Genomic DNA, 144,179 nt, shown 5'->3' with positions numbered 1-144,179 from the left:
GACCCCTTGGTCCCTAGTTTTGCATATTGCATTTTGGGACCGATCGGAAAACAACATTGCCGACAGGCGGCCATCTTGAATTTTGTCATTTGAAGTTTCTTATCGCTATTTCTCAGAAAGTACTATTCTAATTTCATGGGTAGGTTCCCCTTGGTACCTAGTTATGCATATTGCATTTTGGGACCAATCGGAAAGAACATGGCCGACAGGTGGAGGAAGCAGGGGGAAAAGGAAAAGCAGAGAAAAGATCAGTCTTACAAAGATCCAATAAAATTCACTCAAGGATGGGCGCCAAGATCCCTCTGGGATCTCTTGTTATAACAAGTTATTATTAGAAAAACATTGCCCTGTAGATTATCTTCAAATAACATAATTGCATGAAAGCTGTAAAACCAACGATAAGTTAGTTATGACCATTTAAACAATTTATTTATGATATGTGTATTTGACCCCTGTGAACTTGAATATGGGTCAAGATCATTCCTAGTATTTGACTTTATAGCCCATCCCCTGGATATCTTATATATGAAATATGAAGATTCTAGACTTTACAGAACTTCAGAAGAAAAACTTTCAAGTATATTGTTAAAAACAGGACCTTTAACATTTGACCCTTACCGAAAACAGGAAGTTGCCATTTTTTGTAATAACATGTAGAGAGAAAAAGTTTACGCTTAAGATTATCAAAAAAAATATTACTGAATGAAATCTGTGAAAAGAACTGTTAGTGAGTTATAAGCATTTTTAAATTTTAAGGTATGATGTCACTAGTTCCGAGTTCCGTTTTACATAAACGGAAATAGATGTTATTTGGAAACGAATTTAAACAAGCTCTTTCACAAATCATCCATGACAAAACACACAAAAAACCATTTGTAATATGTTCAAATTACATAAACATGAAGTTTTTGAATTTTATTTTTTAAAAACAAAATCCGTGAACGGAACTGGGAGCTGATCGAAAACTAAATTAAAGTGGATTTACCAATATTAATCCTTGAAAAAAGACAACAGGCAACATTTCTAATACGTTTTACTTAAACGGAACTCGGAAATGGGAGTTGATCGAAAACTAAATTAAAGTGGATTCATCACTTATAAATGATTTTTTTCTAAAATGATAGAAAACTTCCTTAAACGGAACTCGGAACTGGTTCCGAGTTCCGTTTTACTTAAACGGAACTCGGAAATGGAGGTTGATCAAAAACTAAATTGAACTGGATTTACCAATATTAATCCAGGAAAAAAGACAACAGGCAACATTTCTAATATGTCTTAGGCATATAGAATGATTTATATATAAAATGATAGAAAATTTCCTTTTAACGGAACTCGGACTGGTTACGTTTTACTTATACGGAACTCGGAACTGGTTCCAAGTTCCGTTTAGCTTAAACGGAACTCGGTACTCGGAACTCGAAACCAACTTCAGCCTCCCTTGTCACTTTATAGATACGTGTTGTAAATCTGAGTGTGATACGACATAAGATTGATACATGTATCGTCAGTTTTGTAGATACGTGTTGTAAAGCTGAGTGTGATACACCTATGATTGATACAAGTATTGTCAGTTTTGTAGATACGTGTTGTATAGCTGAGTGTGATACGACATATGATTGATACAAGTATTGTCAGCTTTGTAGATACGTGTTGTAAAGCTGAGTGTGATACGACATAAGATTGATACAAGTATTGTCAGTTTTGTAGATACGTGTTGTAAAGCTGAGTGTGATACGACATAGGATTGATACATGTATTGTCAGCTTTGTAGATACGTGTTGTAAAGCTGAGTATGATACGACATAAGATTGATACATGTATTGTCAGCTTTATAGATACGTGTTGTAAAGCTGAGTGCGATACGACATAAGATTGATACATGTATTGTCATGTTTTGTAGATACGTGTTGTAAAGCTGAGTGTGATACGACATATAATTGATGCAATTCTTGTCACTTTATAGATACGTGTTGTAAAGCTGAGTATGACACGATATATGATTCATACAAGTATTGTCAGCTTTGTAGATACGTGTTGTAAAGCTGAGTATGATACGACATAACATTGATACAAGTATTGTCAGCTTTATAGATACGTGTTGTAAAGCTGAGTGTGATACGACATATGATTGATACAAGTATTGTCAGCTTTGTAGATACGTGTTGTAAAGCTGAGTATGATACGACATAAGATTGATACAAGTATTGTCAGCTTTGTAGATACGTGTTGTAAAGCTGAGTATGATACGACATATGATTGATACAAGTATTGTCAGCTTTGTAGATACGTGTTGTAAAGCTGAGTATGATACGACATAATAACATTGATACAAGTATTGTCAGCTTTGTAGATACGTGTTGTTAAGCTGAGTGTGATACGACATATGATTGATACAAGTATTGTCAGCTTTGTAGATACGTGTTGTAAAGCTGAGTGTGATACGACATATGATTGATACAAGTATTGTCAGTTTTGTAGATACGTGTTGTAAAGCTGAGTGTGATACGACATATGATTCATACAAGTATTGTCAGCTTTGTAGATACGTGTTGTAAAGCTGAGTATGATACGACATAAGATTGATACAAGTATTGTCAGCTTTGTAGATACGTGTTGTAAAGCTGAGTATGATACGACAGATGATTCATGCAATTATTGTTGCTTTATAGATAAGTGATGTAAAGCTGAGTATGATACGACATATGATTGATACAAGTATTGTCAGCTTTGTAGATACGTGTTGTAAAGCTGAGTGTGATACGACATATGATTGATACAAGTATTGTCAGCTTTGTAGATACGTGTTGTAAAGCTGAGTGTGATACGACATAAGATTGATACATGTATTGTCAGCTTTGTAGATACGTGTTGTAAAGCTGAGTGTGATACGACATAAGATTGATACAAGTATTGTCAGCTTTGTAGATACGTGTTGTAAATCTGATTGTCAGCTTTGTAGATACGTGTTGTTAAGCTGAGTGTGATACGACATATGATTGATACAAGTATTGTCACTTTATAGATAAGTGTTGTTAAGCTGAGTGTGATACGACATATGATTGATACAAGTATTGTCACTTTATAGATACGTGTTGTAAAGCTGAGTATGATACGACATAAGATTGATACAAGTATGGTCAGCTTTATAGATACGTGTTGTAAAGCTGAGTATGATACGACATAAGATTGATACAAGTATTGTCAGCTTTGTAGATAAGTGTTGTAAAGCTGAGTATGATACGACATAAGATTGATACAAGTATTGTCAGCTTTGTAGATACGTTTTGTTAAGATGAGTGTGATACGACATATGATTGATACAAGTATTTGTCACTTTATAGATACGTATTGTAAAGCTGTAAATTTTTCTTTATTTGGTGGTAATGAATTTAAGTGCGAGGGATTTGAAATAGGATTATTTTTGCTTTGTTTGGTGGTTATAAGTTTAAGTGAGCGAGATTTGAAATTGGATTATTTCTTCTAACTGATTTATCTATACAAGATATATGACACTACAATAATACGATGAAAGATATAGTTTAAACACATCGTTATGTTTGTGAATGCTTAATACGATACGACATATATAACGAGAGCAAAGCTTTACTTCTCCATGTAAAAAATCGCATTTATTTTATACTGTGTCCTATGCTAACATGACATTGGGTGATTAATTAAACATATAACACAGATCAATCTAATCACTGAATTCCCGAAACTGTAATTTCTGTAAATATCTATTTTTGAAATTGCTTTGTAGTAATATGTTAAAGTTTGAGAGACTTGAAATGGGACTTTTTATTCTTTGTTTGGTGGTAATAAGTTTAAAGTGCGAGAGATTTCAAAAGGGCCTATTTTTTCCTAACTGATTTATCATTACAACATATATATGACGTTACATTACGGTAATGGGGACAGGCCGTCGGTATGTTTGTGGATGCCTGTTATGATTAACTATGTCTATTATCTTATCTGTTCCTTGATATTGTCCTTTAACTTTTTTGACAAGTCACTACTGTAGTGAAGTTTCTGCCAATTTTTGTATGATCTTCTTATTTGGAAATTTGTATGTAAAGCTCTATTGTAGAATAACTTTATTGGAATTGATGACTGACTATGAGCGAATCTCCCATGCGTTATCATTATCCATGTTAAAACATGTTAATACTGTTATAACATTTTAAAAAAACACCATTAAGATTTAAATTCTTATTATAGATTCTACGATTAAAAGTTTTATTTAATGTTATTACTGATTATATATATCAATTTGATATATATCATGATTTTTCAGACTCATTGTAGATTGTAAATGATGATCTCATAACTAATGGTATAAAATGGGTATCTACTGTTACACTATTTAAATTTATTATAGTTAACGATTTTCTGTCATGGATTACCGATAATCTGTCAGAGATTGCCGATAATCTGTCAGACATTGTCGATAATCTGTCAGAATTGCCGATTATCTGTCAGAAATTGACGATTATCACTCAGAAATTGTATATAATCTGTCAGAAATTGACAATTATCTGTCAGAGATTGCCAATAATCTGTCAGAAATTGTCGATAATCTGTCAGAAATTGCCGATAATCTGTCAGAAATTGTCGATAATCTGTCAGAAATTGCCGATAATCTGTCAGAAATTGTCGACAATCTGTCATGCTTTACCGATAATCCGTCAGATTATCGATTATCTGTCAGATTGTCGATGTCAGAAATTACTATACACATCTCCCAACCAAACCTTCACTACAAACGTGTAAGACATCTATTTAACATTTATAATCTCTGCTAGACTGTAATGTACTATTTTCTATATTGAAAATAAAAGTTATTGAAATTATCCCTATGCTGTACATATTGTCTTTATTGTTATTCGGTACGTGTATACTTTATATTAATATTCAGAGTTATCTAACAATAATTTTCGCTTGTTATGCTATTTACGATATGTTATCGTGAGTAGGTTGTTTTGTTGATTCAATTTACATCCCATTAACATCCAGGGTCATTTACGGACACCCTCCCGTTAATACGACGTATTGTGTGTGTGAAGGACGTCAGCGTTTTGGAAGACTGCAGTATCTTAGTGTTGTGACATCTGTAATTGCTATCTCACTGAAGCATGCCAGTGAACAGTGACGTCATCGTTTGAAGGAGTGCACTTCATGTTCTCAAACAAATAACGGTCATACTTAATTCACAATTGACGATGGGTAGATACATCAGGACATGAATGCCTTATATTATACAAATCTAAGAATCTGAACAAATACCATTATAGTGAGAGCTCTTATTGGTAAAAAAAGAGATGGTATACATTGACCAGTTAAAGTGAGAACTCTTAATGGTAAAAACAGAGATTATATACATTGACCAGTTATAGTTAGATCTCTTAATGGTACAAACAGAGATTGTATACATAGACAAGGTGAGAACCCTTAATGATAAAACAGAGATTGTATACATAGACAAGGTGAGAACCCTTAATGATAAAACAGAGATTGTATACATAGACAAGGTGAGAACCCTTAATGATAAAACAGAGATTGTATACATAGACAAGGTGAGAACCCTTAATGATAAAACAGAGATTGTATACATAGACAAGGTGAGAACTCTTAATGGTAAAACAGAGATTGTAACATAGACCAGTTAAAGTGAGAACTCTTAATGGTAAAAACAGAGATTGTATACATAGACAAGGTGAGAACCCTTAATGATAAAACAGAGATTGTATACATAGACAAGGTGAGAACCCTTAATGATAAAACAGAGATTGTATACATAGACAAGTTAAAGTGAGAGCTCTTAATGGTAAAACAGAGATTGTAACATAGACCAATTAAAGTGAGAACTCTTAATGGTAAAACAGAAATTGTAACATAGACCAGTTAAAGTGAGAACTCTTAATGGTAAAACAGAGATTGTAACATAGACCAGTTAAAGTGAGAACTCTTAATGGTAAAACAGAGATTGTAACATAGACCAGTTAAAGTGAGAACTCTTAATGGTAAAACAGAGATTGTAACATAGACCAGTTAAAGTGAGAACTCTTAATGGTAAAACAAAGATTGTAACATAGACCAGTTAAAGTGAGAACTCTTAATGGTAAAACAGAGATTGTAACATAGACCAGTTAAAGTGAGAACTCTTAATGGTAAAACAAAGATTGTAACATAGACCAGTTAAAGTGAGAACTCTTAATGGTAAAACAAAGATTGTAACATAGACCAGTTAAAGTGAGAACTCTTAATGGTAAAACAGAGATTGTATACATAGACAAGTTAAAGTGAGAAACTCTTAATGGTAAAAACAGAGATTGTATACATAGACCAGTTAAAGTGAGAAACTCTTAATGGTAAAAACAGAGATTGTATACATTGACCAGTTACAGTGAGAACCCTTAATGGTAAAAACAGAGATTTTATACATATACCAGTTACAGTGAGAACTTTCAATGATAAAACAATCTAAACAAACTTGTTAAAAGTGTTAAATGGAGACATTTCAGAGATTGTAACCCTGATATAGATAAAATTAAACATTTCAACATTAGGTATACCAGCCACGTGCCTGAATTAGGATCACATACTAAATGTTATCAATTATAGACAATTTATAGACCATGGTCCTTTTTAAACTTTTTTATTAGAATGACAATTTTATCTACAAATGTTTTATTTGTGCCGTATATATTGTTTTGATCAGATCGGCATGTCTGAAATACAGTTTGCAAACAATATTGCGACAGTATTGTCACTGTAACTAGTTGTATGTGAAGTAGAAAATAGACTTCACACATATTATTATTTACATAACAAGCTAGGATCTGATTTATATCCGACCAGGAAGGCCATATGCCTACCCTTGGATCGAAGATTCGTATCGTGACAGCACAATCACCTATCCCTATTATACAATACGCATAGTACAAAACCATAACCTACACTACACATATTACACGGATCAACTTCGGGTATGGTCAGTCTTCGTTAAAAATGGCGGACGTCGACATGCACGGTGGCAATCACTTGGATAGTGTTCCTCATCAAGACAAGAAGATAGTGGCTGCCATAGACTTTGGTACGACCTACTCCGGGTATGCCTTCACGTTCAGGACAGAGTTTGACAAGTCGGACGGAGCTCGACAGATATTCACCAATAGATGGTCCAACTCGGGGTCACTGTTGTCTGCCAAGGCCCCCACCACGGCCCTTTTTGATCCCGAGTACAAGTTCCACTCCTTCGGATACGAGGCCGAGGAGAAATACGCTGAACTGGTCGACACGAAGCAATACAAGGACTGGCACTGCTTCAGGAGATTTAAAATGCAGCTACACAACACCGTGGTAACGTTTATCACACATCACGCTCATTAAGCTCAGAAAATTTACTAGATGACTAATTTCGGGTATTCTGATATATGCTTTAGTTTAATTCTACTGCGATACAATTTCACCATGGTAACGTTAATCACACATCATACAGTGTATATACATGTATATATATATATTTGTGAAATAGACTTTATTGACCACATATTATCTTATACCGGTATTATGTATCTAGGCCATGAGATTCAATTGGTTACAGGATTGAATCCACTTTGACTATTTACTAAATGAATCGGCTCGGGTATTCCTATGTATGTTTTGGTGTAATTCTATTGTGATTTGATTTAATTCAATATTTTCCACAAACATAACATTATCGTAGTGATCTCCAATACAACGTAATCAGGTCAGAAAATGTCATGCGAAAACAATATAATCACAGCTACAATATCTACGTTGATATCATGATTGATTGAGTAAGTGTGATTTTGATATTTTTATACAGAGGTTGAAGCGAGAAATGGAAATAAAAGATGAAACCGGACAGACTTTTTGCGCCAAACAAGTCTTCACTGAAAGCATCCGTTACTTACGAGACAAGTTGCTTAAGGAAATCGAGACACGGAATCCAATGAAAATAATAGATATACATTGGGTCCTCACAGTGCCAGCCATATGGACGGAGCCCGCCAAACAGTTCATGCACGAGGCTGCAATTGAAGTAAGCAACAAATACGAGTTTCTGAATTTTGATAAAGTGATAATGTTACAAAACAAACAACACCGGATATAGTAACTTTGATAAACCGCGTTATCCAATCGAGTTTGCGGGGGATTAGATAAGGCACTCCTATGTAACGAGTTTTAATCTGCATTGTAACATTGAAAGGTTGATTGTTGGTTGATGAATTTTATCCTGGTATTCTGTTTTCAACTTCCGAGCCAGGAAAATTCGCAAATGCACGGACAATTGATTGGATTCTGAACAAATGTAACCAGGTCCAAACTATTTCGTTTCGTCAATAAAATCCAACGAAGATAATCTGAAGCTCTTATCATATTGAAATTTAACAAATACTCAAACCATAGAAGAAATGTAGAGATGAAAATTTATTCCACATGAGTAAGTTGTGTTTTAAAAGTTTTAATAAATAATAACGAGTGTGGAACAAATCTAATACGTAGTAAGATGTAGCGCTATTTACAATGGTAAAAAAGCACTAATTAATATTTCAAAATTATATTTTTATAAAGAATCCATTGATATAAAATATTTCTAATTAGGGATATCTTGAGGATGAATAATTTTTCATCTAACGTATTATTAATTTTAAAATTTCAAATTTGCTTCAAAAATATAGGTCTAACACTCATTGTCGGACTATAATAACATGTGCATGACAGAACCGTGCCGTCTACTTCCCGCCAAATAGTCATCAAGCCGTATTAATCGATTTAATGTTCATTTCAGGCTCATTTAATGTACATGTATCAATTTCACTGGTAAAGTTCATTTTCATTAAAACGACCTACACAGAATATTATACACCATGCATAAAAACGTCACGTTTTTAACGCATCGACTACCTCACAAACAGTGTTTATCTAATGTCCTGAGAGTTGACTAACACCACCTATTGTGGTACAAATAGAGTTTTCAAGGATGAGCAATGTGATTACAATGCAGGTTCTTACTATCACCCTGTTTTATAGAGAACCTGACATCATTCAACTAGGGGTTACGGCTGGCGACCTTTATATTTACTGAACTTCATTTCAAATGCATCTCCTCCGCTTGCTACATCATTTAAAAAAAGACATTTTCACCCCGCCCACATATATACATGAACATTTAGCTATGTTGTGTTGTTTGGGCGAACTGACTACATACGAGAAAATGAATGTGATTCCTATGAGAAGTTCCATTTCAATTTCCAAGTATTTTATTGACAAAAAGATATTAAAGTGTCATTGGGATAAGAATCAGGCAAAGCCTATCTTAGTCTTCTCCTGCTAACGATGGTACAGATGGTTTATGAAAATAGGGGAGGTAAATCCCAGATAAAGAAGATAGATATAATGATTAGTCATATCTATTGTTACTTTTTATTTCTAATGTGTCAACCTATTTTATTATAATGACATGATTATAAATATCCTTGATAGTGTGTTTATTTTGTGATATTGGATCATTTTTACCATAACTGATACAGGCTTTAAAGGCCAAATGGAAAGTTGTCAGATCCTTTATCAAATGGGATGATAATACGCTGGACTTTTCCTTGTTATGCAAAGGCGGGGATACCACCTGAAGCCCAACAGATCGCACTGGAGCCTGAGGCAGCTGCTGTTTACTGTCGCTCCCTTCAGGACGGCACGCTGGTGGACTCCAAGTACCAAAAGGTGACCGGGGCCTTCCGGTCGGGAAGGTCGTACATGATCGTCGATATGGGAGGTACGGCAGTTCTATATACAAATGATAACTGACATTGGCTTCATGATTGACTGTATTTGCCGTCACGATTGTTTATGAAAAAGGACATTAAATAATGCGATATTTATTTTAGTTCAGTATTAATAATTTGTCTTAATCTTTTTACTTTTGATATGTTTATTATTGAAAGAAAACACAGTTATATCGATATATCACCCAATGTAATATGTTATACTATCGCTTCCATTCTATTTTTTGTTATAGGAATCTTTTCAAACTCTAGATTTTTTTTTATTTTCCCAACGACAGGCTGGTTTCTCATTGATGTTTGATTCAAAATATGATAGCATTATGATGACAATTATATACATTTGTTCATTTCTAGGTGGAACAGTTGACATGGTGGTTCACAAAGTAGCTGAGGACGGCCGACTGGTTGAGATTTGGCAAGCGTCTGGCGGACCCTGGGGAGGTGTCACTGTAGACCAGACGTTTTACGATTTTGTTGTCAAAACTTTCGGAAAGGAATTTATAGAAAAATTTCGAAACGAGAGAGCAAAAGAATGGATGAAGTTGGAGATTGAGTTTGAAACGCAGAAAAGGAAACTAAAGTTTGACACCAATTATGACATCAAGCTCGAGCTGCCCGCGCGTCTTATTGCAGAAAGCAATCTAGAAGTGGCGGATTTAACATCATATAACAAACTTGGAATAGAAAACGATGAATTTAAAAAATTCTTCCAACCCTCCACAGAAGATACCGTTGCCCATATTAAGTCTATTTTGACAGAACTAAGCGAGGTTGACCTGATTTTGCTGGTCGGCGGATTCGCTACCTCCAAGTATGTTAGCCGTGTTATCGCCGACGCTTTCCCTGACAAACGTGTCGTGGTGCCGCTACAGGCGGAGGTAGCCGTTATGTACGGCGCGGTACTGTTTGGGTTTGAACCTTTGGTGATCAGTTCACGAGTCTGTAGACACACATATGGAATTCGCATGCAATCAAAATTCATAGAAGGACATCATCCACCAGAGTACAAGGCAGTTGTTGACGGTGAAACGATGTGTCGAAACATATTTAGCGTGCTGGCTACCAAAGGTGAAATGATGGAGATGATGGCGACCCGTAGCGAGACATACAGCTCTACACACCGGGAGGAATCAAGACGTTTCAGTAGAATGGGGTGTGACGTGTATGCCTCAACGTCGACCAGTCCCAGGTACACGACAGACGAGTCTTGTGTACGACTTGGATGTATCAATATCGAGCCTCCGGCTAACGGGTGGCCAGAGAATGTCAACTATAACCTAAAAATGTTCTTTGGTCAGACGGAATTCAAAGTGACAATGAAAAACGACGTCACTGAGCTAGAATGCAGCTCTAGTTTTGACTTCCTCGGTTAACTTTCATTATACAACAGGAAAAAACCTTGTGCAGTTAAAAATTGTATATTAGGAAATGTCATTTATAGTCACAACTTGGTCAATGACGTGCAGTCATCGGTTACACTGTAAGATACAAATTACTCACAATTGTGGTACATATGGGGCAAAGAGGTGGTCTTTCTTATACGTAAAACGTATTCTTATTGTTTTAGTTAATCTGTCTCTTTATCAATACATAAAACTAAGTTATATTATATGGACTGTCACTAATCGGTGACATGAAATATAACCATATTATATTGAGGATGGACTATGTTGTATTGTTCGTTTGGTCGTTATACATGAGTATACGTGTGATCGAAAGCTTAGATAGATAATCAATAACAAAGTGGGTATTTAGAAAAATAAAAGTGTTTATTATTAAGATACTCCGTATTGGTGCGTATCAAGTTGTAAATAATTTAATATACCTATAAAGAAGCTCCACCGCCGACAGAGCATAAATGATTTTCATCATTTGAACAAGAAGTGGTGTTTAATCGTGTATATATATGTCTAATTAGCACAAAACATGATATAAAATAATTAATTTCGTCTTTGGTGCATGCGCAATCAGTACGTCATTCCATATAGGATATAGTGCCACTGAATTTTTTCGGGATGCAATTAATTATTTTTCATATTGTTAACTTAAAGTAAAATTAGAAGCTCAAACTTTTCAATGGTGGTAATGGCGTAAAGTAAGTAACTTTTGTAACTGAAGAAAAATACTAAGCCGTCTGCTCCTGTTTTCGATAGTGCAAAAATCCAATTGGCAGCAGTGGAGTATCTAGCTAGGTTTACACTATGTTCCCGGCGACCACGGTAGCCCCGTTTGCCCGAAACGTGGTGCGCCGTGGAATTTTGGCTATTTTTGCAACTGTTTTCAAGTTGAGCTAGGTCTTGTGAAGTTTTGCCACGGTCTTTTACGGATAACGTGGTGGACCGTGGATATAGGGGAAAGTGCTGTTCCCGGAGGTTAAAGGAACACTACGGCTTTAGCACGGTCTATCAAGGATACCACTACGTTCTCTCTAGGCCTGTTACGATCTGATGAGGTCTGCTACGTTTTACACGTTTTGATCGACCTCCAATACGTTTTTCACGGTCCGCCAAGGCTTACTAGGATGAAAGTCTGATGCCGGGCTTTTTGGAGCAACTGAAACAATATTTATTGCTGAAAATGTCATTTCAAACACGTTTCAATTACAAAATCTGTTAAAAGCATATTTGGTATAAATATATAAATATTATAGCCAAGTGTTTCTACGCAATTTTTTTTCCTGTACTCATTTAATCTGCCTTTTGCAATAATAGCTTTGGTATAATTCGAGGGTTTAAATGTGTTTGATAATGACTATTCCTATTTATTAATACAAATAATTCAATGAAGTAGCAAGTATGTACCAGGCCAGGCAATGATACTCTTATCATATTTTGCTTGCAACGTAAGACCGTAATAAGACGTAACAAGCCGTATCACGTCGGACTTTCAACCGCAACAAGCAGTAAGATGCCTTGTCAGAACGCATCAAAACGGTTTTCATCCACCTTGGCTTGCCGTAAAAACCTTGACAAACCTGGACAAAACGGCACGAAACGTGCAGCCAATATGCATCAACCGTGATCAAACGTGGAAAAAACGCAACAGAACGTCACAAAACTTGAAATCACCGTGAGATTCTGGGGAACGTGCTTGCTGCCAGTTCCACCACGGACCGTCTTGAAGTTCTGTTACGGCCTCGTACGCACTGTTACGTTTTGTTACGTCAATCCCGTTTTATTTACGCCCTGTGGCGTTCACCATCTGTACCGTGACTGCCGTGGCAAATTTTTTGACAGTTTAAAAATCTGGCACGGCATCCACGGTAATCACGACCGCTCACGTTTGTCTATCACGTCCTTCTGCGTTGTCTCGCGGTCACCACGTTTTGTCCACGGTGGCCTGAAACGGGGCTGCCGTGGCCGCCGGGAACATAGTGTAAACCTATCATAAGTGATGTTGGTAGTATGTAAATTACATTTATTTTATTGGTACAAGTATTGTCACTTTATAGAAACGTGTTGTAAAGCTGAGTGTGATACGACATGAGATTGATACAAATCTTGTCACTTTATAGAGACGTGTTGTAAAGCTGAGTGTGATACGACATATGATTCATACAAGTCTTGTCAGCTTTGTAGATACGTGTTGCAAAGCTGAGTGTGATACGACATATGATTCATACAAGTATTGTCAGCTTTGTAGATAAGTGTTGTAAATCTGAGTGTGATACGACATATGATTCATACAAGTATTGTCAGCTTTGTAGATACGTGTTGTAAATCTGAGTGTTATACGACATATTATTGATACAAGTATTGTCAGCTTTGTAGATACGTGTTTCAAAGCTGAGTATGACACGAAATAAGATTCATACAAGTATTGTCAGCTTTGTAGATACGTGTTGTAAAGCTGAGTGTGATACGACATATGATTGATACAAGTATTGTCACTTTATAGATACGTGTTGTAAAGCTGAATATGATACGACATAGGTTTGTTACAAGTATTGTCACTTTATAGATACTTGTTGTAAAGCTGAGTGTGATACGACATAAGATTGATACAAGTCTTGTCACTTTATAGATACGTGTTGTAAAGCTGAGTGTGATACGACATATGATTCATGCAAATATTGCCACTTTATAGATACGTGTTGTAAAGCTGAGTGTGATACGGCATATGAGTCATACAAGTATTTTCACTTTATAGATACGTGTTGTAAAGCTAAATGGTTTACGATATATGATTATTCATGAAGATGTTATCGTAAGTCATGCTAAACTTCCCTCGTGTCACGTGGGTTTCTGGTGCGCTGGTTTAGGAGAGGGTGTTATTTATTGTCTTTCTTTAAAACCGGTCTGTAGACTAGTCATGAGTGATGCGAAAACAAAGGTTTAATAATCCATGTAAAATCGCATTTTTTATAATGTGCCATATGCTAACATAACAATTCAATCTGATGACTCATGAAGCATCTTTGTAAATATATTTTGTGAGATTCTTTGTTGGTAGTAGGTTTACATGCGAGAGATGATTTGAAATGGGACTATTTTTCCATTATTTGGTTGTAATGAATTTAAGTGCCAGATATTTGAAATGGGAGTATTTTTTTCTTTATTTGGTGGTAATGAATATAAGTGCGAGGGATTTGAAATGGGACTATTTTTGCTTTGTTTGGTGGTTATAAGTTTAACGGAGCGAGATTTGAAATTGGAATATTTCTTCTAACTGATTTATCTATACAAGATGTATGACGCCACAATAATTATATATTATTGCCTTCTTATGCCATCACAAGACAACACTATGAAACCATAGTGCCCTCAAAAGAAGACAATAATGTTTTAGTACATAACGAATTGAAAAAAATGATAGGACAAACAATTATGCACGATCACAAATAATAATATATTTAAACGGGTGCGGCCACGTCTAACGTTTAGAAATGTCATGGGTGGAGGCGTCTAAATACATTTTTCCGGGCAGAAATCTTTGAAAATACTCACAGTATATTTCGTTGCCTGCTCTGTTCAATTTGCTATTTGTTCTTTTGTAAATTCGTCAGCATTCAAGTTTCCAAACCGTGACATTTATGTTTGCAAAACGTCGTCCGCACACAGCTTGTTTGCCAGTGTACAGCGCAAATAGCGACAGTGACGCCATTTTCTTCAATATGACGTTCGCAACCCAAAGCGCGCCAAACCATAATCCGGCGGGAAACCATAGTCCCGGGACGATGGCTAAATAGTGCCCGGAGGCTGAGCCAATGAAAACGCGAGAAAAAAATCACGTTATGTACTAATACGGTCATAGATATAGGTTAAACGCATCGTTATGTTTGTGAATGCTTAATACGATGCGACATAACGAGAGCAAAGCTTTACTTCTCCATGTAAAAATCGCATTTTTTTATACTGTGTCCTATGCTAACATGACATTGGGTGATTAATTAAACATATAACACAGATAAATCTAATCACTGAATTCCCGAAACTATATTTTCTGTAAATATCTATTTTTGAAATTGCTTTGTAGTAATATGTTAAAGTGTGAGAGACTTTAAATGGGACTTTCTATTCTTTTTTTGGTGGTAATAAGTTTAAGTGCGAGAAATTTCAAAAGGGCCTATTTTTTTCTAACTGATTTATCATTACAATATATATATGACGTTACATTACGGTAATGGGGACAGGCCGTCGGTATGTTTGTGGATGCCTGTTATGATTAACTATGTCTATTATCTTATCTGTTCCTTGATAGTGTCCTTTAACTTTTTTGACAAGTCACTACTGTGGTGAAGTTTCTGCCAATTTTTGTATGATCTTCTTATTTGGAAATTTGTATGTAAAGCTCTATTGTAGAATCACTTTATTGGAATTGATGACTGACACTATACCTTTGTACCCATTATTTGATATGAGCGAATCTCCGACGTATTGTCATCTCCGACGTATTGTCATTAGCCATGTTAAAACATGTTTATACTTTTAAAACATTTAAAAAAAACATCATTACGATTTATATTCTTGTTATAAGTTTCTACGATTGAAAGCTTTATTTAATGTCAATACTGATTATATACATCAATTTGATATATTTCATGATTTTTCAGACTCATTGTAGATTGTAAATGATGATCTTATAATTAATGGTATAAAATGGTTATCTACTGTTACACTATTTAAATCTATTATAGTTAACGATTTTCTGCCATGGATTACCGATAATCTGTCAGAGATTGCCGATAATCTGTCAGAAATAGCCGATAATATGTCAGAAAATGATAATTATCTGTCGGAGATTACCGATAATTTTCAGAGATCGTCGATAATCTATCAAAGATCACTGATTATCTGTCAGAGATTGCCGATAATCTGCCATAGATTACCGATGATCTGTCAGAGATTGCCGATAATCTGTCATGGATTGCCGATAATCTGTCATGGATTACCGATAATCTGTCAGAGATTGCCGATAATCTGTCAGAGTTTACCACACACATCTCTCAACCAAACCCTCACTACAAACGTGTGAGACATCTATTTAACATTTATAATCTCTGCTAGACTGTGATGTACTATTTTCTATATTGAAAATAAAAGTAATGATCCCTATGACGTACATATTGTCGTTATTGTTATACGGTACGTGTATACTTGTTATATAGAGAATACATGGTTAGTATCTTACAGTACAAAGTTTATTTTGGTGCGAGACTTAGGAAAGCCGAGATGACGAGGCTCTGCCGAGTCATCTCGGCTTTCCGTGTCGAGCACCAAAATAAAACTTGTATTGTAAGATACTAACCATGTATTCTGTTTATCCTGCAACCATTGTGGCATTCAAAACGAAAGCAAATTGACAGTTATTTACTTGGTTTCGCTCGAAGCGAGACGCTTCTTTGATGCGGAGGTAAAGATTCATTCACTAAACCGAATGAGAGTGTACTCCTTTTTACTGCCGTGGGAAATAAATAAGCGCATTCACAAACAATACCCGTAATTCTATTCAGCGTGATATATCACTGAAAGAAAATGAAAATACTCAAAAAACAATAAATACTCATTAAAGAATTACTTTACAATACATACCTTTGCCATGAGCCAAGAAAAAGACGACACCGCCATACGAGATTTTCGATATCGTAAATATGACGTCATTCCGGTGAATGTGACGTCATGTTTTAGCGGGACTGAATGACGTTTCATTCAACGAAAGGTTCAAGTTCTGGGTCAAGTTAGAAAAAGTTCCGTTAGATATGGAACACATTCACGTGATTGTATTGACGGATAAAGCATTTCGTATTGACGGATAAAGCACAAGTTTATCCGGCAGTAGTTATCGGTCAGTATGTGGGACAGTTGCAGGATAAATTAATGTTCAGAATTATCTAACAATAATTTTCGCTTGTTATGCTATTTACGGTATGTTATCATGAGTAGGTTGGTTTGTTGGTTCGATTTACATCCCATTAACATCCAGGGTCATTTAAGGACAGCCTTCCGTTAATACGGCGTATTGTGTGTGTGAAGCACGTCAGCGTTTTGGAAGACTGCAGTATCTTAGTGTTGTGAAATCTGTAAGTGCTATCTCACAGAAGCATGCCAACAGTGACGTTTTCGTTTGAAGGATGCACTTTTTACAATTATTATTATCATATAATACATATTATCAAACAAATAACGATGTTATCTATTTCACAAATGACATACGTTTCTTAAAATCATAATGATAAATACATTCAATGAAGCAATGAATAGATACATCACGACGCATGTTGCTATGCAACTATTATCTTTATCTATTTTAGTTTTTATTATTGTATATTTTCATAGAACTTTTTGAAAAAAGCTCGCGTATGATTTTTTTTTATTCGTAAAATTTTCAACTGTGATGATCCTGAAATCCCTTGCATTGCACACAACAGAGAATCTAAACAAAGACCAGTTAAAGGGAGAATTTTAGTGATAAAAACATACATTTTAACATAAACCAGTTAAAGAGAGACCTCTCAATAGTAATATCTTTTATTGGCCGTTTCCTAAACATAGCCCTTGTCCCTTTCTCTATTCGAATATAATCTTATTTAAATGTTTTATTCGTGCCATGTTTTAGCTCAGAAGGACATGTTTAAAAATTAAGTGTCGGGTTCGATGTATCTTCAAAACAAAGTTAATATTGACACATGTTACCGTAACTTGTTATTTATGTGAAGTAGAAAATTTATATCACACACACCGCCTCAGATTATTATTCACATTCCAAGTAATGATTTTTATCCGACCAGGAAGGCGATATGTCGACCTTTCGATCGAAGATAAGTTAAATCCAAATTTACAATGGTGATACAAAAATGCGTGTTCGTGACAGCAAAAACACTTATATCCGTAGTCTATAATACACCTAGTACATCAAAACACCTACCACAATCTACACTACACATATTACACGGATCAACCTCAGGTGTGGCCAGTCTTCGTTAAAAATGGCGGACGAAAAACACGTCAACACGCCTGTTGGTGATCACCTGGATAGTGTTCCTCGTTCTGGTACAGACAAAAACATAGTGGCCGCCATAGACTTCGGTACGACCTACTCCGGGTATGCCTTCACGTTCAGGACAGAGTTTGACAAGTCAGACGGGGCTCGACAGATATTCTCCAATAGATGGTCCAACTCGGGGTCACTTTTGTCTGCCAAGGCCCCTACCACGGCCTTGTTTGATCCCGAGTACAAGTTCCACTCCTTCGGATACGAGGCCGAGGAGAAATACGCCGAACTGGTCGACACGAAACAACATAAAGACTGGCACTGCTTCAGGAGATTTAAAATGCAACTACACAACACTATGGTAATGTATATAACACATTACGTTCATTAACTTTAAAAATATATTTCTTTGCGAAATAGACTTCGACCACCCATATCATATTGTGCGGGTGTATAAATCGTTTTGTAAGATTCAATTGGATACAGGATTGAATTCACTTTTGCCATTTACTAGATGAGTCAATTTGGGTATTCCGATGAATGCTTTAGTTTTAAATGATTTTTTTGATTTAATACAATATCTTATACAAATATAACATCATCGTTGTGATGTTCAATACAACGCGATCAAATATAAGCAGGAAACATATGGCGAAAGCATTTCACAGATACAATATCTACGTTGATATAACGATTGAATGAGTTAGGGTTAGTTTGATCTTTTTTACAGACGCTGAAGCGCGAAATGAAAATAAAAGATGAAACTGGACAGCTTTTATGCGCCAAACAAGTCTTCACTGAAAGCATCCGTTACTTACGAGGGAAATTGCTAAAGGAAATCGAGACACGGAATCCAATGAAGATAATAGATATACATTGGGTCCTAACAGTGCCAGCCATATGGACGGAGCCAGCCAAACAGTACATGCGCGAGGCTGCAACCGAAGTAAGCATCCAGTTTCTGAATTTTGATAAAGCCATGGTGTTACAAAACAAACAACACACGATACTGTAACTTTGAGATAAATTGCGCGATACTGATAGTCCGTTCTGTGGGTGGATTAGATAAGGTATTCAGATACAACATTTAATACAACAATCCCCCCTCCTCACGGTAAACTGCATTGTCATATTGAGAGATTGACAGGAACTGGTCGATAGTTGATTCGCAAATAACACCGACTGTTGACAGGATTCTGAAAACATGTAATTCTTTACAAACCCGTTCGTTCTTTCAATAAAGCCCGACGAAAAGAATCTGAAGATCTTACCATACTGAATTTAAACAAATACTTAAACTATAGATAAATGAAGAGAAGAAACTAGATCAGGTTGTTTACATTTTCAACTGGCTTAAATAGAGTTTTAAGGTATCAACAATCCGATTAAATACAGATCCATCCTATCACTCTGCTACATAGAGGATCTGACAATCCCATTAGGTGTCACGTCTGGTGACCTTCATGTTCCCTGAACTTGAATTCAAATTAATTTACTTCGAGTAGCTACGCCATCTGAATACTACATTTCACCCCAGACAATATATACATTTAGTTTTGTTGTGCTTTCTGGACGAATGGACTACATATACACGAAAATGACTACATATACACGAAAATGATTGGCTATTTTGAAAGGTCACAATAATATGATTCCTTATGAGAAGTTCTCAGATCAATTGTCAAATGGGATGATAATAAGATGTATTGTTTTAATTAATATCGTTATCTAAAGGCGGGGATACCACCTGAAGACCTACAGATCGTGTTGGAGCCTGAGGCAGCTGCGGTTTACTGTCGCTCCCTTCAGGACGGTACGTTGGTGGACTCCAAGGACCAGGATGTGACTGGAGCCTTCCGGCCGGGAGGATCGTACATGATCATCGATATGGGAGGTAAGGCAGTTCAGCATTCAGACGATTATTAAAATTCACTTCATGATTGACTTTATTTGTATTGTAAATGGAAATAAGCATTCTATACCGTGTGTTCTTTTAAGGTTCCATATTAATAACTCGTCTTAATCTTCGCACTTTTGATGTGCAAACTATTGATAGAAAACACATTAATAGATTAAAACTCAAATTTATTTTCCAATCGACAGGCTGGTTTTTCATTGATGTTTGATTCAAAATATGATAGCATTATGATGACAATAGTATACATTTGTTCATCTCTAGGTGGAACAGTTGACATGACCGTTCACAAAGTAGCTGAGGATGGCCGACTGGTTGAGATTTGGCAAGCGTCTGGCGGACCCTGGGGAGGTGTCACTGTAGACCAGACGTTTTACGACTTTGTTGTCAAAACTTTCGGAAAGGAATTTATAGAAAAATTCCGAAACGAGAGAGCAAAAGAATGGATGAAGTTGGAGACGGAGTTTGAAACGCAGAAAAGGAAACTAAAGTTTGACACCAACTATGACATCAAGCTCGAGCTGCCCGCTCGTCTTATTGCAGAAAGCAATCTAGAAGTGGCGGATTTAACATCATATAACAAACTTGGAATAGAAAACGATGAATTTAAAAAATTCTTCCAACCTTCCACAAAAGACATAGTTTACCACATAAAGTCTATTTTGACAAAAGTAAGCCATGTGGACCTGATTTTGTTGGTCGGCGGGTTCGCTACCTCTAGGTATGTTAGCCGTGTTATCGCAGACGCTTTCCCTGACAAACGTGTCGTGGTGCCGTTACAGGCGGAGGTAGCCGTTATGTACGGCGCGGTACTGTTTGGATTTGAACCACTAGTGATCAATTCCCGGATTTGTCGGCACACATATGGAGTCAAAGTATATGAAGTTTTCAAAGAAGGCTGTCATCGACCCGAGCATAAAGCGATTGTTGACGGTGATATCGTGTGTAAGGACTTATTCGATGGGCTTGTTAGAAAGGGGGATGCTGTGAAAATAATGGAGACCCGAAGTAAAAATTACATATCCACACACCGGGACATATCAAGACGTTTTGTTACTACGGGTTGTGGTGTGTATGCCTCAACGTCGACCAGTCCCAGGTACACGACAGACGACTCCTGTGTACGTCTTGGATGTATCAATATCGAGCCTCCGGCTGACGGGTGGCCACAGACCGTCAACTATAACGTCAACATGTTCTTCGGTCAGACGGAATTCAAAGTGACAGTGACAAACGACGTCACTGGGCTCGAATACAGTTCTAGTTTTGACTTCCTTAATTAAATTCAATATAAACTACGATAAATGTATATGTCTTACATTCACGTTAAAGCAGATCTAAGATATAACTTGTTTGATGCCAACCTTGAGGAGACGTGTAAATAATGCAATATTATTTATAGTTGCATGGTTCCCATACGTGACATTAGCATGTTACACTGTACGATACAAAGTACTTGCAGTTGTAAATAAGAGGCGAAGAATATTTCTTGTATGTGAACAATAAGATTGTCATTTTTATGGACTGTCACTAAAGGGTGGCATAAAGTATAGCCATATTACAACATGCCATACGCATCCCTGGGCGAGAAATCACTTCCTTTTCGAAGTCGAAAATATAAATCTTCCTGTGTCATTAATATGTACCAGTGACAACATATAGGTTATAAGTGTCTAATAAAGAAACGCTAAAGATGCTCCACCGCTGACAAATGGTATTTTTTCACTATCAAAAAAGGAGCAGATGATTTGATATTTTTCTTCAGTTATAAAATTTACTACTTTACATCAATACTACCATTGAGAAGCTTGAGCTCTTAATTTTACTTCAAGCTAAACATATCAAAAAATAATTAATTGCATCGCAAAAAAATCGATGGCACTATATCCTATATGGAATGAAGTACTGATTGTGCATGTTATATCTCCACAGCATAATAAATATATTCAAATTAATCCTTATAATTCAATTTGCTAAAGATAATCTCTTCAATGTTCAAAATTCATTTTGGGACTCTTTTGTCTATGAAATCATTACGCCGTCATGTCAGCCAATCAGAAGCAACGTTACAAACGGCGAAGCCATTTTTTCCTTTATGGGCTGATAAAGTAAATTTTTAAGCCAATGGAAATGCTTGTAACAAGCAAAATTGAATAATACACGATTAAATACCAAATACTGTTAAAATGATGAATATCATTGATGCTCTGTCGGCGGTGGAGCATCTTTAATAAAAACCTTTATGACAATAATTGTTTCTACTAATGTGGAATTTTGTATTTCATTTCAAAATTGTACTTTTAATATGACTATTAATCAGATTAAAATTCATTCTGTAAATTTACACATAATAAAACAACAGTGTTTTTAGACTGTGACATGTACCTAACTACTACATATAGTACCTTTTATCTATTTTATATATTATTTTAAATGCATAAAGGGCCTGAAATGATGTTTACTAACAATACTTTGGGTATGTGGCAAGGGGATCCCTTGTGTCTACCTTTTGACATATATTTTTAAAAATTATTTTTGTCAATATATTTTGGCAAATTTTTGGCAGGAAAAAAATTATATTGACATGTTATCAATTTTGTCCACACCATTACACCATTTTAAAAACATGCAATAAGTATAACTAGATATGCTCTTGAGTGAAACAAATACTAATGTCAGATATCTAATAATTATTGGACAGAAATGTGTTTTAGTCAGCAACTCAGACTCAAAAGATACAAATTAAGAGTATCCATCCGTCTTATGTAGATAAAAACTTCATCTGTATTTTAAATTGAATTAAAAATCATTAAAGAGGGAAACAGAGTTACTTTGATTTTTAAATATGTTTATCTAAAATAATACCAAAACCACAAAGGCTACAATATTTTGACCAATCAGGGGGCATTTATTTCATTGTAATGGCAACAATATATCTAAAACTGTTACTATCTCACTCGGCATACCCCGTAACCCATATTTACCAATTTTCACTCTCATATAATAATATCTAAACTTCAAACAATTAAAACAATCAAAGACCTCAATTTTGTTTACATGGCAACCAATCTTATTGGAAGTAATACCATGTTATTCAGTCTTAATATTTGCCTCCTTGTTAGCCATCATTTGTTTTTATTTCCACTCATCCATCATCCCGTTCCTGACCCCCGAGCTGTCCACACGTCTCTCCTTCTCTAGGATACACCTTAACCATCCCTCATCCTTCCAAAATCTGTTTTCCATCCAATATTAGGTGTCAGGACACAGTAGATTTGGATAATTTTTGATAATAAGGTATATGACTTAATAATAAACTAGCAAAGCTAGAATTTCCTGCCAAGATAAACTTCTGGAGGAGCATAAAATTGTAATGTCTTATCTATTTACTTATCTTATTTTTTTAAATTGTGGAACCTTAACTTAAAGGAACCATTTTATTCGGAAAAATATCACTTTTTTTACTGCTGGTAATTTCTTATCATATGTTGTATTTTTAAGTTCACTTGGACGATTTAAACGGAAACCAGTGATGAAAATGTCATTTTTGTCTGTTTGACACAAAATAGCCGGCATTTTTAATATTTTTTCGTAAATATCAAAATTATGTTAATCGATAGATCACCCCAAGATTTATCAACATGCACCGTTTTCTTATTACCCAGATCGCGGTTAGAAGAGTGCTGGTAGGTTAAATTAGCCGTGTAAACGATTCGTTCAAGAACGATAACTCGTTATCGCTTTTTTTCTCTCTTCATTTAATATTTCGATTAAAATAATTAGAACTGAAATTATATCTCTGTACTTAGAACTGGTCCGGTCGAGCTTTGTAGACTGAATGTAATAAAAATAATAGCATTGAGCTTCAGTGACCTCCCAAAATGCACACCACAAATACGATAAATGTAAACAAACTTGCGGGTCGAAAACGTTGGTGAAGCAAAGAAAATTCCGAAAGAAATATACGAGTCTGACAAGCAGGTAAATAGTAAGACTCTTTCATTTGTGGATATGAAGTATAGAAATATTTTACCCGAGGGTCACAAAATGTTGTAAAACCTGAGGCTTGCCTCGAAGAATTATTGCAATTTCACTACTATGATGTTCCGCCATTTTGAAATAAATTCCGAAAAAAACCGCGACTGTAAGTCAGTTCTCTATACATGAACATCGAGTAATATTTTCAACGCAAATTCCGTTTTTTGTATCTTTTAAAGTAAACCTATCCTGGTTTCTGCACACAAATGTTAAGCATGTACAGAGAAAATAGTAATTATGTTGACGCTGTGACGTCACGATGCTTTATTGCATGAGTGAATTGCCCTAGACTAGCCAGTATTACATGTGTAGGTATGAGAGAAAAAATGATCGCTGCAACGCTAGAAACTTCTCACTTTATACTTGCGCGGTGCACATGTAGATTAAGTCTGTCGAATGAAAACTTTCGTATGATCATTCTAATGCTTGACACATTTTTTTATAACGAATATCAAAACATATGGCTTGCACTTCATATAACAACGATCGCTAACAAAGCTAAGAATACGGAAAACGAATTGTTCAGTATGTATAGCCTCGCATTACGACCAGCTGTCGTTTTGTGTTACAAAATAAAATAATGGTCTATTTTTTAGAATGTTTGGGGTCGGTATTCCCAAAGTTTTCCCCACGTTTTGGATGACCAATCATTCTAATGATATTACCAATAAGCACCTGAAAATCATATTTGAACACACAGAACAAATCCATTTAAAGATAAACGATGAGAAATCTCTTTCGAGCACAGCTCGCCATACTTTATATAACAAACAATTTAATTGATGCATGTTTTTGTGAATTACGTTTTATTGATTTTCATCAAAAACATACAATACCGAGATACATATTAAGATATGGATATAAGTATACAGTACATCTGTTATAATTGGTAAAAGCTAGTAGTTTGTATATTCTCAAAAATCTTGTTTTATTGTGCTGGTTTAATGGATATAAAGATGAAAATAAAGACAAATACACAAGAGAAGAAAATAGTACCTTTCTCACAATAATTGTTGAAATATAGCGAAACCGAAATATGATTTGTTGTGACGCAGAATGTCTTCAATGTTTTAGCTTTGGCTTTCTTTATACGATGAAGTCTTCTGTTGGCAGTGCCAGCACCGACCCCTCATCCATTTGTATAAGAGTATAAGGCGGGCATTGTCTCTACGTTGTTCGAATCTACTTTAATTAAAGATATTTTCTCATTTTCGAGATGACGTCTGGTTCTGTTTATGTAGTTTAATCACTAATCTGATGCCGGATACGATCCGTCCCAGTTTGTCTATGTCGACCGAGTTTATATTGTTGGTATGTATTTCAGATTCCTGCCAACTCCACTGATATATAGGCTCCATTTCAGATCGTTGTATATCTGGATTCCTAAGTATACTTGTTGGATATCTGGGGTCCTAAGTATAATTTTTGGATATCTGGAGTCCTAAGTGTAATTGTTGGATATCTGGAGCCCTAAGTATAATCGTTGGATATCTGGGGTCCTAAGTATAATTGTTAGATATCTGGGGTCCTAAGTTTAATTGTTAGATATCTGGAATCTAATGTTTAGTTGTTGGATAGCTGGAGTCCTAAAGATAATCGTTGGATATCTGGGGTCCTAAATATAATTGTTAGATATCTTGAGTCTTAAGTATAATTGTTAGATGTCATGAGTCCTAACTATAATTGTTAGATATCTTGAGTCCTAACTATAATTGTTAGAAAACTTGAGTCCTAAGTATGTTTAATTGTTGGATATCTGGAGTCCAATCTGATTAAAATACAGATCCCCATTATAAACTAACGTAGTGTATAATGGGGATCTGTATTTTAATCAGATTGTCTGGAGTCATAGGTATAAGTAGATATCTTGAGTCCTAATTATATCATTGTTGTATATCTGGAGTCTTAAGTATAATTGTTAGATATCTGGGGTCCTGAGGATAATTGTTGGATATCTGGGGTCCTGAGTATAATTGTTGGATATCTGGGGTCCTAAGTATAAGTGTAGGATATATGGGGTCCTAAGTATAATTGTTGGATATCTGGGGTCCTAAGTATAAGTGTTGAATATCTGGGGTCCTAAGTATAATTGTTGTATATCTGGAGTCCTTAGTATAATTGTTAGATATCTGGGGTCACGAGTATAATTGTTAGATATCTTGGGTCCTGAGTATAATTGTTGGATATCTGGGGTCCTAAATATCATTGTTGTATATCTGAGGTCCTCAGCATGGGTGGGCATTTACCTCCTGGAGAATGTTTGTTAAGTTCGTATACAAGTTTTGGGAGTGCTTGGTTATGTTAAAGATATAACTATTTATGCGTTGAATCTCATTACCCAGGTATGTGTCCATGTTTTTATAGGAGACACCGATATTTCTAAATAATATTTTGAAGCAACTGGGCGGACTAAACTGTAGATATCAATCAATATATTATATCATGTAATTCACTTAAGGTTAATCTTGAAGGAAAACATTAAAAATTCTATACAAATCATATATACGCCCTAACCTTGAATATGCAAGTGTTGTATGGAATAATTGCAATCAAACGGAATCCGAACTTTTAGAATCTATCCAACTTGATGTTGTTAGAATCATCTCTGGTTTACGCAGAGGTACTAGTCATGCTGTTATCTACAATGAACTCGGTTGGGAGACTCTCAAAAAACGTAGAATTGATCAACAACGTAATAATTAATCATGAAACCCCTGACTATCTACTTGAACACATTATACCTTTTATTATTGATCATAGTCAAGAGTCTCCTGATGTAAGACATCAACGTATATTTCAAACCCCCATTTGTAGATCTTGCATGTATTTTAAAAGTTTTTTATCCCTATATGATGTCTTGGTGGAATAAACCTGACTGTGTCTTCTATGATATGGGTTCAATAAGCGAACTCAATAGAATTGCGAATGCGCTTGATTATTTCCCACGGCAGTAAAAAGGAGTACTAGGCTTTCCTAAGTCTCGCACCAAATAAATCGTGTATTGTAAGATACTAACCATGTATTCTCTATTTACATCTACACATACAACATAGATTTTTACATCTACACGTACAACATAGATTTTTTACATCTACACGTACAACATAGATTTTTTACATCTACACGTACAACATTGATTTTTACATCTACACATACAACATAGATTTTTACATCTACACGTACAACATAGATTTTTTACATCTACACGTACAACATAGATTTTTTACATCTACACGTACAACATAGATTTTTTACATCTACACGTACAACATAGATTTTTACATCTACACATACAACATAGATTTTTACATCTACACGTACAACATAGATTTTTACATCTACACATACAACATAGATTTTTTACATCTACACGTACAACATAGATTTTTTACATCTACACGTACAACATAGATTTTTTACATCTACACGTACAACATAGATTTTTTACATCTACACGTACAACATAGATTTTTTACATCTACACGTACAACATAGATTTTTTACATATACACGTACAACATAGATTTTTTACATCTACACGTACAACATAGATTTTTACATATACACGTACAACATTGATTTTTACATCTGCACGTACAACATAGATTTTTTACATCTACACGTACAACATAGATTTTTTACATCTACACATACAACATAGATTTTTTACATCTACACGTACAACATACGTACAACATAGATTTTTTACATCTACACGTACAACATACGTACAACATAGATTTTTTACATCTACACATACAACATAGATTTTTTACATCTACACATACAACATAGATTTTTTACATCTACACGTACAACATAGAGCTTTACATCTACACATACAACATAGATTTTTTACATCTACACGTACAACATAGATTTTTTACATCTACACGTACAACATAGATTTTTTACATCTACACGTACAACATAGATTTTTTACATCTACACGTACAACATAGATTTTTTACATCTACACATACAACATAGATTTTTTACATCTACACGTACAACATAGAGCTTTACATCTACACGTACAACATAGAGCTTTACATCTACACGTACAACATAGATTTTTTACATCTACACGTACAACATAGAGCTTTACATCTACACGTACAACATAGAGCTTTACATCTACACGTACAACATAGAGCTTTACATCTACACGTACAACATAGAGCTTTACATCTACACGTACAACATAGAGCTTTACATCTACACGTACAACATAGATTTTTTACATCTACACATACAACATAGATTTTTTACATCTACACGTACAACATAGAGCTTTACATCTACACATACAACATAGATTTTTTACATCTACACATACAACATAGATTTTTTAAATCTACACGTACAACATAGAGCTTTACATCTACACGTACAACATAGAGCTTTACATCTACACGTACAACATAGAGCTTTACATCTACACGTACAACATAGAGCTTTACATCTACACGTACAACATAGATTTTTTACATCTACACGTACAACATAGAGCTTTACATCTACACGTACAACATAGAGCTTTACATCTACACGTACAACATAGAGCTTTACATCTACACGTACAACATAGAGCTTTACATCTACACGTACAACATAGAGCTTTACATCTACACGTACAACATAGATTTTTTACATCTACACGTACAACATAGATTTTTTACATCTACACGTACAACATAGATTTTTACATCTACACATACAACATAGATTTTTTACATCTACACGTACAACATAGATTTTTTACATCTACACATACAACATAGATTTTTTACATCTACACGTACAACATAGAGCTTTACATCTACACGTACAACATAGAGCTTTACATCTACACGTACAACATAGAGCTTTACATCTACACGTACAACATAGAGCTTTACATCTACACGTACAACATAGATTTTTTACATCTACACGTACAACATATATTTTTTACATTTACACGTACAACATAGATTTCTACATTTACACGTACACATATGTTTTTTATCTAAACGGAGAACATAAATCGTCGTGGAACAGTTGTTAGATATGAAAACATTTTTTTCACAATATCATTACGAGTTAGCGCCCTTTTATCATACTCGTGAATATATTTGGGTTGGTATTTAATTATTCGTGAATTCCTGACTTAACCCGATATTCAGCGTTACCGGTGTAACATACTCCAGATATACAGTCGACACATTTAGGATCACGTTTATGACTAAGCCGAATTTTCCGTCAGGACGTATCACTGTCTTCTGTGTAACTATATTTACTCGCCAAACTTTTGTAGTTTGAAAGACAACACAGCTAAATATTTAATCACAAATTGAATACTAATTTGCAATTTAGCTTTATCACTATATATTATATAACACGAGAATAGAGTGGTTAACAGACGTTTTCCATTTTTTTTATGTTAAACTTTGATATTTTGTTACAACACGCCGTGGTCATTATGACCATTGTATGCTCAATGTGAAAGAAGATTTTCATTACGTATATAACGACATCATTTGTTTATATGGACGAAAGATAGATCAGCACTTCATTTGAGAAAGTCAAAACTGACAGAATGGTCTAGCCCTGTGAAATTATTTTTCACTGTTACTTTGAATTCCGTCTGACCAAAGAACATGTTGAGGTTATAGCTGACTTTCTGTGGCCACCCGTCAGCCGGAGGCTCGATATTGATACATCCAAGTCGTACACAGGAGTCGTCTGTCGTGTACTTGGGACAACCCTTCTTTGCTGCAAACACGGGGAAGTTTATGGTTAGATACTTTCTGGATTCGTCACGATGGGAAGAGAATGTATTGCAGCTTCGTGTCTCCTGCATACCTATAGTCTCTCCAGCTTTGACTAACACATCGAATATGTTTCGACACTTCGTTTCACCGTCAATAACCGTCCTGTATTCTGGTGGATGATGTCCTTCTTTGAAGTCTGTATATGTGCGAATTCCATATGTGTGTCGACAAATCCGTGAACTGATCACCAACGGTTCAAACCCAATCAGTACCGCGCCGTACATAACGGCTACCTCCGCCTGTAGCGGCACCACGACACGTTTGTCAGGGAAAGCGTCGGCGATAACACGGCTAACATACTTGGAGGTAGCGAACCCGCCGACCAGCAAAATAAGATCAACCAGGCTTACTTCTGTCAAAATAGACTTAATTTGGTCAACAATGACTTTTGTGGAAGGTTGGAAGAATTTTTTAAATTCATCGTTTTCTATTCCAAGTTTGTTATAGGATGTTAAATCCGCCACTTCTAGATTGCTTTCTGCAATAAGACGAGCGGGCAGCTCGAGCTTGATGTCATAGTTGGTGTCAAACTTTAGTTTCCTTTTCTGCGTTTCAAACTCCGTCTCCAACTTCATCCATTCTTTTACTCTTTCATTTCGGAATTTTTCTATGAATTCTTTTCCGAAAGTGTTGGCAACAAAGTCATAAAACGTCCGGTTCACAGCGATACCTCCCCAGGGTCCGCCAGACGCTTGCCAAACCTCGACCAGTCGGCCGTTCTCAGCCACTTTGTGAACCGTCATGTCAACTGTTCCACCTAGATGTAAACATATGTTTCTATGTTAATTGGTGAATCTTACTATGAAAGTTTTTTTTGTTTAAATTAATGGAAACAACCCCCTGAAAACATAAAAAAATTGTATTTAATTCTATTAATTTTGATTAAAGTTTTAAAATGTAGCAATAATTTGAAATCATGGACTACCTCCCAGGTCGACGATGATATACGAGCCTCCCGGCCGGAACGCTCCAGTCACGACCTTGTCTTTGGAGTCTCTCAGCGTGCCTTCTGAAAGGGACTGGCAGTAGACTGCAGCTGCCTCCGGCTCAAGAGCGATCTGTAACTCTCCTGATGATATTCCTGCCTAGATCATAAGACGGAGAAAAAGACTAAATAAATAATAATTTTGTCAATAAGTTGGAAATAATTTTGACGAAACTTGAAAAATGCATTAATCTCTCCTTAACAAATATGAATATTCAATTGATTACGAAGTAACAAACGCAAAATAAACTAACACAAAAGGTTGGTATTCATAGTGTAACAGTTCTGGAGCTGGTTTATATCGCAGGTAACAAAGGACACGTAGATCAATGAATACAAAACCCAACTGTTGTCAGGAGGTTCATAGTTTGGAACGCCATAAACATGATAGAGTGTTGAAAAATTGCATTGCGCTTTAATTATGCCCCGGTCACACATTCACAGATCATCTCAACGATGCCACTACGGATTTAATTTCACGTATGACCCCTGAAAACAGCTAATTTTCAATGTCCGATACGGTTCCGATACGGCTTTGCATCGGTGTGTCTACGGGTCTTCACGAAAATACTAGAGTACTCAACGTCGTGGGCCATTTGATAACATAAGTGAAACATACAATATATTGTTAAGGTACACGGACAAATTGACACTAAATTGTTTCCCTAAGTAACACGATACTAACATCTAAACAAGGAAAGAACATCAACATGTCCTACGAAATACGTCGTCTCCAACAATGTTAAGATAGCGTAGTGGCTTCCCATTTTGGATGTTATAACCATGCCAAATAATCCATTTTCGAAGTCCTTCTTCAATTCATTCTGGTTACCGATCAGCTCATCAAAGTACCACGTTGAGAACCAACATTAAACAACTTGAATTCGAAATTAGCACCACTAAATTATACACTTTATAGTTGTAATGTAGGTATCATCTGGTTTGCCATCTAGAACACCAAACTTATACGGGAACTGTAATTTGATTGCAAATTATTTAGCTTCAATGTACATATTGCAACTGTCCGGGTTCAGTAAAGTATGAATATCACCACAAGCGTTCCAAATAATAATTTATACAGACTGGACACCATATATCATCGTACAATCTTTTGCAGGCAAGTAATGTAATATCAATTTTCAGTTTCGGATCGGAAAACTGTCGGCACAATACCAAGTGTACTTCATAGCTTAACTGGAATATAACCACAAATACCACGGAAGAGTCTTCAGAAAAGTCATTCCTCTTCTCTGTTTCCAGTCACTTTTTTCGACTCTAACATTTTGACTGCATCAATATATATATGTGTGTTAAATGGCACCATTTATTGGTCATTTCTACGCCATGACACATCACTACGATGGGCCCTATTTTTAGGTATCTCTAGTTTTGTACTTGCCAATCTTATGACAGTATTAGTAACTTGGTAGATCGTAATATTCCGTATTTTATCGTGATTTTACGTGGTTTACCATTAACATCCTTGACAATCCTGATTCATTCTGACCTTTCCGTAATGCAACGTAACTGCATCGTATTGCGTCGTGACCGATACGTACTAAACCGTATTGTTCCTTATCAATAACGTGGCTGAACCGCATTTACACGTAGTTCACCGTAACAAACCGTTGAATGCTTGATACGTACGGGTTAATACGGTTGTAATAGGGAGTAACACGGTTCGGTACGTTCCAAAACGGTTAAGTAGGGACATACTACGGTTGTTTGAACCGTAGCTAAATTTTGAACATGTTCAAAATTTGCCACGGATCTAAAATACTTCCAAGTGTAACTACGTAAGACTACGGCTACTATACGGAAATCTGCGGACCATTACAGAATACTACGAATGATGCCGGATTGTATCCGTAGTTAATCCGGCGAGGTGATTCATGAATGTGTGACCGGGGCTTAAACCCTTTTCACACATTCAGGATGAGGCGCCGGATAACTACAGATTGGAAAATTTTGATCATCCGGGAACATCCGGCGTCCCAGGGCTCTATTACGCCATGATCGATGCCAGTGTTAACGCGTTAACGCGGTCGTGATAGTTTGCTGACACGAACAACACCGGTCTGTCTACGATTAATCACGGTTACTATCTGGTTGTCTCCCGACAACCCACCGGAATGTACCGGATGATTCACGGCCAGTCCGGAGCACTACGGTTTGTGTCGGTCTCCACACGATTATTTCACGGAGGAACCCGGTGTTGATAAGGATATTCACGGAAAATCGTGATATTCGAACGTTTTAGGTCCGTGTAGCTTCCGAGTACATTTCGTGTGCAATCTGTATACTTGTGTTCTTCCAGAGGAAAAATTCGTATACGGATGGCTCGGACTTATCCTACAATAGATCAGTAATTCGTATTTTATTCTCACTTCGATTGCAGCCTCCCGCATGAACTGTTTGGCTGGCTCTGTCCATATGGCCGGTACTGTCAGGACCCAATGTATCACATTCCTTAGATTAATCTCCACAGGATTCCGATCTTCTATCTTCTCATCCTTCGAGTTGTTCTCCATCGGATTCCGTGTTTCGATCTCCTCCACCAACTTATTACGTAAGTATCTGATACTCTCACAGAACACACTTTTCGCAGGATACAGCTGTCCAGCTTCGTCAGTGATCTCAAATTCACGTTCCAACATCTATTTACATAAAAAACACATTAGTGTTATTAATTAAGTCTTTACTGAAAACCTCGATAAAGCCCTCTTACTTGTGGTCAAGTTACGAAACATAATGTAAACAATGTCAAAATCGAAATAACAACTCGTTTTAAGCTTAGCATAATTGTTCATTGATGAATCGTTGAAATACTCCCATGAACCACGAACTGATTAATATACGTCCTTATTCTCGCTTTCACACACCGGGTATAAGGGTTATTTACAATAAGATGTACGTATACGCATATGTATGCGGATACTTGTGTGAAGGGGAGAAATCATTATTCAGGATAAATTGCAGATATTGTATTTTCGCGTCTTAAATTGTAAATTTTATATCATACAACTATGTCTAAATATATTGAACGAGTCTCTAAATGCTAGCTTTTCCATTTGGTCATAAACGTACGCTGATTTCTCTGTTTACAATGTAGGAACGCCCTGCATGCGGTTTTATTCCAAGGATGACAGCGTGACCACAGGTGTTCGTTTCTAATATAAGTATAAGTATAATACTGGGTCAAGGTCTATAACTCGGCCGGCCATATAACACTACCCAATTTCAGAAAAAGTATGATTATTATCCAACCGTATAGGATATAATAATAGAAATACTCTCAATCGACAGCCAGATAATTTATCTTTAATTTGGTATATGATACAATATATATCATGCCGTATAAATGTCACTAGGTATCCAGAAACATCGGAAAACAGCCAGATTTCAACTGGTCGGACACTGTGGTGTCCTCCGATAAACACGCTAGGGCTCTAATGGGTAGTTCAAAAACTACTGCATGTCAACACTTCAGCTTCATAGGAATTAAAGTTTGGTAAAAAACAAACTTACCGGTATGTTAGTGTTTATCTATGTACCATCCATTTGCGCAATACAGCCTTTTGAAATTTCCGATTGAAAAAATGTGTTTCTCTAGCCGTCATGTTGATATGTGTGTAGTACATTTGTTTTCTCGGCGTTGATTGGTCAATTAATTTTCGAGAGCCAATCAACGCCGACAAAACAAATCTACTGCACACATACTTACATGGCGGCTAGAGACATAATTTTTTTCAATCGGAAATTTCAAAGGGCTACGTTAGGCAAATGGATGGTATTTATCCAGGGATTTACTAACCGGTAAGTTTGTTTTCTACCAAACTTTCATTCTTATGACGCTGAAGTGTTGACATGCAGTGGTTTTTGAGCTACCCATTAGAGCCCTGGCGTGTTCATCGGAGGACACCACAGTGTCCGACCAGTTGAAATCTGGCTGTTTTCCGATGTTTTTGGATACCTAGTGACATTTATACGGCATGATATATATTGTATCATATACCAAAATAAAGATAAATTATCTGGCTGTCGATTGAGAGTATTCCTATTATTATATCATATACGGTTGGTTAATAATCATACTTTTTCTGAAATTGGGTAGTGTTATATGGCCGGCCGAGTTATAGACCTTGACCCAGTATTATACTTATACTTATATTAGAAACGAACACCTGTGGCGTGACAGTGCGCAATGCAACAGTGTGTTTGTTGTATGGCGCATTGTCGCATTATCGCCTCTTCGTTTAGCGGATCATCGCATTATCGCCTCTTCGTTTAGCGCATTATCGCATGGCGCATTGTCGCTCTTCGCTTGGCGCACTATCGCATGGCGTGGTCTTCAATGCGATAGTGCGATATGACCGAAATCAGTCACCATAATGTTCTGTCGGTCGAACCACACTAATGACTAACCTACAGTTCCGCTCCTTTACGATGATATACAAGTTTACCTAGGTACAATTGATAGGTAAGCAATGATCGTGCAGTCTAGATCAAACAGGTAATTGTCCAGATACTACATTGAACAATGCACGCTAAGATATTCACAAGCAATCAAATCCAACCAAAATTGATTGCAATGGTATAAGTCTAATTATAGATTTAGAATACTAATAATATTTTACAAATAATGATTGCTCCTTTCAAATACGTATCCATATAATTACGTTATATGTACGCGTCTCTAAATTCGACAATTCGACAATCTTTTGTTAGGAATTACTTCTTTGCCCTATATTTACTATTTAAAGTAATTCGTATCTTACAGACATATGTCTATAAGGATCCAGAGTTATATGGAAAATAACTGTTGATATTACTTCCTTGACCCATACATTATAGGTATGCGTATACGTATACCGCTTATTGTAAATAGCCCTATATATAGGTCTATACAGCGAGAATATTATCTACAAGCAACCTAATCTAAATTCAACGTTCATTATCTATTCCGTACGTTATAAATTAATCAAATAGATCTAAACCCTGATCGGATTAGAAATTTGAATATGGTTTAACTCCTTAATCTACCGATTTGCTAATATATGACGTCTTTCTCACACTTACTTATGGGTAGTCCAGCTTCCAGGATTATGACACAATAAATATGACATAAATGACATAACTTACTGTAACGCCATCTTTGAATTGGCTTAGTCTGTTTTGGACTTAAAACTGTTTTATGATCTGGAGATTCATATCTTATTATCTTTCTTTATCACGTTTGGAATGAATGATTACCCAATTGTTGTGTAGCTGCATTTTAAATCTCCTGAAGCAGTGCCAGTCCTTATGTTGTTTCCTGTCGACCAGTTCAGCGTATTTCTCCTCGGCCTCGTATCCGAAGGAGTGGAACTTGTACTCGGGATCAAACAGGGCCGTGGTAGGGGCCTTGGCAGACAATAGTGACCCCGAGTTGGACCATCTATTGGTGAATATCTGCCGAGCCCCGTCTGACTTGTCAAACTCTGTCCTGAACGTGTAGGCATACCCGGAGTAGGTCGTACCGAAGTCTATGGCAGCCACTATCTTCTTGTCTGTACGACAATTCACATCAGGTGTCTGTGTGTCTGATTCTTGTTTTGTTTCCGCCATTCCTAGCCTGGGCTGTGTTGTGCTATCATAATACTACCTTTACTGTGAATAACGTATATGTATATCAGACCGTTATGTGTACCAACTTTGGTTCCATGTGTATTGGTGTATTGTACGTGTTTCCAGTTAAGCGGGGTAGAATAATACACCTTACTCTATACTGATCATTCTTGGTGTTTGTTTCCCGCTAGTTAACCTAAATATAAACCATTGTGTCTCTATAATTTGTTTACAAGTATGGTTTTATTAGTTTTATATCCAATTACCACAGATAACAGCCAGGACGTATCAGGATGGTTGAAGGAAAGCCGGAGTACCCGGACATAAAACACAAATCAGCGGCCAGAAACTGCTACTGGCAACTGCCTCACATGGTATTCGAACTCACAACCCAGAGATGGAGGGTTTGTGGTAATATGTCGTGACACCACTTGCCCGCCCACCGCAGTTCCAATGTGTGTTAACGGTACTATATGTGGTTCTGGTTAACGAAAAAGGGCGGTCTCCCGTGTAGGAAGCGATATGAGTGTGTGAAGAGTGTTGTTTGTGTTTTGGGAGACTGAAACATTTTAGTTTTGTGTCTTCCTGTACATGTATAATTGAATTCTTGCCTATGTTATAGTGCTACATATGAAATTTCTTTACCATATATATTAAAGAAACGTAAAAAAACACTTTGACCCTTTATCACAGAATTTATTAAAGTACATTCCATACCAATGTAAGCAAAGACTTTATAAAGAATATCATGATATTTTAACAGCGCATAATTTTAATTAAAGCATAAACACTAACACTACATAACAATTTCTGTTTTATTTCCCTTGTAATCCCTTTATCCTTAGCACCTCAGTTCCACTATCTTGTATCTTATTGCTTCTAAAGCTAGCTGATAAAATATATTATTTTAATTTTGGCCGGATTTATCATGTATCAAGTTTTTTCCCCGCTAATATAACTAAGCAATCGAAACAGTATTGATATTCAGTATTTTAGTGCGATCACACATTTATTTTAACATAATCATTCAATAAACGGTATTTTAGAGCTTTACTTCATTTTTAATTAAAAGTTATAATTATTATATTATCAAAATTCAGATATGTATCCATTATCCTTTAAAAATGCATAGACCAGAATACAGATCCTTACAACCACTCCGTTCAACACAGGATCTGACAACATCCATAAGGGGTCATGTTCGGATGGCCTTTATACCACGTGTGCTTCATATCAAATGCAGTTTCTACACCTTGCTACATTGAAAACGTCATTTCGCCCAGTATACATAAACAATTAACTTTGTTGTGCTCTTTGGACGAGATGACTATATATACGAAAATAAATCTGACAGCTTTTTCAAACTATTTCGTCCCCAGTCATGATTCTGGCAGCAGCAATTTGATTGGTCATTTGCGAAGGTCACCAGAACGTGATCCCTAATGGGATGTTGTCAGATCCTCTTATCAAACGTAGTGATATTTAGGATATGTATTTTAATCAGATTGTTTACAATATGTTGTATTGTAAGCAAGCAACAGATATAAAGAGCAGCAGATCATCAATGGACTCAATAATATAGTTCAGTAAAAAGTGAATAAAATTTGTTCATGTCTTAATAAATATAAAGCTAACTTCGAAAGAAATTAAAAAAAAAAACATCACTGAACATTACAGCTATTGCACTAAACAAGTAAGGAGTGATAAACTAAATTCGAAATTGATCATTTCCACGTTGGTGAAGCTGATATAAAAGTTGTTCAATCTAACGTCCCCGAATAGGTAAATAAAAGTCAGGACAGAAACTGATGATAAATTTACCAATGACTCTACTGACCAGGCCCCATGACCATGAAACATTCTTAAGTTTAGTCAAAAACAACGTCAGAAAACGTCACATGTTATTTGTTTGACTAAGTCTAAAAAAAAAAGCCTAGGACTGTTTCATGATCCTGGAGGCAGAAAATAAATAAATCAAACTCCAGAAGGACCAATGTACATTAATATATAAGTATATACAAATCGTAATACATAAAACATATCCAGTAATCGTGAAAATTTTTCCAAGAAATAAGACAGCATGTAGTCCAAGATACTTCCCAACAAATTAGACAGCATATACAGCAAGATAAAGCAAGTCAATCACACGTGTGATATATCATGAAGAACTAGAGATTAACATCTCAGCACTCAATAAACAAATTCTAAAAACACAGACTTGATTGTATACACAATTAATAACGTCCAAACTCCTATTCTTTAGTGGTATCATCGAGTCAGCTACTGTTAATGACAGGAAATATATACAAAAATAATGAACTCACGTAATGCATGATTCACATACAAATTATAAAGAATAAAACCTAACACATGGATAAGTAAGAACTCGAGCCGTAACTATGTAAACAGGTTGGTATGTTTGGGCTGATTCTGAAGATTTTAAGTTTTCATCAAAACATCTTTACTGTCAATAAACTTATTGTAGCGTGTGATTTTGTTAAATCTAATTATTACAAATGTTTGAAGTATGAAAATGTGAAGTAAGGTAGCTACTAAGATAATCTTAATTTACATTTCTGAAACATAAAACCTCACAACCAAACATCATCCATCATCATGATAACATAAACACATAGCCTGAACACAGACACGGTGAGATACCTTAATTCACAAATATTGTAAACACGTAGTGCAATTAAATGAACACAGAACTGATGTTGAACACGTTCACGGTAACTGATTATTAGAATATAATTAATTTTCTCTTTGTATCTGGCTTTCTGATTGGCCTAATCATTTATTACATTCCATGATGAAAAAAAAATCCCAGAATGGCACGGAAACCCGACATTATCGTGACGTCGCAATTGAAACATTGACGTTGCGTATCGATTTGGAAAAATAATAATAATAATTTTTTCTGAAATGACTCATGTTTGTGACTTTTCTGAAATCAACACCGTATTGAGAAGTTAAGGACAGTTCATTTCTCCAGAGGGCAATGGCAATTTTCTCTCTGTTCTGAAGCCAATAATATAATTGAGTTAATTTGATTAACATTGTTTCTGGAAATGTATGATTCAACCCTAAACACTTCCTTTATAGAAATTCTGAATAGGTTATAACCAAACTTAAACCTACTTTGGGGAAAGGGAACAGGTTTGAATAAATTGTATCACTTTTTCGAAAGAACAGCATGTATATATATCATATCCACAGAACTATTGTAGGCATATAGAGATCCTCTGGAACTCTCGAATGATTTATAATTTTATTGATTAGTTAATGATACCATGGAACATGTTTTAGTTGTAGGTTAAAGCTCTGTGAAATTACAAAATCAATAACTGAAAAAGAAAAAAATTATATTAGAAAATACAACCATGGTTTAAACTAGCTCAACAGCTCACCAGCTCAAACTTAACAAACGGTTACTTTTAAATTAAGCAAAAAGAAGATATATAAAGGGTGATGTGCTCATTCTACTTAATATGAACTTTAATATAAGAACTAAGCCCAGTTTCATGAACATTCCTTATCTTTAATGAATTCCTCAAACTTAAAATTTTCTCATAGACAAGCATTAGAAAATATAATGATGAAATCTTAGGTTAAGGAGATTCCTTTAACATCCTATGGAGAATTTAAATTTAGGGAATTCCTTGAAGTTAAAATATGCTCGTGAAACTTGGTCCTGAGTTTTGAAAGCATTTGTTACATCAGCTAATATTTGTCATTTTATGAGGACTAGGAATACTGATTATTACATACTTACATTCCTACACAGATCTCTGATACCCATACCTCCAGTCTTACATCCCTACACAGACCCCTGATTACCATACCTCCAGTCTTACATCCCTACACAGACCCCTGATTACCATACCTCCAGTCTAACATCCCTACACACTCACCTGATAACCATACTTCCAGTCTTACATCCCTACACAGATCCCTGATAACCACACCTCCAGTCTTACATCCCTACACAGACCCCTGATAACCATACCTCCAGTCATACGTCCCTACACAGACCCCTGTTAACCATACTTCCAGTCGTACATTCCTTCACAGATCCTCAATAACCATAACTCCAGTCTTTCATCCCTGCACAGATCCCTGTTAACCATACCTCAAACCTTACATCCCTACACAGACCCCTGATTATCATATCTCCAGTCTTACATCCCTACACAGTCCCCTGATTACCATACCTCCAGTCTTACATACCTACACAGACCCCTGTTTACCATACCTCCAGTCTTACATCCCTACACAGATCCCTGATTACCATACCTCCAGTCTTACATCCCTACACAGACCCCTGATTACCATACCTCTAGCCTTACATCCCTACACAGATCCCTGATAACCATACCTCCAGTCATACGTCCCTACACAGATCCCTGATAGCCATACCTCCAGTCTAACATCCCTACACAGATCCCTGATAACCATACCTCCAGTCTTACATCCCTACACAGATCCCTGATTACCACACCTCCAGTCTTACATCCCTACACAGATCCCTGATTACCATACCTCCAGTCTTACATCCCTACACAGATCCCTGATAACCATACCTCCAGTCTTACATCCCTACACAGATCCCTGATAACCATACCTCCAGTCTTACATCCCTACACAGATCCCTGATAACCATACCTCCAGTCTTACATCCCTACACAGATCCCTGATAACCATACCTCCAGTCTTACATCCCTACACAGATCCCTGTTAACCATACCTCCAGTCTTACATCCCTACACAGATCCCTGTTAACCATACCTCCAGCCTTACATCCCTACACAGATCCTCAATAACTATACCTCCAGTCTTACATCCCTACACAGATCCCTGATAACCATACCTCCAGTCTTACATCCCTACACAGATCCCTGTTAACCATACCTCCAGTCTTACATCCCTACACAGATCCCTGTTAACCATACCTCCAGCCTTACATCCCTACACAGATCCTCAATAACTATACCTCCAGTCATACATCCCTACACAGACCCCTGTTAACCATACCTCCAGCCTTACATTCCTACACAGTTCCTCAATAACCATACCTCCAGTCATACGTCCCTACACAGACCCCTGTTAACCATACCTCCAGCCTTACATTCCTACACAGATCCTCAATAACTATACCTCCAGTCATACATCCCTACACAGACCCCTGTTAACCATACCTCCAACCTTACATTCCTACACAGTTCCTCAATAACTATACCTCCAGTCATACGTCCCTACACAGACCCCTGTTAACCATACCTCCAGTCATACGTCCCTACACAGACCCCTGTTAACCATACTTCCAGTCATACATCCCTACACAGACCCCTGTTAACCATACCTCCAGTCATACATCCCTACACAGACCCCTGTTAACCATACCTCCAGACTTACATTCCTACACAGATCCTCAATAACCATACCTCCAGTCATACGTCCCTACACAGACCCCTGTTAACCATACCTCCAGTCATACATCCCTACACAGACCCCTGTTAACCATACCTCCAGACTTACATTCCTACACAGATCCTCAATAACTATACCTCCAGTCATACGTCCCTACACAGACCCCTGTTAACCATACCTCCAGCCTTACATTCCTACACAGTTCCTCAATAACCATACCTCCAGTCATACGTCCCTACACAGACCCCTGTTAACCATACCTCCAGTCATACATCCCTACACAGACCCCTGTTAACCATACCTCCAGACTTACATTCCTACACAGTTCCTCAATAACTATACCTCCAGTCATACGTCCCTACACAGACCCCTGTTAACCATACCTCCAGCCTTACATTCCTACACAGATCCTCAATAACTATACCTCCAGTCATACATCCCTACACAGACCCCTGTTAACCATACCTCCAGTCATATGTCCCTACACAGACCCCTGTTAACCATACCTCCAGCCTTACATTCCTACACAGTTCCTCAATAACTATACCTCCAGTCATACGTACCTACACAGACCCCTGTTAACCATACCTCCAGCCTTACATTCCTACACAGATCCTCAATAACTATACCTCCAGTCATACATCCCTACACAGACCCCTGTTAACCATACCTCCAGTCATACATCCCTACACAGACACCTGTTAACCATACCTCCAGTCATACATCCCTACACAGACCCCTGTTAACCATACCTCCAGTCATACATCCCTACAGACCCCTGTTAACCATACCTCCAGACTTACATTCCTACACAGATCCTCAATAACTATACCTCCAGTCATACGTCCCTACACAGACCCCTGTTAACCATACCTCCAGTCATACGTCCCTACACAAACCCCTGTTAACCATACCTCCAGCCTTACATTCCTACACATTTCCTCAATAACCATACCTCCAGTCATACATCCCTACACAGACCCCTGTTAACCATACCTCCAGCCTTACATTCCTACACATTTCCTCAATAACCATACCTCCAGTCATACATCCCTACACAGCCCCCTGTTAACCATACCTCCAGTCATACATCCCTACAGACCCCTGTTAACCATACCTCCAGACTTACATTCCTACACAGATCCTCAATAACTATACCTCCAGTCATACGTCCCTACACAGACCCCTGTTAACTATACCTCCAGTCATATGTCCCTACACAGACCCCTGTTAACCATACCTCCAGCCTTACATTCCTACACAGATCCTCAATAACTATACCTCCAGTCATACATCCCTACACAGACCCCTGTTAACTATACCTCCAGTCATATGTCCCTACACAGACCCCTGTTAACCATACCTCCAGCCTTACATTCCTACACAGATCCTCAATAACTATACCTCCAGTCATACGTCCCTTCACAGACCCCTGTTAACCATACCTCCAGCCTTACATTCCTACACATTTCCTCAATAACCATACCTCCAGTCATACATCCCTACACAGACCCCTGTTAACCATACCTCCAGACTTACATTCCTACACAGATCCTCAATAACTATACCTCCAGTCATACGTCCCTACACAGACCCCTGTTAACCATACCTCCAGTCATACGTCCCTACACAGATCCTCAATAACCATACCTCCAGTCATACGTCCCTACACAGACCCCTGTTAACCATACCTCCAGCCTTACATTCCTACACAGATCCTCAATAACTATACCTCCAGTCATACGTCCCTACACAGACCCCTGTTAACCATACCTCCAGTCATACATGTGTGATTACCTTTGTATATTAGTTACAGCAATAGAGGACCTATACTTCATCACACCAGTGACTCTTATCGGACGGTCAACTCAACACTTGGCAGGAATAAGCAGAACTCTTCATGAATCAAAAGGTAAAGGTCAATTCAAAGTAAAGTTGTCCCTACACTCAACTAGGTATATCATTTCTCACTCCTATTTTATTATGACAAGCCTTTAACAGATCTTATAATGGTCACCACGTCTATCATATGGTACCATTTTGAGTTAGTTAATCAACTCTCTTCAAACTACTGAAGTCATCATTGATTTAAGGAACTATTTGAAGTTAAAAGAAATTGGTGAATTTTTGGCCATTTACGATTCACCTGTTACAAATAATGTATTTTTAACATCGGTTTTAAAATCATGATGTAAGTGATAACCTATGCCAGCTTTTATTCTAATATTCCTTAATTAGACCTACACAACAGCCGCTCCACAACCTGCCCGGCTCACAATCATGTTACTAAGAAAAGCCCAGCGATCCAGTTCAATATCGTAAACCTCCGCGCTTCGTAACCGACTTGTGCCATCAAACCCACCCATTAAATAAATCTTTCCATCGAATGCTGCTATTCCTGGCCAGGCTCTAGGTGTGTTCATTGATGATATTGTTGTCCACTGATTCGTCAGCGTGTTAAATCTGAAATTTAAAAAAATAAACAAATTACAAAAGATCACTTTCTACTCAGTCAGAAAATTACAGATTATTCAATATTTTGTGACAATTACAAACTAGAATTTTCAACCAGAAGGCCAACTTCTACAACCCCGCCCAGAACCCTGTTTTGTTACAAAAGGACATTACTTTGCAAAACATGGATGTATCGTAGTTAAGAGGAGTAGACCTTTAATGTGACAAAAGGCTGGATTTTGACCAGTATCAAACCACTCCGAGATCTAATTAATGATAAAGCAATATACCAAATTTGGTTGAAATTGGACAATAAATACTTCAGTTATGGAGCGGAAACCGTTTATTTATCTGTTTTGACAATTTTAAAAATCCCGTAACTTTTGCAAATATTGACGGATTTTAACAATTATCAAACTCATCCGAGATATCATTATTATAAAACAATATATAAAATTTGGTTGAAATTAGTCAATAAATATTTAAGTTATCGAGCGGAAACCATGCATTTATCTGTTTTGACAATTTTAAAGTCACGTAACTCTTGCAAATATTGACGGATTTAAAAACTTATCTGATAGCACATTGCATTATTGTTGAGAGAATCACATTGATATAAAGCAATATACCAAATTTGGTTGAAATCGGACAATAAATACTCAAGTTATAGCACGGAAACGGTTTCCCGGACTCCAACGCCAATGACACCGACATAGTGATACCTAAGTGTGGCCCTCGCGTTGCAGGTGACACAATAAACAGTATTGTGGCGGAGACTTTCAAGTTTATATAAATATCATGGACATATACTGGTGCTGTACACTTTCACTGGAATATGTTACTTTAGATAAGAATGAAAACTCACCTTTCTACCATATCCGTGTACTGGTCTGTATGTTTGTACCGTCCACCAAACGCGTATATAAAGTGTTCCACACTGACCAGTGCCAGTCCAGACCGAGCCTTCTCCATCTCAGACACAAAAGTCCACTCTTCTGTAGCTGGGTCAAAACACTCTACACTGGCCCGGTCAAGGTGTAAGATCTTATCATAGCCACCTGGAGAAATCAAGCATTACACGGACAAGGTTTAAGATCTTATCATAGCCACCTGGAGAAATCAAACATTCCATGGTCAAAGTGTAAGATCTTATCATAGCCACCTGTAGAAATCAAGCATTACACGGACAAGGTGTAAGATCTAATCATAGCCACCTGGAGAAATCAAACATTCCATGGTCAAAGTGTAAGATCTTATCATAGCTACCTGTAGAAATCAAACATTACATGGACAAGGTGTAAGATCTAATCATAGCCACCTGGAGAAATCAAGCATTACACGGACAAGGTGTAAGATCTTGTCATAGCCACCTGGAGAAATCAAGCATTACACGGACAAGGTGTAAGATCTTGTCATAGCCACCTGGAGAAATCAAACATTACATATACAGGATCTATAGAACTGGGTATGGTATGACTGATAGCTTCGCAGATAGAAAACTGCTACCGGTACTGTATAGTCGATCGTCAGGAATTATAACATTTTTCTAAATTCATGGTCAAGTTAATTTCAGAGAACTTAAAAACCCGCAAATATAATGGACATATTACAGAGCTAGCTCCCTTGTGGGTAGGTTACGATTGTTACATCATTATTTTTTAGTGCAATTCACATGGTTTTTGTCGTAAAGGATGATGTTATGCTCGAAAACACATGATGTCACAATCAATACCTACTTACAAAGGCAGATAACCCTGTAATATACAAAATCAGAATAGCTCATTACAGTTACAAGCTGATGTGTGTAGCTTTCAATACTCATCATTGCACACACATGTATAATACTGGTGAAATACCATCGGAAAACAATCCATGTCCATGTATAATGATCATAGAAATATGAAACTCTAAAACAAATAATACCTTATTGAACTTGTAATTTCACAAAAAAATAATGGATGAGAACAATTTTAATTTGAATCAAACATGGGGTCTATCAAGTAATTGTATGAATATCCACACAAAGTTTAAGAATGTTGAATATAAAATGATTATAAGGGCATCAAGTCGACCCTTGACTTTAGCAATATCAGGAGTCTAATCACAATTTCTCTGAAATCTTAAGTCAAAACATATGACAAAGAGAAATTTGTTCAAACTCAAGAGTCAAATCTGATTTTTGGCAGTCAAAAACATACTCTCAAGGGTTTGGAGTCTACTGGAAGCCCCGATTATGTATGCTGTGTATTGAAAGAATAATGAAATGTTGACGAATGTGTTCAATGGAATTGTAAATATGAAAGTTTACTTGTATTTACTAATTAATGAACAAAGATATATTTATAAAAAAAAAGATAAAAAAAAACTGTTATATTACACTATGTATCTCTGTATGTACCTGCCACATAGATCTTGCCATCACAGACACAGGTTCCAGCTCCGGCTCTCTTCCTCTTCATACTCGCTGCAAAACTCCAAACTTCCTGTCGCTGATCATACTTCTCAACGACACAGTAACTACACGATCCATCCTCCCCTCCTACAACGTAATGACAGTGATACCCCTATCTGTTAACGTTACTGCAGTGGTGGATCAGCATTTTAAATAAGCTCAGTTGAAATTATTTGTACATGTTTAATCATACAGTTTATAAACATATAATATACATGTATGTACAGTAAAACCCCTATAACTCGAACAGCAGGGGACCAGGTCAATAGTTCGAGGAATACGGGGTATTCCACTAATCCGAGGTTGGTCGCGATCGACAGTCAAAATGTCCGGTCTCAAACTATGACAAACAATGCACGACAATGACATTTTGATTACCCTATCTGTCAGCATTTTGGATTTCCTTATGTAAGTGTCTTATTGATAGCAATATCAAGTTGAATAAAATATGTATAACATAAATTCAGCGTTTGAAAAAGCTAACGACAAGGCCCTAAATCAAAATGCCATTCACAGCAGAGTAAGTGATCTTCATCTAGGTCAATGTACAATCCATATTGGTCAACAAGGAGTACATTTTCTATCATTTGATTATCAAAAATCATTTAAAACATTTACAAAATACATACTCACAATAAAGTTATTAACCAGCATATTTATGAACATAAGAAATGATATCTATAGATGTATATTTTGTAAAGCGGAACAAATTAGGTTACATGTGTTTACGAGTAAACTTACAAAATACAATTTACGGAAAAAGTTACGGAACGCACTGATAAAATGTACTTTGCATATCGTTTGATATTGTTTACATTTATCTATAAATAACATTGTGTTAGCCTGTCGAATGAAACCAACAAAGAAATTAATAACTTGTATAACTAGGCGGACGACAACAATATCTTCCGCCTTTTTTGTCATTTCACAATGAGTACTTTCTATTAACACGGATCAACAACTTCCGTATTTTTGTATTTACAACGAAGATTATTGCCAGAGAAACATCAATAACTTAATGCCTTTTCTGACATGTTCAAATAAAGTTAACATAAAACAACGACTTGTGATCGTGTAGGTAGGTAATAATGACACCGTTAATCCTTTAATTACCTAAAGGCTTAATTGACACACCAACTGTACATGTCGGTGGTGCAGTCAGGTGTGACACAGGTAAAAAAATCTCAAGGCCCGAACAACCGTTCGACGAATACATGGGTAAATACTATGTATTTGATGAAACGGGGACATATTTCTGTTCGAGGAATAAGGGGTATTCTACGAATATCCGGGGTTTTGTTACATAGATTATATAGGGACACAGTCGGGACCGTACGACCAGTTCGACAAATAGGGGGTATTCGAGGAATCCGGGTTCAAGTAAGAGGGGTTATACTGTAGTTGAAAGATGCCCTCAATAGTATTTAATTTATAAATAAAATCAAAGTAAAACCACAAATTTCTAATAATTATGACAGTTTAGATATCAGTCACATTGTATAGGGGATTTCAGAAAAGATGGCGTGACGTCACAGAAAGTTTACATCTGGGTCCTCAAAGGTACAAAATAACAGATATGTACATCCCTGCATCATAATCGATACTTTGTCAAAAGTTTACGCTTTCATACTTGCAAATTCTGATTTTGAAATGGTTTCTTATTGTTTCACAGGTTACGGATGTTAACATTTTTATATTTTCATTTGTTTATTGCTAAATTTTAGTGTCGAAGCCACCTATCGAAGCGCTGCCGGGCCATCACACGTAGGCCTACCCGGTTTTGTTAATACGTATAAATTCAGGTTGTGAAAAGGTGTTTATGAAAAGATGATCTATTTCAATTTATAATGTTTCTGTTATACATGAAAAACTGTTCACAATACGATATGATATAAACAAAACGTGCACCTGACCAGACCACGGCCGCTCGTGTATGGCTTCGTCGCTGGTAGATCACCGCGCGCAGGCCACAGCATTGTTGGGGAAATAAATCATATTAATAATTACCAACACTTTTATCTCAAAAAGTGCTTGTTTAAGATATATACTCGTTATTTAATATGTACATGTTGTTTTAATGGAATACTCTTGTATCATAACAAAATTACGAATAGTAATTAAACTACTGTTTTACAGTATGACTGCCGATCTCGTAAAATGATATGGTGAAATCGTTCAGTTTTCATGCTGCAGATTTCATTTTTAATATTTTATTTTCAGTCGCTTTTATGCCATGGACTGCTGTGTTAAGTCTCAAACTGAAGTGGAATTACTTTTAGATAATTGGAATACATATTAGGTAGACTTCATTTAAATTGATATACATGTAAATTACAGATCGTAGTACTGTAAATGCCGACCAGGATACATTGCGCACGACTTCGAGAATCCTAAATACTCAAAGTTTTGTTTAAAAATATGATAAAAAGAATAAACCTACAAACTGACTCATTTGTATGTTATAAACTAAATCCCAAAGTTGATGACAAAAAAATAACCAGAATACGTAATTTAATGACACTGAAAATGGACGAAATTCGGGTTCTCGGCTGTACTGTTATGGCTACCGTGGGCTTGGGGTAATCTACGAAAGCAAATGTTTAATTTTGCACTAATCACACATCGTAAAGTGTTTTATCAAGAAACACTTCGAAAGCAGTAATTATATTTTGAGGGACTTTGAATTTAATTTGTAATTTCAAGTTGATATTTGCAATATATCTGTCAATGTTCATATGTAATGGCGACCGTGTTTTCTCGTAGCCGTCGAAAATGGAGTATAAACAGAGTAAAATATATGAATACTATATGTTTAAAGTGAATAGTCGGGCAAAGAAAACCAGTCTAAATGCGTTCATTGGCCTTCCAAAAGTTCTCACATATTAATACGACGGTCAAGTTCTGCTTAGTTTCCCAGTTATGACCATTAAAGTAAAGAAAAGTTGAAAGCATTGAAAGCGAGGCTGCGTGGAAATGTAACCACGGACATAGTTAGCCGGGAGGACGTTTTAGAATTCCCATACTTTAAATTAATTTCTTCGTACGCAGACAGATCTTGACGAGAGATTTTATTTTTTCCATTTCATAAGAAATTATACTGGATACATTCACACCATTTTTACTGACTTTAGCCATCCTTGCCCGACTGTTCACTTTAAAGGAGGTGTTGCATATAGGGTGAAAATCCGACCACGATAATTTTTTGATTTTTGAATTTAAATCAGTTAATTGCATTAATGCACATATGTCTATAATACTTAAAACCCTATTGGACCATAATTAGGACTACAGCGCCCCCTACATTAACACTGGTAAATTTAAAGCCTTTTGGGCCTTTTACCTGGCATAAGTCATAGTAAAAACACTTAAATCTCGTTTTTCTTATGATTAAAAATACCACATAAAATTGCCTTTTTAACGACGTATCACACTTGGCTGTATCCAATATCATTTTATCACAAATGAAACGTTAATATCAAATTTGACATAAAATACAAATTTTTGAAGTTTTCAATTTTTCATTTAAGCAACCGAATAAGTAAGGCACTGCTCGAGTACCCTAAAAGTTTGATGTTTAAAATTATATTCAGGTTATCATCGTTTCACCATAAACAGCTCAAGTTGATGAATCACTGGATATGCCACGTTTTTTTTTAGGTTTATTTCGTCTACCCCCTGTTTTTCCATAATATCAAAGTACTGAGAGTACACTGTCAAATATTACCGACTTTACTGTAAGAGTAGAATGTGATGATGAGTTGCGTATTTCAACCAAGCCTTGAAATTATTATCATAAAATCATGTTTATAATATTTTTCAGAAATTCTACTTATCTGTTTTGAAACAGTGGGACATATAATACTGATAGTTATGATTTAACATATACACAATGCCATATTGCATTCCAGAAACTGTATAAGCATTAAGGTAATAAATGTGACAGTTTGTGTCCTTTGCCCACTGTTAAAGGGAATTATCAATGTTGCCATCGTCTCAGTTAGGGTGTTAGAACTGCACTTGTTATACCCATTGCATGATCGTAAAAGGCGACTAAATTTGGTACCTTTTTTGCTAGCGTCAATCAGACATCAGACGAGGCGCTATGGCTCATTTTACCTTTAGTATCGCCAAATAATACCACCAAAAAGTTTACCAGGCACTGATTACAAGTTATTTCTCATCCAACATCCTTCATGAAAGCGCATGCTTTCTAGATTATCTAATGAAAGTTCTAGAAACGCTCTAAAAAGTTCTAGAACAGTTGTTCTACAACGGTTCCAGAACGGTTCTACAATGTTAAATGAGACTTTTTCAGAAATGTTCTGAAACTATTCTAGAAATGTTCTAGAACTGCTCCAGTTTTCAATTCCAGAATATTTCTAGAATTGTTCTAGAACATTACTCTAGAACAATCTAGAACAATTTCTAGAACACTGTTCTAGAACAATTCTAGAACACTGTTCTAGAACCGTACTAAGGCATCGTTCTAGAAAACGTTGTAGGACGATTGTAGAATTCCTTTAGAATAATTCTAGAACAGTTCTAGAACTGTCCTAGAACTCCTCCAGTTTCCAATTCAAGAATTGTTCAAGAATTGTTCAAGAACATTATTCTAGAACGATTATAGAACACTGTTCCAGAACAGTTCTAGAGCATCGTTCTAGAAAAGTCTCATTTAACGTTGTAGAAAGATTCTATAATTCCTTTAGAATAATTCTAGAACAGTTCTAGAACTCTTTCCAGAACCGTTCTGGAGCAGTTCTAGAACTGTTCTAGAAATCCCTGCAGGGATATAAGCAACATATTCCCACCCAGTCACATTATACTGACAACAGGCGAACCAGTCGTCCTACTCCCTTAATGCTGAGCGCTAAGCAGGGTGTAACGTGTGTTTCTGCCAGGTGACAGAACCCAGAACCTACCTCACAGGGGCGAGCTCTCAACCGAAGGCCAAACGTGAGGCGGTGTCAAGGAAGACGTTAGGAAGTATAAATAATTTAAGTTAGGAAGAAGAGATGCTATGATACGATCCTAAATTTAGTCGCCTTTTACGATCATGCACTAGGGGCAGTAGGTACAATTTTCACGCCCTACCTGCAGGACCGCGTTTTCATCGTTAGTTCATTTTAATGTCATAAGGTCATCTAACCCGAAGGGTCAGGATGACCTATAGTCTCCATGCTTTGTCCATTGTCGTGCGCTGTACGCATTTCGTCGTTCGTATAATATACGAACATATATATATAACAAGTATATATATAATTCTCAATATTCGAAAGGCCCAAGAAACTGATGTTAGGCATGTAGAATGCTGGAATGATGGACCACCAAGTTTGTGGAAATGAATTACCTTGACCTTCATTCAAGGTCACAGAATTTAAAAAGGCTAAATCATTAAACGATTTCTTGTGTAGAACTAAGATACCTAGATACCTGATATAAGGCCTGTAGTATGCTGGCATGAAAGACTACCAAGTTCATTTAAGGTTACAAGGGTTAAATAGGCTAAAACCTTTAAACGACTTATTGTGAATAACTAAGAGGCACATAGGAATCTGATATTGGGACTGTAGAATGATAGCTTAAACGACTACCGAGTTTGTTCAAATAAATGACCTTGGACTATCTTCATGGTCGCATGAGTCAAATAGACTAAAATCTTTAAACGACTTCTTGTGAATAACTAAGAGGACTAGAGACCTGATATTGTACATGTAGCATGTTTGGGTGAAGGGCAAATGTTCCTAAATCATCTTGCCCGATAGGTCAGGGTGACCTAAAGTGATCGTACTTCGTGCGCTGCCGTTCATAAACTTTTCATTCAAACAACTTCTTCTCAATAACTGAAAGGCATTAAAACTTGATGTTAGACCTAATGTATTCTCAAATAAAGGGTTACAAAGATGTTTGTGAAATTAATGACCTTGACGTTAAATGAAGGTCACAGGGTTCAAATTGGCAAACATAAACGACTTCTTGACAAAACTAAGACGCCTTGCAGTATGCTGGAATAAAGGGCTTCAGACAGGTCAAATGTATGAAAAAGCTTTTCAATATGTGAAAGGCCTTAAGAACTCAGATAGTGGGTCTGTAAAATTCCGCATGATTTGTTTACTTGACCTACTTTCATGGTAACCTTTTTTTAACTATATCAGACACCAAGAACGTCAATTGAAGAGTTCCTAGCGTGCAATATATTATTTGGTGCCCCAAAAAAGTTGAACAATTTCAGTCCACTCGATTCTTTTTCCATTACTGTTTAGTTTTACCATGTTTTATTGTGTGAATAATAGTCAGACATGGGCTGTTTGACTCACGAAATAAATCCTAGTTATCCATGACATGTAATAGACATCAAAACAACAGTATATCGTTTGAGAAATGTCTAAGTTCAACATAAAAGTTACATCGAAATATGTTTCGCTAAACGGAACATTTGCTTAGTAATAAGTAAATAAACCCATGAAGACAGAAATAGGAAATGCTTCTGACGATTGGTGTAGGAAATATAAGTCATATTGACCTTATTTTGCTTTATGACACAACGTATTGTCTAGTTCAATATATGACCCTAAAATTAATATTTTGTGATATATAGGCAAAACAAGTTTTTATTTAGATGTAGGTCAAATGTCAGTTTAATCGAACTTTGGTACACCAACTTACATGGGATACGTTTTATTCAACTATGACGTCGCTAAAGCGGCTTTTGATACATGATAGAGCCGAGAGAAGGACAGCTTTCGTTTAACATTTTTAACTCTCAGTACTTTGATATTGAGTAAGAAATAAAGGGGGTAGACGAACAAAAGTGCCAAAAAGTCGGCATATCCAGTGATTCATCGGCACAATATTTTCATGAGTCAAGAAATGATATATGAAGATATTTTTGATTGCTAAAATTTTAGGGTACTCGGGGTTTGTCATTGTTATCTAAGGAATTAATTAAAAACTAATGAAATGAAATTGCTCTATTTTCATGAAAAATTAAGAGCAAAACTGGAAATTGCAAGAAAACCCCAACAGATCTGTTGAAGTATTGTATATCGTTAAAAAGATAATACGAAATGCTATGTTATTACACCAAAATAATTTATCTTTGGGTTTTGTATGCCTAAATATGATACATTAAGGCGCACAAGTAGGAATCGGACGTAAAACTTACAAAAGGTGGAGCTGTAGTCGCATGATTAATCTATTCATGGAATAAGTACTGTTCCGATACGTATTATGTGCCGATTGATGTATTCGCACCAAAAAAAACAAAAATCGATCGTGGGCGGCCATGCAACACCTCCTTTGTATAGTATTATAAAATATTTTTATTTACACTTTTTGAAATGCAAATAACGCAATAGTTCTCGGATTGGCGTACTATTTATTACAATAAAATGTAAACAAACATCGCAAGTCGCTGTGTTCCCACAATGTTTATGTGTACAGATATAAGAGTTGTACCTTTGAGCGCCCGGATGTACCTTTGTGTGACGTCATCGCCATCTTTTCTGAAATCTCCTATAGTAAGAACTATATAATGTACATAAATATTACATTATTTTACTGACCAAACAGGATGAATATAGTGCTAAGGTATCTTTGTTTCATGTAGGTAAAGGTCAATCATTAGAACCAATGTTTTAGCCCCAGGGCCTTCATCTAAGCATGCTATAGGAAATACTTATTTACAAGACAGTCAAAGATTTCAGCTCATTTGACCTTTATGACTTTTAATGAACAAACTCTGAATACCACCATGGCATGCTACAGGTCTCAGATGAAATATTTCCCTTGGGCCAGCCCTCAACAAAAACCCCATCTTTGTGGTGTAAATAAACACACTTATCACTAATGAGACCACAGAAATAACAACTTACCTATAGCATATAGCATCCTCCCAATAGCTACACACGCCACAAAGGAGCGGGCGATCTTCATTTCTGGTTTGGGTATCCACTGTCTAAGGACAGGATCGTAACACTCCATACAGCGGAGATAGAGGGTGTCCTCCTGTGTGTCAGCTAGAGCACATTCTCCACCAACGGCGTACAACACACCGTCAACGCTGACAGCTCCAACTGCCGTACGGGCGATGTTCATATTCGTCTGGAAAGTTTTACAATTTCACATACACTAATGATGTGTAATGATTCAGTGGTAATGGGCTAGGTTTTCATTTATAAAGACTTTTATCAAATATCACCAGCACTATTCATGTCAGTCAGTTAACTAACAAAAGATCATATATCTCACAAACTTATGCTTGTTTAAAAAGAATTAAGTTGTCTTCCTTTACTAGATTTTGCATGACAACTATGATCAGTAAATTAAAGTGTGACCAATTCCCCTGTGTTGCAAAGTCATAAGTTTAGCCAACAACATCATGAAAATACAAATTGTAATTCCACTTCCCAATATGATGCTCTGCAATGATAAAGCACATACATAACATCTTAGAGCATTGAAGGGGAGCAGAATTACTAGTCTTATCTTAATCATATAGGAGTTAACCTAAATATGTGACCTAGAGAATAATGAACATTTCACAATGTCTATGAAATCATTACTTTTTCTATATCTTTATCATTTATGTTTCAAAATAACTTTGTCTGACAGTAAAACAACTATAAATAGTACTCTAGTATTTCTTAGTGTTATATTGGTAAAATATCTTACCACAGTGTTCCACTGGTCAATCAGGAAGTCATACTTCTCCATACTCTTCAGCTGACAGTCTGTACTGTTACGACCTCCCATCACATAGATACACGGAGGCTGGGCACGAGGGGTTACCAAGGTCAAGGCTGCCTCATCATGATGCATATTTATAGCTTTACTAATCAGCAACTGACACTTCGGACAATTCTTAACAAATTCAAATTTGAGCACAACATTTTCTAGGTAGTTGAGTCCTAAGAGAGGAAGTTTGACATACTGCAGTAGGTTACAGGCCACGGGCGTCCTGTTGGCCTCGTCACACTGAAGCCAGGCGCACACCGCCTCTAACACCTGGTGTTCATTGGTCACCTGTAACTTATCACTTTTTAACAGTGAGAGTAGTCGCTCCTCTGACAACTGGAAGAATTCCTCGTAATGCATGACCTCCAGAAAGTTCTGGTAGATATACTGTCTGGACAGCGAGTCCAAGTCTGTACACATGTATAAATCAGCTAAGAAGTTGATACCTGAAACAGTCAGAAAAAAACATATAGAGCGTAACTTGTTTTACGGAGAAGAAACCAGAAATGTTTACACACAAATAATTGTTAAATCATAATTTATTTGTGTTTTAAGCATAGATATAACATGCAGGTTTTTAAGTTTGCAAACAAAATTTATTTCATAACCCGATAAAATTTAAGAAACAGTGACATCAATGCTTATAATTAATTTTTCACGCTACTTGATGAAATAAAATATGTATAAACATACAATTCCATTGATGTTCCAAGGCATTACACAACAAATCAATATACGTCATGATAACATTAGGTTTTCACATCATTCTCAGATTTTTTCCTTATAGAGGTGTGGAGAAATAGAACCATAGCGAATCAGAAAGTCAGATTTTGTATGAAAACAAACAAATATTAACTATATCTGAATGTCAGCAGGAAACTATCGATATTTCAGTCAGCTGATCTTTAACTTATGTGAATTAGTTTTATCAAGAACAAGAAAATAATGTTTGGATCCAAGTATCACAGGTTTAAGGTAACCAGGTCATGGTGTTATTACATACATTACTGTTTCTGAGATTGACATAAGCTATTTACCTAGGCAGTTTGAGGCTGTAAGCTGTGATTGAAGAAAAGTAGAACATGATTTCCGTAAATGGTGTAGACCGAGTAGACTGGCTCCCTGTAGAATACCCTGAACATTGTCTACTGTTATTTCTATCTCACTGGTATACATGAACTCCAGCAGTAGTTCCATCGCCCATGCCTCCAGGCCCCGAATCTGTACATGTTCTTGTTCTGACTCCTGCATCCCGTTTGTAAACATGGCCAGTAGATAGGGGCTACATCCACATAACACGACCTTGTGAGCGTCAAAGTCTCGCCCCTCCACCGTGATGACAACATCACACAGCATGTGTCGCAGTCGCAAGTCATGCATGACTGTAAATGCATTTTGCGGCTGACTGTTTATCGTAAACCGTCTTGAGTCTATCATAACGGAGTTGTTATGATCTTTGGAAAATTGAGCCACTTCCATCCATTCACCTAGACGACTCCTCTCAAGTGTATTTAGTTTACTGACACAGTCCTGTACTCTACATCATAGCACACGCCTCATCTCTGGTATCATTCTCATCAAGACAAACGTAAAACTTGGTTAAATACCTGTAATTAAATGGTCATGACATCACATTACTCAGGATAAAAAAGCAACTAAGGACGCTAATATGCAAGCATGCCTTGCATTATGTTTTGGTGAATGAAAGAAATATATTAGTAGAAGGGTAGAAAATGTAGCGACAAAAATCAGTATTCCAACAAGGGACGTCAGGACACTAGCAAAGTGCTCTACCACTGAGCAACCTGGTCACCGATGATCGACCAAGTCCAATCCCGCTACACTCCTCCCTCCTTTTTCAAAGTCTTCCCCCTCGTAGACATAAGAGACCCTTATACCACCACAGTTGGCATTTCAGTTGGACGCCAAATTTGTAACAGGATAGGAGAAAATGTAGGGACCAAACCAGGATTTGAACCAGGGACCTCTGAACACTAGCTGAATGCTCAATAGCAGAGCTACCTGTAGGTCACCAATAATTGACCTAGTCTAATAAACTTATAACCAGCTTCAAACTGTTCAAAAATACATATGTACAAGTATGTACATTTATAGCCAAACATTTAAAATTAAGACTTATCTGGATGTACACTGCTCTCTGGGATTGAAGGCAACCCCAATCACATTCGATGACAAAATTAGTAACTTGTGACGCATAAATAGGTTGGACACAACCCTGTGTATGGGGATCCCGGAGCAGTCGTGCATTTGAGTAACCATTTTCCATTTGGGTATTTAAATGATTACTAAAATGGGTAACTGTTACTCAAAGTGAAGCATTAGGAGTGGGAATGACTTAGTCTGTGATGTTACCTTTTTTCATCGCTAGTCCTTTGGATTAGTTAACCCCAAAATTTTACTAATCGTAGTGTTTCCCACAGGAAAAAAAAGGGCATGGCGCTGGGTTTTGAAAAAGGCACTTTGACTGCGATACATAACCAGCAGAGGAGCACAAACGTTATATCGACAATTTCCAATACAACGGAAAATCTTTAAAACTGTCTTGTTGTTTATTTAATTCTGGTTCAACTTAATATCATTTAAATGCTTTAAACTCTCTGAGTTGCTAAGTAATATCAGGACATCTATTCAATTATTCTGAGTGAAAAAAAAAAAATTTGAAAATTGTAATCTGCCGATCATATGATCATGACTATAATTGATTAACAAGAAAGATCTAAATTTCATTAATATTAATTAAAAGAATGGGAAAATGCATAAATATATTCCTTTATTTCAATCCAATAACCTTTATTTCAATATATATCTTTATTTAAATATCAAAAATACTGTGTTGATTTGAATAAGATAACATGTTTCATAATAATGGGCAATTAATTAAAATAATGTTCTAAATTTACAAGCACTAAATTAAGAAAATACAGATAATTGTTAGAGTAGTATTCAATATATTTCAATTTAGTCTGATAGAGAAAAATTGATTTCTTTTTAATTTGATTTATTTTAATTTCTTTGCTATTAATACACCCAAAATGGCGGCCATTACGATTGCAAAGCTGGTGACAGCCATCAGATTTAGATAGGCCTATTAATAGTGATGTATAATCGGTTGAAAACTGTAATCGATCATCGGTTGAAATCGGTTTGTGCTTCCGATGCGACTTTTCTGACTATAATCGGTTCTGAACTATTTCTTTTTTGTGCATACTTTTTTTACTGGAAATTACTAATTATGCTGGTGAACTTGGTGTTGCACATGTATATAAACATAGATGTCTAATAAATTGATATATCAATATTGCACATGTAGTTATTTACTGCTTTCTATTACTCATTGGTTCTTAATTATGTATAGTCACCCTCTGGCTTTTGTAACATAACATGAAAGCATGGTGAGTGTTGTGATGCATGTTCATTTACCAGGTACTTTTAGCATTAAATAACCTTGGGGTTCCAACTAGTGTAGAGAGTTGTCACAAATCCTCAAGTAAGTGAAGTAACACAAATACAATCAGTTGTAAAGGTCAATTTAATTTATTAACAATCTAATAGCAATAGGCATCACTTGCCATCAAAATAAACTTGGTGAAAACAACAAATAACAGAAATAAACAAACTTAACAAAAGAAAAAAAGAAAAAATAAAGGAAAAATGCCAGACTTAGAACTTTATCCGATTAATCGGTTACGGGAAACCAGAACCGATCATTGACATCGGAAGGCTCTAACAAGTCGTCAATCGATTATATCCGATGATCGACCCACCACTACCTATTAAACATTAAAAACGTAAGTAAATCATTTACAGTTGTAATCAGTATTTGTTTTTGAAGTAATGCTCACTAGCTGTAGTCATAAAACTTATTGAAAGGCCAGCTGATTGTTTTCTAGGCTGCCGATCAGCTGCTTGACTTAGCTTACGTAATACACAGACCTGAAAGTGACACCACAAGCCAAGGTTGAAATAGCCCAAAGCTGCTAATTAGGGCCACTGGGGTGTTGGTCTGGGGTCAGGGAGTGGTCACACCTCGTTTGTCTACTTAATTATCAAGCCACTGCCTGGTATTTTGGTAGTTTAGTAAAAGTGTTGGGGACAAACAGGGCATGGCGTAAGGTTTTAGGGGCATGGCGTCAGGTGAAAAGGGCACAGCGCGGCGCCATGCTTATCGGGGCTGTGGGCAACACTAAATCGGGCTACTTAAGCACTAGTCCGAAATAAATATACAGCTGTTTTGCTTCAGCGCTTTGGTCATCAAATGTTTATGCTTTTTGACCCAAAGTAGCCCGAGATACTCTGGCCCTGACACCAGACTTAGACACTATGACAGATAGTGTCTGGTTTAGAGCGCAGTAGTACTCGAAAACCTGGAATAAGCCGACACCCGTTTGGTATCGGGCCGGTCATCTCCGATTCAGGCTACTTACAAAATATTACCACCGAGAATCGCCACTTTCCTTGGTCTTTTCAACAAATGGATAATTTATCTTCTCATAGCCATCCATTTCATCACGAATGCACGTTCTATTGTGTCAACACAGTAGTTTCGTTTTCGCAGCTTTAAATTTCCCTCGTCGTCATCGCCATTTTCTAGTAGTATGCAAATCCCCTTAATCTCGACGGATTGTAATATTTGGGTAGATATAACATTCATTTGTTGAATAGACTAAAGTCAGTGGTGCTTCTCGGCGGTCAGCTGTATCAGAGATGACCTGGTCCGATACAAAACGGTGTCGGCTTATTCCAGGTTTTCGAGTACTACTGCGCTCTGGCCCTAAACCAGACACTATCTGTCATAATGTCTAAGTCTGGTGTCAGGGCCAGAGTATCTCGGGCTAGACCCAAAGTAGTCTGGATGCGTTCATGAACGCAAATTCTAACAAACTGATGCATCTGGACTGCATTAATGGAATACACAATTAAAACGTGTTGAAATGCAGACAGGAAAACAATACATGAACTAATCGAATTAAACACGCTTTGGCAGATAATGAACATGAGAAGAATGACAACATTGTTCTCGTATGAGTGACCACTACCAGGTTGTAACATTTTCACAATCACGATCTGACCACAGGGCCATGTAAAGTTTCTATATGAAAAAATAGCCAGAAATACATATAAAATAACATTATATGTATTTCTGGCTATTTTTTTTTCATATACAAAAATACATGTATACATGGCTGTAATCCAATAATATTAGATCTCGATATTGAGAAAATTCTGATGTGCAATATCGAGATCTAATGCCCGAACCCTATACGAGTCTTCGCAAGTTCCGCCCTCGAATTAGAGCGGAACTTTGACGCTTAATTACCAAGTGAAAAACTCACCATAATGTCAAAAAACATGTATAGCGTGAATCAGTAGTTATCCATGAACACATCCTGGTATAAGAATAGGTATGACATAACATTAATCCAAGGAATAATCACACATTTAAGAGCTGACCCATAGCATCGCTGTATAATCTAGGTTAATTCATATTCAAATTTTCGTCACTTCCGGTTTATCAAATTATAGTACGGTGTATCAAATGGAAAGATAATATTAATAATGGTAACCAAGGTTGTTTACATGCACGGAAAAAAAGATTTTTTACTAGTTCTGATTGATTATGGAAATATTTAAATAAATTAATGCATTTTAGTCGAAATACTGCAAAATATTTCATAGATAATGATACTTTTACTTTCCGTCACCATTCCGTAATTTGTAACAACCGAGTAAAAATGGCGACCGGGTAGACTTACAAATAGTGGTGGGGGTATAGAAATGTCTAAATTCGGTATAACAGTGCAATGGTGACGTTTTGAATTTTGGATTTAACATGATTTGGGATAATTCTTCCAGGGTATAAAAGGTTAGTGTGAACACAACTTGAAATTTTGAATTTATATCGAGCCCATTTCTGCGCCGTGTGAATCCTGCCTCGATTGTTAGAGGTTAGACACGACGTAATGATCAAAAGTGTCTCGTCGTGCTATACCTCTAACATACATGTATACATGGCCCTGTGATCTGACGATATTAAACACGCAGCTAATATAATTAGCCAGGGTTTGTAACAATATACTTACTGTCTGTATACAACGTTCCTGATCAATGTGGTTATATCTAAGTCAGATGAAACCTTTGCAGCATGTTAAATATGCAGACGATCTAAATCTCTTTCTCACAGTGTTTTTATTTTTCTGTCATTGGAAATACCGGAAGTGTTCAATAACAACTTCCGGAGTCGACGGTTTGCGGGATCGGGCACGAACGGCCCGGATAAGACAACGCGGCAAAATCGGACAGGATCGGAGTAGAGAAAACATTTTAATTATGGTTATGAATTATATTCAAGTGCAATAAATACATTTAAAACCTAAAAAAAACCCTTAAAATCTACGCCAGAATTTCCTTGGACTAATTCTGCGGACTGTCCATGCCAGGATTTCTTACCGTACCTCGTGTTGGACAGTGTGTGTGTTCTCATTCCAGAAATCTCTATATAAATGAGAATGTTACAATTTTAGAAACTCTAATGTGAACACATGAATCATTTTTTCTGGATTATATCACTTGCCTGAACAGCACCATATTCTTTAAAAAATTTAGTATCTGCTTTGCTTAGTCCTTAGCATAAAGGGAGTGGGACAACTGGTTCGTCCGTTTTCAGTATAATGCGTCCTGGTGCATGGATATGCTATCGGGTGGCGCTGCCGATATGTTTCAGTGATATAGTACTATAAAATGACCAACAAAGACACGACACGAACATACCGCAGCCTCTAAAATTACAGTTACGCATCACACAAACACACTACATACCGGAGAAGCCGTCCTTAAAGGGCTGTTAATAGGACATTACTAACCAAACCATTCATGTGTAACAGCACAAGCCACGCATCTGCTTCTACTGTAATGTGAACAATACACTAGGTACTGGCACCATGGTCTCGACTCTCTAAATCGAAATCATGGACACGGGTTGACAGGTTCTGGATAATGTTTAACAAACACAATCACGTACATGTACTGTTTGTATTTATTTATATTTCTTACTCGCGAATCAGGAAGAGCGTCAACTATAACCAATAGATATCACCAAACTGCTGAGAATTACATGTAAAGTGTAGCAGGCTTTATTCTACATAGTAACACGAACGCCTTCTAGCTTCGCGCTATGGCAATAGTTATCATGCATGGTTGTTAATGTTACAAAGTCAAATAAAAACTCGAAATAAATTATGGCAGAACTGCCAAAAATTAGGATGCATGTATTCTCATCTCCATTTGGGTAAAATGAGAAAACACTGCCAAACAAGAAGTCAAGTTATTGTTGTCTATAATTTCATTTAATTCATATTGTACAGTACATTAACAGTCATAGAAACTGTTCAGTATTCGTTCACTTGACTTCATCATGGGGAAGCATTTGATCATATATCCTGGCGAATTTATCATCTCTTAATTTCAGTTTGTATATCATTTATTGACAGGGAGATGTGTACGATAGTCTGGTGTCCTGGCTGGCAGTCGTGGGGCTGACTTATTGGAAGTCTAGTTAACATGTAATACGCCGTGAGATGTATTCATTAACAATAGTTTATTTCGTTATTGTCAAATGACAATGCTCACCTTGGTATCGACTTCATACCTATTGTTAGTCTCAATCACACCTTTCATCACCGATCGGGCCATGCTCTTTCTCTACTATCAAAAACAGTTATCTCTCAGTAGAATGTAGGTGATGTGGTGTGTATAACGCTGAAGGAACAAAGTTATCCATTCACAGACATAGCAATATCATTATAACCAAAGTGATTTTTTTTATAGTTACAAACGTAATTGAAGTTGTTTTCTTTGTAAACGTTAGTTACACCGCTCCGTATATTGTTTAACACGTGTCGAACAACTGTACACAACGTGCTCCTCACCTTTAATAAACAGTATATATCATCTACAGAGATAAGGCCGGCGTCACCAGTCGCTAGAATCCAGAGACACCAGTAGCTGGAATCATCTACAGAAGTGAAGGAGGTGTCACCAGTCGCTGGAATCATCTACAGAAGTGAGACCCGCGTCACCAATCGCTGGAATCATTTACAGAGGTGAGGCCGGCGTCACCGATCGCTGGAATCATCTACAGAAGTGAAGGAGGCGTCACCAGTCGCTAGAATCATCTACAGAAGTGAGACCCGTATCACCAATCGATGGAATCATTTACAGAAGTGAGGCCGGCGTCACAAATCGTTTGAATCATAGTTCTACAGAAGTGAGGCCAGCGTCATCAGTCGTTGGAATCATCTACAGAAGTGAGGCCGGCGGCACGAGTCGTTGGAATCATCTACAGAAGTGAAACCCGCGTTACGAATCGCTGGAATAATTTACAGAGGTGAGGCCGGCGTCAGCAATCGCTGGAATCATCTACAGAAGTGAGGCCGGCGTCAACAGTCGCTGGAATCATCTAGAGAAGTGAGGCCGGCGTCACCAGTCGCTGGAATCATCTGCAGAGGTGAGACCGGCATCACCAGCCGCTAGAATTATCTACAGTAGTGAGGCCGGCGTCACCAGTCGTTGGAATCATCTACAGAAGTGAGACCTGCGTTACCAATCGCTGGAATCATTTACAGAGGTGAGGCCGGCGTCAACAAATCGCTGGACTCATCTTCAGAAGTTAAGGAGGCGTCAACAGTCGTTAGAATCATCTACAGAAGTGAGACCCGCGTCACCAATCGCTGGAATCATCTACAGAGGTTAGGCCGGCGTCAGCAATCGTTTGAATCATAGTTCTACAGAAGCCAGGCCGGCGTCATCAGTCGCTGGAATCATCTACAGAGGTGAAACCGGCGTCATCAGTCGCTGGAATCATCTACAGAGGTGAAACCGGCGTCAACAGTCGCTGGAATCATCTGCAGAAGTGAGGCCGGCGTCACCAGTCGCCGGAAAACGGCGTCACCAGTTGCTGGAATCATCTACAGAGGTGAGGCCGCTAGTCGCTGGAATAATTATAAGGAATCCACAGTACAGGTAAGGCGGGTGTACAGATACAACATCTTATTTGTTAAAATTTCACTCATTTTTACAGGAAGGTAAAAAAAAGGCCATGAGAAATGAATTACCAAATAGAGTATAAAATGTCCAGCCAGATCAGTCATTTGAGAAACTTAAAACATTATATATATATCAAAAATATCAAGTTATCTAGTTAAATCAGTTCTTCACGAATTAAAAGCAGATCTTCACTTATCTAAAATTGTAAAATTGTATCAGTTCTATCGTAAATTTTGCAAGGAGGAGATATATTATCAGTATTATTATTATTGTTGTGATTTAAGAAAACCATGTTAAACATATCACTCCACCAACGGGAGTTATATGAGAATTATGATCTCATTAATTCTTTTTGTTTGGTATTTGTTATCAGTCCCGAGCAAATATAAATATATTATTATTAAACAAAATTAAAACTTAATCTTCGTCTGTACATGTTATATAACGTTGACGCTAACGTGGATTTTAGGTTCGTATTTTGCATAAGAAATTGTAATTAGAGAGAAGAATCAAGGTTGGTGGTTTTGGTTTAGGTTTTGGTAAATAAAATAATTCTTTGTTGAATAGAATAAGTTTCAAATCTCAATAAATGAGTTTCATCTTCTTTGGAGCCTGAATCGCATAAAAATGGGTACAATTAATGTACCCGCATATTTACGCTTAATTGTCGTTCTCAGCAAAAACTTGGTTTTTTTCTTTTGCTTTCCATTTTGTGTATTTTCCTATGTTGACGAGTTCTTGAATTAAAACCATATTACAAAGTAGTCTTGCATTATAATTCCTAAATCGAGACTTTTATCCAGGGTTATTTTACGTGATACTAGTATTATGTATATGTTTTTCCTATTTTCCATACATTGAATAATCTGTTTCATGTCTTGCATTTTAGCAAGCTGTTTTATAAAATCATGTATGATGGAAATTAAAAGTGCATTCTGTCGTACTCCTCGTTATCCCGGCCCCCATTTTCTCATTCTCTCTTTCATTTGTTTTCCCTTTTTAGCTGTCATGATACTCTTCATAGCATACCTGCCCTGTATAAGGCCAACATGGACACGACAGACCTAATCTTATACATAGAGTACTAAAATATAGCCATCATATTACAACGTTAATAAGGCGATATTCGAGTTACGTTAACATAACCCAGTTGACAAACACTTATTAATTTACGAACACATCACCATTGAAATGCATCACAAAAGATAAGGAAAACAATGTAATGCAACCACGTAATGCAATCCCGGCAACCACGGTAGCCCCGTTTGCCCGAAACGTGGTGCGCCGTGGAATTTTGACTATTTTTTGTGTCGCCTGCAACGCAAGGGCGACACTTAGGTATCACTATGTCGGCGTCGGTGTAAGCGTCGTCGGTGTCGGTGTCGGCGTTGTCGGCGTCGGCGTCGGCGTCCGGGAAAGGGTTTCCGTGCGATAACTTAATTATTTGTTCTCCGATTTCAGCCAAATTTGGTATATTGCTTTATATCAATGAAATCTCAGGTGAGTTCGATAATGGTAAAAATCGGTCAATATTTGCAAGAGTAACGGGACTTTAAATTTGTCAAAACAGATAAATCCATGGTTTCCGATTGATGACTTTAGTATTTATTATCCGATTTCAACCAAATTTGGTGTAATGCTTACTATCAATTAGATCTTAGATGGGTTCGATACCGGTCAAAATCCATCAATATTTGCAAGAGTTACGGGACTTGATAAATTCAATTATTTATCAACAATATTTTCAAATGTAAATAACTATTTTTTGTGATGCTGTGCAGGCGACACATCCACTTCCAAGGAATTCTTAGCGCTTGTTTGTCTTTGTATTCAAGTTGAGCTAGGTCTTTTGCAGCTTTGCCACCGTCTTTTATGGATTACGTGGTGGATCGTGGATACAGGGGAAATGGCTGTTCATGGAGGTTAACGGTACACTACGGCTTTAGCACGGTCTATAAAGGATACCACTATGTTCTTTCTATGCCTGTTACGATCTGATGAGGTCTGCTACGTTTTGCACGTTTTGATCAAGCTCCGATACTCCGATTCATGGTCCGTCAAGGCTTACTGAGGATGAAAGTCTGATGCCGGGTCTTTTTAGAGCAAATGAAACAATATTTAATGCCTAAAATTTCATTTAGAACACATTTTTATTTTAAAATGTTAAAGTGAACAGTCGGGCAAGGATGGCTAAAATTGGTTAAAATGGTGTGAATATATCCAGTATTATTTCTTATGAAATAGAAAAATAAAATCTCTCGTCAAAATCTGTCTGCGTACGAAGAAATTAATTTAAAGTATGGGAATTCTAAAACGTCCTCCCGGCTCACTATGTCTGTGGTTACCTTTCCACGCAGCCTCGCTTTCAATGCTTTCAACTTTTCTTTACTTTAATGAACGCATTTAGACTGGTTTTCTGTGCCCGACTATACACTTTAAAGGAAAATAAAATCTACACTATATTTGGTATAAATGTACAATTATTATATATTTTATATATTGTATAGCAGCTTAGTAACGCAAGAGGCAGCAAATATTCAACCGCTCAACAGTTACTATTCCAGAACTCCCAATAGAATTGCCAATGCCTTCCTACTGCTCGAGACTTCTTCAATGAGATCATCGAAAAAATTACCCCAGACATCGAGATATATGAAATAATGTACTATTCTTCAATCTGACATAGACTTTGCCTACCATTGTTTGAGGGTTTGAGAAGAAAACAACCTATGACATGTTTTCAGATATGTTTCTATTTGAATTATTTCTATTGGACCAAAAGAACTTTTTTGCTGATTCTTGCTATTAATGCACCATATTATCGTGCAAATGCATGTAGAAGCCATTTTGATTCTATTATTGGATACGAATAGGTCATAATGGTGTTGCTCATTGTTGAATGCTCAACATTAACACCAATATGGAGAATTACAATAAAACCGTCATTAAAGATTTCAACAGTTTAATATCGCCAAGTGTATCTACGCAAATACGTTTTTTTCTGTAATGGTTCTCACTAAATCTGCCTTTTGTAATAATATCTTTGGTTTAATTTGATGGTTAAAATGTGTTTGATAACGACTACTTCTATTTATTAATACAAGTAATTCTAAGAAGTATCAAATATGTACCAGGCCGGGCAATGATACTCCATCATGTAATGCTTGCAACGTAAGACCGTAATAGGACGCAACACGCCGTATCACGCCGGGCTTTCAACCGCTACAAGCCGTGATGAGCCTTGACAGAACGCATCGAAACGGCTATCATCACCTTGGCTTGCCGTGAAAAGCATGACAAACCGGGACAAGCCGGAACAAAACGTGCAGCCAATCTGCATCAACCTTGATAAAACGTGGAAAAAATATAACAGAACGTCAAAAAACTTGAAATCGCCGTGAAATTCCGGAGAACGTGCTTGCTGCCTGTTCCACCACGGACCGTCTTGAAGTATTGTTACGGCCTCATACGCGCTGTTACGTTTTGTTACGTCAATCCCGTTTTATTACGTCCTGTGGCGTTCACCATCTGTACTGTGACTGTTGTGGTAAATTTTCTGACTGTTAAAAGATATGGTATGGCACCCACGGTAAGCACTGCCGCTCACGTTTGTCTATCACGTTCTTCTAAGTTGTCTCACGTTTTCTCGCGGTCACCAATTTTGTCAACGGTGGCCTGAAACGGGGCTGCCGTGACTGCCGAGAACATAGTGTAAACCTAACATTATAAAGGAACTTTTTTTGAGTTTCTGTGATCATTTTACTGTGCAGTAACCTTCTTCGTTTTGTGTTTGACATTTCTCTTTTATTTTAACTTTTAACGTTTTGATTTTTGAAATTGATCTTATTTTGCGTAGTATTACCACATATCATCACACCATACACGACCGTACGGGAGTCTGTCCATACATAACGTTATGACGGTGTCCTCGTTGTCTCTGGCTGTTCGGTTGATCATGTTGTTTTCCTTTTATTTTAGTTACCATTCCCGAGCCATGGACCAGGCTTATAACAGCAGTGACACCGAACAGAACACATTGTCCTCTCTACACTACACTATGTCATGGACTTTATTCTCGGTATCTACTGTGGCCTTTATGGAACATTTCCTCATATTGTTGCTGACGTGTATGAACAAATCTCTCCGGAAGAGGCCGTACGTTCTATCAGTATTACTTTTAAGCAGTAGTGACATTTTACTGAGCTTCGCTCTGTTCTTGATGTCACTGATAATTCTGGTGCCATTACAGCAAACCTGGGTCTGTGGATTCGCGTATTTTCTCACCCAGCTTGGCTTCGTCACATCACTCGCCCATACTCTAATTATATGTACAGAACGATATCTCTGCTCAAGGCCTGTTCCGATGAAGGTGTTTTCTCTACGGAAGAGACAGGTGCTGACTCTAATGATGATGTTGACGTGCTCACTAATTCTCGGTGTGCCTTACTTGTTTACGGTAAAGGAGTCTACAGTCCGACCATGTCTGTTACTGACTCTGTACCAGGACCGACTAGCCTATGCCCTGGTGCCAGTCAGATCTATGACGTTTACGATATGGAGCATCACTATTGGTATTTATGTCATCACTATAAAGAACTTCCGAGGAGTGAGGAGGACAACAGCTCGTGTGGATCGCAATGTAATCGTACACAATTACACGTCGCCTAAAGCTGTGAAGTGGTCGAACAACGATGAGTGTTATTTCGACCAGGGGTTCCCGTCCGGCTCCACCGCAGATATATCTAATGTGGGCGAGAGTAACATATCGTATATTAAAGTAAAGTCGTCAAGTGTTACTTCTACAGACCATCCCATAGTTAGACAGTCACAGGAAACCCAACTCACAACGCTCACGCACGATGTCAGACTACCATATAACGACAGGAATACAACCAACAACTCGGGTATACAATCCCGGAGTAATGGCAAAGACGCAAACCATGGACAAACTACACAAGTAAATAAATCCTCTTCAGTCACTTTTGACAATGCCGGACCATCAGGTGTGAGTCCCTATACCTTCCAGGGATCTGTTATCCGCCCGAGTAACACCAAGCCTCACTCCCATGCCACTGTAGAGGCGTTCTGGGTTGTATCGGTGGTATTTGTTGTGTTCCTGGTATCAATGACTCCACAAGCTGTGGTTGGTCTGGTCATGTTGTTTCACCCTTTGTCACATACCGTGGAATTCGGATGTGCGATATTAGCACTTTCCTCTATAATGACCAATCCCATTATATTTTTGGTTTTACTGAAAGATTTCAGACGAGTCGTTCTGAGACTACAGTAGAGCCAGTCGTTACTGCACTGTGATAGTAACATTTGCCAAGGTCGTTTTATTTCGCCAATTATCCTCGATGTTCCAGAGGTTATTATCACTGTCGTAATATCCACTCCTTGAATATGGCATAGCAAACTTGAAGGCAACAGAAGACATATATAGCTTAGTTCTTTGAGGTACATTAAAAGAGTCGAATAACGGCGTAGTGCGTGGCTATACAAGTTGGGCGTCTCCCTCTCTCTCTCTCTCTCTCTCTCTCTGTAATCGTCAAAGGAAATCTCTGTAGGCCTGTATTTTTTTTCTCTACTGAATTGCCTTCATGTGTACTATGAGATAGGCATAGAACTAGGGTGGATAGAACGACAGTAAAAGTAAGCCCTGAAGTATGGAGGATGCGCACCATAGAATTCGAGACAAACTTTGACCACATCATTGATTACTCCGATTGTCCATTGTCTAGTTACATCAGCGGGTACAGATACATTCGTGTACTTTACTTATTTACCGACATCTATCATTGACTTTCTCTATTACCGTTTAATGTTTCTTTTTTTATATATTGTTAGGTCAAGGAGACCTTTTGCGATACTCTTTTGTCGTCTGTCGCCCGTCGTTCGTCATTCGTAAACATTTCCTTGTAAACACAATAAGAATAATATGAACTGAGCGTACTACATTACAGTTGTGTTAGAACGAATATACGTACCCGGCCTATTACACCTTTCGGCCGGGTACGAATTGGTCCTATGTGTCGTAGTGGAGCACTGCCTTCGAAAATCAATCGGGCAGTTTTCTATACTTTTTTGTAGGTTTCCAATTATTTTATGCGTATACATGCATTTACATATTATCTTTGTTCAAAACAAACATAACTGCCAATCTTTAATAACTACCGTACCGTTCACACGACGTCAAATTCACAATTTCTAGACTTGCCGTATAAATTTCCTTCAGAAAGACCTGCGTATGTATTATATAAAAAATAATGCCTTGATGAGAATTTGATATTTTATGTGGTTCAGTTTTATTGCCTAGTAGGTAAGCGATATCGAACAAGTACGATAGAATGCAAACAAACGTTTTATAATGGTTTGAATGTAATAGGCACCAATTGTAGCTCTAAAGACGACACCATTTTCTGTCTAAGTCTTTTGAGCTACGATATTGCAGCTACAGTCGTGTTATGTAGCCTTACAGATGTAAGATCTCAGATATAAAAATCAGATTTTTTCGATTTATTAACTTATAAAAGTATTGCCTTTGCAATAATATTGCTTTTGGATCATGTGGACATGATAATTTGAATAAACAATTGATGAGCTTAATTAAACTTTGCATGTGTCTTATTATCAATAATATCACTGATTTGAATACTGTTTTTTTCGACCTCAATTTACGGAGTTATTGCTCCTTCCAATACCATTGTTATTGGACCTTGTGAACACAATAACTCTGAGTCTTTGTTTGCAGCCTAACATCAGTTGGATTTTTGATGACCGACAATCGGAATTATTTTACTACTAGTAACTAATAGACCTTTTAAACACAATATTCTACTTGAGTAAGTTTTCTGGTCTTAATGAAGCTTGGCTTACAAACTAACAATTATTTGAACATGAGAAATGTCGGACAGTAATAGTATGAGTTATTGCCCTTTGTAATGACGATGTTATTGGACTTTATAACACAATGCCAGTCTTTATACTCCACTTTAAACAGGTCAGATATTGAAAGTATATAAAACGTAATCTAGATTCCTAATAGATGTGAAATATCTAAACATAAAGGGCAGTGTCGAGGAAAATGTATGTTAGTAATAAGAATGACATAGGCAGACCGTGTTGGGTGTGTTGCTCAATGTCTTCGGCTATAAGGTTCCGTGAGATGGCACTATAAAATGTACACAACACGGAACACATAGTTATAGTGATATAGTACTAAAAAATGGCACGAGGTCCACGGGACAGACAGCAAGAATATACCACAGCCTCCCAAAACATATAAACATTCACACACGCCATTACACTACATTAAATGGCCCTGGCTGTTAATAGGACGCTAAGACCAACCAGCCAACAAAGACAACCTATAATAGTTCATGGAATATAATAACAGTGGATTTTCCCCGCATGTCTACCCATCTATTACTATAAACGTTGAAAAAGTCACGAAAATACCTTGCCGCATAATAACAACAAGATGTCATTTTAAGTTCTAAAACGGCAAAGAAATAGTTTATTATAGTTTCCAGTTGGCGATTGCGCGTTAATCCACGTTGCCATTATTTGTTGACCACAATTATCCACCAATCAGATGTGTTAAATCGCATGTCTACACACCATGAGTCGGACAACTGTACCCGTAATTACCGGTGCCATCACTATCGCTATGTTTTCATTATTTACAACCTAAACACATCATTATCGAGGTTAATGCTATCAGTGATATGTAGAACAGTGTCATCACAAACACACACACACCACGTACTGTTCACACGTCTATTTTCGTGACTAATTATTTTTTCTTCCATTTTTCCACGACGACATTGGGAATTAATTTAAAGTAATGAACATAAAACCGACAACGTTATATGTACATAATAAGTAGATAAACCACCAATAGAGTGATAGTACTTGTTAATATAAATTATAGGTAGATTTATAATAAACATACTATTTTTATCTACCATCCATTCTTGATGATTGCTTAAATACAATTTGTATATAATCTTTTTGGATTCTTTTTAGCTTCACACACAGTATCTACAGTGTAGGTATTATGAAGATTAAGTCGCGGATTCCCATAAAAGTTTGCAAACAAATTTATTTCATAACCATATGAAGTTAAAAAATAGTCACATCAATGCTTATAATTATTTTTTCAGGCTACTTGATAACATAAAGTACGTTTAAACGTACAATTCTTTTGATTTTCCAATGGATTATTTTTTCTGAATCAATACGCAACGTCGACGTCTATATTGTGACGTCATGATAACGTCGGATTTTCGCGCCATTCTCGGATTTTTTCTTCATAGTATATGAAGAAAAAGAATTTGCCAATCAGAGTGTTTGATTTAGTATGAAAACAAATGAAATTTAATTATATGTCCTTGTTTTCTGAAATATATCTTCTATATCAACGTATAAATACATCTCTTTATGATTTTTTTGTTCTAAAGTTATGTTATATACTGTACGTATGTCTCTTATGATCTCCTCTACTGTTTTGTTTTATCTTAAACCTAGCGTGAATGAATGAGAGAATGTCACAGTGAGTAAATGAGAGTAAAATAAATTACAAAAATTATGGAATCTTAATTTTGTTGTGAAATATATGCATGAGTGCATGTAATTATATTGATTTTTCTGTAATGATGGAATGATATTGTAATTATATTGATTTTTCTGTAATGATGGAATGATATTGTAATTATATTGATTTTTCTGTAATGATGGAAAAATAAAACAACAACATAAATAAATATTTTTCAAGATGAGATAAATACAATGAAAGAATGAAATAATAGAATTCCTAATAATTCAGCAAAAATTAATGGATTGTATTTTTAGGGTTACAAGAAGAATTCCTAATAATTCAACAAAAATGAATGGGATGTATTTTTTGGTTTACAAGAAGACACAAATCATTAAATTATTAATTGGGATCACTATACAAAGAATTGCTTTATTTTTTGTTACGAAAACACTTTGGCATGTGTTTGGGTGAAGACTCTAATATCGGTAATGAAAAGAACAACGCGAGGATGAACATTGGGGGAAGTTATGTATCCAGAAATCTCCGTATGTACCTCGATTCTTACATTTCTAATACAAGTCACTAAGAAAAAAGCAAATAATACCTCACATGGTGCTTCATTATGTTTGTTATATTTAATTCCACAATATTCCTTTTTAATTAAAATTGTTTTACAATTTATAAGAGTCCATCCCGCCAAGTTTTTGAAAAGCATTGTTAAGAAAACAATCGACGTAAGAAATTCTGTCATGGTAGTGGTAAAATTACAAACATCACAAAGTGGTGTGATAACAAACATCACATAGTGGTGAAATTACAAACATCACATAGTGGTGTGATTACAAACATCACATAGTGGTGAAATTACAAACATCACAAAGTGGTGAAATTACAAACATCACAAAGTGGTGAGATTACAAACATCACAAAGTGGTGAGATTACAAACATCACAAAGTGGTGAGATTACAAACATCACAAAGTGGTGAGATTACAAACATCACATAGTGGTGAGATTACAAACATCACATAGTGGTGAGATTACAAACATCACAAAGTGGTGAGATTACAAACATCACAAAGTGGTGTGATAACAAACATCACAAAGTGGTGAGATTACAAACATCACAAAGTGGTGAGATTACAAACATCACAAAGTGGTGAAATTACAAACATCACATAGTGGTGAGATTACAAACATCACAAAGTGGTGTGATTACAAACATCACATAGTGGTGAGATTACAAACATCACAAAGTGGTGAGATTACAAACATCACAAAGTGGTGTGATTACAAACATCACAAAGTGGTGTGATTACAAACATCACAAAGTGGTGAGATTACAAACATCACAAAGTGGTGAGATTACAAACATCACAAAGTGGGTGTGATTACAAACATCACAAAGTGGTGAGATTACAAACATCACATAGTGGTGTGATTACAAACATCACATAGTGATGAGATTACAAACATCACAAAGTGGTGTGATTACAAACATCACATAGTGGTGTGATTACAAACATCACAAAGTGGTGATTATACAAACATCACAAGTGTGGTCACAAGTGGTGGATTACAAACATCACATAGTGGTGAGATTACAAACATCACAAAGTGGTGAGATTACAAACATCACAAAGTGGTGAGATTACAAACATCACAAAGTGGTGTGATTACAAACATCACAAAGTGGTGAGATTACAAACATCACAAAGTGGTGTGAAACATCACAAAGTGGTGAGATTACAAACATCACAAAGTGGTGTGATTACAAACATCACAAAGTGGTGAGATTACAAACATCACAAAGTGGTGTGATTACAAACATCACAAAGTGGTGTGATTACAAACATCACAAAGTGGTGTGATAACAAACATCACAAAGTGGTGTGATTACAAACATCACATAGTGGTGAGATTACAAACATCACAAAGTGGTGAGATTACAAACATCACAAAGTGGTGTGATTACAAACATCACAAAGTGGTGTGATTACAAACATCACAAAGTGGTGAGATTACAAACATCACAAAGTGGTGAGATTACAAACATCACAAAGTGGTGTGATAACAAACATCACAAAGTGGTGAGATTACAAACATCACAAAGTGGTGAGATTACAAACATCACAAAGTGGTGTGATTACAAACATCACAAAGTGGTGAGATTACAAACATCACAAAGTGGTGTTACAAACATCACAAAGTGGTGTGATAACAAACATCACATAGTGGTGAGATTACAAACATCACAAAGTGGTGTGATTACAAACATCACAAAGTGGTGTGATTACAAACATCACAAAGTGGTGTGATTACAAACATCACAAAGTGGTGAGATTACAAACATCACAAAGTGGTGAGATTACAAACATCACAAATGTGGTGAGATTACAAACACAAGTGTGGATTACAAACATCACAAAGTGATGTGATTACAAACATCACATAGTGGTGAGATTACAAACATCACAAAGTGGTGTGATTACAAACATCACAAAGTGGTGTGATTACAAACATCACAAAGTGGTGTGATTACAAACATCACAAAGTGGTGTGATTACAAACATCACAAAGTGGTGAGATTACAAACATCACAAAGTGGTGTGATTACAAACATCACATAGTGGTGAGATTACAAACATCACATAGTGGTCAGATTAAAAATATTGATGAAGGTTTTCTAACTGGTGCTGTATTTATCGACCTTCGAAAAGCTTTTGATACTGTTAATCATGCTGTTCTTTTACATAAACTTAAATCATATGCTGTATCACCTCTTTCATTAAGGTTCTTTGAGTCTTACCTGACAAACATATCACAAGCAGTAAGCTATAAGGATGTCATGTCTGATTTTAAACCTATAGATATTGAAGTACCACAGGGTTCAATACTTGGGCCACTGCTGTTTATTTTGAATATAAATGATTATCCTAAATGTCTTAAACATTCTACTGTAATTATGTATGCCGATGATGCCTCACAAAGTGTGAGAAATAAGTCAGTAGATCTTTTAGAGGCACAGATGAAAGATGATTTACATTGTACAATCAAGTGGATGAGAGAAAACAAACTCAGTCTGAATTTGAACAAAACCCAGTGCATGATGATTGGATCAGCACAGAGGTCATCCAAATGCCGAGAGTTGAATTTAAATATAAATGATTTTCATATTGAATCTGTACATTGTGCAAAACTCCTTGGAGTTTTTGTTGACCGTTGTCTTTCATGGAAAGACCATATTGACTATGTATCAAAGAAAGTCTCAAAAAAGATTGGTGTTCTGAAAAGGCTAAGGCCATTTATGTCAAATGATGTTCTGAAAAAAGTCTACCAAAGTATAGTTTTTCCACAATTCATATATTGCTCTGTTGTTTGGAGTGAGGCCAGTAACAAATCTTATATTCATAAATTGTGCAAGCTACAAAAAAGAGCAGCAAGAGTTTTACTGTTCTGTTTAGAGATATTTTAACACCATCCAAAGTACTTTTTACTCAGTTGAAGTGGCTGCCAATAGAAAACTATTTTATTTTTAGGAAAGCTGTTCTTGCTTACAAAATTTTACATGGGGATACTCCTAGTGTCTTCAGTAACATGTTTACCTAAATGAAGGATGTTAGTATGAGAAATACAAGATCTTCAATTTCAAATAAGTTTTAGATTCCTAATGCTAGAACAAGTTATTTTAAGCATTCATTTGTTTACACTTGTTCCAATTTACTAAATGGATTGAATAATGATATTAGAAATGCTCCCAGTGTTGCTGTTTTTAAACAAAAATATTTAAAGGATGTATTTTCACAATTTTAGTTTTATACTTTCAACCAATATTTTAGAATGCAACCATATTTACATGTTGATATGAATGTATATGCCTTTTTAATTAAGGTATTGTCTGTATTAAACTGTTGTCTGTGATAACTGTATATATTGATGCAGGGCCATATTGTAAATTAGACTTGTCTAAATATGTAACCCTGGTTAAATAAAAGATTTTATTATTATTATTATTATTATTATTGGTGAGATTACAAACATCACATAGTGGTGAGATTACAAACATCACAAAGTGGTGAGATTACAAACATCACAAAGTGGTGAGATTACAAACATCACAAAGTGGTGTGATTACAAACATCACAAAGTGGTGAGATTACAAACATCACAAAGTGGTGAGATTACAAACATCACAAAGTGGTGGATTACAAACATCACAAAGTGGTGAGATTACAAACATCACAAAGTGGTGAGATTACAAACATCACAAAGTGGTGAGATTACAAACATCACAAAGTGGTGAGATTACAAACATCACAAAGTGGTGTGATTACAAACATCACAAAGTGGTGAGATTACAAACATCACAAAGTGGTGAGATTACAAACATCACAAAGTGGTGAGATTACAAACATCACAAAGTGGTGAGATTACAAACATCACAAAGTGGTGAGATTACAAACATCACAAAGTGGTGTGATTACAAACATCACAAAGTGGTGAGATTACAAACATCACAAAGTGGTGAGATTACAAACATCACAAAGTGGTGAGATTACAAACATCACAAAGTGGTGAGATTACAATCATGACATGTTCATTCAGCATTTTGCCCATTTTACGTGCGAGTTTACTAGTAACAGATTTAGGTTTTCGTATATCTCTATTTTCCCAGTTTTATAAAACTGAATTAATTCCATTTCAGCAGATTCCTTAATCTCCTCAAATTATCCTCGTAGCCATGTGTTTTCAGCAACCCTTTTTGCTTTCTAGATTCCCCTTCCTATATTTATAAACAGTTTAAGGGACATCACGACCCATCGGTCTACCGTCATTTGTTCCGTTTTGTTCTAGTTGTTTATAGATCTCATGTGACTTTACATATTACAATGGGATGTTTATTAACTTAACATCTGCTAACCTTCTGTTAAAGTTGCTCCACCGCCAACAGAGCATAAATGATACTCCTCATTTGAACAATAGTTGGTGTTTAGTAGTGTATATTTATGTCTAATTAACACGAAAAATAATATAAAATAATTTATTTTGCCTTTGGTGCATGTGCAAGCAGTACTTCATTCTATATAAGATATAGTGCCACGGAATTTTTTCGGGATGCAATTAATCATTTTTCATATTTTTAACTTGAAGTAAAATCAGAAGCTCAAACTTTTCAATGTTGGTAATGGTGTTAAGTAAGTAACTTTTGTAACTGAAGAAAAATACTTAATCGTCTGCTGCTGAAAAAAATACCATTTGTCAGCAATGGAGCATCTTTAACGTTTTCAATTGATAAATGACTATATATGGTTTAGGCCCCAAATCCACCATTTATTTTTTCAAATTAAGTGTTAAGAAATTAAATTGTTTATTTGAAATATAAAGTTCATCTCCGATTCAATTGTAATGACATTTTTTTTCATTTTAAATCTTAAGTTACAATGTTAACCATCCGAAATATGTATAATTAAGAAATTATATAGAGGATTATTAAAAGATATATGCATAATATACATTATTTGGTTATCATGTATAAAAGAGCAACATACAAAAATGTAAGTCAGTAAGTATTTTATTTGTGCATAATGCGGACTACAAAGCATTCAAATATTCCCAAAATATTCTCGGATCGATGCCAACACAAATCTTTAAAAAAAATATGTACATATGTATGTGCTATTCCATCTGATTCAGAAAGAAGACAATAGTTTATTTACATTAATGTGGTAATATGAAGTTCATAATCACGCCATCGACCAGGAAACCAGGTCATGTAAGTATATCATTACATTCATATACATGAACAAGGGATGTAACATCAAGAAATCCCATAGGGTTATTGGTGTCCACCACGGAATGATCTATGTCAGTTAAAGGAAAGGAAATGATGTTCTTCACTTTTCTCTTCTTTTTCTATTGAAATATTGAATGACGCGGGAAATTTCAGAGCAAGTCTCTTAGCAGTTACTCACTTAAATTGCCACTGCCTGTCATACCTATAGAGCTTGTGTTTTAAAACGCTTATCAGTAGAGCCTAAGACCCAGAAAAATTTACATATGCATTTTGAGGTATTGTGGTAACACACTTCATTTATCATATTCCAAGAAGTTACCTGTTTGCACAACTAGAGGAATCTATGGATGAAATGTGAAAAAGATCCCTTCTGTACTTTCTGAGAAATGGCGCTAGCGGTAATAAGATAAGATAAGATAAGATAAGATTTATTTCCAGTACAGGAACGTGTAAGTTCCTCTTCACCGGACTCAAGGTCCATCATTTACATAATTTAAGGATCACTTCCAGTGATATTTCCTTTGTAGTTGTATACTATGTCCTGATTTTGCCAGTTTTTATCTAATCTATTTTTAAAGGTGTTGATATTAGGCGCTGAGACGACGCTTTCTGGTAGACTGTTCCAAAGTTTGACAGTTCGAATTTTGAAGGCGTTGCTTCGCAGCTGGGTTTTGGCTTGTTGTGGGAAGAGCATTTTCGAGTTTCCTCTGTTACTGTGTCTTTCTGCTACATCCTTCCAGAGTTGTATGAAGGTACATGCTTCTTTGTCGTATATGCCGTTTATCATTTTATAAAGTTCTATCATATCTCCTCTGGCACGTCGGTATGACAATGTTGGGAGCTTCAGTATTCTAAGCCTTTCTGGGTATGTTAGATTGCCCATTCCTGGAAGACTCTTCGTTGCTCTGCGTTGAACAGCTTCTAGTCTGTCGATGTCCTTAACCTTGAACGGGGCCCATACCGAGCTTGCGTAATCCAGTTGTGTTCTTACCAAACTTTTATATAATGGGATGAAAGATTTAGAGTTCATGAAATTGAAAGTTCTTCTAAGTAGGCCAAAAATCTGATTGGCCTTATTTACTTTTTCGCTTATATGGTTATCAAATGTTAGCTCGTTATCAATAGTTACTCCAATATCCTTTTCCTTGTCCGTTTTCATGAGGTTGTTTCCTAGTAATTTATATGTCCCTGTTGCTCCCTTCCATGATACGCTGGTGTCGACCTATGTGCATGTGTTTTACATTTTTCAGGATGCATTCTCAACAGCCAAGTATCGCTCCAGGTCCCCATTGTCACAATATCCTTCTGTAGTGTACATTCATCTTCTCGCTTACTTATTATTTTAAATATCTTGGTGTCATCCGCAAACAGGTACATGTCAGAGTTGACTATTTCCGGTAGATCGTTGACAAATATAACAAACAGTAGTGGACCAAGAACTGACCCCTGTGGGATTCCAGATGATACTTCTGTCCATTCGGAATTGGTTTCCTTAATTGAGACGTGTTGTTTACGTCCAGTTAGGAAACATGTTATCCAGTTAATGATTTGGTTCGAGATATTGTACGCGCGTAGCTTGTTGGTTAGCCGTCTGTGTGGCACTGTGTCGAAAGCTTTTTTTTTAATAAGAATAGTTAAATGGATGGTCGGAGGACGTCGAAGGAAAGACGAATTGAACAGCTCACCATCTGACGACAGTGTGCTAACGTGTGGAAAATAACGAATGCATTCCTTTTAAATAAGTCATAAAACCCACATGAGTTGGCTAATCAACTTGTCGATAAAAAGTAAGAAGAAATTGGTTACTTTTGATGAAGATAATGAAAGATTCTTAATTTGGATATAAGAGGGTTAAAACTAAGATCTTTTGATTTTTAGCTTATTGCATAACAATTTTTGTAAAATAATTCACCATATAGTAGGCGAATATCTAATTCTCAAAACAGTCTTAACCGGTTCTATGTTTAGACTATGTTTGGCAATTGATTATAAAATGATGTCATAATAATATGTTATGTAGATAGGCTAAGCATAAACTAAATAAGTCTAAGATTGTTTTATAGAGCCAAACAATATCTGAGCATATTAACACGTGTTATTCAATTTGTCTGCAATACTAGGAGAATATAGGACCATAAATCCCAAAAGAAGGCAATTTAATGCTTATATATCCGTTTTCAGTTATATCTATCCGTTTTCAGTTATATCTAAGACAACCTGTAATGCACACTGTTATAGCTATTACCAAATCAAATTCTCCGCTGCCCTCGTTAGTGGAGTCTCTTCTTGTGACGTCATAAGTACCTCCGACGTCATAAGAACCCCATTCGTGGTAACAAAAAAAGCTCATGGAAATAAACCTAAAATCATCCGTACACCTCCAACATTTTAATCAATCTGGTCTATCTTTAGGATATTCAACATTTTAAAATTATTTTTGCAAATAACATAGAACAATTGGAGTTTTTCATTCAGGCATTCAGGTAGCATTCAAGTACGAATAAAAACAAGAGGCCCATGGGCCTTAACGGTCACCTGGGTTAGAATATATAATGAAACAAATTAAAGACATATAAACACTATATGCTGGGCCTTGAAGTTGGTCAGTGATTTATAAATTTGACATTTTAGATTATGAAGAGTATTTGCTTCCATCAAACCTGTGAACTTAGGGGTATTTTTAAAAATTTTAATTATTTTGACCCTGTTTGGTCCTGCCCCTCTGGTCCCCCAGGGGTTCATCGAGGACGGATAGGGATGTTAAAATGCTATATCTTAGGCTAATAATTCTAATCAAGTTTCCTATGAAAATTGGGCAAATAATGTTCACAAATATGTTTTTCCTAAATAAACTAAAATAAACTTGACCCCTCTCCAGGGGGTAACGTGAGAACCCAAGGTCATATAATTCACAATTTTTATAAAACACCTTAAGACCTTTCTATAATCTATAATTATTTGATTCTTCTATTTCCAGAATTTTAGAAGATTTTTGAAGTTTGAGCCTATATGACCCTTTTTTAGCCCTGCCCCTCTGCCCCTAAGGGGTCTGCCGGGTCCAATGTGGATATGATATTAAAATGCTATCTCAGGCAGCAAATGATTCTAACCAAGTTTGACTCATTTCCTATGAAAATTGAGCAAAAAATGCTCATTAATGTGTTTTTCCTATATAAACTATAGTAAACTTGACCCCCTCCCCAAGGGGAAACATGAGACCCCAGAGTCATATAATTTACAATTTTTATAAAACAAACCTTAAGACCTTTTCATCTATAAAGAGTATTTGATTCCACCATTTCCAGAATTTTAGAAGAATATTTTTGAAGTTTTAGCCTATTTGACCTTTTTTTGGCCCCGCCCCTCTGCCCCCAGGGGGTCGGCCTGTACCAATATGGATATGATATTAAAAAACTATCTCAGGCTTCTAATTCTAACCAAGTTTGACTCGTTTCCAATGAAAATTGAGCAAAAATGCTCATAAATGTGTTTTTCCTATATAACTATAGTAAACTTTACCCCCTCCCAGGGGGAAATGTGAGACCCCAGGGTCATATATTATAATTTCACATTTTTTGTAAAAGACCTTTAGACCTTTCTATTTATGAAAAAATTTGATTCCAACATTTCCAGAATTTCAGAAGAAGATTTTTGAAGTTTTAGCCTATTTGACCCCTTTTGACCCCTCTCCTAAGGCCCCTGGGGGTCAGTCATAGAAAATTTGTTAATAGGATTAAATGGCCATCTCATACTGATAATTCTGACAATATTTGACTCATTTCCTATTACAAATGACCAAATAATGCTCACAAATGTTTTTTCCCCCAATATAAACTATAGTAAACTTAACCTCCTCCCCAGGGGGAAACTAGAGACCCCAGGGTTATATAATTCACAATTTTTGTAAAGGACCTTAAGACCTTTCTATCTATGAAGAGTATTTGATTCTACCACATCTGTGAGTAGAGAAGATTTTTGAAATTTTACTCAATTTTACCCCTTTTGGCCCCTCCCACAGCCCCCTGAGGGGTGGGGACCATATAATTCACAATTTTGATTGGCCTTATGCCTTAGAAGGTTTGTGCAAAATTTCATTGAAATTGCTTCAGCAGTTTTGGAGATGAAGTCAAAAATGTAAATTGTTTACGGACATACGACGCACGACGCAAGACGACGGACAAAAGGCGATTACAGTAGGTCACTTGAGACTTCGTCTCAGGTGACCTAAAAATACGCATTGCGTCATTACGTCATGACATCGTTCAGAACGACGTAACAATACATGTTAACCATATCACTATACCAACAGGAGTTATAGGAGAATCATGATCTCATAAATTTCCTTTTCGGTTGGTAAGGTTATATAGTGTCAGTCCTGACAAATAGAAATATAACACTGCAAGGTCCAGATCTGATATGACAGTGACTCACATCAACAGTAAGATGGTGTTTATTCTAGTGTCAGTCCTCCGTTATACCTTTGGCCATCAGCTCATCATAAACACGTCTTAAGTAGGTTGGGTCTGGGTAGCCAAACCTACAACATAAACATGATAACCATAGTATAGAGAATTAACTGTTATAGGTTACACTTGTAATGTTTCAGTGGATGCTGTACAGTGGCTACAGTGGAACAAACATGAATTAATACACTTGCCTAATCGCCTATCCAAATTACTAAACTTGAAAAAAGAATAAATGTGGACATCAATTCCAGTCTGACGAAAAAGTGACAGCAGATGCAGCGGTTGAGGAGTGGATAATATTATATAGACAGGGAACTAACTTTGTTCTGAGCTGCAGCTATTACATCAAAAAAAGGAGGTGGATCTCAAAACCAAAATACTGTAGTCAGGTTACGTTTTGAACCGCCGCCGTACTACCTACCTTTGTGGCTCGCCGCCGTAACCACTACCTCTGTGGCCCGCCTCCGTAATACCTAACTTTGTGGCCCATCGGTTATCGCCGTCGCAATACCTACCTCTGTTGCTCGACAATTGTCGCCGCCGTAATACCTACCTTTGTGGCCTGCTTGTTGTCGTTGCCGTCATACTTACTTTTGTGGCTCGCCACCGTATTACCTACCTTTGTGGATTGCCGTTGTATTACCTACCTTTGTGGCTCGCCGCCGTATTACCTACCTTTGTGGCTTGTCGTTGTATTACCTACCTTTGTGGCTCACCATCTTTATGCATATCTTTTATGGCCAACCAGTTGTCGCCACCGTAAAACCTACATTTAATGGTCCGCCAGTTGTCGCCGTCGTAGTACATACTTTTGTGGCCCACCTTTTGTCACCGTCATGACATCTACCTCTGTGGCACCGTAATACCTATCTTTGTGGCCCGACGGTTGTCGGCCCCATAATACTTACACTAGTTGTCGCTGCGGTAATACTAACCTTTGCTGCTTTCCGTGTGGCTCGCCGCCATAATATCTATCTTTGTAGCCAACCGGTTGTCACCGCCGCAATACCTACCTTTGTAGCCCGTCGGTTGTCACCGTCGCAATAATTACCTTTGTGGCCCGCCAGATGTTGCCGTCGCAATAATTACCTTTGTGGCCCGCCGGTTGTTGCCGCCGTAGCACCTGCATTTGTGGCTTGCCACGGTAATACCTACCTCTGTCACTCGCCACCGTTATACCTATCTTTTATGGCCAATGGGTTGACGCCACCTCAATACCTACCTTTAATGGTCCGCCAGTTGTCGCCGTCGCAGTATACTTTAGTGGCCCGCCTTTTGTCGCCGTCATAACATCTACGTCTGTGGTTGTCGCTGTCGTAACACCTACCTTTGTAGCCCATCGGTTGTCGCCAGTTGTTGCTGTTATAACACTTACCTTCATAACACCTATGTTGATGGTCCTCAAGTTGTCGGCATGGTAATACCTGCCTGTGTGGCCTGCAGCCGGAATACCTTCCTTTATGGCTCGCCAGTTGTCACCGCCGTAATACCTACGTGTGTGGCATGCAGCCATAATACCTTCCTTTGTGGCTCTCTGGTTGGCGCCGCCGTAATTCCTAACACTGTGGCCTGCCTCTGTAATATCTACCTCTGTGGCCCATCGGTTGTCGCCGTTGTAACACCTACCTTTGTGGCCTGCTGATTGTTGCTGTCGTAATACCTATCTCTGTGGCCCGCCCGTTGTTGACATGGTAACACCTACCTCCGTGGCCAGCCGGTTGTCATTGTTGTTTCACCTATATTTGTGGCCCGCGGGTTGTTGCCATCATAACACCTACCTCTGTGGCCTGCCGGTTGTCGCCGTCATAACACCTACCTCTGTGGCATGCCAGTTGTCAGCGTCGTTACACCTACTTTTGTAGCCTGCCAGTTGAAGCCATAGTATCACCTACCATTGTGATGTGCCCAAGAAGCACCTCCCTTTGTGGCTCGCCAGTTGTCGCCGTCGTAACATCTACTAATGTGGTACGCCCTAGTAGCACCAACCTTTGTGGCCCACCGGTTGTTTCCGTGGCAATACCTACCTCTATGGCCTGCCGGTTGTCACCAAAGTAGCACCTACCTTTGTGGCCAGCCAGTTGTCGCTGTGGCAATACCTACCTCTGTGGCCCACCGGTTATGTTGGTTTTATGGTGGATATCATTCCACGTTGTGACGTTTTCCCGGCCAGTGGTGATAGATGTCCCCACCGTGAAGATGAGTTTCTTATCAAAGGCCTTCATCAGTAGAGCAAGAATTCTGTTACCGTCAGGATTGTCAGGAAGAAAGGCTGAGCGGTGTAAACCTTTGTACCTCACTCCCGGGTTAGGGTGGCGCTCCTACAGATAAACAACAGAATCATGTAAGTACTACATCACTCTGGGGTCAGGGTGGCGCTCCTACAGATAAACAACAGAATCATGTAAGTACTACATCACTCTGGGGTTAGAGTGGCGCTCCTACAGATAAACAACAGAATCATGTAAATAGAATCATGTAAATACTACATCACTCCGGGGTCAGAGTGGCACTCCTTCAGATAAACAACAGAATCATGTAAATACTACATCACTCCGGGGTCAGAGTGGCACTCCTTCAGATAAACAACAGAATCATGTAAATACTACATCACTCTGGGGTCAAAGTGGCACTCCTACAGATAAACAACAGAATCATGTAAGTACTACATCACTCTGGGGTCAAAGTGGCGCTCCTACAGATAAGTAACAGAATCATGTAAATACTACATCACTCCGGGGTCAGAGTGGCACTCCTTCAGATAAACAACAGAATCATGTAAATACTACATCACTCTGGGGTTAAAATGGCGCTCCTACAGATAAACAACAGAATCATGTAAATACTACATCACTACGGGGTCAGAGTGGCACTCCTACAGAGAAACAACAGAATCATGTAAGTACTACCTCACTCCGGGGTTAGAGTGGGCTCCCATTAAGAGACATTCAGACATTTCTACAGATAAACAACAGAATCATGTAAATACTACATCACTCTGGGGTCAGAGTGGCACTCCTTCAGATAAACAACAGAATCATGTAAGTACTACATCACTCTGGGGTTAAAATGGCGCTCCTACAGATAAACAACAGAATCATGTAAATACTACATCACTCCGGGGTCAGAGTGGCACTCCTTCAGATAAACAACAGAATCATGTAAGTACTACCTCACTCCGGGGTTAGAGTGGGCTCCCATTAAGAGACATTCAGACAAGAGACCATAAAAGGTCATCTGAGTATTCACAGGCAAAGTATCAGTAAGGCAAAAGAATTGCATCAATACAAAAGAATCAGATAGATTAAAGTTAGGAAAAATGTTCATCTTTTCTTCGACATTTAAAGAATAATATACTAGAAACTCTCCAGTAGTTGTTAGTTTCTGCTATATTTGACAGATAAAACCTGAGTGAAGGACAAGGATATTAATTCAACCAATTGTTGATTCAACAACTTGGTATCCTTTCATGCCAGCATGCCACAGGTTGTTGATTCAACAACTTGGTATCCTTTCATGCCAGCATGCCACAGGTTGTTGATTCAACAACTTGGTATCCTTTCATGCCAGCATGCCACAGGTTGTTGATTCAACAACTTGGTATCCTTTCATGCCAGCATGCCACAGGTTGTTGATTCAACAACTTGGTATCCTTTCATGCCAGCATGTCACAGGTTGTTGATTCAACAACTTGGTATCCTTTCATGCCAGCATGCCACAGGTTGTTGATTCAACAACTTGGTATCCTTTCATGCCAGCATGCCACAGGTTCATTATCAGGTCTCTAACCATCTCAGTTATTCACAAGAAGCTGAATGAAGGTCAAGATCATTTGCATGAACAAACTTTAGATTCCTTCATCCAAGCATCTCACAGGCTTAATATAAGTCTATACCTTTTAGTTATTTACAAGAGGATTTTGGCCTTTTTTGTCCTCTTTGACCTGGAAAGAAGTTCAAGGTAATTCATTTCAATAGATTTGGTAGACCTGCATGCTTCATGTCTAATATGAGTATTTTGTGTCTTTTGGTTAGTGAGAAGAAGAGAGAATGAAAAGGTAATGGATGGCACACAGCGAACAGTGCGCAACGACTGGAGGAAGTACAATGACTATAGGTCATCCTGACCCTTGGGACCCTTGGACTGACTTTATTGTTCATGATGTCTTTAGTCTAAGTCGCAGAAGCTTTTGATTACAAAACAAGAAAAACAACAACAAATATCCTAGCATCATATCATTACTGTCTAGTACAAACTACATAATAAATTATATGAATGTTGACCACTTACTGTCTATAGAATGTCAAGTATATCGTATTCTTTATCAATGACCTCTTACCGTCTGCATATCGTTCGGTATATATCGCATTCTATAACAATGACCACTTACAGCCTGCATATCGATCGGTTTATCGCATTCTATGACAATGACCACTCACCGTCTGCATATCGTCCAGTATATCGCATTCTATAACAATGACCACTTACATCTGTATACTGCATAATTGTTCTATAATAATGCATTACTCTGATACAATGACCACTTACAGTCTGTATACCGTCTGGAATGTTGTATTCTATATCAATGACCACTTACCTCTGTATACCGTCCAGGAAATGTTGTATTCTATAACAATGACCACTTACCGTCTGTATACCGTCCAATGTGTATTCTATAACAATGACACTACCTGTATACCGACCACTTACAGTCTGTATATCCGTTAATGTTGTATTCTATAACAATGACCACTTACCGTCTGTATACCGTCTGGAATGTTGTATTCTATAAACAATGACCACTTACCATCTGTATACCGTCTGGAATGTTGTATTCTATAACAATGACCACTTACCATCTGTATACCGTCTGGAATGTTTTTATACTATAACAATGACCACTTACCGTCTGTATACCGTCTGGAATGTCGTATTCTATAACAATGACCACTTACCGTCTGTATACCGTCTGGAATGTTGTATTCTATAACAATGACCACTTACCGTCTGTATACCGTCTGGAATGTCGTATTCTATAACAATGACCACTTACCGTCTGTATACCGTCTGGAATGTCGTATTCTATAACAATGACCACTTACCGTTGTATACCATCTGGAATGTTGTATTCTATAACAATGACCACTTACCGTCTGTATACCGTCTGGAATGTCGTATTCTATAACAATGACCACTTACCGTCTGTATACCATCTGGAATGTCGTATTCTATAACAATGACCACTTACCGTCTGTATACGTCTGGAATGTCGTATTCTATAACAATGACCACTTACAGTCTGTATACCGTCTGGAATGTCGTATTCTATAACAATGACCACTTACCGTCTGTATACCATCTGGAATGTCTATTCTATAACAATGACCACTTACCGTCTGTATACCTCTGGAATGTCGTATTCTATAACAATGACCACTTACCGTCTGTATACCGTCTGGAATGTCGTATTCTATAACAATGACCACTTACCGTCTGTATACCATCTGGAATGTCGTATTCTATAACAATGACCACTTACAGTCTGTATACCGTCTGGAATGTTGTATTCTATAACAATGACCACTTACAGTCTGTATACCGTCTGGAATGTCGTATTCTATAACAATGACCACTTACCGTCTGTATACCATCTGGAATGTCGTATTCTATAACAATGACCACTTACCGTCTGTATACCGTTACCATCTGTATACCGTCTGGAATGTTGTATTCTATAACAATGACCACTTACCGTCTGTATACCGTCTGGAATGTCGTATTCTATAACAATGACCACTTACCGTCTGTATACCATCTGGAATGTCGTATTCTATAACAATGACCACTTACCGTCTGTATACCATCTGGAATGTCGTATTCTATAACAATGACCACTTACCGTCTGTATACCGTCTGGAATGTCGTATTCTATAACAATGACCACTTACCGTCTGTATACCATCTGGAATGTCGTATTCTATAACAATGACCACTTACCGTCTGTATACCGTCTGGAATGTCGTATTCTATAACAATGACCACTTACCGTCTGTATACCGTCTGGAATGTCGTATTCTATAACAATGACCACTTACCGTCTGTATACCATCTGGAATGTCGTATTCTATAACAATGACCACTTACCGTCTGTATACCGTCTGGAATGTCGTATTCTATAACAATGACCACTTACCGTCTGTATACCATCTGGAATGTCGTATTCTATAACAATGACCACTTACGTCTGTAAATGTCAATGACCACTTACCGTCTGTATACCGTCTGGAATGTCGTATTCTATAACAATGACCACTTACCGTCTGTATACCGTCTGGAATGTCGTATTCTATAACAATGACCACTTACCGTCTGTATACCATCTGGAATGTCGTATTCTATAACAATGACCACTTACCGTCTGTATACCATCTGGAATGTCGTATTCTATAACAATGACCACTTACCGTCTGTATACCATCTGGAATGTCGTATTCTATAACAATGACCACTTACAGTTTGTATATATACCATCTGGAATGTCGTATTCTATAACAATGACCACTTACCGTCTGTATACCGTCTGGAATGTCGTATTCTATAACAATGACCACTTACCGTCTGTATACCGTCTGGAATGTCGTATTCTATAACAATGACCACTTACCGTCTGTATACCGTCTGGAATGTCGTATTCTATAACAATGACCACTTACCGTCTGTATACCGTCTGGAATGTCGTATTCTATAACAATGACCACTTACCGTTTGTATACCGACCACTTACCGTCTGTATACCGTCTGGAATGTCGTATTCTATAACAATGACCACTTACCGTCTGTATACCGTCTGGAATGTTGTATTCTATAACAATGACCACTTACCGTCTGTATACCATCTGGAATGTCGTATTCTATAACAATGACCACTTACCGTCTGTATACTGTCTGGAATGTCGTATTCTATAACAATGACCACTTACCGTCTGTATACCGTCTGGAATGTCGTATTCTATAACAATGACCACTTACCGTCTGTATACCGTCTGGAATGTTGTATTCTATAACAATGACCACTTACCGTCTGTATACCGTCTGGAATGTCGTATTCTATAACAATGACCACTTACCGTCTGTATACCGACCACTTACAGTCTGTATACCATCTGGAATGTCGTATTCTATAACAATGACCACTTACAGTCTGTATACCGTCTGGAATGTCGTATTCTATAACAATGACCACTTACCGTCTGTATACCGTCTGGAATGTTGTATTCTATAACAATGACCACTTACCGTCTGTATACCGTCTGGAATGTCGTATTCTATAACAATGACCACTTACCGTCTGTATACCGTCTGGAATGTCGTATTCTATAACAATGACCACTTACCGTCTGTATACCGTCTGGAATGTCGTATTCTATAACAATGACCACTTACCGTCTGTATACCGTCTGGAATGTTGTATTCTATAACAATGACCACTTACCGTCTGTATACCGTCTGGAATGTCGTATTCTATAACAATGACCACTTACCGTCTGTATACCGACCACTTACAGTCTGTATACCGTCTGGAATGTCGTATTCTATAACAATGACCACTTACAGTCTGTATACCGTCTGGAATGTTGTATTCTATAACAATGACCACTTACCGTCTGTATACCGTCTGGAATGTTGTATTCTATAACAATGACCACTTACCGTCTGTATACCGTCTGGAATGTCGTATTCTATAACAATGACCACTTACCGTCTGTATACCGTCTGGAATGTCGTATTCTATAACAATGACCACTTACCGTCTGTATACCGTCTGGAATGTCGTATTCTATAACAATGACCACTTACCGTCTGTATACCGTCTGGAATGTCGTATTCTATAACAATGACCACTTACCGTCTGTATACCTCTGGAATGTCGTATTCTATAACAATGACCACTTACCGTCTGTATACCGTCTGGAATGTCGTATTCTATAACAATGACCACTTACCGTTGTATACCGTCTGGAATGTCGTATTCTATAACAATGACCACTTACCGTCTGTATACCGTCTGGAATGTCGTATTCTATAACAATGACCACTTACCGTCTGTATACCGTCTGGAATGTCGTATTCCATAACAATGACCACTTACCGTCTGTATACCGTCTGGAATGTCGTATTCTATAACAATGACCACTTACCGTCTGTATACCGTCTGGAATGTCGTATTCTATAACAATGACCACTTACCGTCTGTATACCGTCTGGAATGTCGTATTCTATAACAATGACCACTTACCGTCTGTATACCGTCTGGAATGTTGTATTCTATAACAATGACCACTTACCGTCTGTATACCGTCTGGAATGTCGTATTCTATAACAATGACCACTTACCGTCTGTATACCGTCTGGAATGTCGTATTCTATAACAATGACCACTTACCGTTTGTATACCGTCTGGAATGTCGTATTCTATAACAATGACCACTTACCGTCTGTATACCGTCTGGAATGTCGTATTCTATAACAATGACCACTTACCGTCTGTATACCGTCTGGAATGTCGTATTCTATAACAATGACCACTTACCGTCTGTATACCGTCTGGAATGTCGTATTCTATAACAATGACCACTTACCGTCTGTATACCGTCTGGAATGTCGTATTCTATAACAATGACCACTTACCGTCTGTATACCGTCTGGAATGTCGTATTCTATAACAATGACCACTTACCGTCTGTATACCGTCTGGAATGTCGTATTCTATAACAATGACCACTTACCGTCTGTATACCGTCTGGAATGTCGTATTCTATAACAATGACCACTTACCGTCTGTATACCGTCTGGAATGTCGTATTCTATAACAATGACCACTTACCGTCTGTATACCGTCTGGAATGTCGTATTCTATAACAATGGTTCCACAACTCTCGTACCCCGCCACACTTTCCCTGGTCTTGAAGTAGGACATGATACCGTCGGGCTGATTCCCCTCAGGGTCAGAATAACGACACTTACACACAGCGCACGTCCCGTGAACTTGAAGATGTTTTTGTATACATTCCTTACAGAATATGTGTCCACATTTATCCAGCTTGGTTTGTGCCAGCGGTCCTTTTTCCTCACAACATATAGAACAAACAAACCCTTTTTCAGGAGACCGTTCGTTAACTTGGGAAGTCGACCGCTCCGTTTTGTTAACATCAAAGTTATTCTCAAAGTCCAATTGTTCCTCTACAACACTACCTGTGCTTTTGTTTGATTCTCCTCGTTTAATCATTATCTTATGGAATGTAAAACCTTCTTCCTCCTCTTCCTCGTCGTCGTCATACAACTGCTGTTTAAACACTGGTGGATCCGACCCGCCTACAGCCCCTACGACAGTGTCATCCTCGTGAACACTGGGACCACCACTCTCCTCCTGAATGTTCAGGTCCTGTACACCTGCTACCGGTATGTTGTTTTCAAAGTCTTCATTCTCGCTCTCCCTCCCATCAACAGTCTCACTTGGCTTATGGTTCTTATTTGTCACAGCCGATTTAGCCTCATCCTGAAAAACATTAGTTACATTAGAAGCTGATGCGCTTTCTACATTTTGGGTTTTTTGTACTGAAGTGGCAGAAGATGTTTCCTCGTCATGCGGAGAAGTGTTCCTCTGCTCCTGACCAGTTGACAGCATTGCTTTTTTAACATACATTTCATGGGATTCTCTCAGAACTGTCTGCATCACGTCAATCAACGATTCGTCCAGTGAAATTAAGTGTAGCTCCTGTAGACTCGTTGACAGCATGAGGAATTTACAGTAGAGTAACGGAATAAGGCAGGAAGGATGGGGGCTGGCGTCACCTGGAATCAATATACAGAAGATTTGGTAACTGGTACCTATTCATTGAAACTATGTTAAAAGTACCTAATAACAACAACGCTCAATCTAGGAATATGAGGTAAGATAAGGACCGACTTTATGTCAGTACATTATTAAAGTGTGTATATCACATTAACAACCCAACATCGACATTTCAATTCTCTACCCCAAGGACTGAAGTTTTCTCTAATGCTACCAAATGATTTTTAACATTCATATAGACAGATTTTTATGTAATATAAATATAAATGACAACGATTAATTCCCAAGGATAGTTATAGACCAACCCTTTTAACTCTAAGTTGATGTTGCCATGGTTACACTTTGAGGAATTCTCTATTTACATATTACAAAGTTAGATTGCGTAGTGTGCTTGATTGTTCAAACTGCAGTTGTTATAATCATGGTCATATGACTTACTTCCACCAATCAGAATAGCCAATGAATAAAACTCTTCACTCGACGCTTTGTCCAGCATGTTGGTAACCATGGTAACCTCACTGTGGTCAAAATTGTCCCTCTCTTCTGTTAATTCGTTCTCGGCTGCGACACAGAACAGTACTTTATCACAGGGTAGCATGCCTCCCGCCCCGACAAACACGTTACCGGCCTCACAGTCCTTGTTATCAAGTCTAATAGCCTGATGATCAGAGTTATAGTGATTTCCTCCATGTTTCGCCAGCAGACGACAACTAAACGATTCTGTCGACCAGTTCTTGTCCGTAAAGCTAGCAATGCCATCAACATGGTTTGATAAAAGGTCTTCCGAGAAAAGATGGACGTCAATTTTTTTGCTGTTTTGGTCTTGCCTAGACTCTCTGTTTCCCATTTTATTTTTAGTACATACCTGTAAAAATCAAAAGAGGAAAAGTTACAAACCTGTAAACATCAATACAGTAGAAATTACATAGCTGTAAACATCAACAAAGTGGAACTTACAAACCTGTTAACAACTTATATAATTACAAACCTGTAAACATCAACACAGTAGAATTTTTCACAAACCTGTAAACATCAATACAGTAGAACTTACATCTATAGCTGTAAACATCAATACAGTAGATTTTACATAGCAGTAAACATCAACAAAGAAGAACTTACAAACCGGTAAACATCAACACGGTAGAATTTATAAACCTGTAAACATCAACACAGTAAAACTTCTATAGCTGTAAACATCAACACAGTAGAAATTACAAACCTGTAAACATCAACACAGTAGAACTTACAAACCTGTAAACATCAACACAGTATAATTTATAAACCTGTAAACATCAACAAAGTAGAATTTATAAACCTGTAAACATCAACACAGTAAAACTTACAAACCTGTAAACATCAACACAGTAGAATTTATAAACCTGTAAACATCAACACAGTAGAACTTACAAACCTGTAAACATCAACACAGTAGAATTTATAAACCTGTAAACATCAACACAGTAGAATTTATAAACCTGTAAACATCAACACAGTAGAACTTACAAACCTGTAAACATCAACACAGTAGAACTTACAAACCTGTAAACATCAACACAGTAGAATTTATAAATCTGTAAACATCAACACAGTAGTGAATGTATAAACTCGGTTGAAAACTGTAATCGATCACGGTTGAAATCGGTTTGTGCTTCCGATGTGACTTTTCCAACTATAATCGGTTCTGAACTATTTCTTTTTTGTGCATACTTTTTTACTGGAAATTACTAATTATGCTGGTGAACTTGGTGTTGCACATGTATATATACATAGATATCTAATAAACTGATATATCAATATTGCACATGTAGTAATTTACTGCTTTCTATTACCCATTGGTTCTTAATTATGTATAGTCACCCTCTGGCTTTTGTAACATAACATGAAAGCATGGTGAGTGTTGTGATGCATGTTCATTTACCAGGTACTTTTAGCATTAAATAACCTTGGGGTTCCAACTAGTGTAGAGAGTTGTCACAAATCCTCAAGTAAGTGAAGTAACACAAATACAATCAGTTGTAAAGGTCAATTTAATTTATTAACAATCTAATAGCAATAGGCATCACTTGCCATCAAAATAAACTTGGTGAAAACAACAAATAACAGAAACAAACAAACTTAACAAAAGAAAAAAAGAAAAAATAAGGAAAAATGCCAGACTTAGAACTTTATCCGATTAATCGGTTACGGGAAACCAGAACCGATCATCGACATCGGAAGGCTCTAACAAGTCGTAAATCGATTATATCTGATGATCGACCCACCACTACAACACAGTAGAACTTACAAACTGGTAAACATCAACACAGTAGAACTTACAAACTGGTAAACATCAACACAGTAGAACTTACAAACCTGTAAACATCAACACAGTATAATTTATACACCTGTATACATCAACACAGTAGAACTTACAAACCTGTAAACATCAACACAGTAGAACTTACAAACCTGTAAACATCAACACAGTAGAATTTATAAACCTGTAAACATCAACACAGTAGAATTTATATACCTGTAAACATCAACACAGTAGAACTTACAAACCTGTAAACATCAACACAGTAGAATTTATACACCTGTATACATCAACACAGTAAAACTTCTATAGCTGTAAACATCAACGCAGTAGAAATTACAAACCTGTAAACATCAACACAGTAGAACTTACAAACCTGTAAACATCAACACAGTAGAATTTATAAACCTGTAAGCATCAACACAGTAGAATTTATAAACCCGAAAACATCAACACTACAACTTACAAACCTGTAAACATCAACACAGTAAAACTTCTATAGCTGTAAACATCAACACAGTAGAAATTACAAACTTGTAAACATCAAAACAGTAGAACTTACAAACCTGTAAACATCAACACAGTAGAATTTATAAACCTGAAAACATCAACACTACAACTTACATAGCTGTAAGCATCAACACAGTACAACTAACATAGCTGTAAACATCATTATAGTAGAACTTCCAAACCTGTAAACATCAACACAGTTGAACTTACAAACCTGTAAACATCAACACAGTAAAACTTCTGTAGCTGTAAACATCAAAACAGTAAAACTTCTGTAGCTGTAAACATCAAAACAGTAGAACGTACATAGCTGTAAACATCAAAACAGTAGAACGTACATAGCTGTAAACATCAATACAGCAGAACTAATCAACTAAGTAATAACTTATTTACAACATGACCATCACACTAGCCTAAGCAATCTGAATTTTAGTGCCAATCACATGTTACAGTTTTGCTATTTTGATCTAACAGAAAAAAGATATTCTTGCCAATATTTACATTCCAGTCTAAAGTTATCTCCAATAAATCACCTTCAAAGCAAGATGCTCGATGGGCCTTTCATAGTCATCTGACTATTGACACAATACAGCACAGTATACAGTAGTGGCAAAACAACTTTGGAATCAGACAGAAAATGCTCAACTTTTCTTCAATTCAAAACTAGAAACACTTCAGTAACAGTTGTGTGCTTTTGCTGAATATTTTTATGGAAATATTCCTGCAGAAATCTCTTAACAATTTATAATATAACACTGTAAAAATGTGAAAAGAAATTCAACATTGTAGACTACAACTTTGCTTCATGGTCTGACCATGATTTGTACATGCAACCCTGGACTTCCTGGTCTGTTGCTCTACCGACTGAGCTTAAGGGAAATTCCCCATAGCACAAAGCTAGATGAAGACCGTATCACTATGTATAATTAAAACCTGCTACACTACTCTCCCTTTCAATTTGTTTTCGTCCCTGAACAGTTAGACCAATCCAGGTTCTCTTTCCAATGAAGCCTCTCAATCTCATATAACTTACACTTGGATTGGTGTATTCCCACTAGCACAAATAGAAGGCAACTGTATCACCATGTACAATTAAAACCTGCTACATATGCTAAAAAATGTAAAAGCAAAAGATAATCTGTACTACATGTAGCTGTGTCATCATAAACCCAGTCACCAACCAAGTGAAAAACAACACACACAAAATCATGAAATACAACAATATCCTCCCTCTATTGTTGTGTTAAAACGGGAAACCGGTTCTACAATGTATCATATATAGATATACATAGATAGATAGGCTTGAGCTGACTGGATGAGAGGATAGTCAGCACTAATAGGTTTGGCACAACCCTGCATATGGGTAACAGTTACCCATTTGAGTAACATGCAGTTACCTGTTTGAGTAATCAATAAGTTACCCAAATGAGGAACTTTGTGTAAGAAAAATGCACCCAACAACATTATGCGTTTTCTTTTCACACAATTCCTCAATTTATTATTATTATAAATTGTTATTAGTATAACTTATTGATTACTACAAAGAGGCAACTGTTACTCATATGCATGGTTGTGCCTGCAACCTGCACCAAGTCAGTAGAGGCATTCAAAACGAAAGTTGAGCCATCAAAACCAGGTGGATCGGACGAATTATCCCGTCGTTACATAAACCATAATCTACAACTGACGACATACAAAAATACAAATACAGACATAACACTCACTATTTTTCCATATGTGTTAAATCATCGAGAGTTGTGTCAAAGTCAACACGACAAATACAAAACGAAAACAGACTGACAGTTATACTGACAAAAATAACGAGCACCAATTATATGTAGCCATGACATCTTCAACGTTACCTTCAAATCAACTCCTAATGTGCTTTTCAGTCTTTTCTTATCCAAATATGCAAGCTTACAGCATGAATTAAAAACAGTTCGCCAATCTAGACTATTGTTGTTTCCTGGTGTTTTTCCACTTTCGGTTTTGCTATTTCATTTCCGGTATTTGATTCTACGAGTTACCTCCCCTTAATATGATGTCGGGTGTATGTCTATGGCAATTGCATTGCTACCCAAGCAATACAGCCTCGTGACGTCACGGCGTCAACAAAATTACTATTTCCTCGGTAAAATTTTCACATTTTTTTTCACAAACTTGACTGGTTTTAGTATAAAAGATGCAAATTACGAAAGGACCTCTTTCACGAACAATGGAAATTTGCCCACGAACCAATTTTATTAAAATTAAATGTTGTATGCAAATGTTGTAAACATTAATGCAAACCCTTAAAATATGTTTAAAACATTCAAAAGGTCACAGGGGCCTGTGCTGTGACTAAATTAAAGTTATCCCGTAGAAGTGTAAGACAGGGTTCCTTTTTTGATCCAAAAATGTATCAAAATAATGTTTTATGTCGTCAATCTGTATCATTTTCTGAAGTGTATAAATAATTACAAATTATGATCACAAATACATTTATGTATGTAGGCAAAATATATAAAATATCATTTTGGCTACATTAGTAAGACAGAAAACGTCGCGTGTTATTTTCGGCAATGTCAATTATTAAGAATGGTGATTCACCCACTTCTAGTTTGAGTGCACCAAAAATATTTTTTTCAAAAAGTTGGCTCATTGCCTATAAAAAATGTAGTGAAAATTTCAGAAAAATTGTGGACCGGTAAATTTGTCGTTTAAAGGTTATAATATGGCAAGGTCTATTTTTAGTAACATTACATAATGATATTGAATATGCATATTTTGGATCATTAATCACGAATCTAACGGTGTCGACATTCATATATAATCCAATCCTCGTCTGTAACGCTTGATATGATTTCAAATTGATTTATTTAGTGACATTTTATAAAGAAAATAAGTTTTACCTAATACATTTGGGTGTTTTAAGACCTGTTTTGCATTTGAAGTAGCCCCACTAATATGTGCTGTTTTAATGATTTATTTTGTAATTATAGAGCATAATTACAGCGAAGAGAGTGATAAGAATGGGATTATGTAACTGTGTGGTTTGAGAGGGAAGAGTTACCAGATTACATGGGTCATGTTACAAACCTTCAGTGGTTCAATTATTTGCAGGCCTAACACTTCTGATAGATTAACATTTATGTTGCTTCATGCTTACAACTGTAAATCTCATCACTTTTACATATTATATTGTTTTAGATTTTAAGTTTAATTTTGTCGGGAAACTCATTTATATATCCAAGGATTTCATTTTAGATTTAGATACATTAATGCCAAATACTTATTTAATCTTGCAAAATAACAAACTGAATGTGGTAGTTTTAATAATGAAATACATTTTATCTGTAAGTACATGTAGATCATCAAAACTTGATTATATCTTTATTGTCAATAATCATATTTGAATTCCATGTTAGTATTATTTGATAATTTATAGCATAAGACACAAAAGAAAGGCTTCGATCACAGTACATGTACATGGTGTATATCCCCGTGGTAAAGAGTGTGTAGCAATGAAACCGTTTAATTTCAAACTATATATCTGGTCACCTGACTTTGAGTTTAGAATTATGCGAATTTTATTAGTAATTTTGAAGTAATCCTTATGAAAAAAAAAAAACAAACAAAAAAACATACAAAAAACATCTCAGTGGTATTATGGTATTAATCGTACAGAGATAATGGAGAAACATTCAAACAAAAATTGAGAGTGTATGATCAAACTGGAAATCACTTATATCCAATGTATTACATATGCTGTATGTTACTTAGCTTTGTGTCACGTATAAATTTATGTATTTGGCTCCCCCTGACATGTTTAATTCATGTTGTGAAAAATTTCTTAAAGGGACATGAACCTTAAATAAGTTGTTCTGTATGCTTAGATATGGTTTTCAGATATTTATTGAATATTTTATTACAATGATTGGTTATCTAAAACGACAGGAAAACATGGGGAATACATACCTCAAAAATGATAAAAATAGACCGACATATTCTATTTTTGGAACACAAAACGAAAGCTGGCCGAAAGCGAGGTTATAATTAACAACAAACTTGCTGACATGACACGGAATATTTGTTTTCCACATTTTAAGATTATTTTATAATTTACGATGGTTGACAAATGAAGTTTAAGCCATATTTGTTATAAAACAATTTGTATATAGCGTAAGAATGATAAGTCAAAAGCCAAACGAGACTTTTCATTCGACAGGGCACCGCGAAGTGAGGTTCCTGACTTATTGCATATATGTACATCACGCAAGTATAAAGTGCATTTCAGCGATCCATTTATATTTACATACTTTCCAAATCGCCCACGTAACTGACTCTTGACGTACATGTACACTGTTTTCTATCAGAATTCGTTTGTGTTCGCTTCACCCACGTTTTTGACCCACCATTTTGTTAACATTTGTGCAGTGCATTGTGGCATGTCACTAAAGTTCAACACTACTATATACTATCGATATCGTTACAAAATTCGACCGGGCCGGTTCAAAATACAGAAAGATGGAATTTCCACTATAATTATTTTATTTGACACATTTGTACAATAACTTATATATTTTACTTAGTAAGGTATCTGACACGTCTTAAATATGTATTTTACTCAAATTTACATGGTGTATTTATAATTAGGTTCATGTCCCTTTAAAAACTAATCAAAATTAAATACCTGAAATGATAAACCTCTGTGCTAGGTTTACACTATGTTCCCGGCGATCACGGCCCGAAACGTGGTGCGCCATGGAATTTTGGCTATTTTTGTCGTCTCAGTATTCAAGTTGAGCTAGGTCTTGTGAAGTGTTGTCAAGGTCTTTCACGGATTACGTAATGGACCGTGGATATAAGGAAAAGTGCTGTTCCCGAAGTTTAAATAAGTTTAAAACATTAAATAAATGTTCATTTTCATCAATATTTAACACATCAAAAAGGCTATTACCAGGTTCTTATAATCCTGTCTCGACTGAGTCATCGAATTAAAATCTCCAATAAGTGATAAGTGATCATTTCTTGCTCTATTTCTAAAAAGGCGTTAATAGTTGAATAGAAGTTTCAGGTGAGATATAAACATCACCGAGTAATATGTCAAAGTCAAGATTTAACAAGGATTTCGATTTTATTAATCATTGTAAATATTCGGAATTACTAGATTTAAAATATAGTAAATGTTCAACACTTTTCTTGTATACAATAAAGATATCACCCGATCGTCTTATACATTTAGACTGGTGTTTTGCGTAGTGTGAGTAGCCTTTCGGTAAGTTTAAAACATCAAATTCATCAGTTTGACTTTCTAGGAACACATTAAACGTCAAACGACTTAATTATTTGATCGAATTCTGTTAATTTTAACTTTGATTTTAATCCGCAAACACTCAGCAATGTTACGCTTAGTGTAGGATTTATGAGTTCTTTATGATTGTAGGAACCTCTTGTATCGCATCCCAAAGTGTGGTTCTGTTGCTTGCCTGAGCTGGAACGTACATGTACAGTGTCATGCCAAAAGTCTTTCACATTTTATGACGCGTCGTCGGTCAATACCCGGAAGTAATTAGAATTTCTTTCCTCGCGATCCAAAAATTAGTACTAGAATCGGAACTCTTTTGTGTTGTGCAAGATGAAGTGCGGGGGTTATCTCCCATATCTGTCAAATTCGCGTGGGGCTATTTTTAGTTTTGTAGCAGACGTCAACAATCATGAAGGATGGTTCGCCGGGAATTGACGTTGGCTGAAAAGGAACAAGTGGTACGATTGAAAGAAGGTGGTAGAAAAGATGCAGATATTGCCAAAATTGTAGGATTCTCCCATTCAACCATCAGTAAATTTTTAAAGAATTTCAAAGAAAGAGAAAGTATTGAAAATAAGCAGCGAAGCGGGCGGCCCAGATTAACAAGTGAACAGGGGGATCGACAACGTTTCGCCTAGTAAAACATGATCGTTGGCAAACATTGACAGATTTATCTACACAATTTAATTCATTTACTCCTGTTAAAGTTTCAAAACGTACTGTACAGAGAAGATTACATTTTGAGGGTTATTCCAGGCGGTCTGTATGTAAGACGTTGACGATATCGGCAGTTAACAGGAAAAAAACGAGTTGAGTGGTGCCGTGGACATAAAAATTGGACAATTTCTGAAAATTGGAACACTGTAATATTCTCTGATGAGACACAAGTAGTTTTAGGTACTGATCAAAAAGTGTATGTGTGGAGAAAAGCCGACGAGAAATGGCGTCCCGAGTGTTTGGGGATCAGGACTGTACGTCACGGTAGTTCCCGAGTGTCAGTGTCGTTTTGGGGGTGTGTTTGTGCCTCCGGAGTAGGTGTGCTGAGACCAATAGAAGGAAATTTAAATACAGATAAGCACATTGAACTATTAGATCAAAATTTATGGTCTGTTGTCTTGAAACATTTTCCTGATAAGCCTTGGATATTCCAAGATGATAACTGTCCTGCACACATATCGGGAAGGGCCCAGCAGTGGAAAACAGAAAACAATATTAATTGTTTAACCTGGCCTACTCAGTCTCCAGATATAAACATTATTGAAAATGTATGGAGAATGATTAGGATTCGTCTACAGAGAGTGCAGCATACTATTAAAAGTCGCCAAGAACTTATTGATGCTGTAACTCTGATTTGGACTTCATTTACTCCTGGGTATATTGCTGCGCTGTATGCAACCTTACCAAGACGAGTCCAAGCAGTAATTAAGGCAAAGGGTCACGCAACAAAATACTAAAATATCAGGTAGGTGTGTTCCATGGTTTCTGAGTTATGGTTTTCTAAAGTTGCAATATTCTAAATCACAAGACGACGCGACGTCATAAAAATGTGAAAGACTTTTGGCACGTCACTGTATATCTCACCAAGATGATGATCATTACCATGGAAATCATGTTGGTTGATCGGGCGCCATGGTGCTGCTGGAATTCCCGAGATGGTGGTGGTGGATGGGGGGTTGCACGAAGATCTTGAGGCTGTTGAAATCCAGTTGGTGGGAGGAGCTGTGGTAATGGTTGTAGCTGATAATTGATATATAGTAGTCCTCCTTGAGATGTGCAGACTGACCACGCCTTTTTTCCATGAAGATTGGGGATAGAAGTTTTCTCCGTTTCTCTGGAGGAAACTGTTCATACACTGCGAATTGTTTTTCTTTAACAGCCAGTTTATCAGGGACAGCATTGAGGACTTTTTCACGGTCATTTCTGTTACGAAAATTAGGCACAATAGACCTTGGTTTGCCACCATTTCCTGGTCGGAGCCTATGTGCCACTTGAAAGGATATTTCATCGATGAGGAGTATCTAGAACTAATAAAATCCCTTCTCAGCTATCCTCATTTGATATCATCTCCTGTTGCTCTTGTCTTGCGACAGTAGCTCTGGCGCCAACAGAAACAGGCTTTTCCCCTCTACCTATTCCTCTTGATGGTATAAATATAATGTATCTGAGATGTGACACACATGTATTTCGGTTTGCCATAACGTATCACCTTGTGTCTTGACGTTTTGCAGCAGAAGAGGGTGACTCACTACATTTTTATGTCAAAGGCTTTTTGCGAATCAAATGTATATGTCGTTGATGCTTTGTCTTGGTCTCAGGTTAGCATACATCAATGATCAGTGCAGATCTGGATGGAAGTACCTTTGGATAACCCTGGATGAAGTCTGAACTGGGTTCTATGTATATTTTTTGAGTGACGTGAAGGAAAGATATGCCCAGGACTTTTTAGATGATATATGTGACTGTTGCAAAGGTTGGTTTGATCCCCCCTTTGTATACCGGATGATAATCCTGTTCTTGAGACATTCTGGAACAGGTTTTGTTTTGTAAGTCGTTGATCATGTCTGTCAGCTAGTGTACATTAGGGGGACCTACTAGTTACAGAGGTTCACTCATAAATCCAAAGATATGAACAGTCTTATTTTTGTTGATTTTTCTCTATGCGTTAAATACTTCCTCGTGGTCGATAGGTACCTATTCCACTGGGTGAGATTCTAGTATTTCTGCAATAATATGGATATTTCTTCTGATATTTTCAGGCGTGTTCCATCAAAGTACTTGTCTATCCATGGGGTTTGCAAAAAATTGGTTGCGTGTGACCCATCCCTCTTTGGGAGTGTCTAGTTGTGAGTCACTGATGCTTACTATACCTGTTTAGTTGTTTGTTGACTTTTGGCAACAATTAAGAAAGTTCTTTGATTGTCAGCTTATATGGTTAGGTTATCGTTGTAACATGGGTGTAGAGGTAGAGGATATATCATAGGAGATGTTTTAGGTTGTGAATTCTGCCGCATATCATATACAGTCGTGTTGATTTCCGTCTTTCGCATTTTAGCATATTGATGGTCATTTTTCTGGTTTACCTTGGGGGATGAATCTGTTACATTAAAATTGTTGTGAATCTGATGATTTCTCGAAACAAAAGTGCAGACTTATGTCAAAAATAAGTTGTTGTTTTTTCTCTGTATATAACTTATGTTAAAAACATCGACTAAGTCAGTTAACTTCAATTTATTTCGAGAAATCAAGGTCAGGGAAGACGTTAAATTATCAATTGACATATCTATTGCTAGAGTCTTCCCTAAGGGATGACTTGTATGACTGTGAGCTACAGGACTAGAGGAAATCCACCAAAGTTTGGGTAAAAATGTCGGGTTGGTAAAGAAAGTTGATTTTTTAGTTTTTTTTTCTTTTACATGGGGTTTGATACTGCTGTAGATAACCTCATCGCGGTGATAATATCTCAATATTTAAAGAAGTAATTGATAAGAGGACATTTTCCCTGGAGACTTGTTCTTCTACATCCACAGTGTAAGGTGCAAGCGCATTTAGTACATGGTACATGGTACATTACACAACAAAACAATATCCGGTGTTTGATGCATATTTAGTTAGATTATTATCCTCTATTCTCATTGGTTAATATATGGTCACGGCAGGTTCGATATATAGCATACCGACTCTGTCTTTCCCTTTTAGAGACATCTAGACGTAATCCAATGATAGCAACCCATGATTCAACGACGATGAAAGCAATGACAGTGATAGAACTATAACCTCTGGATTATTATGGATGGATATAACGACAGTGATAGTGACCCCTGGAATAACGAGGATGGATATAACGGCAGTGACGGTAACCCCTGAGATATCGAGGATAGACTCTACATGAATGAGTCCATGGTCAAACAGAGATTGAAGTAAGAGATTCAATGCAATCACCAACAGAGTGCTAGATGGGGGATTATTCGTTGATAAGTACTAAAATGGCTGCTTAACATGTTTCCTAAATATTTAAAAAGCAAGCTATATTTAGACAAACTAACTATGTGTTCATACTCATCCTTGGCCTACTGTACCAAACGAGGAAATTCACTCCATGGAAAGTATCCTTATGTATGAGTGTTACTGATTAAGATGCTTAAAACCCTTGTGGATACAAAAGGACATGTGTATTGTTTTACGTATAGATATGCTAAGATCTACATTCATAGTCTGAAGTAGGCTCTTCGCCTATCATCGCATCATCGCCCTTATATATACAGTCGTTATCATCTGGTCAACAACATGATAACATCCTAAATACATCAAAATCAAGTCATTTGACATTTAGAACTACGTCACCCAATCGTCCTGTTGGAACGTATTCTAAATAGTAGAGGCGTGAATCTATTCTCATCATGACTGTGTTAGTCTGTCGTAGTCACTTAATTTGTCATTAACAAAAGACGTGAATCATTTTCAGTTATTACCCTCCGTCCTCGCATTACGTCCAGTTCTAGTTTTTGTTTTCTGTAATTTGAGAGTGGGTGCTGCTGATGTCGGAGCGGCGTAGGGCGGTGCCCGGAATTACCACAGACTAGATAGTGGAGCTAGACAGCTGACATTTTACAGGACAGCAATGCTCAGCAATTACTGACACCTCACGCTGAATCAAAGTCTGTGTTACTAGTTTAAACTGTTTGTCTCTTTTTGTGAATGAGTCGTCGGATACACGAACGATTTTACGTAGAAAAAAGGTAAGGTATAAAATGTTTTTTATATTTATAAAAGAAGTTAAATAATGAAAAAAAGCATTTAAAACATTTACAATCAAAGTGTTAGAACGCTAAATTTCAGTGTTTGTTTGTAATTTATATTGTCAAGTTTCATCTCTACACATCCTGTCTCATTTTTGTACTGTTTTGATATTGTGTAAGAGAGACTGTGGTAGTATAATTGTCAACATTAATCACAAAGCACGACATAATACTAGAGTTGTTAAATACTAGACATGGTTAACACAAAACTAGAGATGGTTAACACAAAACTAGAGATGGTTAACACAAAACTAGAGATTGTTAACACAAAACTAGAGATGGTTAACACAAAACTAGAGATGGTTAACACAAAACTAGACATGGTTAACACAAAACTAGACATGGTTAACAAAAAAACTAGAGATGGTTAACACAAAACTAGACATGGTTAACACAAAACTAGACATGGTTAACAAAAAAACTAGACATGGTTAACACAAAACTAGAGATGGTTAACACAAAACTAGAGTTGATACAGAGTTGTGTGACATGATACTAGAATTGTTTGACATGATACTAAAGTTATTTAACAAGATACTAAAGTTGTGTGACATGATACTAGAGTTGTGTGACATGATATTAGAGTTGTTTAGTATGATACTAGAGTTTTTTTTACATTATACTACATAATACCAGAGTTGCTTCACATGTTACTCGAGTTATTTAACATGATACTAAAGTTGTATAACATAATACTAGGAACTACATTTTCTCAATATCACCAAAAATAGACTTTAATTTATAATTTTATAAGACATTTGATCACGTCCGTAGTTTATCAACAATCATCTTTTGCGTCATGATAAACGACTTTTCTTTCCTCTTGCCAGAGATTAAAAGAGCCACTTTGAACCCAGTCAATGTTAAATATTTTCAAATCATTCTGTAATGATGTAATCACTACAAAGAATAACTTTTAACATTAATTTACTGATGCTATTACAGCTGAATGGGATATATATACATATTGTTCACTGCCATGCTCTTTGACCCTTTTCATTAGTGATTCCATGTACTGCAGTGCCCTTTGACCCTCGGCAACAAACACTTATCTAACACTGTCAGTTTCCGGTATAAACACAGCAAACCACGTAACAACCGGAAGTTACACATTCCGATAGTAAAGAAATGCTACACTAGCGATATATCTGCGTAATAAATGACGCTTGCCTTTATAATCACCGATTAAGATTATCATAAAATGAAAAACTCAATAAATTGTCTTCTTGCAATAAACTGTTTATCGAATTTGCTCTGTTGCATGCTGTGTACATGTAAATTATATGTATTATAGAAAATTACAGAAAACTGACAAATGGCATTTTCCTTCTTTTCATTACTTATTTTAGTTTGTACGAATGATTTTTAAAATTGGAACTATCTACCGACAATTTCAAATAAAAGAACCTCTCTAGAATTATCTATATTTGATGATATCAATTTATTTTCCAGATTCGAGTCCGTGGCCGGCAGTTTGATGGAAAAATGGATTACGTCACATGTCACCAACATTAAACAAGCATTAAGTATGTTACTCAAGCAATATATCGATATCTTCTAGTTCTGCAATAGTTCGATGAGAAAACGGATTATTGGTTGTCATGGCGACACTTTCAGAAATAAACGATGCCGAGGCATTCCGTCAGTTCCCGCTGTCCGTGTATCTGTCAATTTTGTCACTGGTAGGACTCATCGGAAACACTATAGTATTGTACATCTACACCAAAGTCTACACCAACTCCAACTCACGTTGTTTCATCCGTTTCCTGTCCGCCATCGATCTTATGACATGTGTAGTTGCAGTTCCGATGGAGATCCTGACCGTTTTGAATCAATACGAATTTGACAATTTTATTGCCTGTGGAATATCCCGATACGTAAACTCGGCCGGAACTGTAGCAGCTTCGACAATACTATTGTTAATAGCCATTGACAGATACCGTAAAATATGTAGACCCATTAAGTGGCAAATATCCAACAAAATTGCCAAGATATTAAGTGTGTGTTCCTTGCTGTTTGGGATTCTGTTTTCAGTGCCTAACCTGTTTATGTACGGTGTTCGGACCCGTGAGGTGGTGTTTGAGAATTTTGTATACAACGGTACTGAGTGTTCTGTCAGTGACGCCTGGTCCCAGTCGGACTTTCCTCTGATCTACAATGTCATCACTCTGTTGATGTTTGTAGTGTCGGCTGTTACACTTGTAACCATGTACAGCATCATCGGCAGGAACGTTAGATTCTTCGCCAGACGTCAGGAACAACGGAAGAACTCGTCGGTCGTCTTGGATACACATAGTGACGCCCAAACAGCTGTGAAGCGCCGTGTGTCGGAGATGAGATCACAGGACTGTATTTCGGTGGAATCAGACTGTGTTCTAGCTCAGACCAACAAGAGACATTTACCTATCCCAGAGGAGGACGGTTTCCAGATACATGATCCAGCGCTTAACCACAGTAAATCGTCGGACCAACTAGTTCCTTCCACAGATTCAGACCAACTCCAACAGGACATCGTCTCCACTCTCGAAGGGAACCAAAGTCTGCAGGATGTTGTCGATATAGGACAGGACATTCGACGGGAGAATGTTTCGTGTGTCATAGAAGCCAACGATGAACGTGAAGTGGAAACAGGAGAAAAGACCTGCAACCAAGCAATGCAAAGTGCGGGGAAAATACGAAATTCTCTAATCAGCTTTAAAAAAGTGTCCGAATCAATGCAAAGCTCATTTTCTAAAATGTCCTCAAAACCCAAAAGCAGTAAAACCATTCAGTCAAACGGTGGGAGAAAATCCTCCCAGGAGACACTGCGTAAAAACAAAAACCTGGCGAAAAGTACCACGTATTTAATGTTCATTATATCGATGGTGTTCATCCTAAATTTCGTGCCTTATCTGCTGCTCGTCATATTGAGGGAACTTAAGGATGACTTTGTGGATAGCCTCCAGAACAACGATGCCGCCAGAACCGCGTATCGATTCTTCCTCAGGTCTTACTTCGCCAACTGTGCTGTGAATCCCATAATATACAGTATATTTGACCGCAGATTTCGACTGGCGTGTAAACAAACATTCCGATCGGTTATTGTCAAGTGTTTTCCTATAACCAAACGTTGAGATTTGGTCTTATGGTGGTTTCTATCAACATAACTTGATATTTGCTATATTAGGATGTCTTCATATTTATACATTATCATTACAAATCTACTATTTAACCTTACCGAACGTGATGATCGGTGACGAGATGTCATGTCATTTGGATGGCACGCGGTGGCGTGATATTGTCATTTACAGTGACAAAATATTTTTTGATAGTTTTGGGGCGATTTGAAAGATAAAAACAGGACAAAAATATTTGGTTTGGTTCGCTCTGAAGGCTTCGAGCACTGTGTATGGGGTGTGTGCTTTGATATCTGTGTTATGCTGCTACCGCTTACAGATTCCATTGTATACGGAAATAAGGAATATTTTTGTATTTGTTTTTGGTAGCAGATATGTATTGGTATATGTGTGATTGTAAGTGTCAATTTCTCCCTTCTTGACAACAATGATTTTTTTGCAATCTCGATATTGCATTAGAATTGTTGTCAAATAAATATCATATGTATTTATGTATACATTAATTGAATTGCATTCAGCTGCCAATTATGTGAGTACGAATGCCAATTGAACAACGTCAAATTCAACACGAAGTGCTAGAACGCTACATTAAACCTGTTTTCCCGTAAATAACTCAAAATAAAGATCCTAACAGTGTTAAAGCCGATTTAGAACATCACATGATAATTACCAGGAATCCGATTGGATAAAAACCATGGTCTATTTTGCGACAGTTCTCTGTCCTTCTTGACTACGGGACACTATACCTGACTACGGGAACTAAACAAAAGTATATTCCTCCGCGACCAAATATATGACGTTATTACTAATTATGGCCCTTCCCGTCGGGAACAGTTTTCCTGTAGTGTTGTCTGGCGAGGTATAGTCCCCTCGTCTTCGACTCGGGGACTTTACATCGCCAGAAAACGCTATATGAGAACAGTTCCCTCTGGAATGGGCCATAATAGAATAGTAGAGATCCCGGTGTTTTTGCAGTCAACCGATTATGTCATTATATGTAATTATAGAGTATTGTCCTGGTCACAGACTATATGAGATGATATTTTCATTGCACAGATTACTATAAAAACTGTCTCAAATGTAAAAGTAAAGTGAGGCTGTTTCTGTATGGTGTCATCGAAGGCATGTGACACTACGCCATAAAAGGACAAGGCCTTATCGACAAACTCATCATTGGTGATGTACGTTAAAAATAAAATTACTACTTTGTATTTCAAATTATTGTTTTCAATCATTTTTCATAAAATAAAAAATGGTAATTTTAGAATTTCAACTGAAGTGATTTTGGGGGAGAAACTAGTTATTTAGATATGTTCTTTCTATACAACGGACTACTTCATTCCAGTTCGTTTTAGTCGTGCTATCTAACACGTAATGTTATCAACTGTAACATCGACACGAATTACAGATTCAGCAAGAAGTGAACTTTATGTGTTTATACATGTCGAAAATACTTATGAATAATGAGGATACTGTGTACATTGTTTAATTCTCATCGGTGTGAAACCTCTGTGTACATCAGAGCGGGTTTACCCATTGACGAGGTACACCCGCTCTGATGTACACAGAGGTTTCACACCGAGGAGATTTAAACAATGTACAACGTATCCTCATTATTCATATGACTCAGATCTTATGTTTGTGGATTTAACATCTTTTAACAAGTGGTGTTTGGTGCTCTCCAATTACTCATAAAGATAAAGGCTTAGGACACTTCAGCAAGTTAATGAAATTATACATCGATGATGTCTTTTTTCAAGAGTATGTTGTTAGATAGTTGAAAGGTCATATATGGAATGTCTTCTGACAGACTCATCAATACAATGTACTGATCATCCTCTACATAACATTCACATGTATTTTACGGATACTTATGACACCACAGTGATCATTTATGTAATTAAACATTGATGATGTGTTTTGTCTGGTGCATGTTTTTAGCTATCACGATTTAAACATCACCACTTTATACAGATAGTAAAGTCCATTTACTAGTAAACAAACTACTACTGTATAGCCGGCGATTTTCGCGGGTCAAAATTTTGTGATTTTTAAACTGAAAACGAGAGAATTCATTTTAACGGTTTGAAGATTTTGCGACTTGGCTGTAAGTGTGTGTATATAACTCATCCATATCTTAATTTCTTTGTGGATCAAATGTTCCAGATCACACCCCAGCGAAAATAACCGGCGATACGATATTTCGAAAAAATGAAAAACAAGGGAGAACACCCAGCAAAGAGATATTACTGTATTGTTGTCGTTTGTTTATGTTTTACACCCCTCCTTCGCTGTCTCAGTATACCAGCAGCTTTGTGGTTGATAATCAGTCACGTGTAGTGGCCGATTCTCCTAAATGTAAGGCTTAAAATACTTCGACCAAGTGTATGGAGTTATTGTAAGATTAATTTAAATATATATTTATTTTATTGAGATATGAAATAAAAATCTGAATGTACTATAAATAAACTGGATCAAGGCGGTTTGTGATGACAGTACACTCAGATGTCCGTGTTACATCTCCAAAACATAAATTTATATTTTATCCTTATAATTTGATCTTTGTCGTTGTAATTCCATTTAAATGGTTGGACCTTTTCCTTTAAGAAATAATCACATATAAGCTATTGGAGTTGCTATGTACAATTAAAATTAAATTATATATACGAATAACGACTTAAGACATTGGTAATAATTTATTAAATGATGTAATGTTGATGAAAGTGTCATATCTAATTTATTTTTATTTTATGTTACTATTAAAGACATTTTCTTTAAAGAACAATTGTCACTAAATACTATAGAAGTCTGTGTCTCAAAGATGAAAACAGCCAAATATATATATAAAGTTAATTTGGGGTGTTTTATATTAAGCATTCCTTAATATGCTTTACATTTTTCATGATTAATAAAATTGAATTGATATACAAATAAAATATAGGGAGACACTCTTTGTATTCACATTAAAACACGCAATCATTTTTTAATTATTAAGTGAAATTTTGTTGTTTTTTAAAAGAAACTTTCAAAATAAACGCCAACTTTTTAAATCACTAAAGCTCATTGGTCAACAAGACTTCATCATTTCCCTAATTCACCTCTTGTTTACGCTAACAGTGAGCTATTATCCTATTACTTACTGAATGTTTATTTTATCTATAATCGACTATGAATATACTGGATTATACCCCTTTGAACAACTATGAAGTTCACTCATATGTATGCTACCTGTTTAATGGTAAACGGTGGATTAACACTGGTAACATACATTGGATATTTATAATATTTCCCCCTCGCTTTAGCGTGTTTGATATACATAATGTTTTATTCTGTCATAGAATGTTGACCTTGTACAAAAGGTCTATATTGTATTTTATTTCATTAGCAATGGAAATATTCATTATATCCAGATCTTTTGTGTCGCTTAAATTTATGCTGAGTAACAAATTGAAAAACATCAAATGCATCTTATTATACAAAATACAAAACGAAACACCCTATGATAGATGTTTAAAAGATGCATACATACGTGTAATCATCATATTTTGCAGCATCAACCTTAGTGATAGTGAAATCTAGACGAGTGTTTATCGGAACTTTGAGTTAGTTAGAACGTTATATAACAATAAAACTATATTCAACATAACAGAGACAAATTTAGACAAATTTATCAAAATAACTTATAGTTAGACAATCTGATAAAAACAATTATCCTTATTCTCAATAAATGATCTGACAACATCCCATTAGGGGACATGTTCTGGTGACTGTTCGGATTGGCTAATCACATTGTTTCTACCAGCAACTTTTAGGGACATAGCTAGGTGAGAAAAAATATGTGATCTGAAGTACAGGGAGGTATAAAGGTCACCAGAACGTGACCTCTTATGGTATGTTGTCGAATCCTCTATCGAACGAAAATATTTATGTTCATCTGATTAGTAAATTACAATTTAGGATAGATAAGAAAAGAAGACTATCTTTGATTTAGAGAATTGAAGTTTTTCCAGTTGTATTTTAATTATATTGAGGACATTTACTGCATTATGTTCTAGTATGATAATACGAACTCGGTTATTAGGTAGGAAAACACCATTTTATTTCGCTGGATCACTTATCAAACCGATTTTGTAACACTTAAATAAAAACAGAGATTTTAAAACATGCATATAACGAATATTGAATGAAACCATCTAGCCCATGGTAAATAATTATAAGATATACAATATATATTGCATCCCATTTGTATATAAAGACACACAACACAATATAGCACGTTATCGGGATATTATAATTCGATAGGATCTTAAATGATAAGTTTAAAGTCAAAAGTATTGTGGATATTTGTCGCGCTAAACATGTAATTTGACATTTGAGCACCCAAACACTTGATAAATCAACAATCCAGGTTTGTCGTCTCGATATCTTCAGTTTGACAATGAAATATAGAGATTACAAATTCAAAGTACAATTTCAGCAAGTGTTGATATATCGCTCTCATTTGACAGTCACTCATTTACCATACATCACGTTTGATCATACGACAATCGGAGACACATGGCCTTAAATCCTCAGTTTTATACATATGCTCTTCACACTTAGATATAATCAACAACTGTAATCACGATATGATCTATAGAAGTCAGTGATCCAAAACGTCGGGTTCGAGACACCGGGTAAAGTACTATTAACCACAGATTGTGACGTTTCTTTCACCGTAAGATGTGACTAATCCACGGTAGCTTGTTATTTGCCCACGTTGTTTGGTATCTTAAAACCAACGTATTAGAAAACTAACGTTACGTCTGTTTAGACTGGGTATTCCAACGGAATATAAACTAGGAATTTTGACTGTTTGTAGTATTACTACGATAGATCCATGATACTCTGTCAGTCGAATATTTCATCGAGCCAGACGAACACCCATCGACAAAATTATATAAAAGAGCATTTGTCCTGACTTTAAATACTCATTTGATTCAGATACGCGCTAATAGTAAGATTCTAAAGATCACCCATTTATACCACCTCGGGTCCATTTGTTGATTGGCATGGTCTGCTTGTTTTTCTCTTTAGAATACGATACAGATACTTGCGATTTGTTTCTTTTTCCTCCAGGATAAAAGTCGTCTACTTTGATTTTCCCGAATATATGCTGCATGGCTTTACGCGGCCGCACATTGGCTGATTCAGACGGTAGAATGCCTATGTTATCAGGCCCACCTGGCAGGGCGTTCTTTTGATGAGGACGAAGTTTAAAGTAGGAAAACACATGAGGTTTACTTATTCTATCGGCGGCGAATTTTTCATCCACCTCGTTAAGCTTTTTGAGTTTCTCCAGGCTCCTGGCCGCTATAGCGCGATAGTAGGCATCCCTGTGTATGTTTGGATCAACACGCGGATGTACTTTTGGTGGGTAGTCGTCGAAATCCTCGTCATCAGAGTAATCCGACTGTTCGGTCCATCCTTCACGGTTATAGACAAAGTCCTGATACGCTTTGTCATACTTTTTGTAGTCCTCGTCCGTAACAGTTTTACTCCGTAACCTATCCACGTGCTTTTCCGCGTGTGTCCCATCCTTATCATCCTCGAAGCGCACGTGCAGACCAGTAGGTTTAGCTGTCGTTAATGGCGTATCGCTAAGTGGTCGTTTTCGTGAAATATCAGAATCGTCTGATCTTGTTGTCATTTTTGACATTCTACGTGTAAAACTGAGTTTCCGTTTCATGTCCTTTTTCAAGTCCTGAGACGTAAGCGACTTCGTCTTACGCACGTGCTTTCCACATTTCGGACATTTACCGTGACGCGATCCCGAACGCGCGTACGTACACCAGTTCTCGTGGCCACCAATAGCAGCGCACTCATCACATTTCATTGAGCCTAGTTCAAGGTCGGTACACTCGCACCAAAGTTCGGGCGATCCGATTTTCTGTATGGTCATGGATGGAGGATTTTCTTGGTGAGATCTCCTCCTATCACCAAAGCTCACTTCCGGTCCACCATGTCCAATTTCCGGCGCACCGGACAAGTCAGTTTTTGCTGAATTTAACTTTGAATTATCACGAGATGGTGCCATTTCTAGTCCTTCGTTTGGAAGAGACGAAAACTCGTCCCTATGGTTGTATTTCAGTATACCTTCCTCTTCCTCGTCGTTCTGCTCTGTGTGTTGTGACATTTCATCTGGATGAGATTTTGCCGACCTGTCGATGTCCCGTTTGGTCTTCCTCTTCTTCACCACTTGCTTGACCTTTGTAGAGCGTCCTGGTGACCTTGACGTCTGGTCGTGTCTGTAGTCATCGTGATGTGAAGTGACGTTCCGACTGTTAGACAGCGACGGTAAATGTGGAACTTTAAAGTCGTCGTCTGACAGAATGGTATGAGCGTCCTCGTTGTATCCACCAGCTTCTGCGAACGTTTTATCACTAGCGTGTAACAAATGTTTACCATTCTCGGGACTGTCTTTATCAAACACAGGCGGAAGTCTGTACCTATCGTCCTCGTAGTCATAGTCGTAATCATCCACACCGTTGAGAACAGACGTGTCAAAATACTTCTTACTATATTTCTGATCCGGTGACGGTGAGTTCTTGTTCTTGATTGTAACACTGATATTTAGGTTTTGGTTACTAGACGGTTGTCTGGGTGACGGCGGCTGACCTGGAGACCTGTTGGCCATGTACTCCGGGGGTAGTACCGGGATATCGATATCCTTATCATCCTCAATAAAGGTGGGATACGGGGGTCGGGGTGGTTGCATGTGCTCACAGTAGGCAAAGAAACCTTTGGCGAAGAGGTATCCATTAGGGGCCTTGTGTCGGGCGTTAGGGTCCAGTCGACTACAGACGTAGCAGAATCCGGGAGGGAGGGGTCGCCGCCGTAACTGGAAAAGGAAATAATAAATCAATATATTGGGATAAACATAGATATTGATAATAATGTATATACAAAAGAGAATTTTTTTAAATACATTTATCAAATTGAAGATAGGACATATGATTATGATAGAATTATATAGATATGGGAATGAAAAGATTTCATTTTTTGTTAATTGTTTTCAAAATATTATAAGACGTTCGGAAAATAAGTCATTTACAAAATGTGGAAAATATTAAATAATACAAAACATAAATGTTCCCTTATAGAAACGACGAGGAAAACAGTTATATTCCATCACTCTATTATGTCTGAGTTTAGGAAATTCGAAAATATACAAATACAAGTGTACATATAACATAATTACAAATTTAAGTCAACGAGAAACCACTTATAGAAAATTAATAAAGAATTAGATACATGCAAATAACAACAAAATGATGAAATATTAAGTCAGACTACATCAAAAATATAATCAAGGATTTTATACAATGGAACTTGATGGATAGGAACTCTGATAACTCTATAAGCTGGGTAAATACGAGGTAATTGCCGATATGACTGATTTTTTTCTAAATCGTCGTCTGAAAGCTCGTTAATGACGAATTAGAAAACTAAAAAAAACCAGAAAAATGGAACCGATGCTTTGGTTTGAATAATAAAAATAACAAAATATCATACTAAAAGTATTCGTTTAACCCAAAGTCTATCAGATAACCCTAAATAGAAATAACAATATTTGAATTATAAACTGTAGATAGCCTAGTAGTTCCTGTGCCTTAAGGCCTACCTGTAAATGTGGCTTGGGTTTGATCCTGTGACCTGTGACCTACCTGCTGATGTGGTTTGGGTTTGATCCAGTGACTTGTGATCTGTGGCCTACCTGTTGATGTGGTTTGGGTTTGATCACGTGACTAGTGACCTGTGACCTACCTGTAGATGTGATTTGGGTTAGATCCTGTAACTTGTGACCTAAGACCTACCTGTTGATGTGGTTTGGTTTTGATCCTGTAACTTGTGACCTGTGACCTACCTGTAGATGTGATTTGGGTTAGATCCTGTAACTTGTGACCTAAGACCTACCTGTTGATGTGGTTTGGGTTTGATCCTGTAACTTGTAACCTAAGACCTACCTGTAGATGTGGTTTGGGTTTGACCCTGTAACTTGTGACCTGTGACCTACCTATTGATGTGGATTGGGTTTGATCTCGTGACTTGTGACCTGTGACCTACCTGTTGATGTGGTTTGGGTTTGATCTCGTGACTTGTGACCTGTGACCTACCTGCTGATGTGGTTTGGGTATGAAGCGCTGTGGCTTGTGGCCTGTGACCTACCTGCTGATGTGGTTTGGGTTTGATCCTGTGACCAAACAAACAATAATTCCGTGTTATGTATGAATCCATAAATCCATCCATGATTTCTGCTCGTTACCATTACAATATATCACCTTGGATGTCTCGTGTATCTAATATCCACCCACTGTTTCACGCCAATACATTAATTGCTTCAGTCGGCATTTCAAAAATATTTCCATGGAAACTATAATTTAATTATTTTGCATGTAAAATACGATAGCCCATCGTTAATGTCAGTGTAGTGAACCCCCGCCGTCCATGTCTAGTAGTCTTATGACAATACCACACCCTCTCTAGAAGTTCTTTATTACATATATAACAGTTACATAGCGTTAGTGAGATACCTTGTCCCGTAAAGACGCCCTATTGTGCAAAACTCATTACCTATTGTCTTATATACTGTGTACTTTGTCGGCCTTTGTTTTACACTTAGTATAGGTACATAATGTACCCATTCAGAATTTTGGCTCGAATAGGTTCCCGACGATTTGTTAAATAAAGTGTTGGGTCATGCATCAGTGATTTTATGTTCGCTATACAAAACCTTTTAAAATCTAGCTGTATTATTTTGACTTGGATGTAGACATTTTAAGCAGTATTTCTGTGTCTAAGTCTGAGGTTTATGTTACTAATAGCATGCTGATTTTACGCTCATTAATATAGATTTAACCAAAGAATGGAACAATTTTGTTTTTATTCTTTTCACCTTGTGATATAAAGCTGGCCCACACCAAACTGAAGATTCCTGTGAGCATTGTTAGCATGAATTGATTAAACTATAACATTATATATCCCGTACAACAAGTACACTGTACCTTGGTATCAATTCAGAAGCTGACACCGACTAATTTTCTGAATTTTTTTCAACTAAAACTGCTAGAATTGCTATCACGTTATCTATATTCTAGTATTTCAGGCAAATATATAACTAATACAAACATGGAGATTTATCAAACCATTCCATATATCCTTACGATCTCACAATATAAATAATCAGTTTTCCTCAAATCATTATACATGTTATAATGGGGTAACTAATGATTATCTGAAGACAGATTTTCCTTACCGTTACTCAGTAACCAGTTATCAATGCTTAAATATGTATTCAATCTCATAAGAACACAAAAGTATGACTTAAAAAAAATATTATCTGGTTTTTAAGATGTTTTATCGGAGACGTTTTAGTTTCAGTCCATTTTGTTCTGAACATTTGTTAATTTAGTAATGAAGTGTTATGGTGTATATCTACATTCTAAATCAAGTTGACAATGCAAGTAATCGATCGAACGAGATTACATACTTACAGCTTAGTTATTTATGTGTATAATATATTGTATGTGTAAAGTACGTTACTTCTATTCTTTCAGGCGGGTCGTGAATATGCAATTTAACATTAATTTTTAAAGATATTCAATCATCATTTTCTGATGTTTGTATTGCATGTGAATAAGACTTTCGTCAATATTGTTGTTACTTTTCTGCACTTACCACATTTACATTTTTTATTTCAGACAATCATTTACTTCAAATGGTCGCAATATGGAGATTTAACAGAGCTATCGATATCATCACAAAACGCCTAACGACCACATAACACATTATACTGAGTATCATTATAATCATGTTATATCGTTTTTGACCAACTTAAATGCAGTAAACGTCAGTCATATAAGACTTTTTGTTTGTTAATTTTCTTCATTTCTTCGTTGTTAGTTTGTATTTGAAAAACATATACCATATGTAGTATACACTGCCGTATACAATATCATGTAGAATGTGTGCCTTTAAGTATCCTACCAGACGTCATTTGATTCTATCGTTAAGTGGATGAACAAAGATGACACGCCCTCCGAATAAAACGCGAAGTATAATAATATTACGTTAGAAATTATTTAAATCACAAATTAATTGATTTAGATTAAAAAAAAATACAATGCGTTCTGATATGCTGTTTATAAAGTGGAAATTGGCAAAAACGAATCTAGATTACTACTTGACACGCAATATTCAGGGACATAACGACATACCAATAACTCATAATTTGTTAGAGAATAGGCTTCGAAAAGAATTAAATAAAATACCATTAAAATACCTTGTAATAGGAAGAGGTATCTCAGTTATTCGTTATTCGCCTGTTATATTTATTTTTTGTTTTTGTTTCTTTTTTAATTATCTTTTTTTTTATTTGTTTATTTTTGTAATAACTTCATTGAAAGTGATGTGTATTTTCGTATACATTTTGAGATTTTGTTGTATTGAAATTAATTATCTGCTTTATTGTACTTGACCTCTTGACAAATCGTCATAAAAGTTCAAATTCAGGTTATGTCCCCATTGAGAAAGTAGTGTAAGTGATAAAGATAAGGGTATGTTGTACTGAGAGGCCAGTTAAAAAGGCGAGAAACATTCTACTTTCAGCTGCAATATATCTACGTCAATCATTGCTAACATCACATCTTAGGATATAAGAATTGAGTATTTCAACAATTCAAAAAGTATTTTATTCCATTGCTTTAATATTGTTATATGTCAGTCATAAGTAACATCTCATATTGTTTAATTTGAGTAGTGGCTTATGCCTTTTAACCGTTCATTAACAATTACATACCCTTTCCTGATAGTTGTCAGTAATATACCTTATTTCAGGATGAGTTATAGTGTTCCTTCAAGCGTAAGAAAATGTCGTTGATTGTTAGAGATGTGATACTCAGTATCTCTGTTTATTCTTCTAGGAAACTGTATGCAGTATTCAATACATCAGTTGTTTACATCTTAATGTATACATGTATCAAACAAAGTGATCTACAGTGTCGTGGAATTAACAACAAAAACCAATACAGCTTGATTACATTTTACTTAATTCTAATAGTTAAAATGATGAAGTATATATGTAGAATTTTCCACGATATTTTAGATAATTCTATAAACCAACTACAAATAGACAATTACATGTATTGTTCAATCATTTTGTTCCGTGAGTGTTTTGGTTTTGTTGATTTCATTTTTACCGAAATCAACGATTTTACGTGCTCCAGTGTGCGATATGAAATGCAATGTATATAGTAAAAGGAAAAAATAATTGAAATTTCAGAAACCTATCAGAAAATATCTGTCGAGCCAGAAATATATTATACGACTGAGTAAAGATTTACATTACTGATAATCCCAGGTATAATAGACCAAGATTTCAGTTAGATTAGAAAAAAAATGATTTTAAAAATCTCATTTGATATATCAGTAAATCTCGACATCTCACCATACCCTGGACTACTTCTCACGGATTGGTGTTAGATTAATGTTACTCAATTACATAGGTTTTCTTGATGTCACAAACCAGCTTAAAATGAAATAAATTGCAGTACATGTTACATTGATAAACGTTTCGATATATCCTTTATGAAAATAATCAATCTTTTTACTAACATACGTGATACTAGGGTCATCTAGATTTTTCAATCCGTAGTTGTAGAGACTTATATGGCGGTGCAATGATGATGACCATCTCAGCTAGAACTATATAATAAATTTATGTCACTGTTTATATTAGGAGAACCTACATGATATAACCCACTACACTAGTAGATGTGGTGTACCGATTAACGCGACGTGTCTTTAAAGTCCCATTTTAATTCCCGGTGTACGAAGGGGAAGCCATTTGTGACACCGTTTAATCTCTGAAAACTGCCATTAACGTCTAAAGATTACACCGTCGGGGAATGTAATAACGACATTAAATTGAACTGAATTCACGCAACATGTCCGTGACGTAATACTTCTGATTCACTTTGATGCCTGGTAGTAATTTGTTTAAATATGAAATTACCTTGTCTTAGGGGTTTACGTATATTACTGTAAATCAATGTATTATTAGCTTGAACCTAATATCACGTGTTCATCTTCAAAATTTAATGTCATTTCGCGCTTTACTGGTAAAACGCTCTAATTTCGCGAATTCTAACGGCCAACGACAAACGCGATAACAAAATCGAACACAAAAGTAAGTACATTATTAGTAATAATTCGTTCTGGATCTAGTTAATGTTTAATACTAATACTGAAAATGCAGTGACAGTGAGGACAGAACCATGAAGATCCCCCGCCCCTTACATGTGCGTATAAAAGGTACATCAGAGATAGGTGTTTTACAGAAAAGTAAGGTCATAAGACTGCAGTTAATTGCATGTGTAACTTAACAAACTTTCATGCAGACAACACTCTACATATGAAATTCAGCCCTTCCGTTCTGCATAATTATCATCTTTATAAGTAGTGCTTGGTACATCAATTAATTGTCAGATAAATAAAGTTACGTTCCGGTGTCAAATATTTTTCAAGTTACTCCAAGTATAAGGTTTAAACTGATCTTTCTGTTTTACAATTTTCTGAACCCATAATAAGTATTTTACAAAATAAATAAATGTTTCACTTTACCAATTTGCTATTAACACAACGTTCGTAACTTACACAACCAAAGAAAATGTGAAAATGCGCGGGAACCCATCTTTGATTTATAAATAGATGACGAAAACTTTTTACCACAATGACGTTATAATCAATTAATTATGAAAACAAAGAGAAAATTACTTCGAAACGAAAATCAACAATCACATGATAGAACACAAAAAGAATAAAACAAAGACAATGTTCACTGACCGGGTATTGTTGTACATTATTTACTTCGTTAACTTGTATTAGACATTTCACTCTGCTCTGAGTCTTCCGAATGTCCCGCAGGTTCAGGCTGACAGAAACCGCCATTTTGTGACGTTACAGCCATCAACGTGTAACCTACAACATGAACAGAAATATAAACAATGGTATTACTTACGTCGCCAGGATAACGCTCATTGAGGATTCCGACCATCTCGAGTATACTCAGGTTGACAGGCTTACGGGTGCCGTATCCCAAATACAACGTCATGATGGCTGAAGGCGTCTCGAAATTAATATTAAGATATCAACTTCAGGAAAAACTTTTTATTTCCTCAACAGATTGTTCCATTCACATGAATATAGTTTTGTTTCTTTCAAAAATCGCTAGAAAGTTATTCAACGTGAATATTTTTCTTCAAAATCTTATCCAACTAGTCTAAACGAACTCTAACAAAGCTAATATTTCCTCAAACTTAAGTGAGTACTACCACAACACAAAACATAGTTTATAGTTTTCCGTTCACATAGTTTAAGATGAGTTTCTCACAAAGTTATGTGACTCCTGTGTTCGCCGCGGACGTGTAACAAGTATAGTAGAGTGACAATATGACGATTAGGCTATTTTAAGTAAATCTCGTTTATCAAACGTTAAATTGTCACCAACTTTTGGCCTCCCATGCACGCCATTTTTTTGTAAATATCTCGTGCGCTAGGCAAGGATAAAATCCCTTTTCTTGTCGATTGTCTCTGCTTCCATTAGTGTGCCAGTGTCACGCCTAAACACTTTGTGATGTTACAATGATAGCTTTACTCCTGTCGACTGAGCTGGTGTCATTAATGATGCATTTATGGAAATATATGTACAGTACGAGGCTTTCGTTGTTAATGGAAAAATAAAGCGATTGAACACATCAAATGGTAATGGCTTTGTAATCCGTGCTACAAGGAACACGATTATTTTCAGAATTAAATTTTAGGCCCCGGTACCCCACATTAAGAGAACTGGCCTGTGTATTTCTGTTTTAAACCACAAGGTACGATTTTAAACAGTAGGTTTGATCCACTGTGATTGCACAATTCTTTATAAAAAAAATCAGTATTTATATCCGGAAATCAAGTCCTGGTATGCACTCCCTTATTGGGTATGGTAACTGTTAACGCCTTAGAGTTCCATGATTCAATTGTTTTCCTCGTAATCAATAAGTCCATTGTGTTGTTTGTTGTGCAGATTCTGATGAAATTTCGTCGTTCAGATTTATTTTTGGTTTTAATGTGAAACAAAAGGATAGTGTCATTAGTTTTATACAAAAACTAAGTACCAGTCTGCTTATGTCAAGACGAATCTGGTTCTCATTCCGTAATTTGGAAATATTTCCCTTGCAGCATGCACACCCTTCACCCGATAAAGAGGTTCTCGGAGTCCTTATAAGACACACATTACCAGACCGTATCCGTCTCTTTAATCAGAATTGTTAATATAGATCACATATTTATAATCCGTGTATATACAAATTTAAAATGTAGGATGTAAACAACAGTCAACAGCTCCTAACATATTGGTCTAATTGATATTGAAGTGTTTGTATACAAACACATTAATCGTCCTCAGTGACAGTTAGCGACCCGACAAATATCCAGATCTCCTCGAAAAAAAAATTCTGGTTTTTATAAGTAGTTTGATATGTATAGAAAAAACCCAACTGCGGTCCTTTCTAGCACCTCGTCGAAAAAACTCCTTTAGTTTTATGACTTAGTTGGGCGTTGTGTTATAAACAGCGTTGTATGTAAAAATCTTAGTTTTACTGACACCTGTAACACAATCCAATGTACGAATGCACCTCTCCTTTTAATTCACCTTTCTACACGAATGCACATCTCCTTTTAATTCTCTTAACTACACGAATGCACCTCTCCTTTGAATTCACTTAACTACCCAGTAAAACAGATAAGATATAACGTGCACCCCGTAATGATACCGTTATCTGTTATAACCCAGATCTACGTTAATCCTGTAACAGTTGTTGTACCCTCGTACAGACGGGGTATCGTGGCTACCTGTCTGTAGATAATCACCGGTAATAGTCGGGTCCTTTAGAACAAACACTTCTACCTCGTCCTGTGATAATACAGGTATAAGATGGGTTGATATCTGATAATCCCTCAAAGAGAAGAAGTAATACATGTCATACCGCTCACACTAACATACGATAAGCAACTGGGGCGATTTTCTAATGCCAAAACAATCTGTGCAGCGGTAATAATGAATAGAAGTAACCATACCGTAGCACACGTCGTAAAATTTCCAATTGTATCCAGTATTTAGAATCTCATTAGCTTGGAATGTTACATAGCAAATACTTTTACTGAACACTCTCAAAATCCTCCAGCTATTACACTTGGGTGGTGGTTATGGTAAACAAAGCATTCTTTAATGAAACAAAAAAGTACATGAATGGGTAGTGTTTACATTATCTAATACTCTCGCTAGCTTTGCAATGTTTCGTAGCAATGCTCTATCTTAACATGCACTCAAAGTCCATCAGATGGGCTATAACATGTACTTCACTAGCTGTTAGTCAGTTGTAATGTTCAGTAACAGTAACGAATACTGATGATCACTTTAAAATGTATTACTATTCCTGAAGACGTTTATAACTGTAATACACGATAATAATTCCATGAAAATAGTATCATCAAGTCAACACATTATCGCCTTCGACAATTCAACTGAGCAACCGTTTTTGTCTTAATAACTACTAAGTAATACGCTGCTCATTCTGACGATTTATCACTTATATACCCGACCAAATCATTGTTTATATAATTATACTACGTGTCTGGTATGTGTTTATATGTCTATTGGTCTGTAACAAACATCTACATCCGCACGTCATGCAATGAATGTCATTTAGATAAACATATATAAAGTAAACACCATAGTAAATGATTTTATTATACGACGGAAACATTTCAGGCGTTAAATCTTGATAATTACTGTAATTAGCTCTCAATGAAGTAAATATCAACAACTCAGGTATTTCCTTCTAAACGCAGTATATAACCTTTCCGGCAGTTAGTCTGTCTATGTATCTCAAAAACAAATTTCTTCATGAATCAGTGACGAATGTATTAGATATTTAAGATAATGGTCACGTTTTAAATGTATCAGGTTCCGGCTCTGTCCTACCCTGTATACCAAGGTTTCATACTGACGTATTTACAATACTATATTTCATACGTGTTTACATCAAACTCGCTGAAGCGTGACCTAATATTAAATTATAAAATTGAATAATTGATTCTTATTTACGTAATATTGTCATTGAAGGTCATATAAAGACATTTCAGGTTTGGGGTAGCAAAGGAAGCCAGAGTTCAAGGATAAAATCATCGCCGGTACAACAACGAGTAGCTGGTTATGGTCGAACTTAGTAAAGACGTACAAGTACACGAGTAGAATTTAGGGAAACGCAGCCAAGAAGTCAAAGTGTAGAATGCTAACCGCCTCGATTACCAAATCATCGTAGTCAAGATGTGGTAGACAATTTGAAAATCTAAAACACCTTTTTAATTCATTTTCCACTCCCCGCGGCCACGAAATGTTTTGCCTATATGTTTAAATTAGGGTCTTAATATTTTGTTATGGGGTATGTACAGCGTTATTGACATAGCTATGTTTTGAGTGAAGATGTGTAAATATTTACAAGTGTAGTTCACTTTTGCATATCTTTGTCTATGTCATTATTATTATTATGGCATTACTATTAATTACTAAATAAAACACTTCCTAATATTGCTATGTCTAGGATTCCCAAAGCTTAACATTTAATTGGATGTAAAATTTTGCCACCATTTGGTTGCTTAGGGACACAGAGACACATTAATGTTTTGGAGGAATGGCTAACTTTGTACGAAGTGTCATCAATGCATAGTACCAACCCAATTTCCGTACATAGTGCACATATTCAGCCCAGTACAAAATCAACCTTGTTAAATATATATTTGTTTGAAGGGTTAAATTAGCATTACAAGTATTGGCAAAATTAGTCTGCAATTTTTATTATATCTGTAATTTGACTTTTAAATGTTTCGACTGATCTGCCTTTACGGTACTCACTTCTGTCGTATGTCAGTTAACTAAGTATAGTGAGTAGGATTCACATTGTTAACAACCCTACACAGGCAAAATTGCCACGCATGTAAATCATGCGTGGCAATTTTCATGTGATTATCATATAAATCAAACATGTATAGCACGATTCCGATATCTCAATTCAATATTCAGTGTGAAAATAAATCTCGTATTGGTGATCATAGCACGCGACTTCCACCCGTAAGATATTGATTTGTTGAACAAAGTGTCGTGATACTTTATCTAAGGTTATAATTTAAATTTCAATTATTACTATCTAGACATTAATTGTACTAGAAGGATTTGGATCGTTTCCAAATCGTGTATATTACAAGGTTTGTATAATAGAAGAAAGCGTACGATAATATATATTATTTAGAACTTGTATGATAAACTGTTAACGACGTTTTATCTGACAATTGTCAGAAGGTTGTTATTTTCTGATTACAAAGATGAGATACCATTGGTATTACTTTTAATTTTAATTTCAAGAACACGTAGTTAAAAAGGTATTTGTTCGTTATATTCTCCATTACTCCATGTGTTTCCTTTCCATACCGATAAAAGAAAACTAAATGCTATCGTGTCGAGATCAGATTTAATGTAGAATTGTACCATACGTATTTAAAGCTTACATGGAAAATAATTGCCTGAGAAATATATTGTATGAAAAGTGTAATGAGTTTAATATCAATATGATTGTGTGATACAGGTCTATAACTATTTTATGAAACAACAATGTATTGTTTCTGTTTTAAATGGGCGGAACCCTTTATAGTTTGGCTAACAATAACTTAAAGATCTTTATTTTGTTAAGTCATTACTGAATCGTATTTTCACATCCCATGTATCACAAACTCATTTAGGAGAAATCAAACTTCAATGACACAAGAAAATCACTCAATACTGTACATGTATGCAACATGCACAACACAGAGTACGTCGTTAGCGGACGTAAATGAGCATGGAAATTGCTCCATTATGAAAATTGCTTATAAATGTTTGGTTAAAATGACTGCTAGTGCAGATTTATCTAAGCCACAAAAGAAATTTGCACCAAATAATTCTCTTAATGTCAGAAACCAAATTTGATATGATGAAAATGATTGTAATATTTTTGAAGAATTTTGAAAACATATTGATAATGATGATAATATTTTGATGATGATGATGATGATGATAATGACAATGATGATGATAATGATGATGATGATGATAATGATGATGATGATGAATGATAGGAGGGTTGTGTTTTATTTTTTTATTTAAATGCAGAAAAAAACTTTCAAAAATAAGCAATTAAAAAAATATCAGGAACTCGGCTTTATTCTAACTGCTATACATATTTTAATGCGCTATCTCCGTCCACCGGAAACAACATGTTTGTCGGCGATAGATAATGTGAAGAGTTGTGATGAGTCCCGTGCGTTCATTTGTCTGACCTTTGACCTTTCCCGGATGTCACACTGATATATGAAACCAGATTTAACCTTAAAACTGTAACAGATGGTCACGTGACTGAAGGAGAATTTTGATAAGAATTCAAAGTTTGCCTGAGAATTGTAATAACTTGATATGATGATCTTTTGAACGTATAAACAGATAATTGAATGTGAATAGCATTAGTTGATGTTACTTGTTGTCCAATTATATATAGACTAACAAAGCCAGTACAGTACAATCAATGGTGTGCCCTTCTCATTATGTAGTAGTTTGCTTTTATCATTTAGTGTGTTGTCATATTTGAATATTCAAATATTTAGCAGTAATATTGTAGTGAATATCAATTAAATAAATATATATCATTGGTCCTCCGAGCGTTATATATAGGATGTCCTTTTTGGCTGCGATTTACGTCCTAGAATATCGAATTCAGGTTGCGTTCCTCTATGTAGAGGTATCGAGGCCCCACCTGCGGAAATTCCCGGATGTCGGCCTTAGTTCGGTGTTTTATCTCCGGAAACTTTATTTCGTCCTTACAAAGCCCGCAATGTCATGTCCTGAAAATATCGCTAAGTGTGTGAAGCCAATCCATCGTCACTTCGGTCTAATATTAGACATTTTTGTCTTGTTGCGTTTTTAAACAAACGTTTACAAATAGAAAAGGAAGCATTAGCAAACAATATGAGCCTAGAAGAAAACTATTTAACAATCTGATTTCTTATGTCGTGTCACACCACGAAATAGCTAAAGGAACCCTACAATGGACGTGATACAATTATACAGGTTTTACACTTTGATCTTAATTCCAGATTGATGTCAATGGAAGGTCGAATTTTACTTGCATGTCTCACCTTTGTCCTTTATTACATATTTTTTTATAATTAAGGTGTCCTTTTCATATCTATAAATAAGCTATTTAGTTATCAAGATCAAAACATTTAAGTGTCATGATTAGATGTTTTACGGCATACGAAATCAGCGGACTTCCTTCTTAACTACAGAACCTTTCTTTTTTCTGAATTAATTCTGTTATATTACAATCGAGTTTCTTCGGTGCATGAGGCAGATGTGTAAAACAGTGCATTGTATAGCTTTGGTATAAGCAATGTTCTCCATACTTTTATGTTTAACATATATGTACAAAGCAAACCCATGTAATCGTTTGAAAGTCCTTTGTAAAATATTCTTAAGAATGTACTTAAGAAATTTCTAAGATATTAAGATCAAATATTATAATGGCTTGATTTGACGTTTTTATAACATAAGAAACCATAAAAACGATGATCTCATAGTTTTGACTTAATTCTTAGAAATTCTAAGAGAGTGATAATGAAGATCTGTATTTTAACCAGAATGTGAAAATAATGATTTTTTTACTATTCCGAAATTAGCGTAATAATTCGTAAAAACAGCAAAGAAATGGTTTTTTTCCTAATATATATTAGACAAAAAATTAAAAAGCCTAATAATATAGGCGGCAGGTTTAGCGGACTAGATATTTCTGATAGTGCTACATTACATTCATGGTAAAATATAAGTTTTATATAAAATACATAGCAGTGATTGAAACATACATTTATTTTAACATAAATATTATAATCGGCTTGTAATTATTGTTTAATTTGCAAGATGTGTGTAATTAATAATATTCAAACATTGGAATAAATCATTTCGTAGAAACCCGCAGAATATTTTGCATGTGTTCCTTACTTTACAAAAATCATCATTGACTACGCCAATATAATTGAGCAGATGTAAGATCTGCTTACACTACCGTCACGGCTTACAACAGAATTATCGCCACCACTAATCCGTTAATCCTTAGTCTACAAGGTTAAACAAATGTATATATAAACTTTCTATTAATTCTATTGTTTCCCTATTCTGTATTACGACAACAGCATAGTGTACTGTTATTCAAACTTCAATTTCAAGTGTACCTGGGGATTTCAAGGCGCTTAAAATTTAACTTTCCCCGTCTCGTACATGCACTGTGCATAATTTGTTACAAGCAAAGCGCATGAAGACAATTGTAAGAATAACCTAGTATAGATTAAAAATGAAAAAGCAGTTTATTTACCACATTTTGTCGAATACATTGTTGATAACCTTACATATAGCAATTTAGTGACATTTTAAAGTTTTAAACAACACACCGCGTTTGATGATGATCATAGTCGGATCTTTGTTCTAACTGAAATTTTATGAATGAATTGTTAAATGCACGAATGCTTGGTTGAATGAATAAATGAATGAATGCATGATGGTTCAAAAATTGAATTAATTATCTAAAGTGAATGAATGATTCTTTCAATCTGTAAATTAACCAACCAACGTGAAACATATGAATTATATCAATGGTTGATAAATAAATTGATAAGTAAAAAAAACAATAATTCAAACAACCAATATTTTTTTACATCAATTATTCTATCATCACATAATATAATAAAAACATCAATAATCGATCAATAATACTAATACTACATACCTGTGATATTGTGGTCACAATCCAGCTGAGAAAGTGTCAACCATTGTAAGGTACTCCTAGGTCCTTCAACAGAGAAATGATGTCCCACTCTGCACTGGTCATCTCCCTTGTCGTACAATTGTCTGTAGGGATATATACAATTATCCATCATTATAGGTCCATTTGCTAGGGTAGGGAGAGACTGACATTATTAGCCGGACAGTGTTACATTAGTACAGGACTCCGGCTCTCGTCACCGCGGGGTTACCGGATGTAGGTGTATTACTACCTATAGAACATGTTCGCTGTGTCATTAAGCATGGCTAAAAAGTGAACACAATGTGATAGGTCACAAACCACTGTTTTATACAGAAACAATTACACGTTAACAGCTATGACGCTATGGAATTGTGAAGATATCGTATTAGAACCCAATGTTATCTTAAATAAGCGTTGCCTGATGTCCAATCCATTTGATCTATATAATATCAAAAAAATATTGTTTAAGTTGAAATTTGACACAACTTTGAAAAATCAGGAAACATCATACAACTACAAGAAAACAAAAATATGAACTTTATCAACTAATTTTGTCTTCATTGACTCCGATGAAGAGAAACTATTCGTGTTCCATACCGGAAATGTACTTTTCTATCTAAACTACCCGATCTCCCTGGATGTATCAATAACGTTAAGGTATAAAGTTATGATAATGCAGGTAAAATGTGTCAAGATTCCAAAACTTTCAATAGAATTCCAGTAGTTGTAAGTTATCATAGGAACAATGCAAGTAATCAGTAACTTTAATATTGTGAATTATATAGAAATGATATCGCTGTTTCACTGCTGTAGTTTCACAAACATTTAACAAACGCAGAAAACAAGAATTTGCTGGAGGTCTAAATCGTTCTTTATTAACGAAAAAATTGAGAAAACATTTAATTTAAATTATAAGGATAGGCAGTTTTGTTAAAGGGCCAGAAACGATTTTGTGACAAGAAACGTACTCCTATAATCGTCTTAAAGCTGGCTATTTATCCAAGACTTATTTTCGTACTTAGCCGGGCACTCCATGATATATGTTAGTTAACGCATAAACGTATTAACACATAGGCGAAATGGTCTTAATACAATACACAATTCACCAGATCACAATATGGTATGGTAACTCTTATGTAAAACTTTAATATACAGTCCGCACGATCAGCAGAGTATGTTTTATGAATAAAAAAAATCACACAAGTTCCGGCAGATTCTATCTATGGTATGTGGCTATAGAATATATTAAATCTAGGGTACTAAGAAGATTATTTAATGATCAAGTTAGTCAATTATCAAAATCTCTCTGACCTATTGAAGATACATACAGAATAAAATCACTCAAGACGAAAAGATAGTGTGTAAAATGATGTACAGCGTGTTTTTGTTATACATTACAGATTATAGTTACGATTGTGTACAAGTCAATAGTACTAACTTTTCACTCACAGACGCCTAAACTGTTTCTGAAGTTTCCTTTACTAGTATATTAACTGGGTTGCTGATCATTACAACTGAAAATCTCGACTCTTACACTGTAAAACCCAGTACCGATTGTATATGTAGATGTGTTTCTATTGTTAAATATAATCACCAGTTATGTGATCTGCAACATCACAGACAATATCGTCAAATAAGTGTTCGTTGATTGCACATCACTATAATTTGTAGCCAATGCTTCTCTACGTGGGAATATACTTACAAACTAATTATTACTTACTTAATTAAAATGCATTTGTAGTCTTTCACATTACAGAAATTTTTTATAAAAAAAATATATTTTGTTGTTATATTCATCTTTTCACTATATTTGGAGTTTTAATAACAACTTTCTAAATCATGTCACAAAATCAAATCGAGACTAATTTGGGTATCTGCGGATACGTTTGGAAAATATCGATACAGAAACAATTGCCAACTAAGAATATCATCATTTCTGACAGTAACCGTGATCTTGTGTGATGAAATGTCAATATCTGGAGAAAATGGTTTAAGTACGCGACTTGTCTCATAAAATACCATCAGTGGTATCTGATCAGCCATTCTGTTTGTTTAAAATTCAGAAACAATATATAAATCATACATATAGTACAAGCGGTCCTTTTATAAACAAGAAACTACACTGAACGCCTACTTATTATAGGGCCGAGGGACAAAGCCTACCACTAAATCAATATGTATCTAGGTAAAGGTTCATGTTCATTTAAAGGAACTTGAAATAAAATAATAGATTGGAGAAAGTTTGTTAATGAGTTTCTATGTGATATCCCATAACACATCGCAACTTAATTGGCAATTAAACATTCGATATAAATAGACAGGCAGCTGATGATTCTTAATGAGGACATAACGGTGTCTACGATATTTACATAGTAATGAACATTTACTAATTAGTACAAGTGAATAAATAAAAATACAAAAAATATGTTTACATACATTTGTGCATTTTAATCGGCGTATTTGGGTTAAATCATGACCCTGTCCGTGCCGATCATTTATTTACATTCGATTAACAAGAGGCCAATGGCCATGGAATATCTAGGATACACATATTGTAACAAAACGAGGTTTGCCGGCTTTATTTTTCATTTTGTGATATCTTTAAATACCAAAGATTTTTATATTTTCTAAAGTATGTCTTTGTCTGCATTTGGAGCCACCTCTTAATTTTCAATTTGGTATTTTATGTTAAATAGACATGTTTTATTTCAATCCAGTACTGATATGTTGGAATGACAGTCCATAAGGTTGATATATTTTGAAATCAATGATAGTTAAATCATCGCTATTAAGTAATATAAATGTTTGATTCGTCTAAATTATAATTTATATAATGATGGTGGAATATGTAATAATAAATACTTACATGAGTTGGTAATGTCCACGTTAAATATAAAACATTGTCTATATCCCGTTATCTATCCGCAGTATCCAAAAACACAACGTTTATATAAACAAACATCCACTCCACATTCACAAAGACTTGTAAACCTCTGGACGATACACGACGATACACAGGAACTATCAGGTACAGATATTAAAGTGGCCAATATTTGTTACACACACAAAACTTCTGAATGCTCTCACTCACCCGGCTTTCTCTCTGTATTGAGTGTGAAATAATATTACCTTTTTGTTCTTTTCAATGTCACATTGACCTATTGTGTAGATACAAGTTTCTATAAAAATAAGTGTTTTCATGATCATTAATTGTTTCTGATATATGTATATCTTATTTTACTCATAGACCCACCATTAATAACAACTTCTAAAGCAAAACTACCCACATTAAGCCTTTATTATATTTGTTTTCAATTAAGTTGCTTTTATTGGGTTGAAAAAAACTTTTTTCATTGATTTAGAAATATTGATATTGCGTAAATAGAAGTTTTTTATCCTGTTTTTTATTGTCAGTAATATAAAGGTATTATCTATCTTTTATTGTATCAAGTCACATTGCTGGAATACTGTGGACTAGTTTTCCATTAAAGTGAAAGTGATTAATGGAATCACATTTGTCACAGCATTATTTCGACTTTAAGGTCGATATTCGAGTAATTTCTTGTTTAATGCATCTAAAACAGCCATAACACCTGCTTATGTAAAGCTTATTTTACCCACACAGTAAATACGCTGATACAATATTTTTATCAAATACCTAGTAAAACTATCTTCAGAGGATCTCTCATCAGTATCACTTATTCTGTTATTCTGTATTTGCATATTACAGATTTATCTGGCCTTGTGGGTAGGTATTTTTTTTCAGAATAAAACTACATCGGTTTTGACCACAATGTAATGACGTCACAATCGATGCTTACCCTTAAGGGAGATAACTCTTTAATATGCAAAGACAGAATAAAAAAACATAACAAAGATACCCAGATACATCTGACACATAACTCGGACATTAGTAGGCAATGACACAGCTAAACTGAGTTACTTTTATCATAATGTGGACTTCGTGGTAGTCGTGATCAAGGTGATGTTTTTTCCGCGAACTAAATACCCGGTAATAAAATGGAAGAATGGATGTGAAAACATACCATTAGACAACGCCCGATCATTTCTGCCTGCGAATTAACATCAAAGATAAAACCAAGAAGTTTCCCTCCATGTGAAAATTTATAAAAATAAACACAGACCTTTAAATCTTCTGGCATGCATTGCATCAGTTCAATAGATAATGTATGCATACACATAATTATTTTATCATGGTCATTCATGCAATAAAAGAATTCCTCACTAGTACCTTTAGTAACTGTCACTACATTAACAGAATATCTTACCTCATTTAATAGTTCGTGCATCAACTGTCATCAATGATTCATTCTATACACTATCACGACTCCACATCGACGTAAATGATCCGGCATTACGAATAATGAATGAACTAGTCCTGCGATAAGGACGTTTACCATTTAGCGGTATATAGAGATGGTATTGATCATCTAAGTGTTTGTGTAGTTGTCCCAGGCGAGAACAAACAATGGTTTACCATTAATTAACACTTTCATTCAGGATTTATTGACAGCAGTGTCCTAAAGGAATCCGTCAATGTATTGTCGCTCCCCGGACCTTCACCGGTCTTACTCAGCTTAACGTTGAAGTAAGTATCACATATACTCTGATCATCAAAAACGATGTGCTCATTGATGAATATAACTTGTTCTTCCCCATCAGACAGATATATCTGCACTACATATGAGGGTATGATTTATCTGCCTTACCCAGGGCAAGACAGTCTGCACGTGTAGAACATATTCGTGTGATAAACCGGAAGTTGTAAAATGTAATATGCAAATAAAAATTAGCCTGTGCAGTAATCAATATCACATTCGAACTCGAGCTCGTGCTTCACGCACGTGCTGAACTTTGACCTAATGATTAGGAGGAGATTCATGACAGTCTAACCCTTGGTACTCTTCGAGTTAGACAGTTATATTTACATTTTCGTTTTCTCTTTGCTATATGATCTTACCAACTGCGAAATCGTTTACACTTGCGTAAAAGCAGTGGTTGCTACGCAGGAATTCACACACCGGAAAACGAACTTCCGCAAGTAGTGTGAATTCGCATCAGATTAGGCCTATTGTATCTGTATTGACTAATCTTCAATATAATGCATGTATGAATGTAATTCAAATCTTAAATAATATATCAGAAAATAAAATATTTAACAAATACTGTATAAATTGGATGAAAAAAGATATAGTTAATGTGGAACTAGTACTCGCTGAATTTGACATTTCCCGCCAAATTGAAGCCAGCTGTTCCGGGATTTCATCAGTCGAACGGCCGTTCCAACAATCGAATAATACTTAATTTAAATGAAATAGTTCGTCGAAATGGATATATAAGGAATGATTTTTATTTTTTGTTGTTTACTGGTGTGTAAAGTGCATTTTTTGTACAAATATTTTAAATGACGTGCTAAGTGCAGTTTACACACCAATAAAAAAAACAAAAAATAAATATCATTCCTTAAGTGGATGTCCTCCTAGGGTATAATATATAGAGATAGAGATATGTCCCTGTTTTACCCTCAAGGTAGGGAAATATCCTATTAATCTTGCACACACAACACACCATAAACATGGAATTAAAATCGGAATTCAATGTGGGCCTAGCTGCTCAATAAACGTTCCTTAACGTTTAGAACTTCATTAGCATAACATTCTCTAAAAGAAAGCATTACATAAAAGAAAAATTCCTTAACTTCTGTAATGCTTTCCTTTGGAGAATGTTTAGAAGAAATCAGGGAACGTTGTTAAAACAGGGTATAGGTGGCTGCACTGAAACAGCTTGAAACAAAAACCTAAATGTGTCCAATTAATGGAAATCCTATTATTTCACCATGATGTATTGACATCGATCTATCTTCCTGATGCTTTCTAATATAAATATCACGAACTCTGATCCTTACCTTATTTATGTCCGCTCCTCCCGATTATTTCTAGGTTTCACTAAATATATATATATCGTATTTGTTAAAGCAGGATCATACGTGTATGATTGATCTCTTAACTTTAAAATGGATACTTGCGGATCAATTTAAAGATTTTAACACGGACTTATCGCACTCGGTGTTTACCAATTATCTGTTAATAACAGCTAAAATCGCGTGCCATTAATATCCCGTTAATCAATTTAATCTGATGTGTCAGCTTCATGCTTGAGAAACAAAACAAAATCTATAAAAATAGGTTTGCTGGATAAATAAAACAACTATTACGATCTGTTCTGTTAAAGACATGAACGAAAAAAAACCGAGATCACTACCAATGGCAGGATAAACATACAGCTTTCCAAAAGAGTTTCTAAAAAGTTCTCGTCACCGTTATTACTATTTTGATAGTAATTCCTACCGATCATTAAATCCGGGTGATATTTTATGGAATTTAAATATCGATACGCTATTAGATGATATAAGCGGAGGATTTAATAAATATTTTAAATGCGCCTTAATGGTCCAGACAAATCTCTATATATCAGATATTTCCATTAACCCTTAATGATATGTTCCAGGTGAATCTATTACTACAGTACAAATGTATATCTAGCGGATGACTAAAACTTCCCGTGAGCGTTTTTGCCCTAACGCAGGAGATATTGATACATATCAGCCTTATTTACATATGTAATCAAACTGATCCAAATATCAGTATTTGATTGATTGATTGATTGATTGATTGAAAGATATTTTGATTGCAAACTGTGTGATTCCCCGAAGCCCATGACTTTACTAAAACTTACTAACTTACAATGTAACATATCCAGTGATGTCACTACAACTCACTAACTTACAATGTGATATATCCAATGATGTCACTACAACTCACTAACTTACAATGTGATATATCCAGTGATGTCACTACAACTCACTAACTTACAATGTGATATATCCAATGATGTCACTACAACTCACTTACTTACAATGTGACATATCCAATGATGTCACTACAACTCACTAACTTACAATGTGACATATCCAATGATGTCACTACAACTCACTAACTTACAATGTGATATATCCAGTGATGTTACTACAGCTCACTAACTTACAATGTGATATATCCAGTGATGTTATTACAACTCACTAACTTACAATGTGATATATCCAGTGATGTCACTACAACTCACTAACTTACAATGTGATATATCCAATGATGTTACTACAACTCACTAACTTACAATGTGATATATCCAGTGATGTTACTACAACTCACTAACTTACAATGTGATATATCCAGTGATGTTACTACAACTCACTAACTTACAATGTGATATATCCAGTGATGTTACTACAACTCACTAACTTACAATGTGATATATCCAATGATGTTACTACAACTCACTAACTTACAATGTGATATATCCAGTGATGTTACTACAACTCACGTACTTACAATGTGACATATCCAGCGATGTTACTACAACTCACTTACTTACAATGTGACATATCCAATGATGTTACTACAGCTCACTAACTTACAATGTGACATATCCAATGATGTTACTACAACTCACTAACTTACAATGTGATATATCCAATGATGATACTACAGCTCACTAATTTACAATGTGACATATCCAATGATGATACTACAGCTCACTAACTTACAATGTGATATATCCAATGATGTTACTACAACTCACTTACTTACAATGTGACATATCCAATGATTTTTCTACAGCTCAATAACTTACAATGTGATATATCCAATGATGTTACTACAGCTCACTAACTTACAATGTGATATATCCAATGATTTTTCTACAGCTCATTAACTTACAATGTGATATATCCAATGATGTTTCTACAGCTCAATAACTTACAATGTGACATATCCAATGATGTTACTACAGCTCATTACCTTACAATGTGATATATCCAGTGATGTTACTACAACTCACTAACTTACAATGTGATATATCCAATGATTTTACTACAACTCACTAACTTACAATGTGATATATATCCAGTAATGTCACTACAGCTTACTAGCTTACAATGTGATATATCAAATGATGTCACTACAGCTCACTAACTTACATTGTGATATATCCAATGATGATACTACAGCTCACTAATTTACAATGTGATATATCCAGTGATGTCACTACAGCTCACTAACTTACAATGTGACATATCCAATGATGTTACTACAGCTCACTAACTTACAATGTGATATATCCAATGATGTTACTACACAACTCACTAACTTGCATTGTGATATATCCAGTGATGTTACTACAACTCACTAACTTACAATGTGATATATCCAATGATGTTACTACAGCTCACTAACTTACAATGTGATATATCCAATGATGTTACTACAGCTCACTAACTTACAATGTGACATATCCAATGATTTTTCTACAGCTCAATAACTTACAATGTGACATATCCAATGATGTTACTACAGCTCACTAACTTACAATGTGATATATCCAATGATGTTTCTACAGCTCACTAACTTACAATGTGATATATCCAATGATGTTACTACAGCTCACTAACTTACAATGTGATATATCCAATGATGTCACTACAACTCACTAACTTACAATGTGACATATCCAATGATGTTACTACAGCTCACTAACTTACAATGTGATATATCCAATGATGTTACTACAGCTCACTAACTTACAATGTGATATATCCAATGATGTCACTACAACTCACTAACTTACAATGTGATATATCCAATGATTTTGCTACAACTCACTAACTTACAATGTGACATATCCAATGATTTCACTACAACTCACTAACTTACAATGTGACATATCCAATGATTTTACTAAAGCACACTAACTTACAATGTGATATATCCAATGATGTCACTACAACTCACTAACTTACAATGTGACATATCCAATGATTTTACTAAAGCACACTAACTTACAATGTGATATATCCAATGATGTCACTACAGCTCACTAACTTATAATGTGACATACCAATGATGTCACTACAGCTCACTAACTTATAATGTTAAATATCCAATGATGTCACTACAGCTCACTAACTTATAATGTGACATATCCAATGATGTCACTACAGCTCACACTAACTTATAATGTTACATATCCAATGATTTTACTACAACTCAACTAACTTACAATGTGACATATCCAATGATGTCACTACAACTCACTAACTTACAATGTGATATATCCAATGATGTCACTACAGCTCACTAACTTACAATGTGATATATCCAATGATGTTACTACAGCTCACTAACTTACAATGTGATATATCCAATGATGTCACTACAGCTCACTAACTTACAATGTGACATATCCAATGATGTCACTACAACTCATTAACTTACAATGTGATATATCCAATGATTTTTCTACAGCTCAATAACTTACAATGTGACATATCCAATGATGTTACTACAGCTCAATAACTTACAATGTGATATATCCAATGATGTTGCTACAGCTCACTAACTTACAATGTGATATATCCAGTGATGTCACTACAACTCACTAACTTACAATGTGATATATCCAGTGATGTCACTACAGCTCACTAACTTACAATGTGACATATCCAATGATGTCACTACAACTCACTAACTTACAATGTGATATATCCAATGATGTCACTACAACTCACTAACTTACATTGTGATATATCCAGTGATGTTACTACAGTTCACTAACTTACAATGTGATATATCCAATGATGTTACTACAGCTCACTAACTTACAATGTGACATATCCAATGATGTTACTACAGCTCACTAACTTACAATGTGATATATCCAATGATGTCACTACAACTCACTAACTTACAATGTGATATATCCAATGATGTCACTACAACTCACTAACTTACAATGTGACATATCCAATGATGTCACTACAACTCACTAACTTACAATGTGATATATCCAATGATGTCACTACAACTTACTAACTTACAATGTGACATATCCAATGATGTCACTACAACTCACTAACTTACAATGTGACATATCCAATGATGTCACTACAACTCACTAACTTACAATGTGACATATCCAATGATGTTACTACAGCTCACTAACTTACAATGTGATATATCCAATGATGTCACTACAACTCACTAACTTACAATGTGATATATCCAATGATGTCACTACAACTCACTAACTTACAATGTGATATATCCAGTGATGTTACTACAGCTCACTAACTTACAATGTGATATATCCAATGATGTTACTACAGCTCACTAACTTACAATGTGATATATCCAATGATGTTACTACAGCTCACTAACTTACAATGTGATATATCCAATGATGTTACTACAGCTCACTAACTTACAATGTGATATATCCAATGATGTTTCTAGATCTCTTCTGATTAAAGTCGTAACATACCCATAATTAATTTGTTATGTATGGATATTGGTGACATTACAATACCAACCGTATAATTGTTAATCAATATATGATAACTAATATGATAACAAGAAGCATGAAAACAATCCAACATAACGAACCATGATTTCATGACAGGTTAACAAAATTAAACGAGACTTTAAAAAACTAAAAACGACAAACAGCGTGTATTTATTAAACATTAGAATTGTACATTAAACATTTTCCATAAATAAAACATCCTAATCTTGTTGTCATTACTAAATCATTAACGTGTAACTTATTCCAATTCCGATACCTTAGTATCTTTCTTTCATGAAATTTTACACAATTAAAACTATACTGCATCTGTAAGGTAATATGGTTGGAGATTTTAATTGACTCAATCTCAAAAAGTTATGTGACATTAAAATATAAACTTGAATCCATATTATCACCGCGAAAAGTCATTAACATGAATAATGTTAATACGTCATCTTTATGTATCAAATTTTAAAGCAAACATAATTCCAAAACATAAATGTAATTACATCTCCGACAACTATATCAAACAGATGACATCTTAGACTACTCACATGGTGACGCATCACTGTCTGCACTTGTCCCATTAGGATCCCCGAGAGTCCCTCCTATGTCGTCAGAGAACACAGGCTGAGGCTACAGCCACTTGTGGCGGACCGAAGTTTGTTTTTATATTTATTGAATTGTAATATGCTCTTTTACGAATTGGTGGTTATATTTCTGATTGCCGTCCCAGAACTTGTAATATGTAAATTAATTATCCCTTTGGCATCAAAATAATGTCTGAAAGAGTCAAAAGAACCCGGAATTACAAACAATGTTACTGATTTTTTTATTTTAATTGAAAATATCTGTAGATGTGTGTACAATAGTACGGCATTTCTGTATAAATCCTGATGTATATTTGTTCTGTCTGACGCCGTCGTCTACAACAATGACGAGTTTATTTTATTTAAGGACATTTACAAAACACATCACACATGGGGCGGCTATGATTAGTCCTGATACCCACATTAAATAAAATTGTAAATCTAGTTTAATTCACTTCCTAATTAAAAACGTAAATCTTTATCCTGAATGATATGAAAGGATTTATAGTGGATTGTGAACATAATACACGTGTTAAATAGCTACTCAGAGAATGTGTTACTGAGACTCACCCGGACAATACTGGCGACAGTAATTCATACATTTAAATCTGTCGAGTAGGGAATAGTATTGACACACGATGATTGACTTTTTCATAATCACCACAGGAGACGGTACTGAATCCTACAAGACACGTAGGAATAACAGTCATTACTGTTCACATCAGACTGCGCCCATTAAATATATCTGTTTTGGGCTTGATGCTACTCCTGCGGCTGCAGCTACTGCTGCTGACGATGATGATGATATGATGATGATGATGCTGTCAAGCCTGTCTATAACAACCACCTAAAGGATATTCTCCTTCCTGAGGGGATCTTTATAAATAATTAGATTGTCTTAAAAACAAGGTCTCTATACGGAGGTGGTCGTTAAGATAGGTGGTAATATACATATAGAGGTAACACAACAACTGGGTTTTGGATATGGAATTATACCACACGAGTTAATTATTTTTGAAAAGTTGTTAAAGACACGACCTATAGCGAGTGTGGAATAAATCCCATATCCCATATCTCCGAGTCGTGTGACCCGTCTCTATCACATTGAAATCATCTACAAGAAGACCAAAATAAGATAACATTATTTGCCGACATATGTCAATAAGGCGTAGTGATACCACCATAAACAAGTAGACAATCATTAATATCCAAATATAACAATAAGTGACGTGAAAATCAGAGAAAACAAAATTCGGGGCAAAGTTTAAAATTTTAACCAATCAAAAGATCGGAAGATGTTATTCCACTAGTGGAATATAGATATATCTATCCAACACCCAGCACATTTATACCATGATCTGAGAGTGGAATAACACGACGTATTGTGTTAGAAATCGTACCCACAGGCAGAAGATGGTGAACTTATTAAATCCTTTGATACAACAAAAAATAACAAACAGAACACAAACTTAACTTAGTTTAAAGTCAGACTGCGCGGAATGATGGCAACACATATATGTACAACAAAAAGATCCCACCCCAAAAACAAAATATATGAAAGCGAATATACAGGGTAAATATTTTGACAATTTTACTTGAATATCAATTACTTCTACTATGATGCAATTAAAGTTATATGTGCCGTAATTTTCATACTCACGAGTCAAGAAGAATTTTAATATTTTACTCACCACCAAAAATTACCAACATTTTGAGAATTCCAATATAAAAAATGCATATGCTTTATTTTTTCAAGTATGAATACTGTCTAAAAATGATTCATTGGTAGTACTGCCAAAAATTGTTCTATTTACAATGCAGTGAAATGAGTATTTACTGTAAGACCATTAAGCCAAGTTGAGGCCATTTTCATCTTAACATACATAAGGCATAAAAACAAGAATTTTACACTGCATAAATTTTGTTCTAGAACTTATGTTTATAAGGCATCCTACATGTTTGTCTGTCTATCTGAATGGTTTTCACAGATTAATTCATCAAATCTTGTGGTTTTCTACATATCACTGAAGAAAAAATAATAAGTAACATTTTTCGACCTGTTATGGCACAAATAACTTTAATTGTCAGTTTACATCATGTATAATAGCATGGCATTGTGTTAAGCACTGGTAAATTGTCGCTTAATATGCAAAACCTGTAGTTCAAAAGAAAAGGTGCAGTCTGTTCAGATCGCATTTTTTACAACATTAGCCAATATACAAATAATAAAAATCTATTCCAGATACTCCTACCATTCGTTGGAATAGAAATGACTATAAATTTTACACTTAAAGTAAAATGTCATTTAAATGCAAATATTTTTGTAAAACATATCGCACAAATATCGCATATAGTTACACATAACAACAATGTTCGTATTTATCATTGTCAGAAAACCTATACGTGAATAGAAGACTGTTTCTGGAAGGTAGCAGTCCACTCGCTGTACTTACGACAACACATAATTTGACTAAAATCTCAAACTAAATAGTTTAACTGGTTGTCATGTTGAACATGACAATATTTAGAGAGGACACATCGTATATGTGTAGTACAATTTGTAGTCGCTATCTATTCAGGTTAACTAAAGAATCTGTAGTTACATTTAGAGGAACTCAAACCCGGGTAAACGAATAGGGTGACACCTTATATGAATAACACTAAGACTTGTTAGTCCATGTTAGCGCTGTTTAGTAGAGGTTTATATGATTTATCTCCCTTCTACTAGTGAAAAATCGTAAAGTTGTGTATACAAAATCATTAACCCAAGGTCTTCTGACGTGATCACCCAAACATTTTAACTATATATCATTTTAATT

At 36.1% G+C, this 144,179-nt stretch overlaps 9 protein-coding genes across 14 annotated transcripts; 4 read left to right on the top strand and 5 right to left on the bottom strand.

The window, feature by feature from the left end:
- Positions 1–6,970: 6,970 nt before the first annotated feature.
- LOC138309191 (heat shock 70 kDa protein 12A-like) lies at positions 6,971–11,971 on the top strand. Its single transcript, XM_069250337.1, has 4 exons — positions 6,971–7,359; positions 7,850–8,065; positions 9,640–9,799; positions 10,164–11,971. Exons 1-4 carry the CDS (start codon positions 7,009–7,011, stop codon positions 11,180–11,182), a joined length of 1,746 nt encoding a protein of 581 aa, XP_069106438.1. The 5' UTR covers positions 6,971–7,008; the 3' UTR covers positions 11,183–11,971.
- A 6,189-nt stretch (positions 11,972–18,160) lies between these two features.
- On the top strand, positions 18,161–22,546 carry LOC138309172 (heat shock 70 kDa protein 12A-like). Its single transcript, XM_069250329.1, has 4 exons — positions 18,161–18,600; positions 18,970–19,185; positions 19,974–20,133; positions 20,419–22,546. The coding sequence occupies exons 1-4, from the start codon at positions 18,235–18,237 to the stop codon at positions 21,435–21,437; spliced, it is 1,761 nt and encodes a 586-aa protein (XP_069106430.1). The 5' UTR covers positions 18,161–18,234; the 3' UTR covers positions 21,438–22,546.
- Positions 22,547–29,169: 6,623 nt separating this feature from the next.
- On the bottom strand, positions 29,170–36,708 carry LOC138309802 (heat shock 70 kDa protein 12A-like). The gene is made up of 4 exons (XM_069251019.1): positions 36,247–36,708; positions 33,381–33,650; positions 30,934–31,093; positions 29,170–30,765 (listed from the first exon to the last, which is right to left on the bottom strand). The coding sequence occupies exons 1-4, from the start codon at positions 36,598–36,600 to the stop codon at positions 29,747–29,749; spliced, it is 1,803 nt and encodes a 600-aa protein (XP_069107120.1). The 5' UTR covers positions 36,601–36,708; the 3' UTR covers positions 29,170–29,746.
- Positions 36,709–37,354: 646 nt separating this feature from the next.
- Positions 37,355–61,954, bottom strand: LOC138309803 (kelch-like protein 3). 2 transcript variants are annotated; one of them, XR_011206327.1, is made up of 8 exons: positions 61,774–61,954; positions 56,710–57,279; positions 55,610–56,118; positions 54,811–55,039; positions 46,883–47,023; positions 45,350–45,542; positions 38,815–44,493; positions 37,355–38,782 (listed from the first exon to the last, which is right to left on the bottom strand). XR_011206327.1 is itself a non-coding variant. In XM_069251020.1 (7 exons), the coding sequence occupies exons 2-7, from the start codon at positions 57,149–57,151 to the stop codon at positions 44,271–44,273; spliced, it is 1,737 nt and encodes a 578-aa protein (XP_069107121.1). In that variant the 5' UTR covers positions 57,152–57,279; positions 61,774–61,954; the 3' UTR covers positions 37,355–44,270. The 2 variants fall into 2 exon arrangements, 1 of the variants encoding a protein (XP_069107121.1); XM_069251020.1 differs by having other exon boundaries at positions 37,355–44,493.
- Positions 61,955–68,653: 6,699 nt separating this feature from the next.
- On the top strand, positions 68,654–70,121 carry LOC138309426 (uncharacterized). Its single transcript, XM_069250610.1, has one exon. It carries the CDS (start codon positions 68,691–68,693, stop codon positions 70,023–70,025), a length of 1,335 nt encoding a protein of 444 aa, XP_069106711.1. The 5' UTR covers positions 68,654–68,690; the 3' UTR covers positions 70,026–70,121.
- A 9,439-nt stretch (positions 70,122–79,560) lies between these two features.
- Positions 79,561–80,226, bottom strand: LOC138308756 (uncharacterized). Its single transcript, XM_069249779.1, has one exon. The coding sequence runs from the start codon at positions 80,224–80,226 to the stop codon at positions 79,561–79,563; it is 666 nt and encodes a 221-aa protein (XP_069105880.1).
- Positions 80,227–80,328: 102 nt separating this feature from the next.
- On the bottom strand, positions 80,329–98,185 carry LOC138309833 (uncharacterized). The gene is made up of 5 exons (XM_069251070.1): positions 98,052–98,185; positions 93,822–94,248; positions 92,415–93,382; positions 85,634–85,851; positions 80,329–83,604 (listed from the first exon to the last, which is right to left on the bottom strand). Exons 2-5 carry the CDS (start codon positions 94,228–94,230, stop codon positions 83,529–83,531), a joined length of 1,671 nt encoding a protein of 556 aa, XP_069107171.1. The 5' UTR covers positions 94,231–94,248; positions 98,052–98,185; the 3' UTR covers positions 80,329–83,528.
- A 6,961-nt stretch (positions 98,186–105,146) lies between these two features.
- LOC138309534 (alpha-2 adrenergic receptor-like) lies at positions 105,147–110,606 on the top strand. Its single transcript, XM_069250765.1, has 2 exons — positions 105,147–106,212; positions 107,725–110,606. The coding sequence occupies exon 2, from the start codon at positions 107,874–107,876 to the stop codon at positions 109,383–109,385; it is 1,512 nt and encodes a 503-aa protein (XP_069106866.1). The 5' UTR covers positions 105,147–106,212; positions 107,725–107,873; the 3' UTR covers positions 109,386–110,606.
- A 2,859-nt stretch (positions 110,607–113,465) lies between these two features.
- Positions 113,466–141,341, bottom strand: LOC138309533 (uncharacterized). 5 transcript variants are annotated; one of them, XM_069250760.1, is made up of 4 exons: positions 141,325–141,341; positions 130,337–130,458; positions 122,271–122,405; positions 113,466–116,268 (listed from the first exon to the last, which is right to left on the bottom strand). In XM_069250760.1, exons 3-4 carry the CDS (start codon positions 122,373–122,375, stop codon positions 114,400–114,402), a joined length of 1,974 nt encoding a protein of 657 aa, XP_069106861.1. In that variant the 5' UTR covers positions 122,376–122,405; positions 130,337–130,458; positions 141,325–141,341; the 3' UTR covers positions 113,466–114,399. The 5 variants fall into 5 exon arrangements, with proteins under 5 accessions (XP_069106861.1, XP_069106860.1, XP_069106862.1 ...); XM_069250759.1 differs by lacking the exon at positions 141,325–141,341 and adding an exon at positions 134,644–134,783; XM_069250761.1 differs by lacking the exons at positions 122,271–122,405; positions 130,337–130,458; positions 141,325–141,341 and adding an exon at positions 122,446–125,021.
- Between the last annotated feature and the right edge of the window lie 2,838 nt (positions 141,342–144,179).

Source organism: Argopecten irradians, chromosome 15 (assembly GCF_041381155.1).
Source record: "Argopecten irradians isolate NY chromosome 15, Ai_NY, whole genome shotgun sequence".
Taxonomy (NCBI): Eukaryota; Metazoa; Mollusca; class Bivalvia; order Pectinida; family Pectinidae; genus Argopecten; species Argopecten irradians.
This window is presented reverse-complemented; position numbering and strand designations above follow the sequence as displayed.

What these genes read in the sequence shown, in the direction of transcription:
- LOC138309191 (XM_069250337.1), top strand. Translation starts at nt 7,009, where the DNA reads ATGGCGGACGTCGACATGCACGGTGGCAATCACTTGGATAGTGTTCCT. An exon ending in TGCAGCTACACAACACCGTG is followed by an intron (nt 7,360 to 7,849) that starts GTAACGTTTATC and finishes ATTTTTATACAG; the next exon opens with AGGTTGAAGCGAGAAATGGA. An exon ending in TGCACGAGGCTGCAATTGAA is followed by an intron (nt 8,066 to 9,639) that starts GTAAGCAACAAA and finishes TGTTATGCAAAG; the next exon opens with GCGGGGATACCACCTGAAGC.
- LOC138309172 (XM_069250329.1), top strand. Translation starts at nt 18,235, where the DNA reads ATGGCGGACGAAAAACACGTCAACACGCCTGTTGGTGATCACCTGGAT. An exon ending in TGCGCGAGGCTGCAACCGAA is followed by an intron (nt 19,186 to 19,973) that starts GTAAGCATCCAG and finishes CGTTATCTAAAG; the next exon opens with GCGGGGATACCACCTGAAGA. An exon ending in CATGATCATCGATATGGGAG is followed by an intron (nt 20,134 to 20,418) that starts GTAAGGCAGTTC and finishes GTTCATCTCTAG; the next exon opens with GTGGAACAGTTGACATGACC.
- LOC138309802 (XM_069251019.1), bottom strand. Translation starts at nt 36,600, where the DNA reads ATGGCGGAAACAAAACAAGAATCAGACACACAGACACCTGATGTGAAT. An exon ending in TGCAGCTACACAACAATTGG is followed by an intron (nt 33,651 to 36,246) that starts GTAATCATTCAT and finishes TTATGTAAATAG; the next exon opens with ATGTTGGAACGTGAATTTGA. An exon ending in TATCATCGTCGACCTGGGAG is followed by an intron (nt 30,766 to 30,933) that starts GTAGTCCATGAT and finishes GTTTACATCTAG; the next exon opens with GTGGAACAGTTGACATGACG.
- LOC138309803 (XM_069251020.1), bottom strand. Translation starts at nt 57,151, where the DNA reads ATGGAAGTGGCTCAATTTTCCAAAGATCATAACAACTCCGTTATGATA. An exon ending in TTGACCAGTGGAACACTGTG is followed by an intron (nt 55,040 to 55,609) that starts GTAAGATATTTT and finishes AAAACTTTCCAG; the next exon opens with ACGAATATGAACATCGCCCG. An exon ending in GAGGATGCTATATGCTATAG is followed by an intron (nt 47,024 to 54,810) that starts GTAAGTTGTTAT and finishes ATTACGTTGTAG; the next exon opens with GAGGGGAGGATGGATCGTGT.
- LOC138309426 (XM_069250610.1), top strand. Translation starts at nt 68,691, where the DNA reads ATGTTGTTTTCCTTTTATTTTAGTTACCATTCCCGAGCCATGGACCAG.
- LOC138308756 (XM_069249779.1), bottom strand. Translation starts at nt 80,226, where the DNA reads ATGAAAACGGACAAGGAAAAGGATATTGGAGTAACTATTGATAACGAG.
- LOC138309833 (XM_069251070.1), bottom strand. Translation starts at nt 94,230, where the DNA reads ATGGGAAACAGAGAGTCTAGGCAAGACCAAAACAGCAAAAAAATTGAC. An exon ending in GGCTATTCTGATTGGTGGAA is followed by an intron (nt 93,383 to 93,821) that starts GTAAGTCATATG and finishes TATTGATTCCAG; the next exon opens with GTGACGCCAGCCCCCATCCT. An exon ending in TTCCAGACGGTATACAGACG is followed by an intron (nt 85,852 to 92,414) that starts GTAAGTGGTCAT and finishes GTTTATCTGTAG; the next exon opens with GAGCGCCACCCTAACCCGGG.
- LOC138309534 (XM_069250765.1), top strand. Translation starts at nt 107,874, where the DNA reads ATGGCGACACTTTCAGAAATAAACGATGCCGAGGCATTCCGTCAGTTC.
- LOC138309533 (XM_069250760.1), bottom strand. Translation starts at nt 122,375, where the DNA reads ATGGCGGTTTCTGTCAGCCTGAACCTGCGGGACATTCGGAAGACTCAG. An exon ending in ATAATGTACAACAATACCCG is followed by an intron (nt 116,269 to 122,270) that starts GTCAGTGAACAT and finishes TTCCTTTTCCAG; the next exon opens with TTACGGCGGCGACCCCTCCC.